Consider the following 144,179-nt stretch of genomic DNA (forward strand, 5'->3'; position numbering starts at 1 on the left):
TTGAAATTAGTATGTTTCAATCATAGAGAATGAGAAAGGCAGGGGGGGAGAGAGGGAGAAACCTAAAAAGTTTTTAAAGATTGACCAGTAGGTCACTTTAAAGGAAAGTGAGTTGCTGTGAGCAATGTAAATTCAATACCCAAGATCTTGTTCTTTAATCCATGTTTTTTATTTTTTTACTTTTCTATCTTTGTTTACTGATTTGTAAACTGACTTTTAATTTTATCATTTTTACAAAGGTAGAATCGATACCTCAATAATTGCATCAAATATAAAAAATAAATAAATCACTGTGGTCAGGTAGCAGAGGAGAAGTCAGGTTAGACAGGAACCCCCAATACTTGGGGTATCCAGAATCTTTGTCAGACCTCTCACTGCCACTTTTATGGCCCACAGACCACTGCATTCGTACAGTAGAACTGAAAGCTGATTTGTAGTTCTACTCAACACTGCATTGTATTGGAGTGAGAGAATTAAGCCAATCAGGAAATGCATGGTGATTTGGGTCATCTTCATAACTATGACTCCATTTTCACCTTCTTTTTTAACTAGGATAACAAATGGTTTTTGTTGGGATATCACTCTGAGCATGTAAGCATTCAAGAAAGGCTTACAGGGCCTCCCTGGTGGCGCAAGTGGTTGAGAGTCCGCCTGCCGATGCAGGGGATACGGGTTCGTGCCCCGGTCTGGGAGGATCCCATATGCCGCGGAGCGGCTGGGCCCGTGAGCCATGGCCGCTGAGCCTGTGCGTCCGGAGCCTGCGCGTCCGCAGCCTGTGCTCCGCAACGGGGGAGGCCACAACAGTGAGAGGCCTGCATACCGCAAAAAAAAAAAAAAAAAAAAAAAAAAGAAAGGCTTACAGATAGCAGAGACCAAAGGTGATAGTTCTTGGCTTAAATGAGTTCTGCGTTCAAAACGCTTAAAATTCATTAAAAACTCTTTTTTGGGGCTTCCCTGGTGGCGCAGTGGTTGAGAGTCCGCCTGCCAATGCAGGCGACACGGGTTCGTGCCCCGGTCCGGGAAGATCCCACATGCCGCGGAGCGGCTGGGCCTGTGAGCCATGGTCGCTAAGCCTGCACGTCTGGAGCCTGTGCTCCGCAACAGGAGAGACCACAACAGTGAGAGGCCCGCGTACCGCAAAAAACAAAAACAACAACAAAAAAAAAAACCTCTCTTTTTGATGGTTTCTGCACATCCAAATCAAGTTATTTGTTTTATTAATTTCCTTGGATATAGTTGCATGGAATGATCTTGACTGGTATATTCCTCATAAGTCAGGATAAAACTAAAAAAATGGGACAAGAGTTTTTGTCTGATATTAAGTGAAAATTTCATTTAATAAGAACCACTTCAGAACATATATATAGCTAGTAATGAGTGTATTAACTACAAATAGTCTTTGATTTTTCAAAACCTATTAACCTTATCAGCAATCATTTACTCTTTTTTTCTCTCCTTTCCCTAACATAATTTTGAGTTCAATTGCTTCCCTGTTGACCTTTCCACATCTTCTGGAACTCCACTGAGTAGATTGCCCAGGAGCCAGGAAAACCGAGACAATGCTGACTCAGTGTACCTGCCATCTCTCCTCTGGCATGGTCCCTCTCTGTTTGCTCAGGCTGCAGATTTCTTTCCTTCCCGTCTTCTTCATTCATTCAAGAACTACTTATTGACTATGTGTTGGATTGTGCTCAATGCTGAAGAAACAACAGTGAACAACATAGGCTTGGTCACTGCCCCCCGGAGCCTACAGTCTCCATAGAGGCAACAAAACAAGCAATTACAATGCAATATAGGGGATGCCATAAGGAATCAAAATAGGAGGGGAACACAGCCCAAAGGGCTGGGAGACTTCCTGGAGGAAATGACGTAAGCAGACACCTAAAGGATGAAAGGAAATTGGCTAGTGACGAGGTGGAATAAGTTCCCTGCAGACAGTACAGCGTATGTCAAGGCCCATATGCAAAAGAATGTGAAGGAAATTCAGTATGTCTGGAATACAGGACACTTGTGAGGGAGTGGTGGTGGTGGTGGTGACATTGAAGCTAGACAGGTGAGCAGGGTCAAAGTCATTCAGGGACTTATAAACCTTGCTACGTTAAGATTTCATCCTTGGAAAAATGGGGAGTTATTCCAGGAACTTCTATTTGAAGCACATGTATGTTTTCTATACTCACCTTGTTATCATGGGTAAAGAAAGAGGACATTTAATTCCTTTCCTTGACAAATACCATATTGTCCTCTTCATCTCATTATGCTTCTGTGAGTTTGTGAGTGTGTGCTGGTAGAAAAGAATTTCCCATCTGGAAAATTGTAGTTCTCTTTGCGCCAAAATCGTCTTCCAAAGGCTTCTCTGTCATCTTGAGTCTTCCAACTCTCTTTTCTAAAGAATGTCTTCATTTACTAAAAAAAAAAAATATTTTTAAGCACCTAGCATGACCAGTCATTGTGCTAAGTATAGGAGATGTAACACTGGGCAAAAACAGAGATGTTACCTGCTCTTGCGATTTACATCTCTGTTAGAGTTTCCAAAAGAAAACCCTAAGTAAGTAAATAATCAGTATTTCTCCAGAGATAGTGGAATAAAAGTTTAGAAGTACAGAGCAACTTTTTTTCCCCAAGAACACTTCAGAGAATACAGATCTGGATTGAAAGGAAGTATTGGCTCATGTTTGAGCCCTGTTGACATGATGACAAATAAATATTTAGGCAAGTTATAAACTGATGTGTGAAGGCCACAGCAGTATCTTAACTTCCCCATCTCCCCTTTCCGGCTTCACTCAGAAATGTTTTGTGAAAATGTTTCAAACTGCTGTAGTATACTGTCACATTAAAGGCAGGTTTCCAGGAAAAAAAAAAAAAAGTGGCAGCAGCTTCCCTGCCACCGCAGAGATTAATGTTTTTCAGTTATTTATATCCCGTAACATGTGACTTTATGGCATGCCTGAAGGTGTTACAGCAGGAAAGACGAGTAAAACAAGTGAGAATGGATTGAAACACATGACTAGAAAAAGAGGAGACATGCAGGGGGGAGGAAATAAAATGTATGCAGTTTTCCATAGGATTCAATGGGGAGGCATATTAATTAACTCAACCTCACTGGCTAAATTCACATCCCATAGGTGATGTGCCTTAAGGACTGATATAATGGGAGGCTGACTCTTTCTAAGCTTACAATAATTAGTCAGTGAGTGTTTATGGACTACCTTTGTACTACATGGCACAGAGAGATACAAAAGAACAGAAATCCAATGAGGACATGAGAGAATTTTGTTTTCTTGTAACTCCACGCCTCTTGTTCCAGCTCTGGTTGAGAGGAGTTACGGATCCCTGCGTTGGGGGCACTGGTACCTTGGAAGATGCTCAGGGTCAGGTCCCCTTCCCCATGGTTTCCCTGGTGTAATTTTGGGACCTCCTCACACTGGCCAAAGTTTGAGAGAGTTGAGAAGGTCATTTTTGCAGATGCTATGATATGGGACCTCATGGGATCAGGTTTTCTTCTCCTGGGGGCTCACCTGGCCAAACAGAAGTACTGGGGAAATTTGTTTTCATTGAATTGAAAGTGCGTTTGGGCAATGTTCCCAAACCTGGCTGTCCACCAGAATCCCTGTAGGGACCTTTTAAAAATATGCATTCCTGGCCTAGTACCAGACCTTCTGAGTGACTCAGAACCTTCAAAGTACCAGAATCCCACATTTTCAAAAGCTGTTAGTGTGAGTCCTATGCAACCTATCTTTGCATGTGCTGGGGGAAAACTAAATAGTAACTCATACTACAGCTATGTTGTTTGACTCTAAACAGTTTCCCTTCTGAATTTTGATTCAATTCAACAATGATAATGTAAATATCTACCAAGTGTTCTTTGAGAGTCGCTAATAAACATGACTGGAATTTATTTCTCTTAATACAGATTAACAGTATAGTCATTAAGCTTTTGAGCCCTTCACAACTATTGTCTTATTTGATGGTTACTACAGACAGCCTTAGGAGGTAGATACTATAATTATCCCATTTTACAGATGGAGACATTGAGGGTTAGGCAGCTTAAATATCTTGACCAGGTCATGTCAGGATTTGAATCCCAAGTCAGCATAACTCAAGAGGCTGAGCTTCTAACGACTCAGCCTACTGAATCTTTTTCTGTGCATTTAATAGAGATGAGGCTTAGAAGGAAATACTCTTCAATACTGTGTATTGTTTAAACAACTGGAAGAAATGATTAGCTTGCTGGGTAAAATGTTTTCAGTGGACAACTTGCCTAAAGATTTTTTTTAAGTTAAATTAGTCAGTGAGCAATGTGTTAGCTCCATTCAAAGGTAGGGATCCAAATTTAAAATATTGCTGAACTAAATATTCATGAGTGTGAGTAGACAGTTATTTACATAGGTAGATGTGAACATAGCCAAAAATAGATGTCTATGATATTTTTTTCTCAATCAAACTTTTCCTAGAATTCCTACTTTGATATATTTTAAGTGATCTATATTTACATCAATGCTGTGGTGATTATGCAATTCAAGGCTGGCAGAGTTTGATATCTTCCAAATTTGCATGTGTCCAATAAAAGCAAATAACAAAATGACCTTGATGCAAATGACATGTTTTATAGAATTATGGGGAAAAAATGTATGTGATCGCAGAAGAGTTTCCCTTGATTACTTGATTGTGCTTTTTGAAATTGTCTATTTTCAGTACATAACTGTATAAAATAAGTGTTTTCATATAAGATGGTGTTGTTTACTAACAATTCTGGTTTTGGCCAGAAAAGAGGGTGTTAAAGATAAGACAGCATTTACAAAAAACCCACTAGGAACCAAGAATTTATGTCATGATCTGGGAATCTCCTTAACTTGTTTTCACCACTTTGATCACAGGGTGACTCTGAGCAAGTTACCTAAACTCTTTGTACTTCAGCTCCCTTATCAGTAAACTAGGGTTGATGGTAATACCCTCTTCCTAGGGTGATTGAAGGATGAAAGGAAATAATACATATAAAGCAGTTGCAAGAGTACTTGGCACATAGTGAGCTCCCAATGCTCTTGGCTTTTGTGATTAATTCAATTCAGCAAATATTTACTGAATGCCATGTGTAACAATAACTGACCATTTTGTGGATAACAACTGTGCTCAGTAAGTGTTTGTTGAATGAATCATTGACATGTGAAACAGATGAAGCAGAATCAGGATACTGAAAGGTAACGCTTCTGGCCAGCATTAGAAGAGCAACACCAACCTACTCCCTCCTAGATGGGAGTCTACCTGATTCCCCAGTGAGGAAAGACCATGAATATAACTATAAACAACTGTTGAATCGTCTGGTGTTGATGGAGAAGAAACATAATCTTTTTCCCTCTCCAAACCAAAGCCTTTAACTCTTGGGTTGGCCAAAAATTTCATTTTGGTTTTTCTGTAAGACGCTATGGAAAAAGCCAAATGAACTTTTTGGCCAACCCAATGTATTCTGCCAAATCCTCCTTTTTCATCATTCCATAACAACATCTTCAACAGTGGCTTTCAGCTGAGTAGAGTCCATTCTCACTGAAATCTTTAGTATCATATCCAAGTTAGGGTTCATCCATTCTTCCCTACCAGCACCAGCCTTTGATAGAGGGGCTTGGCTTCTTCTCCCACTGGGTTTTCTTCTCCTCCCATAGATTGGCATAGAAAGGGGGATAGTGGAAACGGACAAGCATCTCTCATTTACCATGGTCTTCTCACTGCTATCTCTGCTTCCTTGGCCAAGAATGACTGACCATGAGGTTCTCTGGGTGGTAGGTATCACATGACCTCTCTCTCATGGGATGAAGTTGTTCCAGATCTCCTACATGCAGGTTCTTGCTCTTTGGGGAGGCCCTGGAGGGATGCCACTCTGCCCCGCTGCACAGTACACTACCTGGTGGTCCTCTAGGCTCCATCTCTTCCACACCCCCTCCACCTTCCTCTCTAGGAATAGGTCCCACAACAACCTCCTGTTGCTGGTGTCCTCTCATTCTGGACTGCAGCCCAGCTGACCTGCTGCTGCATCTGCTTGATCCGAGGGGAACACAGCCATCCTTCCCTCCCCGAAAGGTAGGAGTCAGCCCACTTGTCTCTGGTCCTCTCTCCACTGGACCATCCCTCTCTCTTCTTTCTACTTAAAAAGGAGTCCATAGTAGTAGGCTGCATAGTACATGTTCAACCAGTCTCTACAAGTAATTCTCTCAAAGCCCTCCTCCTAACTGGACAGAGGAGTTGAGGGCTGGCAGGGAGGACGAAAGAGAGAGAAGACCCCCAGGGCGCTCCGCACTCAGCTGATGACTTTTGACTCCAGTGATCTCTTTGAATTCCCCATCCCTGTTGGCCTATCTGGCCAACCCTTTTTTTCTTTTTTGCATGAATTAAAAAAAAATTATTGAAGTATAGTTGATTTATAATGTTGCTTTGGCCGACTCTTAATAAGCTCTAAAGAGGTGTTTGTTTCTGTTTTCTGCTGTCTTTATAATATAGGGTAATTGATTCCTCTTCAGTGTCAGTATTGGGTCCTAGATACCAATTCCAGAGGAATAAAAAAAAATTTCTAATCAATATCTTGTTGTATCCTACACATTTCTCACCATTTGCTATTTACAGATATATGCTACCAGCTGATACTGGGGTTGGGGGCATCTCCTCAAACCCCACCTTCTGGAACACAGGCCTCCTCACTAGTTCTGTAAGTCATTCATCACATACTTTTATATATTCTTTCTGCTCATACTTTTATGTGCTTATAGGTACCCAGTGTCCTTTGGGGGGCAATGAATGAAACTGATGAATTGGCTGCCTCCATGGAGCTTGCACTCTGGAGATGGAACAAACGTTCCGTATGTAGCTAGATTATTACAGATAAGAACCTGAAAGGAGTTAGGTCTCACTGAATGCCTTGGGCAGTTCCAGATTCTGGTTCTTTTATAATGAGACTTCTTCCTTCCCTCTCTCTCTCTGTCTCTCCCTCTCTCTGTCTCTGTCTCTCCCTCTCTCTGTCTCTCCCTCCTTCTCTCTCTCTCTCCCTCTCTCTCTTTCTCTCTCTCTCTCTCTCCCCCACTGATTAATCCTTAGTCAGTCTGAGCTATATCTTTCGGTCACCTACAAGACACTTCTTCCTAAAACTGTCCTCTGCCTCTTGACCCACTGTAAGGAGTTTAATTTTCATCTCTTATAACCTGAGACTAGAACAATCAGGCTCCTCCTGGATGAGTCATACCCTTTCCCCATCTTTCAGAAAGGATGTCTCCTACCTCTTTGCTCCCATAGCCCTTATCTGCGCCTCCATTACAGCACTTCCACACTTGAGGACAGGGACTAGGTCATTCCCCTTTGTAACTCTCTCCCCTCAGAAACACACCCTCCTCCCCCGCCACTTCCACCTCCAGCTCCATCACTGCCCGTGCCACAGCTTCCAACACTGCCATCTTTGTGCCTTGTACAAAGTACAAATTCAACAGAAATTGTTTGAGTTGAATTGTTTATCCATCAGCAATTAACCTTTCACAATGCCGGTGCAGTCTTTTAATAACTCTGCCTGGTCAGGCAATCAAAGAGTTCCTCCACTTCCAAGCTGGCAACAAGGACAATTCATCACAGATAATTCTACAGGAAGTAACTGACCCTCGTGGCCCAGCTGTCCGTTAGCTGTGGCTATTGTAAGAATAACCAGAGGCCTTCAAATTCCATGTCCTCCCATGATCCATGAACTCCCAGAAAGATAGATACATAAAGGACAAGTCTGTTTCAAAAAGCTTTGCAGTGTTAGCCAGCCTTTAAAACCTTATTTATTGTGTTCATAATACGTCAATTTAGGACTCATGTTTGGTCAACTCTGCTGAAAAATGTTAGAACTGCTATCTGAGCTTCCTTTGTTGGTTTGAATTTTCCATAAAAGAATTTCTCCTATAATGAAAATAACCAAGAGGGCTTTCATTCATGAAAATATTTGAGGCATTCGAAAGCCTAGTACATGTAGGAGTACTTTTGTACTGGTCTTTTTGAGGAAAATTTCTTTTAACTCTTTTTTAACTGTATCAAAAATGTTATGACAGATCTCTCAGCAATTGCCTCTTTGCAAACGAACATAAAATAGACACTAATTTTTTTAAAAGATATTTTCATTGGGAGTGGACAAGAGTGGAGGGTAGATCAAGGTTGGTCTCAGTCAAAGAAAATAAAAATCAAAATGCTTCCTGGGGTAATGACCTGAAAAAAAAAAAAAACAATGAGTTTTCTAAAGCCAGTTTAGGGCAAATTTTCTATGGTAATTGCTGATTAAAAAAAGAATAAATAGAGGCTTTACATGTCATTTATTCTCCACCTGACTTGGAGAAATTGTGAATCCAACTTTCCCTAATTTTATCCCTTGCTAACTTTGAAACTCAGCTAAAGACTTGGTCATTGAGTTAGAGCATTAGAAAAACAATTCCTTGAACATTAAACCACACAAAAATTTCTAGAAGTGTGGTCTTTCAGGAGATCTCGGAAGAAAAAAAGTAAAATTTATCATAACAGAGGAGAATGTAAAGGAGGATTACATTGGGGATAGGAATGAATAGGATTATAGGTATTGATTTAAAGTGGTTTAGAATAGAATTAGACTTCATTTGCTTCTATTTGAAACAAGAAACTAGTAGATGATTCCCCCATTAATTCATTCAATCATCTGACAAATATTTATTTTGCATCTACTATGTGCCATAATGAAGAGTAAGAGTGGATAATTAAGGCTCATAGGAGAAAACACCCATGTAATACAATTAAAATGACTTATTTTGAAGATCCTAATATCATATTACCAGCATATCATTTACTTTGAAGCATTTCATAATCCTCTGTCTTAAGGATTCCTAGAAGATTTTTAAGACTAATTCAGACTTAAATTCCAGCTTCCATAAAATCTATAAAATTCCACGTTTCTGGAGTTTTCTGAGAATTATGAATAGAAAAGCAGTGGAGTTTTGCAAATGATGTCAGAAACTGCAGGACTGGTGATTACATTAAGTGTATTCTACCTGTGGTAAAGTGTATGTCATAAAACAAAGTGTCTAACATATTGAAAAAATTAATATTTTAATAATAAAATATTTACTAGTAGTAATATATCAATATGATAAGAGGGATAGTCTTTCCTATCCCTAAAGAATAAACCCAAAATAAACAAAATTCATTAGTTTAGTAATTAAGAATACACATTAAAATAGGAAGGAGAGAACTGTTTGCCTGCAAATCAACAAATGCCATTTTACAATGATAGTGACTATTTTTGGTGGGAGTTCTTGAAAATAAGCATCCTCAAATAACTATCAATAGGAGGGTAAATTGATACAGTCTTTCTGGAAGATATTTTAATACATATATCAAGAACTTTAAAAATATTCATCTTTCTGATCAATTCTGTGTTAAGGAATGAGAGCTACACAAAAAGGTAAATCCAAGGATATTCATTGCTGCATTACTTATAATAATAAAAAATTGAAAACCATCAAAATGTCCAACAATAGGAGATTGTTAAAAATTTAGGTTGCATCTATGTTTTGTCATATTTTAAAGCCATTAAAATCACATTGTAGAATAGTTAATGCATGGAGAAATGTTCATCATACACTAAGTGAAAAAAACACAAATGGTACAGCAGGGTATGATACACCTGTTATTAGTCTGTTCAGGCTCTCAAAACAGAATACCATAGACTGGGTGGCTTAAACAACAGGAATTTATTTCCCACAGTTCTGGTGCTGAAAAGACCAAGATCAAGGTACCAGCCAATTTAGTTCCTGGTGAGAAGTTTCTTCCTGGCTTGTGGAAAGCAATTTCCTTCTCTCTGTGTCCTTACATGGGAGAGAGACAGAGAGACAGAGAAACAGATAGAAAGAGAGAAGAAACTCTCTGGTGCCTCTTCTTCTTTTTTTTTTTTTTTTTTTTGCGGTATGTGGGCCTCTCACTGCTGTGGCCTCTCCCATTGAGGAGCACAGGCTCCGGACGCGCAGGCTCAACAGCCATGGCTCACGGGCCCAGCCGCTCCGTGGCATGTGGGATCCTCCCAGACCGGGGCACGAACCCGTGTCCCCTGCATCGGCAGGCGGACTCTCAACCACTGCGCCACCAGGGAAGCCCTGGTGCCTCTTCTTATAAGAGTATTAATCCTATTGGATCAGGGCACCATCTTTGACATCATTTAACCTTATGACATCATTTAATCTTAATTACCTCCTGAAGGCCCTGTTTCCACACACATTGAGAGTTAAGCCTTCAGCATATGAATGGGGGGGGCTGTTGAGAGTGTGGGCAAACAACCAGTTCATAGCAACATGTCTATTTACAAATACACATCGTGTATCATAGATACATGGAAAGAGGCCTGAAGGACATACGTCAAAATATTAACAATGTTTGCATTTAGGTAGTAGGATTGGAAGTAATTTACATTTTTTTCTTTCTTTGTGAGTTCCTGTCATTTCAGAATGTTCTATTAAGAAAGTGTATTCAGGGAGATCAGCTCGGTGCTTTGTGACCTCCTGGAGGGGTGGGATGGGGAGGATGGGAGGGAGGGAGATGCATGAGGGAAGGGATGTGGGAACAGATGTATATGTATGACTGATTCACTTTGTTATAAAGCAGAAACTAATAAAAAAAAGAAAGAAAGAAAGTGTATTACCTTTGTAATTAGAAAAACACTGTATAAATAGTATATGTATTTTTAATCTCATTGCCATAGCGCCGATCTTCAGCGATCTGACCATGTGCAGTGCAGAGGCAGGTCCTGGAATCTCTCTGGGCAAGGTACGCATGGCGCATAGGGAACAGAGACTTACTTGCTGAACTTCCCAGGGAACCCATAAGAGCTAATACAAAGACAACGCTTTCATGGGATTTCAATAAACAGCTACTTCTCCAGGAGAGCCTTATTATAAATGGGATTTTCGAAGAATATGAAAGCCAAATAAGAATAACTAACGCTAGAAGGGCACTTTTAACTTTTCCAAAGCACTCTCATGTTTATTAATTCATTTGATCCTCATAACAACTATGCAGGCAGGACAGCTATTAGTATTCCGATTTTAACAATGAAGACAGAAAGGTAGAGAGCGGTTAAGAGGCAAACCCAAATCACACAATCCGCGGAGCAGGGCTGCGCTTGGGAGCCAGGCCTCTGGCTCTGGGTCCAGAGCTCCTTCTCTGCCCGTGAGCCCTCACTCACAGGACTCTTTCCACAGCAGAGCCTCGTGGAAACTCTAGGATCTTTTCAGCTCTTATTAAAAAAAAAAAAAAAAAAAAAAAGAAAAAACCCTAACTTTCTTGTGAAAAGAATGACACCAAGTAAGAAATAATACAATTCAAAAAGCAAAATACAGCCTGCTTTCACCCAGACCGGTGGCTTTGCACCTAGAGCGTGTTACATGATTGCTTCTGTGCTTTAGAAGGTGTCACTTTTCCCACTGATTTTATACTGTTGCTCATTTTCTCTGATACCTGGATAGGTAACAACTCTTAAGAAGTTAAGTGTAGCGAATGCTCCCCTGGTGAAGTGCTTAGGGACAATGCACATTTAATTCTAGGCTGAGTGACTAAAATGTGCAGAGTACAAGATTACACGGCCCTAACCTCTCTCTTAATTAAGAAAGGATTTCCTATATAAGGACATTATTTTGTATACTAGACGACTTCACAGTTCTACCCAAATGCAGTGTAAGAATATGATTTAACCATTTTTGCTTTAAACACTCAAACATGGCAGTTTGGGAGACAGTTTACAACTCTGTTTTTAATGAACTGATTTAACTATAGATATTATAACTGCAAATAAAACACATTTACAAAAAGCTGTTGTCTTTAGAATTGTAAATCTGGCAAGGTTTTTAGCAGTAGAGTCTTAGATAAATAAAAAGTTGCAGCTTTTTAAACTGCGGGTGTTAATTGGGCTTTTCTTATCATCCGGGACGAGTTAAAAGCAGATGTTGATCTGAAACAATCACTTATCATGGCTAGTGGTCCTGAGAGATGGCATTTTCTTTGATGGCCTTATTTGTTCTGATTTATTATCAACCAGATTTACCTGCTGGTCACATACTTATTCTGGCTTGGAAATATCAACCAACAATAAGTAATTCAGGAGATAGCTATTACTAGAGAGGAAGAAGACAAACAAGAATGTCACAAATGTGTTTTGTCAGTGGACTCTAGCCGTGTCAAGGTGAGATAAACTAATCGTTTCACCTTGACGTGCTAAATTAAGTAGTGTGAAGAAATCAGAAGACAATGGTGAATAAAATGAGCTGAGTGAATAACTTGCTATTTCCTTGCATAAATACATTTTTTTGTGATGATTAAAGCTTAGTGAATAAGTTCAGGGGTGGGGACAGATGAGGCAATTATTCCACACAACAGGAGAAAGCATCTGTAATTCCTTCATGATAACTATTTAGAGTCAAACTGGGGAAGTTATCAGAGGTTTGTGGTTGAATATTTATCTAGTAAAAGCCAGGAAAGGCAGAATTTGTCATTCTGGCTCAGAAAACGTGGGTTCAAATCCATCCCTTTCAAAATGACAAAGAAATAGAAACATGGTCATTGAAGAGGAGTTGAAGTATAAAAAGAATGAGTGCAGATACCGGAGGCTGTAGGGTTTGAGGCAAGTCGCTGAGCAATGAATGAATAAGAAAGCTTGCCCCTCACTTAGTCTCTTTCTTGACTTCATTCTTTCTCCCTCACTCAGTTCTTTCCACTTTAAGAGCTACATTTATTGGGCATTATTCTAAGTTCAGGTCCTGTGCCCATAGGCCCCGAGGCTACCATGGAAGCATTTCTGCCCTCAGGGAACTTGAGCTAGTTCCATTAGGTGAATTCTTACTTTAGTTAACTGCTGCCCAATCAGAAGACTTTCCACATCAGACTGGATATGAAAAGCAGTCTCAACGCAGTTAATAAAGGCTGAACAGGAGAAGCACACATTGTTAGGTAAAGTGTTAATGAGTGAAAACAACTCCCTTCTGGGATTGTCCGGTTTGCCTCTCCCTCAAATGCACGTGCACATGTGTGTGCATGTCCATGCATATGGGGAGCCCAAGTGTGTAAATGTGAACATGCGTGTGGGCACAGGTGCATGCATAACTGTATATGTGTGTCTCTACGAGACCAGCAGTCAGCGCAGCACGGGATTTTGCAAATCTGAGGGCCTAAATCCGAGACCTTAACAATCCTACTTTTACTCAACTATTCTATTTCACAAGTTGGTGACTTCCCATTTGTAACATAATACATTTTTCCATTAAAATTGAGCAAAGTAAGGTCAAATGCCAAACCTATTGGCCCTTGGCTGCTACTTGCAGGAGTTCGAACTCAGGTTTCCTCCTGAGTGTCGTGTGATGTGTCATGACACTCTACTGAACCCAAAAGAGGGGTATGGACCAGGGCTGCACAGACGGAAGTCTTCCTGGAGGAGGTGTGGTCTAAGCCAAGAACTGAAGGATGAGTAGGAGTTAGGCGGGCAAAAGACAGAGGGGAGGAAATGCATTTCAGGCAGAGGGCTTGGCAAGGGCTATTTTAGAGGTTAAAGAAAGTTATACATTCAAGGAACCTGTATTCATTTGCTAGGGCTGCCGTAACAAAACACGACAGACCGAGCAGCTTAAAACAGAAATTTATTTTCTCACAGTTCTGGAGGCTGGAATTTCAAGGTCAAGGTGCTGGCAATGTTGGCTTCCTCTAAGGCCTCTCTCTTTGACTTGCAGACGGCGACCCTCCTGCTGCCTCTCCAAGTGGTCTTTTCTCCATGTGGGAGCATCTCTGGTGTCTCTTTTTGTGTCCAAACCTTCTCTTCTGGTAAGGACCCCAGTCAGATTGGATTAGGACCATGCTAACAGCCTCATTTTAACAAAATCACCTTTTTAAAGGCCCTATCTCCAAATACAATCACATTCTGAGATATTGGGAGTTATGGCTTCAACATATGAATTTTGAGGGGGACACAATTCAGCCTATAACAGAGCTTAAAGCAAAAGTTAATGCCATTTGAGCATTTATTAAAGAGGAAATACTTGCCTGAATTCTACAACCAAACCACAATATCAAAGACATCAGTATTTTGGGACAACTCAAGAAAATGCATTGTTTCAAAAGGCCCTGTGGGGCTTTTTCTTCCTGCCTCCAAATGGAACTGAAAACAGTACTTTGCTCACAGGAAGCTATGGGCTTAAAAACATCTCAGCAACTTGATAGTAGCAGTCTCCGGAATAATCCGTTCAACAAAAATCCCTGCCTTTTAAAAAGAGCATGTTCCCTTTATTCTATGAGCACAATACCAGACAATTCTCCTTCCTGTCACTGGGGGAGAACTGACAACCCAACGGTGACTGATTCTTGTCCCAGCACCTGGAGAGACATTATCATTAAAAAACCTGTTGACCGGTGGTAGCACTGTGTGGAATCATTGTTATTAACATGAAAGAAATTTCATGCATGTTTAGGGCATCTGTCTGCTGTAAATTTGTCATGAGAAAGGTCCTCACGAGAGAGGTTCGAGCCTTAGGGGGTGCATCACTATGGTTTAACTCTAAGAGAATGACCTCTGCCTGTGCTGTCAAGAGCCCTGGATTCAAGTACAAGTTTGGCTGCTTACGATGATTCTGATGTCGCTCCTGGCACGGACATTCTATGGCTCTATATCCCTCCTCTATAAAGTCACGTCTGAAAGGGATCACAGATAAAGAGGTAAGGCTGCATTTACTCTTCGTCTTCATCGCCAATCGTAAATGATGAGCCGATGTCAGAAAGCTGTCTTCTTGTGCCCCCAGCCCTGCGATCGTGAAGATAGCCCTATTAATGGGAGGACGCCTGCTTTTCTTTTCCGGGCATCTAGGCACTAGGCAGTGAAACCGTGCAAAACTTGGAAAGCTCTTGCCTGCATAATTTATGGCTAGAGAGCCAGTTCTTTATTTCCTCACTTTCATAAGCACCAAATTCCGTTAGAAAGTTTGGGGGAGAATCTGCCAATCCTGAGCTATTTTGGGGTTTCTTCATCATCTCTTGACCTTTGATTTGACAAGCCAAATAACAAAATGAAAAATGGGCTCCCTAGCGTTGACCATGATTGCAACCAGAGCAAGGCAGCACGAGGAAGGGGAAACAAAAATCCACACCATTCGGTACAAAAGATTCCCAGCTAGCCGCAAAGGAGAAACTTGAGAATCTGGATACAAAGTCCCAATAAAGTAAATTATTTTAAGTATGACAAATTATGCTTCTAATTTGCACCTATCTTTGTGGGATAGAAATGGAAGCTTAAGGAATTGTATTCCATTTCTGTGGCCGTCTATATGAGGCACATCTCAAAGGGTAATTTTGATGTCCTTGACTTCTATGAGAGTGTGGCTATAGAGTCTATAAAATCCACCTGATGTTATTAATATACTTAAGCTATTCCGCAAAGCTAACATTTAAAAATTTCGCTTACCAGTGATCAAGATGTTCTTGTATCGAGTTGTAATTTTGTATGAACATCAAGGTATTTCAGTATTGTTGACGGTTTTCCATTCTTGCTTTATATAAAATGTCTACATTTGAAAGTGAAAGCAAAGTAATGGGGAAATTTGCGAAGCACAGAAATACATTCCACTTGTTCCCTTCCTGAATTTTTTCTTGCAGGTAAGGAAGAAGGTGCAATGTGCAAGTTAATCTATTTAAATGAAACCGTAGCTTTTTAAGCTTTGAGGATAAATATTTTTCAGACATTTACATGCATAAACAATTGCCCTATGAAAGCTAAACTTAGTCATACAGTCTACCTAGATCTTGAGAACATGCGCATACATTAAACCCGCTCAAAATTAATAAAACTCTCTAAATTATGCATGGCACAGAGGGTGAAAAAAGTTGATAACAGGAACTGCTGTCTGCTTGGTGCTACGAACTTGGTAATGCACTGAGGGCAGCCCTATGGCTATGCACTAGAGAAGATCATAATAAGGTATAATTGTTGCTTGCTCATTTGCTTGAACTCCAAAACTATATCAAATAACACTTAATTATACCCATAGAATACCATTACAGCAAAGAACTTGCGCTTGAATAGCTCCGTGTAAGTGAGGACATTGAATATTATTTGGCTCCAATAGGTGCAGAAAAGATACAAAGTAACAACTGCTAATTAATCTGGAGTTCTAGGTTTGCAACCTCGGAAGAAAATCTAAAGACTATTTCCTGGAGTTTGAATATGTAAAGTTTTAACAGCTCCATCTGGTGCATGCCCTCTGACTACCCAGAATGTTGGCTGGCAGCTTGAGGGACGCATTTGATAGTGGGCCAAGTTTAAAGGTCTGCTGGAGGTAAAACAATGCCCATCCTTTAACAAGAGCACCATTGTTCCTAACAATGAAGCTCTCTGGCTTATTTGAATGTCAACAATTCAGAAAAGTTGATGTTTGGAGCCATCAACTAAAATGTTTTTGTGAAACAGTTTATTATTTCAGTGGTAATTATTTGAATCATTCATGGTAAAGGATGTTTGCTAATGAGAGCCTGGCTGCTGGAAATTCCAGAGAGACTGAATGCTCTTTGTGCTGACAAAAAGACCCAAATCACTGGAGAGCAACTGACTGGACAAATCATTCATCTATGCAAATGCCAGCCGAAATGGTCAGATGCATTTATTACCCTCCTCATTATAGTAAACAAGGCAGGAATCGTGACTGGCAGTTATCAACTTGCCCTGAAGTATGATTTGTTCTCTTACCACTATTTAAATGAGAGGAAAAAAGGCATGCCACCAGGGACTTTGTTGGTTTATAAAAGAGTAAATGTCACATAGCCCAGTGCTTAAAGACTTTTGATTGACAAATGTTTTATTTGACATATCAAACAATGATGGTTTTCATATCAAATAGTCCATATTTGTTAGCAAAAATCTTAACCCCTTGAAGTTTGGCCAATGCTTTTAGCTCACTTCTGCCAAAGCTTAGAAACTAGAACACAGATGGCAAGTTACATTAAAGGCGATACCAAATATCTCTACACATAATGTGCAAAGACCTAAAAATACTCCGCATTGGGTGACAGAAATGACACAGTGTTTTATCACAACACATATAGTGTAAAATGTTCTTCTGAACTGATCATGCAAATTAAAGTGATGTTGACCTACTTGCACTTACTAAGTATTCTTCTGCTGTTTAGTGCAAGACAAGCTAAACATTAAAGAATTTATACAGCATATGCCACAGTGAAATCTAAATTGTCTGGTGTAACTCTTCTTAGATGTCACAACAATGTCACAACACACTCAGGGTTTCAGGGCTTACAGTTAAAGCCACAGTACCCTCATATAACCTCTCGTTCTCATGTGCTCAAAACTTTTCCTTTCTTGTTTCCTGGGACTTAAGTCTTGTGTACATTTCTGCCCAGTGGATATGTATAAGTATACCTCAAAATACAGAAGCCTGCCAGGCGGACATGTGAGTTTATGGTATTTGTAATCAAGGTTGTGACTTGAGAAACACCGCAAGACAACCTGCTTTGGAGACTTTTAGGATGACGTGTTCTCCCAAGTGCTTTCCTTCCTTTGTTGCTATGTTTTAGGCTGTCACCACTGCTGGTGGTTAGTGCCTCCTCTTTCTTAGAACCAAGACGGAACTGTTCATCTTGAAAAGCTAGGGACTTCCCTGGTGGCCCAGTGGTTAAGAATCCTCCTGCCAATGCAGGGGACACGGGTTCGAGTCCTGGTCTGGGAAGATCCCACATGTCGTGGAGCAACTAAGCCTGTGCACCACAACTACTGAGCCTGTGCTCTAGAGCCCGCGAGCCACAACTACTGAGCCCACGCACCCAAACTACTGAGCCTGTGCGCCTAAGGCCCATGCTCCGCAACAAGAGAAGCCACTGCAATGAGAAGCCCGCACACCGCAACAAAGAGTAGCCCACGCTCGATGCAACTAGAGAAAGCCCACACACAGAAACGGAGACCCAATGCAGCCAAAAATAAATAAATAAAATACGGGCTTCCCTGGTGGCGCAGTGGTTGAGAGTCTGCCTGCCGATGCAGGGGACACGGGTTCGTGCCCCGGTCCGGGAAGATCCCACATGCCGCGGGGTGGCTAGGCCCATGAGCCATGGCCACTGAGCCTGTGCGTCCAGAGCCTGTGCTCCGCAACGGGGGAGGCCACAACAGTGAGAGGCCCGCGTACCACAAAAAAGAAAAAAGAAAAAAAAAAAAAAAAACCCAAAAAATAAAAGAAAGAAAGAAAGAAAGAAAAACCAGAAAGTAACTACAATCCCTAGAAGAGGTTTTAAACACACCCCAAGCAGTGGTATGTTTTCCTTGCACAGAATACAGTGCTAAATTATCATTATGGACTAAACTACTGGTTAGTTGTTTTCATTCCATTGTGTTTCATTCAGGTAAGCTGACATATTTTTAGGCCTGTATATTATTATTACCTTAAACATAAAAATAAATTTAGTCATTTTCATTGATATAATTTGAGCATCCTAATGAGCGTTTCATCTAGAGAAATAGTAGTATTCCTCCTTTAAATATATGATTGTAAAGTCATTCATGTCATCTTGGATCTAAACTTTCTCTACAGAAGCATTTCCACTTTTGTAAGTTGCAATCACAAAAGAAAACATGATTATTAGGGGAGAACACTTATTCCCCAAAGCTGCTGTTTCCTTCTATGTGGACGGCCATCCATTGGGAAACTCTTGACCTATATCTTCCCCATCACTCAGGGGCCTCTCTGGCTGATGCACTCGGGAAACAACTGAGCCTCTTTCTCTGCCTATCACTTTGGGGTGCATCTTCCTGGCTGCCTGGAGAGTCCACGAGCTCTGATGTGCCCTTGGAGTGGGCAGGTTGGATCTCCAACCCCTCCTGAGACTGAGTGAGTAAATCTGCCTAATAATTCACACAGCAGCTTGAGGAAGCCCACTGCTGAATTCACACATGAGTGTCATAAACTTCAGTAGTTTTATCAGAAGTTTGATCACCTTCCCCTGACTCCTTTATTTCTCAGTCAGTTTGGAACTTGGGTGAGCCAGGGAGATATATTAATATTAATATGCAGTAAAAGTCATTTCATTAATAAGGTTTGGGGAACACATTTCTTCTGAAAGAAATGGTACAGATGCATTAGGAAAGCCTGGGACTCAGCTGGCTCTGGTAAGTTGAGAGATGTTGGAGTTGAACAAAGAAAGGACAGGACCACGAGAGACAAGAGCACACAAGAAGCTTTACTGAGGGGTGCTCGGACAGGGTGGCGGGACAGGGGAGCCCCTCCCAGCAGGAGACCTTGCAGAGGCAACAGCACGCTGAGACCGCCACCTAAAAGGGGACTAGGGCTGAAGGGGACATTGGAGTGGGGAGCTTTGTGTCTAGCCATGCTGCTCAACTGGAGGTAGGGAGTTTCTGGGTCCGAGAGCGCTGAAGGGCAAAAGTGGTTTGACATCTTTTATAGCTACGGGCTTCGTCTTATCCATGGTTAGCAGATACTGGGTGCAGTTTCAGGGAGTGTGTAAAGTAGGTAGGCTCCAAAGGGCTAAAAATACGTTTATTTGGACTCTATTTAAAGCAACTGGATGTGTGAGAATTTGAGTTTGGCTCTGGCTGGCTTTGGGCTGACGGTCTGAGTCTGCTGTGAAGTCAGTAACTCTGGGGCCATTTTAGATGAATGCACAGAGGGGCTGTCTCTGGTTCATTTACAGAACTCTCGCTCAGTCAATTTTTGTTTCTTTTAGAGGTAAAAAATATCTCTTTAGGACTAATGCACTAGGCTTTGTTCTCTAATGCACCAAAATGTCTCTGGGGGTAAGAGTTTTGGGCTCAGGTAGGAGTACATATAAAAGGCCCAAAGTGAAGGCACTTTTCTGTTCAAATGAAGACTTGTAGTCCTGAAATCACATTAAGTACATGGCTGTGATTTCATTTCTTGTAGGGAAGCTTTCTTGATGGAAATCTTCCTGAGGACAGGGAAGCCTTAGGGACATTTAGACAGATATTCCCTTTCAGAGCTGTGACTTTTGCTTGGCTTCAGTTAATGACTGCAGTGGTTCTTTGACACTGAGATTACGTGTGTGAATTTGTCTAATCAAACCTGGGTTAGTCAAATCCTGCCTTTTGATTTGGGGCTCTAGTTGCTGCTTGCAAGAAATAATCATAATCTTTGCCACAGGGCTTTCACCAAAGAAATGGTTCCATCTTGCATGGCAATTGCTGTTGATTGCTTGATGATATGTGTTGTATGATATTGCCATTCTGCTTTGCTCCCCCAATACATCCCTCTTTTTCCAGCTACAAGCTTTTTGACTCTGCCTTTTGAAATTCTGACTTCTGAAATCTTAGCATGGTCATCTCTGGATGATAAGGTTATGGACAGTGGGATTATTTGCTTCTTTAGCCTTGTTTATGTTGTCTTTATGTTTTGCCATGTTTGTTTTATAATTAGGAAAAGACTATAAAGTTATAAATAGAAAATACTCAGATTTGAACGATCTCATCAGTTGCTTTCTGGTTCCCCTCTCTTTACTGCTGGACTATATTTTGTCTCTGTTGATTTTATTTTCAAACTTGTGACCATTCTTGTGGGTGCAAGGTGGCTGCCAATTGTCCTTGGGCTACAGGATTTCTGGCTCATGCCCACCTGGAAAGTGTGAGAGTATTTGTTCTAGTATTCTCCTTTAAACTCTTGACATTTATTTTGATTGGACCAGTTTAGATCATAAGCCCATCTTTGAACCAATCACAGTGGTCATGAAATTTGACATTTTGATTGGCTTACACCAGGGTCTACCCCACAGGAGCCTCCTCTAACCCCTGACAGTGAGAGCTGAGTGTGGAGAAGGGGTACATCACTAATCAAAAATCATCCAGGCAGGGAAAAAACAAATGTCCACTCTGTCTTTCTGGCCACCTTCATGGGAAGTGACCAAAAGAAAGTTACTAGAGTCACAATGTTGACAGTAGTTTTATGACTCTCTCAGCATATATATGAATTACCTTTGCTTTGCTGGCTGCAAAGATTTTTTCTGTCATGGAGAGTTTTGAAAGTGATTTCATTCTCCAGAAATTTCATATTATTTAGTGTATAGCACCTTGAGTTCCAGTTATAGTTTTTTATTTCCTCTTAGCCTTTGAAGTATAAGAACACATATGTGACCAGCCTAACTTTTTTTGGAGGGCTAATTAACAATGATAACCATGGTAGTTAACAATGGCAATAAACTCTATAGAATCCACTGATGACTTTTCCACCCTACATATATTGCCTAATAAATCATGATAGAAATCTTAGGTCACATTTGAAATATTTAGCTAAAAGTTTTGACAAGAGAAGGAAACACTCAAATTGCTAGTATACTGAATTTAGTGAGATTAATGCTTAGAAAAATTGGTATATGTACTCTAGATGATTCTGGAACTAAATTTTAAAATAGTGATTTATTAAAACACATATAGAGTTCTTTAAATCATAGAAACCTGCTAAATCAACTGTTGATAGATATACAGTGGGAGACTGAATATCCAACAAGACAATGGCCAGGTCATAAATGAAAATAAAACTCTGACCCACAGTCTGCAGCCACCAGACCAGGAAACCAATCCATTACCTGCAGTAACTAGTCCAGGAAGCCAACCTGCTGTAGGTCAGACTTGTAGTCAGACCTCTATCTCTAGCAACCAACCCAGAAAGCCAAACACTAACCCCTGTAACAAAACGGCCAGGACTTGATTAATAAGACAACTTCCCTAATTGTTGTCCCTGCTCCCAACTGAGGACCAACCAGAGAAAGCCAAATATATACTCTTAACCAATCACACAGGATGCCCCACTTCTAGATAGCCTGTCTAAAGCTTCCCGTGCTAACAGCCTTCAGTCAAGGCACACCTGAAAGATCCCTTTTTTCTACTGTAAAGCATTCCCACTCCTCCGCCTGCCTTTGAGTCTCTGCCAAAATGTGAATGATGGCGGCTGACTCCCTTGCTATATAGCGAGCTCTGAATAATTATCCTCTGTTTGTTCTCATTTGAATGGTCTTAGATTTTTCCACAATGGTTATTTGAGAAGTCAGGTAATTATCTAATGCACATATCCTAATAGGCTTTCCTATGCATGCCAGGAAATCTGTAATTCTGTCCACTTAAATAACATTCTTCAGTTGCATAGTATCAGTGATTTTAAAAATATTAATTAATTCTACCAGGGTCCTCAACTTTGTATCTCTATTTTACAAATGGAGTGACCTAAAACCACTAAATTGAGTAACCTATAATAAATAAAAGGCAGAGTTAGAATTTGAACTTGACATTTTCGTTCCACAACTGATCTTTAAACAAACATATAATAGGAATTGTAAGAGAAAAATAGAGCTAGAACTAGATTTTATTTTTTTTATATCAAAGTCTGAGGAGAGACAAGATTGAAGTTTATAAAATAAAGAGAAGTATGTTTACCATGGGCATCCTCTGATATTTGAAAGGCAACATAAGGCAAATGAAAGAAATTGCTATTTTATTTGGCTGGTATAAAACATATTTCTCAGTTGCTATGTTCTTTGGACTGATAAAGTATAATAGGTAAGTGGAAGAACTGTGTACTTAAATGAAAATCAAAGGCGCAGTTCTTGTCCCAGGACTGATCTTCTCTACCTGAGTAACCACGGTCAAGAAACTTCACCTCTCTGGACCTCAATTTCCTCATCTTCTAAAACGAGGTTTCTAACCTCCATCTGCTAGACTATTGTAGGAATTAAATGAGATAACGTGTGGCCTCTGATACATATTTGTTCCTCTTTTCCTCTCTGTTCTGCGTGCTGTCACTCTCAGAATTATACCTGTCCATTGATCGTGTAATATCATCTTTAGTGATTTGTCAGTCATTTTCTCTCCAGCTTGTACTCCTCCAGGATAGAGATGGAGTGTTACTCATCTCTGTATGACCAGAGCCTGATAAGATATAAGCACTCTGCTAGTCAAGGCGAGTCAAATATAGATGAAGTATGTATGACATGTGATCTGGGACTTCAGGAAGCACATACCCTATAATAAAAAAGAGTAACCTGAATGATGGAGTAAAGGAATGACACAGACAGCAAACACTTAAGGGATAAAATGTGTGGCACTGAGTAAGTGAAAAAAAAAAAAATAAGGGTAAGTGAAGTTAGGGAAAGCAGCATCGAGAAAGAATGAACCATGAGGTAGACCTTAGCAAACAAGAGAATTATTTTGGCCAATTAAAAAAAAAATTGAAGTATAGTTGCCATACAATATTATATGTTACAGCTGTACAATACAGTGATTCACAATTGTTTAAAGGTTATACTCCATTTATAGTTATTATAAAATATTGGCCATATTCCCATGTTGTACAATATGTCCTTGTAGCTTATTTTATACCTCATATTATAGTTTGTACCTCTCAGTCCCCTACCCTTATCTTGCCCCTCCCTCCTTCCCTCTCCCCACTGGTAACCACAGTTTGTTCTCTATATCTGTGAGTCTGCTTATTTTTTGTTATCTTCACAAGTTTGTTGTATTTTTTAGATTCGACATACAAGTGATATCATACAGTATTTGTCTTTGTCTGACTTTTTTCACTTAGCATAATATCCTCCAAGTCCATCCATGTTGCTGTGCAAAGAAGAGGATTTTATTACTAAGCGAAAGCTACGAAATGTAGTGCAAGAGGAATTCATACAGGCGTAGAGGTAGAAATAGACAAAATGTCTTGGAGAAATGGTGAAAATGGGAGATTAACAAGCAGAAAATCTATTTGGGGCTGAAAAAAGGTTGCATAGTTATGTTCAGATCAAATGAGACCTTGAGTTTGTCAACAGGTGTTTGTGAGTACCTATGCCTATGCTTGCAACAGCTTACTTCCTCTGCTAATCCCCTTACACCCCAGGGCTTGCTGTTTCTTGAACATTCTAGGCACTATCCTGCCTTGGGTTCTTTTGCTCTTGCTGTTTCCTTTACCTGAAATGCTCTTTCCCCAGATATCTTTTTGGTTCTCTCCCTCACATCCTTCAGGTTTATGCTTCTGTCTCACCTCCTCCTTAAGGCCCACCTTGATCTCCATATTTAATACAGCAACTGCTCCATCCTACCCCCCTTTCCTAAATCCGCTCCATTCTGCTCTACATTTTTTTGTTCTCAAAGCACTAATCACCTCCTCACATACCATAGATTTATTTATTTATTATGCTTATTGTTTTATGTCCTTACTCAAGTGTAAGCTTTATGAGTGAAAGGTCTTCATTTGGTTTACAGATGTATCCCAAATGTCTGGCACACAGTACACCCCCAATAAGGAATCATTTACTGAATGAATGAGGAATTGGAAAATATCTAATTTTATTAAAATGAAAACAAGACTGAGGATTCAAATTTAAGTAAATCCTTTGCCAGCCAGTGTTAGGATTATTGATGTTTTAGTTTAGTATTCTGACCACTTTGGTAATACATACTCAGACCTAAACAGAATCTGGACCTGTATTTACTCTACTGAAAGTCACTTGAATTTTATAGGAGTTAGAGGGAAAAAGAGAAAGTAATGGATGGAGAGCCACAGACTTCATACTGACGTTAGCTGAAGCCAAAGAGACAAATGCAGAACAGAAAACTTTCGATCAATGAACTTTGTTTCAAATGTGTATTAAGAAAGCCTGAAGTCTTAACTCCTTTCCTCAGAAATGTAGAAAGGTCAGGAACCTTTGTGATAGAATTTTTTGATCTCCCAGCTGAAGTTTCCAAATGTTTTTCAGATATTTAAATGTGGATAAAATGTCAAACGTCTTGAACTGAAAGTTACAATCAGGCTTTAAAACTTGGTTGAACAGTTACACTAACTAAATCACCATTCATCAGGGAGCAAGAGTACTGAAGAAACAAAAGCTATGGCGCTTAAGCATTATCAGCACAAGTAGTAATTTGGAAATCAGCTCAATTCTGGATAAGAAAACTTATTTTCCCAATGATAATGGTTGTAAGAATAATGAGACTTTTGTGCCAAATGGAAAAAATAATTTAGCCATACAATAAAAATTCAAATTGAAGTTTCTTATTAGAATTAATAATATTATTTATCCATGGCATTCCTGTCATATGACATTGGTACTTCAGCCAGGAATTAAAATTGGAAGACAGGAATCATCTTTATTTTTTTCCCCATCATACATTGTATTCTATTAACCAACCATCAGAGTTTATAAATTTTTCTTTTGTTTGTTATTTTATTTTTTTAAAATTTTGTTTATTTATTTATTTTTGGCTGCTTTGGGTCTTCGTTGCTGTGCATGGACTCCTTCTGGTTGCATTGAGCTGGGGCTACTCTTCGTTGTGGTGAGCGGGCTTCTCATTGCAGTGGCCTCTCTTGTTGAGGAGCATGGGCTCTAGGTGCATGGGCTTCAGTAGCTGTGGCTCACGGGCTCTAGAGTGCAGGCTCAGTAGTTGTGGCGCATGGGCTTAGTTGCTCCACGGCGTGTGGGATCTTCCTAGACCAGGGATCGAACCTGTATCCTGCATTGGCAGGCAGATTCCCAACCACTATGCCACCAGGGAAGTCTCTGTAGTTTTAGATTCCACATATAAGTGAGATCATACAGTATTTGTCTTTCTCTGTCTGACTTATTTCACTTAGAATAATGCCCTCAAGTTCCATTCACGCTGTTGCAAATGGCAAGATTTCATTCTTCTTTATGGATGAATTATATATATATATATATATATATATATATATATATATATATATATACACACATATATATGTATATATCATAATCTTTACATATAATAATGGTTATATAATATATATACACATAATCACATATATATATTATATGTGTATATATATATATATATATATAATCACATTTGCTCTATCCATTCATCCATAAATTATGGACACTTAGGTTGCTTCCATGTCTTGGCTATTGTAAATAATGTTGCAATAAACATGGGGGTGCACATATTTTTTCAAGTTACTGTTTTTTTCTTCAAGTTAGTGTTTTTTTCTTCAGATAGATACCCAGAAGTGGAGTTTCTGGATGATATGGTAGTTCTATTTTTAATTTTTGAGCTATCTCCATACTGTTTTCCATAGCAGCTGTACCAATTTACATTCCCACCTACAGAGCACAAGGGTTCTCTTTTCTCTATCTTCTCTCCAACGCTTGTTCTTTGTAGACTTTTTGATAATATTCAAACAGGTGTGAGGTAATATCTCATTGCCCTTTTGATTTGCCTTTCCTGATGATTAGTGATGTTGGGCCCCTTTTCATATACCTGTTGGCCACCTGTATGTCTCCTTTGGAAAAATGTCTATTCACATCTTCTGCCCACTTTTTAATTGTATTGTTTGGTTTTTTTGCTATTAAGTTGTATGAGTACTTTATATATTTTGGATATTAACCCCTATCAGATATATGATTTGCAAATATTTTCTCCCATTGGGTAGGTTGCTTTTTTATTTTGTTGATGGTTTCCTTTGCTGTGCGGATGCTTTTTAGTTTGATGTAGTCTCATTTGTTTATTTCTGGTAAAAATATCAGAAATCTTGATAGCTCTTTCATTGCAAAGACTGATGCCAAGGAGCTTACAGCCTGTTTTCTTCTAGGAGTTTTATGGTTTCAAGTTAGTGATTTTTCTTTCCTTTCCTATTATCACTGCCACACCCTAATTGGGGTCTCTCTGGCTTTTGTTTCTCACTTAACCAGGACCTGTGACTTACTGCTTTCAGAATAATCTTCCTAAAATTCCTCTTCCAACATTCAACTTAAAGATGTGTTAACCCCTCCTAAGTGTAGTCCATCATGCTAGGTGTTACTCCTTCCTCTGTATTTCCTACTAGAGCCCCTGGGCTAATGGATTCTCCATCCTTCTCTCACCCAACCCAGAATATGGGCATCATGTCAGCTTCTTTCCAGCACATGTCAGTTTTCTCTGAATATCTCTTATCCAAAGTCTTCTCCACTCCCACGGATACTATCTTAATCCATCCAGTTTTGCCTTAATTAATGCACTAATCTCCTAAACTGGCATCCATTCTTGTTTCCCTCTATCCTCACTGTGTGCAGAGCAATATTTTAAAAATATAAATTTTAGTCTGCCATGGCCCATATAAATTCCTTCAATGGCTTCCCATTACCCCCAGGATAAATCCAACTTTCTTAATATGCATGCATTATTTTTCTTGGTCTGGCCTTGTCTAACCGGAAACGTTGAGAGTGGGTCCTTAGGTGTCATTATGAAGGGCATCATTCTCACCTCCTCTCTGTGTCCCAGACCCAAACATTCTGGCTAAGAGAGAGAAGGAGCATTGCCAATCCAGAGCACATGCTTCCTTCTGTAAGGTCACACCCCAGCCTCGCAAAGAATTGTCATTTTTCTAAAGTAGTCTAATTAAAGGTTACTATTTTGCTGAATTCCAAAGAAGGAACTGAGAGCAGGTTCTTTTCCTCAAACCAAATGGATTCTTTAAGAACTGAAACTCACCAGTGCCAGAACAAACCCAGGCAAGCTTCAATGCTTCCTTCCAGCCTCCCTCGGACCACATGGGTAGGGAGGGATTTCCAGCCCGGAGAACAGTAGAGAACTTTATTTTTTGTCTCTCTAGGCAGGGTACAGTGCTAGCTAGAGGTAAAGGAGAGAATTGCGGGTTGGAGTAGTACCACCCCAGGAATGATGAAAACACCTCTGAGGAGAGAAGGATCTGTGTTTCAGCCAGTGGGTGTTTCCTGTTACTTCAGGCTGCCAGAAGAAAATCATAGGGTAAGTCCTCTTCTCATGCTAATTGGGTGTAGAACAGGTTCTTTTTAGGAGGAGCTGGGCTCTCACGACCTGGGCTGTGGGGGGGCAGGAAAGTGTTAACTCAGCAGACCTTTGCTGTTCAAATTCAGTCCTTTCGAAATAAAAGTGTGGCTTCAGAGCTGGCCCTTGACTAACTCCTGGGAGATAGCCTCTGAGGCCTTGGAGTATTCTGCCAGCTAAGAGTGTTTTGTGTGCCTGAGGTCTTGGGCCAGGCTACACCTGTTTGACCAGATAGACTTACCCTAAAAATATGATTTATGTGTGGAGCAACAGGAACTCTCATTCACCACTGGTGGTGCAGCCCGTTGAGAAGTTAGTTTGGTGGTTTCTTACAAAACTAACCACACTCTTACCATGCGATCTAGCATGTGCTAGTGCTCCTTGGTATTAACCCAAATGAGTTGAAAACTTCACGTCCATACAAAAACTTGCTGACGAATGTTTATTACTGCTAAATTAATAATTTCCAAAACTTGGAAGTAACCAAGATGTCTTTCAGTAGGTGAATGGATAAATATATGTGGAATATCCAGGCAATGGAATATTATTCAGTGCTAAAAAGAACTGAGCTATCAAGCCATGAAAAGGAACCTTAAATGCATATTACTATGTGAAAAAAACCAAGATGATAGGCCACACACTGTATGATTCCAACCTTATGATGTGTGGAAAAGGCAAAACTATGGAGACAGTATAATGATCAGGGGTTTCCAGGAGTTAGTGGGGAGGGAAGGATGAATAGACTGAGTACAGAAAATATTTAGGGCAGTAAAGCTACTCTGTGTGATGCTATAATGGTGGATACATGTTATTCCAAGTTTATCCCAACCCACAGAAGGTACAACACCAAGAATAAACCCTATGTAAACTATGGTTTGTCAATGTAGGTTAATCAATTGTAGCAAATGTACCTACTCTGGTGGGTGATATTGATAAAAGGGAGGCTATGCACGTGTAGGGGCAGGAGGTATATGGGGAATCTCTGTACCTTCTGCTCAATATTGCTGTGAACCAAAAACTGCTCTAAAAAGTGAAATATATATAAAAAAACAAACAAATAAAACGTGACTTACAGTGAATGTCTGTTTTTGCTCTGGACATATGGTCAGAGTCTGAGTAGTTGAGAGCATTCATACAGCCCTGCATGCCTGCATGACTGGCGTCCCGTATAAACCCTGGACACCAAGACTCAGTTGAGTTGCTTTTTTGGGGAACATTTTGTACGTGTTGTCAAATATCATTGCTGGGAGAATTAAGCATGTCCCTGTGCAATTCCATTGGGATGACACATTTGGAAGCTTGTGCCTGGGGTTTCCTGGACTTCACCCTAGGTACCTTTACCCTTTTCTTATCTTCATCTGTATCTCTTCCCTGTAATAAATCATAACCGTGAGTACAACAGCTTTCTTGAGTCCTGTGAGTCCTTTCAGCACATCATTCAGCCTGATAGTGGTCTTGGAACTCTTGACAGAGCTGCCTATGCATACAAACTACCAAAGTGTATTTTTAAAAAGTAATCATATACTTAGTTCAAACATCATCTTTTTACTTAAATTTAAATGTATTGCACTGTAAACAATTTTCATCATCTTTTATTAGTTTAATGCTCGGTTGATTGGCTCCACTCTAAGGCTGCCTTTGCTTCATATACAATCTCTTCCCCAGTCAGCAGTGGCTATTGTTGCAGTTTGTTTTCACTTGAAGCTGGAGGCACATCTCACCCCAGCTTTTTTTTTTTTTTTTTTTCTTTTTTTGCGGTACGTGGGCCTCTCACTGTTGTGGCCTCTCCCGTTGCAGAGCACAGGCTCCGGACGCGCAGGCCCAGCGGCCATGGCTCACGGGCCCAGCCGCTCTGCGGCATGTGGGATCCTCCCAGACCGGGGCACGAACCCGTGTCCCCTGCATCGGCAGGCGGACCCCCAACCACTGCGCCACCAGGGACGCCCTCACCCCAGCTTTTAAAGGGAGTGAAAACCAAAGCAAAACAAAGCAGTTCAGGAGACTCTTCTTAGAAAGGAGCAGCTTACCCTGCAGACCCTTAGGTCTTCATGGGCTTGTGTAGCGTAGGCTTGTGTAGTACCTCCCTCTTTCTTCGTCCTACAAGTTATATGAGGAACTCAGCTATAAATAAATATCCCAAACTAGGGCACATCCCCAGTGTGGTTCCAGGTGTGATGAAGGTAACAATTTCTATCCTGCCCCAGTTTGGATGCTCTTTTTATATTGAGCTGGATCATTGCCTTTTTTTTTCTCCGTCCCCCACTGATCAGGTCTTCAGTCATCTATGTTAAATGATCACCTCTCTACACCAGATCTGTGATGTCAATTCCAGAGAATGAACAGCCTTTGCATGAGCAGTTGCTTCATCAGTTGTATTTCTTCCTGACAACATGCCATTGGAATGCCTGCTATGGCTGCCTGCTTTTCTAGGAGTGAGGATTTTATACCTGTGCAGTGCTCTCTGCTCCCTGCCTTGTCTCCCTGTGGTCTGTCTATACCTACCCTGCTCCAGGGCAGTGCCATGGTAAGCACTTTGCGTCTCATGCTCCATTTCTGGGAGGAGGGAGTAGACAGAGCTGGACTGAAACAGGCTCTTCTACTGCACAGAATGTATGGAGTTTATGATACCTTGTGACATCTCAGGGGTTTATTGGTTAACCGTTTCATACCCATTTTAAGAGTAGGCGATGATTATGACAAACATGGACTGTCTGCATTTTCCTAGTTCAAGTTTATCAAAATAAATTAAATGCCTTTTTTTCATTACAGGATGATAATATGGTTTTCCTCTTTTGATTTATTAATACATTTTCTACTATTGAACTATCCTTGCATTTTTTTTTTGAAATTAACATTGCTAGGTCATTCTTTTTTTTAAAAAAATTATTTCTTTTTTATTTATTTATTTTTTTGGCTGCATTGGGTCTTCGTTGTTGCACATGGGCTTTCTCTAGTTGCAACGAGCGGTGGCTTCTCTTGTTGTGGAGCATGGGCTCTAGGTGCGCGGGCTTCAGCAGTTGTGGCTCACGGGCTCTACAGTGCAGGCTCAGTAGTTGTGGCATACAGGCTTTGTTGCTCGGTGGCGTGTGGGATCTTCCCAGACCAGGGCTCGAACCCGTGTCCCCTGCATTGGCAGGTGGACTCTTAACCACTGTGCCACCAGGGAAGCCCCTAGGTCATTCTCTAACATTTAAAAATATTCAAACTAAATGGGCTCATCTTTTACTTAGGAGTTTTGTGTCAGTTCTTTTAAGGGCAGTTGGTTTGAAGTTTGTATTCTCCTTGTTAGAATGGATGCTAACTTCATGTAAGGGAGAGAAACAGTTTCTATATCTATGTTCTGGACCAGTTTATATAACATAGAAAAAATTTGTTCCTGGAAAGTTTGAAATAATTCATCTGTAAAACCATCTGCGTCCTGCACATTTTTGAGGAGTAGTTCTGTGACAACTTTATTTTTTACATGAAAATTGATTTATTTAGATTTTCTACCTCGTCAAGGGCCAATTTTGGTAATTTATATTTTCTTAGACTACTGTTCATTTCTTTCTAATTTTATTATTATAGAGATGTGCAAAGCATTTTCTTGGAGTTCTTTTAATATCCTTTCTGTTCTCTTTTTCATTTCTGTCTTTGTGTATAGGGTACTTCTGGCAGCATAATTGCTTTTTCTATGATTGTTAGAAGTCAAGTCATTTTTAGATAAATTCTTTAGATAAAGTCCTATAGATACAGTGTTATGAATCGGAGCTCTGGTCCTAATCATGCTATAAAAATGCCAAAGTTAATCATAAAAGTAAATGCAAGGAAATTATAAAATATAGTTAATTAGAAGCAAATATTTATAAATTCATAAAACAAATATTTACAATAATATATATATTGCAAATATCCCCTTTTGAGGATTTTTCTCTGTGGAATTTCTTTAAATGAATTCAGAAAGTTTGGATTGAGATTGTTTTTCTCTGTTTCTTGAAAGATTCCTTGAAGCAAATACAGATGCTCTTCACTGATCAAGGTAAGATCTTCTGCCTTGAGAATTCCACTGTGCAGAGTTTTTGAATGGTAAATTCTGGAAGGTAGGGCTATTTTCATGATAATTCTATATGACTGATCATAGGGTACAAGGGGTAGAGATGAATCTGGACAGAGAGGCAGAAAGCAGTTCATCATGTGTCCTGTATGTTATGTACCATCTACAAAATTTGGGGCTAGATCCTTATAAACAATGGAGAGTCATTGAAGAGTTTTAACCATTTGTGTAGTGTGATCATATTGCATTTTATAAATATAACTCTGTCAATGTGAGGCATGGATTAGAAGGAAGAAAGCATGAAGGCAGAGAGACCAGTTAAGAAGTCAGGGAAATGACTTAGGATGCAGAAGGGATAGATTCAAACAATATTTAAAAGGTGAAATGGCAAGTCTTAGAGACCAATGAAATGTGAAGGGTGGGGTAAAGGAAGACATTTAGATTGGTTTCCAGATCACTCATGGCCAGAATGATTGGGTGAATGACGGTATCATTTGTTAAGGTAATTTGGAAAAGGAACAGGTGTTAGTGGGAAGATGATAAATTGCTTTGCACATATTGAATGTTCAATGAATGTTCTGTGGAACATTCAAGAAGAGCCGTGTGTGGGAGCCAGCTGTATATACTAGTCTAAAATTCAGCAGAGAGGTTTGAGCTGGATCATGAATTCTGGCACGATTAGAATATGCTAACCAAAGGCATGAGATGAGTTTGCCTAGAAAGTGTTTTGTGGAAGAATGAAGAGGGCCAGGACCAAATCCTGGGAAATACCACAGTTTAAAAACCATTATATTTATTTATTTATTTATTTTAAAATATTTATTTATTTATTTACGTATTTATTTACTTTTGGCTGTGTGGGTCTTCATTGCTGCACGCAGGCTTTCTCTAGTTGCGGCGAGCGGGGGCTACTCTTTGCTGTGGTGCATGGGCTTCTCATTGCAGTGGCTTCTCTTTGTTGCAGAGCATAGGCTCTAGGCACATGGGCTTCAGTAGTTGCAGCACACGGGCTAAGTAGTTGTGGCTTGGGGGCTCTAGAGCACAGGGTCTGTAGTTGTGGCGCACGGGCTTAGTTGCTCTGTGGCATGTGGAATCTTCACGGACCAGGGATTGAACCCGTGTCCCCTGCATTGGCAGGTGGATTCTTAACCACTGCACCATGAGAGAAGTCCCAAAACCATTACATTTAAATAAAGTGTTTTCACCACGCCCTCCCAAAATTCGGTCCTCTCTTCAGATGAATATCTTTTCAAGCACTTAGGCTCAAACCTTCAGGTCGTATTCCTTCCTCTCCTGCTGAGTCTATTCTCTTCAAGTGTCTCCTCTCTGACCCTTACTCTCCATTCTCCCTGCCCCTTCCCTAGACCCCTAATGTCACCCACCTGGCATGAGCCCTCCAGCCTCAGATAAGGCTCTCTTATCTGAGATCGTCGGGGCCAATGGCCTTCAATGTCATTTTTAAGTCTCTTTAAGCAAGGAATTGTAAAAATAATGACACTCAGATACCTTATGAACATATAAATATACACTCACTCACTCATCTTTTGATGTAGCCGTAACATTTTCCTGACTGTTGATCCATTTATTGCTCTTCTTCTTTTTTTTTTTTTTTTTTTTTTGTTGCAGTATGCGGGCCTCTCACTGTTGTGGCCTCTCCCGTTGCGGAGCACAGGCTCCGGACGCGCAGGCCCAGCAGCCATGGCTCACGGGCCCAGCCGCTCCGCGGCATGTGGGATCTTTCTGGTCCAGGGCATGAACCCGTGTCCCCTGCATCGGCAGGCGGACTCTCAACCACTGCGCCACCAGGGTAGTCCTATTGCTATTCTTTATTGTCCTCTTAAAAGCTATATCCATAGTGACTAATAATAATAGTAATAATAATAATAATAACAGCCCTTCTCTAACACTTTCAATGTAGCAGATACTCTTGTATGCACTTTAAAAAATTTAAACTCTATTAATCCTTACTGCAGACTATGAGGTAGGTACTATTAGTAACCTTATTTTACAGATAAGAAAACTGAGGCACATAAAGGTTAGGTAAGTCTCATAGACAGCAAATAACAGAACTGGAATCAGATTTAATAAGTTTAGCTCTATAGGCTCTTACTTGCTGTGCTACTCTCTGAAAGTGCAAAACTCTTACAAAGTAACTTGACTATAGAATCTTTCTAGATGTTCATTTTTCCCCCCTAACTTTTACCTGTCTCACCCACCCTTAATCTTACAGCATTTATTATACTCTTATTTAGTCTTTCCCAAAGCAGGTAGTTTCGTTTTTACAGAAACTACCACCCTCTTTCCTTTTGCACTCATAATTAACTTTGTCTTAAAATATTTAAATTATGTAATTGCAACTAAAGTTCATACACAACTTTGGGAACAAATATCATGACTCTTGATCAGCAAGCAACTCATCTGGAAAGAGGGAGAATACAAGGGCCTGTTTGGGTATATCTTCCTGGTCTCAGCATCCAGAGATTCGAGACACAGCACTGAGAGCAGAGATTAATGAGACATTTCAGTTACGAGGGGGTCAGTTAAGAGAACTTCTGCTTTCTCTCTATTTCCAGTGTCTTGCTATTCTGATCCATTCTGCCCAGGGCTTTCAGAGTGAGTCATTTTCCTAAATGATTAAGTCACTCACCTGATCAAAAACATGCAGCCATTTCTCCACTGCCACAGAACAAAGTCTTGAGTCCAACAGAAAACCTAAATTCTCAGCATAAAGTCTTCAATGATTTATCCCAGACTGATCACGGGAGGCCTCGGCCAGCAGCGGCTTGAAGCAGGGTTTCAGTTCCTGGCCAGTGATTGAGGTCTGGTCGTGGCGATGAGAGCACCGAATCCTAGCCACTAGACCAGTGGTCAGTGACAAGGCCCTGGCCCTACAGCTTTGCAGAAAAAGAATTCCCACAAAGATGGAAAGTAGTGAAACAAGTAAAGTATTTATTAGGAGAAAAAAAGAAGTACAGTACCTGTGGATAGACTCCAGGTTTCCTTTGACCAATTATTTTGACTTGCCTGGTTCAAAGTCCGTATTTGGTGTATCTCAGGATTGTCCCACATGTGCGGGCACATCTCTTTGCCAAGATGGATTCTACCGAAGAGACCTATGGGTAGTGAGCATCAGTTGGCATCACTCCATTTTGACCTCCAAGGAGCCTTTCTGCTCATGTGTAGTCAGGTCTCCTGACTTTGAGAATGAGGAATATGTGGTCTCTTATCTTGTATCTGGGCAGGGCCCAGCCTCCTCTCTCAATTGTCTTGTTGTTCCCATCTCGGAATATCGGTCTCCAGGGAACGAACTCAAACCTTTGCCCTGAGGGCCCATCTATCTCCTGCCTCAAAGCCACCTCTCTAAATACATTTTTCCTCTCCATGCTCCAAGAATATTAATCTATACTGAGTTTGAGTTTTGAGAACCCATAATCAACTTTATTAATAATTCCCCTAGGCAGCATCTAGGTTTCTTGTTAAGTCCTCTTCCCCTCTCTTTATCCTAGAAACTGCAACAGCTACAAGGGGTATAGGAAAGGGAAGGAGAAAGGCAGAAACAGAGTACACAGGATCGGTTGTATGAGCGCTCCAAGGCCCTGTGGCAGATTTTCCTGATATGGCTATGGCAATATATCTGCTTCAGACATGCTCTTCAGAACCTTGCCATTCTTCCCTCCAAGAGGTGGGGTCTCTGTTTTCTCCCTGTGATTTGGGGCAGGAACTTGTAACCACTTCTGCAATGTGATGCTATATAACTTCCAAAGCTAGGGTATAGAAAGGATATAGTCTACATATGGCTCTCTCCCTTAGGATGCTTGCCCTTTGAACTCTGCCAGCATATTGTGATGAACTCAAACTAGCTTTTTAGCCTAGAGACCATATGCAGAAGCCCAAGTGGAGAGGAACTCCAGGCCCCAGCTGACAGCCAGTATTAACTGCACGACACGTGAGTGAATGAGCCTCCAGATGGTTCCAGCCCTCAGCTTTGAAGTCTTCCAGCTGGGGCCCAGAAAGTATAGAACAGAGGCAAGCCAACCCCACTATACTCTGTCCAAATCCTGATCCACAGAATCTGTGAGCATAATAAATTGTTGTCTTTCTCCACCAACTTTTGGAGTAATTTGTTATGCAGTCATAGTAAGTGAAACAGGCCCTTTGTACAAATAAGTAGATACATAGGGGTCCTCGTCCCATAATTTTGAGTTAGAAATGGTTGGAGAAGCCCCTCCGTTTGAGGACTACTAGCTCAATGTTTTTATCCCCAACTCCTTTACTACCGGGGTTCCACTGGAGTATGAAGTGGAACTGGGGGCCTGGACCTGCCGTCTCAGCCAATAACCCCTCAGCCCAGGGCCCTCCTGTGCCTCCCCCCACCATCTTCCCTGTGCTCCGATTTTGTCAGATGGCTGCCAGCACAGTATCGCTGGATGATTCTTTTTTCCTTCTGTGAACTCCTTAAGCTCTTGCTTAAGGAGCATTAACGTTGACTGTGTTAGTTAATGCCAAGCTCAGTTATCTTAGGCCATCAGAAGAAGTGAAAGGATAGTGTATGTGCTCCCTAGAAAATCACTTCTGCTTTAGAATTTCTTCACATACCAATCTGTGTTCAATAACAATATTTTCACAACATTGATCAAAAGGGGGCAAAATGATCACAGTATGCTGTGGGTAAAAAAAGGGTTGGCGATATTTTGCTACTCTTGGCAACTCTCTCCTATCACTAGTCCCCAAAAACTCTTCCTGCCTCTTTTTCCCCTGCAGGCTCTTCTTCATGTCCTTGCCTTTGCCTGGAAATCCCCGGAATTTTACCTATCTTTTTTAGCTCAGTTCAACACGCCAACTCCTTTAAGTAGCCATGCTTGGTGGCATCTTATCCAACTTTATGCTCCTTCAGAATTTTGTTTATAATGCTTTTAAATCCTCTTCTTGTGATTAACGTATCTGTACATATGGATTATGTCCTTGGCTAGGTAGTGAGGTCTTTGTTAGTGCTTATGTCCTCTGCACTTAGCAGAATACCTTTCACATAAGAGATCCACAACACAAGTTTGTTGAGTTAAATTTCTGAGTTAAATTTCTAAATGACAAAGAATGGTGACATATACTAAGGTTATAATAGTATAATAAGGTTTATATGATATGTATTTATTATATATGATTATAAGCTTCAGAAATTTAAATCTGATTAGAGTCTTTGAGTCTGGTGTGTATGTGTACGTGTGTGTATAGATATATACGTAAGTATAAAAAATATATATATTTACATGTGATGTAAATTAGTGTCTCATTCCCTTCACATTTCTATAAATTATTATTCCCACTATTTGGGCTTAACTTTGTATTTAATTTCGGAAAAGGCTTCAAGGGACTTACCTGGGAGAACCAAGGAATTTTAGTGATGGCAAGTTATCACACACACCTAGTGTTTAATCTGGATAGTTGGTAGAAGTGTACCCTAATGATTTGGTTCTGATTAATAATTAATAAACCCTTACAGCAGCTGAATGTGAAAATTCGAACATGAAAAGTGATAAAAAAAATATGACAAGAAGGAGCAAGAAAAAAATGTTAATTTTTAAAAATATTTATTTATTTATTTATTGCTGCGTTGGGTCTTCATTGCTGCGTGCGGGCTTTCTCTAGTTGCAGTGAGTGGGGGCCACTCTTCCGTTCTGGTGAGCGGGCTTCTCACTGTGGTGGCTTCTCTTGTTGCGGAGTATGGGGTCTAGGCACGTGGGCTTCAGTAGTTGTGGCTCGCGGGCTCTAGAGCACAGGCTCAGTAGTCGTGGTTCATGGGCTTAGCTGTTCCGCGGCATGTGGGATCTTCCCAGACCAGGGATCAAACTCGTGTTCCCTGCATTGGCAGGTGGATTCTTAACCACTGTGCCACCAAAGAAGCCCAATGTTAATGTTTTAACATAGCTTTTACTTTAAGTTAAAAAGTGTTATTAGCATATTTCCATTTCAAAATATTTGCTAGACTGAATAGCTTCTACTTTGGAACTGAGATAAACTACATAAAATAATTGTTTAGAAAAAGTACACATGAATGAATTGTTCCTTAGTAACAATATGATATACATCTTCCATTCAAAGATATTAATATCAATCCTTTCTTTATGCAAAACTTTTTCCAGCTACAGCATTTCAATTAACCTACCCATCTATTTCCATATGAACAGGGATCTGTGCTAATTTTACACTAATTCCTAAGATGAATAATTGAGATATTGGATGCAATGCCTCAAAAAACTGAATCTTGTTTGGTGCTTGAAGTAACAAGTCCTGAGCCACGAGTTAATCAAGAAAACTATAGATAGGTCTTCATTAACATACCAAGAATCAGCCCACCAATAACGAAATCACTGAACATGCACATTTAATGGTGCAAAATTCAATCACATTTAACTCAGCCTGAAAATATCAGTATCTTAATAATTCCTTGTGTTTATATAGACGAGAAACTTTCCTGTGGAGAGAGCAAAGTTCTTTTGCATATCTTGATTAACCACATTTAAGAGCAAGTGCCATTATCCGCACCTGACAAAATATCAAAAAGGTGAAGGAACTTAGCCAAGGTCACACTGACAGAGAGAGATCTAAATCAGCTCTAGACATCTTGGCTGCAATTAACACTCTCCTGAATCCTGAAATAAACAAGACAAAATATATTTCTATACTTGGATGCTTCCAAGATATTATAAGGTCTCAAATGGTACTGTCACCAGCCTGTGCCTCCCTCCCAGTGCTATAGGCAATGAGTGAGGAAGTGTGGAAAGCAAAGGAGGCACCTGCGAGTAGTTTTGACGCCTTGATTCTGGAAAAGGATGTAAATGGAAACCAGGGACACGTCTATGTACCCAACTATTTTGAGCTGTGGCTTGGTCATAAACATTCTATAGTATGGTTCAAGGGTGCTGTAACGTGATCTTTTGGGACCATGGAATCAGGCACAAAGCACCCAGTCATAATATGGACCCCTTTAAAAATGCTAGAGGATGAAGCTTGCCATGTATGTGGTGCTGGGGAGCCCCAGATGCTGGTCAATCATGGAATAAGGGGTAGAGGAAGTCTGAAAGGGAGGTGAAATTGGCAGAGTTGTCCTAGGCTCTTGGCATATCCCCAGAGGCATATTCCTCAGATGTAATTTTGCGGCCTGGTTGGTACTTGTGTCTGGATAGAGAAATAGTTAAAAAAAAAAAAAAAAAAGAGAGAGAGAGAGAGAGAAGGAAAGAAAAGAAAAACTCAGATTAGAAGTTAGGGTTGATACTAGATCTGGATTGGAAAATAAAAGGTACATCTGTCCTCGTTCCTCGGTCCTGCAGCACTGGAAGTGAAACTCATTTGTCACCCTGGACTAGATGCTCTTTAGAAATCCTTCTAGTTATATCATTTTTGTATCCTGCTTAAGTAAAGAGCTTTTGAAGATTACAGAACAAAAATTTGTTTTCCCAAATGCTCTAGTTTGTTAATTGCTCTCTCTGAATGCATGAATGTGTGATTGTTTTCTTAAAGGTATAACTTAAGGCAGATATAGCACTACAGGTCATCTCAAGAGGAACAGGTAAAAGAGCAGGATGTCCTCTGTTTAGATACATCAATATCTAAAAAGAGCTCACAGAGAATGTCAACTGACTGATTCAACACATTTCCAGAAGATGAAGGTATATTAGAATCCTGAAGAAAACAAGGCAGAGAAAACTTTGCTCATTAATCAGCAATTACTGGTAGTTAGTCAATATCACAGGTTTGATAAAGTGCCAGAGCCCACTAATGGTATGAGAACATTAAGTCTTTGGTCACAAAGTCACAGCAAGACCTTGTTCAGACTTACTTTGGACCTGTCTGGGCTTGGAGCTGTTGCTGTGAATAACAAATCTGATATTTCTCTTATGCCCCCATTTCTGTGCTGCACTTGCACTTGGTGAAAACAAAAGCAGGCCAGAGCACAATAGCAGCTAGAGATTGGCATTACTGGTTGAGAACTTTGACACATAGAAAGCTAAACTCATCCAGCTCATGTAGTCTTGGCACATGCCAGAATTCGATCCCCAAGACTCTGCTAATACTGGCTGTTGGCTTCCTCAATTACTTTGAAAGATGGGCCAGCTACAGTCTTCTGAGACTAAAGGGATACCCACTTGGGCTATCACCTCATAGATTTTTCTCTTGCACTGGCCTTTTCAGTAAAATGAAAATAGAATCTAGATTACCTCCCCCTATTCCCGAGGAAATTTAAAACCATCTAAAGGAGTGACACACATATTTAACAAGATTCTATCCACTTACTACCTTATTCAAGACTCCAGTTAAAGTTGAGATATTGCTCTGTAATATTGGTGCTTGGTCATGCTAAATCTTCATAGGTCAGATACAATATTCGCAAGTGAAATGGCCTAAAGCTTTCTATTCAAAGTGCAGTTCAAGGCTTAGTAGCATCCATATAGCCTGGGAATTGTTATAAGTTCAGAACTCAAGCTCCACCCAAAATCAGAATCTGTATTTTAACGTGATTCCCAGGAGACTCAGATTCCCATTAAAGTACTGACATATACGACTTTTACTATTTTTACGACAAATGGTATTTGTCAGGCGTTCCTTGTGAAAGAATGCCTACTTAGATTCCTACTTGCAGTCAGAAGCACAGACAGAATTGGAATAGAATAAACCACCAAACGCAATTTGTATGTAAGGTCCAACTCTTTGTCTAAATGAACATAAATTCTTATTAGTGGGAGAATAAATAGTGATATTGTCCTTACCAAAAAATGGCCCCTCCCATCTTCAGAATATGACCTTCACAGAAAGTAGCTCAAAAACCCACTCTTCTGAATTTCAAATACTTGTGTTGTTTCCCTAAAGAGGTACTTTTCAGTGATTGCATTAAGCTTGCTTCCTAGCTGCACTAAAGGCTATGGAAAAATATTCATTATTAGGGAAATAGGACATACAAATATGAAATTAGCTCAAGACCTCTCATCCTATAAAATAGTCCAACATTATATGAATAGCAATCTACTTAGGAAATAGTAAATAAAGTGCTCGGTTCTATAACTGATTGATCCCAGCTGACCACTGTTAAATCTTGTCTGGCCCGTCTCCAAGACGTTTGTGTTGTCCTGGCAGCCGCAGGCATTCTCAGGGGGCAGGAGACCAAGAAGCGGGCGGAAGGGGGAACGCTGCCAGCAGCCCATCCTGGATTCTCACCCTCTTCTTTTAGTGACTTGCTTTGTGAGTCATTTGATTTGGAGGAAAGACCCCCTACTCTAAAGCAATCAGATCTGTCACCATTAAAGGCTGAAATGATAAGCAAGAAAAAAAAATAGCAGAAGGATAGTGTATAATAGGAACTTTATCCTTGGTAACATTTTGAGGAACCCATTAAAGAGGAAAGTCAATTTCTCCTCAAAACTTGGAAAACTTATAACCAGAAGAAAGAGAGAGAAAAAAAGAAAGCTACTTTTAAATTTATTTTCTATGTTTCTTTGACATAGAGGAAGTTTTTCCAATAAGGCACTGAGGGTTCTAACCAAGAAACCCCAAACAGAGTATCACAAAGGATGATACTTACAGATACACTTTTAGGGTGCTTCTTGCCAGATGATGTTTGTCTGCTCACACACTATCCAGAAGAGATAATGCTGGATGAAGGAAATAGGTCGTCAATGGGTACTGGGTTTGGGGGAAGCTTTATAATAAAGGTTCACCAATTATTGCAAAGATTTCATTTTAAATTATGCATAATAAATTATTCTTGGTTCATTTGTATTTACTATATAGGTGATATTATGTTTTTTTAAATAAATTTTATTTATTTATTTATTTATTTTTGGCTGCACTGGGTCTTTGTTGTGGTGCGCGGGCTTCTCATTGTGGTGGATTCTCCTGTTGCGGAGCATGGGCTCCAGGTGCACAGGCTTCAGTAGTTGTGGCTCGCAGGCTCTAGAGTGCAGGCTCAGTAGTTATGGTGCACGGGCTTAGTTGCTCTGCAGCATGTGGGATATTCCTAGACCAGGGCTTGGACCCGTGTCCCCTGCATTGGCTGGCGGATTCTTAACCACTGTACCACCCGGGAAGTCCCTGTGATATTATTTATATTAACTTGATGGGGAAAATAGTTATGGCTCAATAACAAAAAGAGGATACACTTCTTTATGTTCCAATGGATATATGTAACCTAGAAAATCATATTTTCATACTTTTCTTTTAAATAAATACATAGATTATATTACAGTGGGGACAGGATATTCACACTTGTGCCAGAGCACAAATAAATGAATGAATACTGAGTGTTTATCTGGATAATCCAGTCCCCTCAAATCTTCCACTGAGAACAAAATAGTTGTAAGGGATTAAAGACTTTGAATTATAGGGAACATTACTACTGAAACTCTCAGTCACATATCACTTTTGCTTTACCTGTATGGACAGAGAATCTTTGCTTTTCTTCTGTCGATTACCATGCCACTCTGTGAACAGACCATAGGGATCTGCCTAATGCAGACACACAGAAGCTCTTTTAAAAGCATCTCCACTTAAAAAAGGAAAAGTAGGAAGGAGAGGGATTGTAGCCTCAACTGGGTTTAGTGGAGGTCCTGACCACAAGCTCCATTTTCATAGCTGTGTGCTCCATCCATCATAGAACCACAGGTGTGAAGTTACTTCAGGAAGAGATCTATTCTGGCCACTGTCTCCAGGTGGTATTTCTCCTATATTATGCTTGACCAGTGAGAATCATTTATCAATGCTAAAATTTTAAGTAAATGATTCAAGCTACAGAAGAAAGAACAGTACAACCCAAAACAGCACAAACAGGATGAGTTAGATAAGTTATTTTAAAAATATATTTTAAAAATATTAAAAAAAATATTTCAAGACACCCCTTTGAGGCCTGTGTAGATTGTCTAAAGTTTTATCTGGTTATTTTAAACCATCTTACTGGTTTGTAATTAGTAGTCACTTTTCAAAGATATTAGAAGTTGTAAGTTAGGAGACCTATATTCAAGTCTCGGCTTTGCCAGCAACTTACCATAAGTCTTTGGGTAAATTACTCGCATTTTCTGGGCTTTTCTCACCTCTGGTGACAATGGGAAGGATTAGACTAGAATGAACTTGAAGGTTCTGTTCTGACATTTCGTACTGGAAAGACTCAATTTCTGATCTTCAACACCTTGTAATAAATATTAATAATATTCATACACTGCATACTATTTTATAACTCACAGATTACTTTCAAATATATGGTTTCTTTTAAATCTCTCCAGCCTGTGAGTTAGGCACATTTCATAGACCTGAGAACAAGCTCAGAGAAGTTGTAACTTATCCAAAATCACAGAGTTACTTACATAGCAGAGCTAGATAGACAGGTCTTCCTACTCCCAAGTTCAATTTTCTTTCTATTGTATTCAGCTATTTCAAGGTTATGGTAATATAGAAGCATGATTAGTTTAGTTTTTGTTAAATAATAACATGAAAATGTGGTATCATTAAAAAACAAAAAACAAGAACCCCAAAACCTCTGGATTTAAAGTCAGAGAACTAAGTTTCACGGACAGTTGTGACACTTTGGTTTGGGGAAGTCACCTAACCTCTCTGAGCCCCAGTTTCCTCATCTGTAAAAAAAAGGGGTTTGGACTACATGAATTTGGGGCTTACTTCTGCCTTAAAATTCTTATTTTCTTCTTAATGGCTGTGACGATTTCTAGACTAATTTTGTGATAGATTAATATTAAAGTGAAACTCTTTTCTAGACTGTTAGAGGTTTAAAAAAGTACATTGATAGACCACTTTCACTGTCTATTATTCATGCTCTTTGGCCACCTGCAAATTAAACACCTTGGACTAATATTACTGACTGAATGCCATTTTCCAACAAACTAGTTAACTTAAGATTTCACAGAGGGGTAAATTATTTTGGCTGAGTTATGTAGGAAATGTATGGAGTTGCATTTTCTGAGAGGTCTTGACAGAAGAACTTATTTGGGAACCAATGGCAGAAAACCTAAGGGAGCTCACTATGAAGACATTTTGGGTCCTCTTGGCAGCGTATTGAATGACATCTCTGTCTCTCTGGTATAGTATCTTATTGCCCTACTTATTGCCCTGAAAGTTTATAACTGGTAGAAATTTCTTTTTAAGATGAAGAAAAGAGCCTTCCCTGGTGGCGCAGTGGTTAAGAATCCACCTGCCAATGCAGGGGACACGGGTTTGAGCCCTGGTCCGGGAAGATCCCACATGCCTCAGAGCAACTAAGCCCATGCGCCACAGCTACTGAGCCTGCGCTCTAGAGCCCGCGAGTCACAACTACTGAGCACGTGTGCCACAACTACTGAAGCGCCTAGAGCCTGAGCTCCACAACAAGAGAAGCCACCGCAATGAGAAGCCCGTGCACCACAACAAAGAGTAGCTCCCTCTCGCCACAACTAGAGAAAGCCCGCGCACAGCAAAGAAGACCCAATGCAGCCAAACAGTAAATAAAATAAATACATAAATAAAAAGATGAAGAAAAATCACTTGAAAATAGCAGAGGGTATGACGGTGAGTGTTTCAAGAGTTAGAGACAAAGAAGGGTTTTGAACCTGCTGCTTCTTTGCCCGCCTCCCCGTCTGAGCAGAACATTGTAACTTTTGAAGCTAACATAGAATGGATCATAAGCAACTTGCTGAGCTGGTGACTTTATGCACAATTAAGCTTTGTTGGGACTTTCTTTATTTGTAATAGCGCTGTTACGGCGTGGGATGCTATTCAGCTCTAAACAACATTCCATTTAATTACGAGGCATTAGTTCACCCATTAAATCAGTGCCATCATGAACTGATAAGTATCACCCTTTTCCTTGGCCTCACTTGGCTCTTCTGCCCAGCAAACAAAGCACGGCAATGGCATGGCCCTTGAGATGAGAAGGATGGAGGGGGGATAGATTGAACAATGATGATCAAAATTCCATCTACTCACAGAAATGGAACTTTGCCATGGCCTTTTCCTTTCCTTAAACATAACCTTATATACGTTCCAAGCAGCACTTCAAGTGCCTTTAAAAAAAACAACACCAACTACTACATCTCTTACACACACACACACACACACACACACACAAAAGGAAATGTATGGAAGGGCATGCAAAAGATGTGCACTGACAAATATGAGTAAGTATGTTCATAGCAGCATCACTTGTAAGAATCAAAACTAAAAACAGCTCAATGTCCATCAGGAGTAGAATAGATAAATAACTTATGGTATATTTGTACAACAGAAACTCGAGAAACTACCACTACACGCAATAATATGAATAACTCTCACAAACCTAATTTTGAGAGAAAGAAACCAGATTCAAAAGAGTGTACATATAATGTATGAATCCATCTACATAAAGGCAAAAGTTAGCAAAATGAATCTCTGGTATTAGAAGTCAGGATAATGGTTACCTTTGAAGAGAAGTAAAGGGTAGAGATTTAGAAGAGCAAGGAGAGGCTTCTGAGTGCTAGTAATTATTTTTTTTTACCTGAGGGTTGAATACATGCGTATGTTCACTTTTCATCAAACTCTGCATTGTATTTTGTGTCTTTTTCTAAAGACATTTTTTACTTCAATGAAAAGTTTATTTAGAAATTATATGAGAAATGAGAAACTGTTTTAGTAAGACTGAGTCTGAGTGCTCTATGGACATCAGCTCAATTAAGTCTAGCTGGCAACCATAAACAGTCAGTTTCATTTACTTACAATTAATTTATTATTTGTAATCCACTCTTTATTTTAGAATAAATCGAGATTTACAGAAAAGTCGCAAAGATGATACAGAGAGTTCCCTTATATCACTCATCCATTTTCCTTTTATTGTTAATACTTTATGTTATAATAGTACGTTTGTTACAACTAAGAAACCAGCACTGGTACATCACTATTAACTAACTTCCATTCTTTATTCTAGTAGAACTAGATTTCCCACTAATGTTCTTTTCATGTTCCAGGATCCCATTCAAAATACCGTATTACATTTAGTGGTCCTGTCTCCTAAGGGAGAGGGCTCTGGTCTGTGACAATTTCTCAGTTTTTCTTTTTTTGTTGTTTTCATTAACTTGGCATTTAGTTCAGGTTTTTTATAGGATACCTGGGGTTTCTGATGTTTTCTCAAGGTTAGACAGGGTTTACAGGGTTTACAGATTTTGAGGAAGACTATCACAGAGATGAAGTACCCTTTTCCTCTCACCATATCAAGGCACGTGCTATCAAGTTGGCTTATCACTAACCGTGTTAACTTCCTTCTGGCCAAGGAAGTGTTTCCCAGCTTTCTCCACAATGAAGCTACTTTCCCCTCCCTTCCATATTCTTTGCAAGCAAGTCACCAAGTTCTGGCCACACTCAAGGAGAGTTGAGGGTGGAATGGGGATTAAGGTTCAATTCTGTTTAAAAATTTCCATTTTTATATACAATTTATACTGCACATCATGTATTAGCTCAGTTCATGTATATAATTTATAAATAAATATCCTTATTATTTTGCCTCTTTAGGAGCAATTAGATAGCAAGTAATGTAGGTCAACCTTTCTTCATTATTAAATGTTTTCCATCCTAATGGAAACCTTGCAATATGCAAGATAAATATGCAAACTAAAAAAAGGGTAATATTGTATCTACTCAAAATACATTAAAATGATTAAGGGAGACTGTGAGAGCATCTTCTTCAACAGAGGTAATGATCACGGCCTTTGGAATGTTGGGATGGAGATAAGCCTGCAGGCAGGACTTGTATCTGGGACAGAAGAGGTTTGCAAACTTGGTGAATTATGCCTTTAGAGCGCCTATAACTTTTGTTCCACTTTTCTTCTGAGAACCTTAACATCAGTAATCCCTGTGCATCCCCTGACCCAACAACTCTAGACTGGAGAAGTCCTAGCAGGCCGATGAGAGGAAGAGATTATTTCCGCAGTACATTTGCAACCGCTGCCTTCTGGGGAGTAACAGGCAATTTGTAGGGTACGACTCTGGCAAGGAAGGCAGTAGGAAGCTCCTCCCTTCGGCCTAGGAGGGGCGGTCCAGACGCCGCAGTGGCCCCGCCCCGTCCCTGGCCCCGCCCCTCCGCGCAGGCTGCGCCTCTTCCTTCCGGGTCGTGCTCGGCCGGGCGCGCCGCCTTTGCGCCGCTGCGCGGATCCTGGGAGTCGCCCCCGCGCCCCGGCCTCCCCGCGCCCCGGCCTCCCCGCGCCCCGGCCTCCCCGCGCCGGCTGGTCGCTGGTGGAGCCTACGGCGCGCGCCTGTACCGGACCCTGCAGGGTACGGCCCTTCCTTTACTTCTCCCTCCTGCGGGTCTCCGTCTTCCTCTTTCGGCGCTGGGGCTGGGCCGGGCCCGGGCGGAGCCGCGCTTCGGGGAGCCCGGGCGCCCGGCAAGAGGTCCCCTCCTCGGCCTTACCGGCCCGCCGCCCGCCTGTGCTTGCGGGGCTTGCTGGTGACCCTGCAAACAGCTTACTTGCCTTGGGCGCTGCTTCTCTGCTCTACTGTCTGCCGGGCGTGAGGCGTCGCCCAGTGCGCGCGGCGCAGGGTTGTTTACACCGCGGGGTTGGCGGGTAGTGCTGACCCTGCAGCCCCGAGTCGGCCACCTGCCCGCCTGTGTACTTGCTGCCTCCCGCGCGTGCTTCCTTGATTTCTTTTTGGCACCCGATGTTTTTTTACCTAACCAGGCCCATGTCTTAATCCAGGACTGCCACGAGATACCCGGCAGCAGCCCTGTTTATGTGTTTTAAGGATATCCTTAGAATACAGTGTGATGATGAACATCCACTTGGCCTCCTTGTCAGCATGTTTGCAATGGGAGTGGTTTTGCATTTCCTTGATGGTTTCCCAAGTGCTCGTTGCCACAAAGCCTCGCTTGCTGTCACTAATTAAAATATACAAGTAACTAGAAAGTCAAGATGCTCTAAACCTGTGGTCAGGTAGTTGCGTTGGCAAGGATGCTGTGTCTGGCTTTATGCCCCGGAGGACTCACGGCAGGTGTGGGGGTCTTGCTTGCTTTGGTCTGTTAGAGGACACAAGCTGCCTTTACTGCTTCTCGGTATTCTTAAGTTCAGAATATAAGTACATTTTTTTCCACTTAAAGCTCACTTCATTGCTTCTGTTGTCCTATATTACATATTGTACCTGTTGGTTGAGTAGAGGGAGATTTTCCTGAGACATCAGTGCTTCTCTAGCCCTTTATTAGATACTAAGTTCTTGGGGGAAAGGGACATGTACTTATTTTTCTAGTGACAGTATGCATCACCCCGTAGTAGGTGCCCTACTCGTTCATTGAATGGATCCTTCTTTCCACACTTCCTGTCTGAGTACCATTTCTTTTCTTTCTCTCTCTTTCTCTCTTTTTTCCTTTTACTACTGTCCCAAATTTTGGCTTTTCTGAGTTCTGCATTTTCATACTCTTCCCTTCTGTTATGGACTTGAAAATCAGAGGTCAGCTCAATGTAAGATGGTTAATTCCTTTTTACTAGCGCCGCGATCCAGTAATGCAATTATAGTCCTTTGTACAGTGACGTCGTAAGATGTTGCTGTTATCTTTTACTTCTAAATATGGCCCGTTAACAAAAACCGCCCTTTCTTTCTTTACTGGGTTAGTCTCATTGTCTCATCCTCTTAAATTTTGCTGTGATCAACATAATCGGTTTGAACTTCATGGATCTAACTCTGGTATCCTCTGAAGAAAAACCTTTTGCCATGTGAATTGTGTATAAGTATCCTCCTCTGTTTTCTTCTAGTACTTTTAATGGTCTTATTCTTCATATTGAAATCTTTAACCTACCTCAATTATATTTTAGTGTAAGGACGGAATTAAGGCCCTTTTTTTCCTCTCTCGTAGTTGTTAGTCATTGTCCCCATCATCATTTGCTGAATTCTGTTTTTCCCTACTGATGGCAAGTACTGTATTTATCTGAGGCCCTAATTCTTATATATTCTTGGGACTTTTTCTGAATTAATGTTTAGCAATCTCTGGCTTCCTGTACTGATACCATGCTGGTCTTATTACTTTAGCTTTATAATGTGTTTTAGTGTCTAGTGATTCACACAGTGCCTAAATATTTTTGGAATGGACACATTTAGTGAGGGTAAGTTGATTTCCTTTTTTACCCCTTCCTCCCTACGCCACCCCCTCCTTAAAGTTTCTTGCCTCTTGTTGAAATTATTTTTTAGCTTGCCTTTCTCATGGTCAGTTGAATCATTAACCATTGTTAAATAAATCCCTTCTCTTGCTAACTCACAACTCGCCATGTTAGAGTTGCTCCTCAGAGATGTACCTAGAAAAGCAGCTTGATTCAAAATCTGCATGTCTTTTGACTTTGCATTGTGTACTAGTAAGTGGAGTGTGTCTCTCCTCATCAGCTGTGACCTAGGATGTTCTGTACTTGGTTTCAGTAGCTCTAAGGGATAAATGCCTATAGAAGTGATCCCTGGGACTGCACCATGCCCATTTGTATTTTACTATCCCAGTTGAACATCTTAAATGTAATGAATTTTCAAGTGTTGCTATAATAGATACTTAGAAATGTTATTAGATCATAAAATAAATGTATACGTTCTTTAAAAAAAGTCAAGTAATACAGAAATAGCCAAAGGGGAAAGTAAAAGTGTGGTGTGCCCACCTATCTGGTAACCCCATTCCCCAGAGATCATTACTGTTTAATCACTTGTTCTCTTTCCTTCCAGACATTAAAAATACATGTGTATAAGCCTATGTGTGTTTCATAACTGGCAGTATACTACATATAATTTTCAGTAACTGCCAGTTAGTAATAATTGATGAACATCTTTCTGTGTTAGTGCATAGAATATTATCTTTTTAAAGTATTTTGATATTTCATTGTAGGAATAACCCAAAATTTATTTAAGCAATCCTCTGGTGATATTTAGGCTATTCCAAATTTATTTCTGTTAGAAACAAAGCCTCAGGGATTCCTTTTTTTTTTTTTTTTTTTTTTTTGCCGTACGCAGGCCTCTCACTGTTGTGGCCTCTCCCGTTGCGGAGCACAGGCTCCGGACGCGCAGGCTCAGCAGCCATGGCTCACGGGCCCAGCCTCTCCGCGGCATGTAGGATCTTGCCCAGGACACGAACCCGTGTTCCCTGAATTGGCAGGTGGACTCTCAACCACTGCGCCACCAGGGAAACCCTCAAGGATTACTTTTATGTGCACATATTTGCACATTTACTTAGTTCCTTAGTGTGAATGCTTAGATGTGGAATTGCTGGGTCAAAGGCTAGATACGTTTTAAAATTATGATAGATTGTTCCATATTTCTCTTCAAAAGGTTGCCATAAGAGTAAATTTATACAATTTCTGAGAATGCTGCCTGCTGTTGCTGTATCATTGCCAGGAATTGTCAAGGCTGAGTTTTACCCTACTTGTAAGCTCATAGTTTCATGGTTGCTGGTAGAAGACATGAGATCCTGGGTCAGAGAGAAAGCACAGCAATAACAGTAGCCAGAGGATCATCACTGTCTTGTGCCATCTCCTTGAACCCTAATTTCCACAGGGTGATGTGATATGGGTCAGATGATTCTAGCACATGCAGTAGATTTCATTACAGAGAGGAACCCTGAGCTTAGGGAACCTGACTCGTTCATAATAGGCTGCAAGTAAACCTGCCTAACCTTTGCCCTAGAGAGAGACATTATCTTTATTATGCTGGATAGTAAAAAAAAAAAAAAAACCTTCCCTCTACTCCAGAGGGAGACCTCTCTTTATCTGCCAACAATGTTTGCTGTATAAATACCCTTGAAAGGATAGTTTGGAACAGAGATTATCAGTGACCCTGCTTATAGGATATGCAGAAATGTGAGAGACATGTGAAGAATTTTCCTGAAAAAAAATCACTGCTAAAATGATATCATTTTTTATATTTTAGTAATTTTATGGATGAAAAGTAGTATTTTTACTGTTTTAATTTTGCATTTGTCTGCTTATTGATGGAGTCGAATATCTGTAAATGTTTTGTTACTTACCTGTTCATATTCTTTGCTTAGTTTTCTGTTGAAGTGTCCTCTTTTTCTTACTGATTTGTAATAGCTCTTTACATGCCATGCTATCAATGACCAGGTACACCATTTGCTAGTATTTTTTCATAGTTTATTCTTTAAATGCTGTTTCTGGGAGCTTTTGCCATGTAGAAATCTTTAGTATGTATGTTGTCAGTTCTGTGTTCTCTTCCTTTATGGCCTCCTGAGTTTCCGTTCCATATTTTAAAATACTCTTTGTACATATTCTCTTATTGGATATTTTGTATTATATATTTAGATTTTTTAAAAATGGTTGCTTTGATAATATAGTTGACCAGTGAATAACATGGGTTTGAATTACATTTGCCAGTATGACGTGGATTTTTTTCAATAGTAAATGCTCAGCACTACACAGTCCACTGTTGGTTGAATCTGCAGATGCAAAACTGAGGATAAGGAGGAACTGTGTATATGCAGGGCCAACTATAAGTTATACATGGATTTTCAACTGCACAGAGGTCCCATGCACCTAACCCCTGCGTTGTTCAAGGATCAATTGTATTCTAAATTTGCTTTTCTAAATGTATGGACATTTTCCCAAAACAGTTTTGATAAGCTGTCCTTTCCCTGTTTTTGGTTTGACACATTCATTGTACTATATCCTTATTTACTGTTTTCTCAAAACTGACAAATCAGTAAGCAAAATATATTAGTCTCTTACTGTGACTGTGAATTTGGTTGGATTCATCCTTAAAGATGTTTGTTCTTAGTGGATTTTAATCTTATAAAATATAAATTTTTTTTGTTCTGTTTAATGATTTCTGATATTACTGTTGCCATCTCTGTCAGTTTTGTGTATACTGGATAGATCTTTATTGCCCATATGTTTCTTTCAGCTATTCTACATCATTTTGCTTTACTTTCCTCTCTTTAAATGTAAAACATCATCTAGCTAGACTTTCATTTTTCCTTAAAACCTTCCCCCCCCTCCCAACTTGAAAATTTGTCTTTATTTTTTATTTATTTTGCATTGTTAGAAAACTTTTTAAAAAAGATAATTATAGATTCGCAAGCACTTAAAAGCAATTATACAGGAAGATCTTGTGTATATACTTCACCCAGTTTCTTCCTGTGGTAACATTGTGCTATAGCACAATAGTACATGCAGGAAATTGACATTGACACAATCTGCACACTTTACTCAGATTTCATCAGTTTTATCACTACAGGCACTTGTGTGTGTATGTGTGTTCTCTGACATTTTATGTAGATCTTGTCACCACCACCACAGTCAAAATACAGAATCACTCCATTACAAGGATCTCTTGCAAAAGGGCTTACTTCTTAATAGGAAAATTTAACCTATTCATATTTACTTTTTTTCTCCCCTTCAAGTTTGGAAATTCTAAAACCATGTAGAATTGACTTTCTGTTGCCCTCACACCTCCATTTAATAAGGTGAGACCTTGACTCCTTGCCTTCCCCACATTCTTGGTTCTATTGATTTGATTTCCTTTTTAAATCACTTGTCTTCTGTTTTTTTTTCCCTAACCATCCTTTTCAACTTTACCACTACTGCATCTATAATGATTTAGACTTAACTATAAGGTCACTGGTTACTAGAATATTATGTCTTCCCTTTTTAAAAATTAGTTACTTTAGTTCATTTGTTTTTTGACTGGAATACTTTCTTGAGTAATGTTTTTAAGAAGAGTTATGGGAAGTATACTTCCATGTCCAGAAACAGTTTTCTGTTTGTTGTTTGTTTTTCTATGTGAGTAAGAGTTTGAGTCAGTTCTTTTTCCTTAAGAATTTCTAAAATATTACAGTATTTTCTAGTATTTTCTTGAATTTTCATCAGCTTCAACCTCTTCTTGAATTCACTTTATATAGATATTAGGTATCTTGCATCTGTGTTCCAGGTTACTTATTATTTTTTTCATTTAGATTTTCAATTTATTTTGAACACCATGACTTTAATTTCCACGAACTTAAAAAAAATTTTTTTTCTAAATTAGCTTGTACTTATTTTATGGATCCTATGCCCTGTTAATTCACACTAAAGATAATAGTTATTATTTTAAAACTCTTCTATTTTTTGCATTAACTTTTGTTGGAGACCACTTTCTCTAATTACCCAAGTTATTTCTATGTCTTTAAGATGGCTAATTCTACTCATATATATAAATTCAGATCTGTAGTGACTGATTTGTTCCTGGTCGGGAATCTCTCTGAAGTCATGAAGGTCTCTGTTCTGGGCAGGTGGTCTCCAATGGCCAGGTGAGCGGCTGGGGCTCTAAGATCAGGCTTTGCCCTGTGCCTAATGAACGGGCAGGACATGCCAACTAGTAGGTATCTTTCAGGGTGTGCTGGTCAAAAACAGACTAATAAGCTAGGATGCCCATAAACAAGCCGATTCTGGGATACCAAATCTCCAACTTGACTGTCTTGGTCCATAGCAAAGACTGAAAACAGAAGCATACAGAACAGTTTCATTGCTGTAAAAATTCTTTTGCGTGGCCCCTTCGTAGTCATTGGAAGCAACCCTGTCTTCTCCCCTAACTCCCTGGTAACCACTGATCTGCTTTCCTTCCCTATAATTTTGCCTTTTCCAGAGTATCATGTACATGAAATTAAACAGTTAGGTAGCCTTTGTGTGTCTTTCAGTCAAAAAATGCATTTTAAGAGTCATCTCTGCTATTGCCTGAATCGTGACTCATTCCTTGTTATTACTTAGTAGTATTTCATTGGGTAGGTGTACCACTGTTTATCCATTTGCCTGTTGAAGGACATCTTGGATATTTTCAGATTGGAATGATGATGAATAAATCAGCTATAAACATTTGTGTACAGGTTTTTGTTTAAATATAGGTTTTAATACACTTGGGTAAATACCTAAGAGTGGGATTGCTGGATGGTTTGGTAAGAGTATGTAAACTTTATAATAGACTGTCAGACTCTCCCAAAGTGGCTGTACCATTTTGTATTCCCACTGGAAGTGTTTGTAGCATCCAGTTTGATATCTTAAAATTTGAATTATCTGTATTTAACTGTTCTCAGATTTAAGGTATTAAACACTATCTGTCTTAGGGTTTATTCTTTTGAAACTGCTCTTAAGTAAAACATTTGCTAGGACACAAAAATATGTCATAAAAGACAATTGGTAAATTGCCCTTAAAAATTGAAAACTTTTCTCTTTAAAAGATATTATCAAATAGATGAAAAGGCAAGGGCTTCCCCGGTGGCACAGTGGTTAAGAATCTGCCTGCCAATGCAGGGGACACAGGTTCGAGCCCTGCTCTGGCAAGATCCCACATGCCGTGGAGCCCATGAGCCACAGCTACTGAGCACGCGTACCACAACTACTGAAGCCCACGAGCCTAGAGCCCGTGCTCTGCAATAAGAGAAGCCACCACAATGAGAAGTCTGTGCACTGCAATGAAGAGGAGCCCCTGCTCGCCGCAACTAGAGAAAGCCCGCTCACAGCAACGAAGACCCAATGCAGTCAAAAATAAATAAATGAAATAAATTTATAGGAAAAAAAAAAAGGTAAGCACAGACTGGGAGAAACTATTTGCAAAAGATATATCTGATAAAGATTGTATCTAGAATGTATAAAGAACTCTTACAACTCAATAAATAATAAGAACAAAAAACCAATGAAAATGGGCAAAATTGACATTTCACTGAAGAAGATACGTATGGGAAATAAGAGCATGAAAAGATGATCCACATCATTACTAGTCCATTGAGAAATGCAAACTAAAACCGTAGGGTATCACCACCCACCCACTGGAATGTCTAAAGACTGACAGTATTAACTGTTGATGAAGATGTGGAGCAGCTAGAGCTCTCACTTATTGCTGGTGGGAATGTAAAATGTTACAGCCATTTTGGAAACATTTTGGTCCTAGAAACAACCCAAATGTCTATGAGCAGGTGAATGAATATGTCTGTATAATAGATATGATTTAGCAAGAAAGGAACAAACTGCTGTTACATGTAACAACAGGGAAAAATCTCAGTTATGCTGAGCAAAATAAATTAGACACAAAAGTACATACATATTTCACTTATATGTTAACTCTAGAATAAAGGACAATCTGATTTATAGTGACAGCAAGCAGATCAGTTTTTTCCTGGCACAGGGAGTGGATGGGTGATTGGGAGAATAGAGATATTCTATGTCTCGGTCCTGGTGGTGGTTGCATTGGTATATGTCTTTGTCAAGACTCATTGAACTGTACACTTAAAATGGAGTATATGTTTTGGAAAGTAAATTATACCCCAAAGTTAATTTAACAGTATTACGCCATTTTAACTAATGGCTCTTTTAGCTTGAATGGCTAGCAATGACATACCTACGATCTTGTACTTGGATTTTTGTTAGGAAGGCCAAATAAATTCAGTATATTTTTATTAGGTAAAATGCTCTTTATTTTGATGTACAAATGTATAGTTAGTATTTGGCTAAAATAAATTCACATTTACTTTGTGGTTTTAATAGCTAGAGAGAGATTTTTTTTCGCTCTTTAGTGTGTCCATTAAAATTATCTGCCACCAGATATTCCTAATTTTTAATACTGTAGGTTTTAGTTAAATATACATCGTGTGTCTGCTAAAGGTTTAGGGTTATTACAGTTCTTCCCATTCAGATGGTTTATTCTTATTCATCATTAAACAAGAAACATGTAAAATAGAGATAATATAGCATTAGTGACATTTGTAAGTAAGGTACTTTATAGTGTCATACCTGTGTAATTAGAAATATGTCCCTCTTTGTCACTTGTGAGATAGTATCTTGGGTAGGAAGAGGGTTTCCAGATCTATTGTATCAGAAAATCACCATTCATTTATCCTACAGTTGTGTGTGTGTGTGTTTTTAACATTGACTCCTTAATTCCTTTTTCGTGCTACTAAAGATTGCTTATGAAATATTTCGTAAGTTTAGATATGCTTGTTAAAGTCTAGGAAAGAAAGAGGAGAAATAAAACATTCTGTAGAACTAACCATTGTCAATTCCTAGTTTAAATTGATTCTAAACCTCCTCCTTTGTTTTCTGACAAGTTTATTCCTAGTTTCACTGGTTAGGCACTTCCTGCTTAGTCCTGACCATTTGCTCATTAATTGAGCAGAAATTTTGGAAGAGCCCACTGTGTTCCATACTTTTTGTATTTTCAAAGCTGACCTTGATTGCTGGAAGAGAAATGGATACTGTTTACCTCTTTGGTTTTCAAGATTTTTCCCTGGCTTTTAGGTTTTTCTTCCTGGTTGGTTCCCTTGCCTTCTCCTTCTGCTTTATATGCCTGGATTTTCAAAAAGCCTTGAAGCTGGATAGGAGGCTCTCTTCTCTCTGTTCATCCACATGGTTCAGTTAAGAACTCAACCTGTTTATTCGATATTGGGGCCTTGTTGATTAAAAACTATAGTCATAATAAAAATGTTTCAACTGGAGGAGAATTTACTTAGAGGAAGAGAGAGAAACGTGAAGTTATAATATTCATCCCCCCATAGTCTCCTTCCTGACACTGTCATATTTTTTCAATATAGTACATTGTAAGTAATTAAGGGATGCTTTTGTTAAGACTTTGCTCCTCCCTATAGCATATCTAATACCTGAAAAATATGAACCTGTCTTTTTACCCTTACTCTTATATTATTGCCTCTCTTGGCCTGTCTCTTTTCTTTTGCTCGAGGTTATCCCTTTTTTGTTTAAGAACTTCTTTTTCATCCACAGTTTTTCCAGTTCTCCATAATCACCGTATGGTCTTAACATAGATTTGGAGTGTTAAAAAAAATCATCATATTTGAGAGAATAGCTTTCTTTTACCTCTCCAATCATCTCTTTCATGAATCTTTCTTTAATTTCAATCAGAGTTTCTTTGTGGCCAAGGTCAGGTCTTTTTACGTATTCAAGGCAGCTTTTGTACTAACAGAAATTAGTACAAAAAGTTACCACTTTTTTACATTCTCTTTGAACAGTAAAATTTCAATATATATACTATTCCTTATTGGAGGGCTTCAAGGAAGGTCATACATTTGATTCTTACCTATTGTGTTTCCATTTTCCTTATCCATTTCCCCCCTCTTTTTCTCTATATCAAGATATGGAACTTTTTTTGCTTCATTTTTTGGTCTACATGTGCCTTATATTGAAGGGTTTTATTTCTGTGTCTACTTTAAACTTATTTATTTTAATTCTCTTCTGCCGTCTACTCTGCCAGTCTCCAAAAAAATGAATAAATGTTTATTGAGTATATATTGGCATGTGCTAAGCCCTCAAGATACAGTTCTAATTAAGACACATTCTTAGAACTTGAGGGGTTCGTAGTCTATTAAGGTAGAAAAAATATCTGAGCATGTAAGAAATGGCACACGAAATGTAAGAGCAAGGAAAAAGCAGGTAGTGGATAAGGTCTGAACCTTAAAGATGAGTAAGAGGGTGCCAAGCAAAGGAAGAGCAAGGGAATTCCAGAGCCACGCAGCCTCAGTGGGAGACTTGAAGATGCTGAGGTGTGAAAGCACAAGTGCAGTTGAGGCCGTGGTAGAGGTTCTGGTGGGTCTACAGGAAGGGTGGGGTGTGTAGAAGTGGAAGGGACTGGGAGAAGACTGGTCCAAGGTAGGTGGGAGGTTCTCATGTATCATGTTATCAAGAAGACAGCCTTCCGTTAATGGGACCTCTATATATTTTAGAAGAATGAGGAGGGAGAAGGCCCAGAGAGGAGGCTGAGAAGTTACCAGAGGGGTGGGAGGAGATCGGAGAGCGTGTGGTGGCGTAGAAGCCTACAGGGGGCAGGCCAGGGAAGGGGGCTGGTTATGTCAGCTGCTGCACCAAGGTCAAGTGTAATTCCATTCTTTTCTTGATTGATATTTTCCTCCATTCCCTCGTGTCTTGATGTCTAGACTCAACCAGAAAAGTCCTTTCCTTAAAGCAGTGTCTCTTGATCAGTTTCATCAGGATTCAGAAACGACAGCGTTTAAAGTTCAGCCTTTTTGTCTTGATCTGTTACCACATTACGCCTTCTGTGACATTTTGGTAACATCCTGCAAGGCTGCCGAAACCCTCGTTTTTTTCTGTCACTTCATTGACACATCTCTGTGGGCTATTTTACAAGTGAGTATTGTGTTATGACTTGCCTTCAGTGTAGGACTCTGCCTTTTTGCCTGGCCTTTTTATCTTTCCCATATCTTTTGACTTTAATATAAGTTGAGAATCCTCTTTGGAGTTTTAAACTTGTTTTCCAGGTTATTCCATCACGCCGTGAACCTAGGCATTCGAGTTCATCCCAACTGCCTCCTTTTGTTGATTTCATGCAAAGCCCTTTTCCTTCCTCCTCTTGCCTCCGCCATCTTCTCTGCAGCTCCTGCCATCCTGCTTCTCTCCGCCTCATCGACTCCCCACCTCACTTCAAATCTCAGTAGTAAACATATGTTCTCCCTTGTCTATACCTCTTAATTTCTCTTTTCCGCTGTTATTGCTTTCTCTGTATTGTTTAACTTCGTTAAGCATTTTATAATATGAAAGATGTGGTTGAAATAAAGTTGTATTAAAATAATATGTCTCATAAAGCAAGTTGTTTCCCAAGGTGTGTGAGAGTCTCCTCATGCAGGTTAAAATGGCTGTTGTTTTGTATTCCTTGATTGTGCTGGTATAAAATTTCAGTGAGTTGTGGGGAATTTCTTGCTTTGTAATCATTGTTGACAATTGATTAGATAAAATAACTTGTAAAATAAAGATCACCCTATTTCTATTTCAGACTTTTTGTTAAATGGAAAATCATATTTTTACGTATTGTGAGAATCCTTAAAATTAATGTAGCTTTTTTTTGTTTTGCTCGAATGTTTTATTATAGTCAAAATGATTTGAAAAGCACATTTAATATATTACAGACATTTCACTGTAAAAATGATCCTTGTATAATGTAGCTTTTTGAATGAACTGGAAAAGAAAGGTATATACCTCCCAAAAGGTATATCTTATAGTCACCCTCTTGGACAAATTTAGTGTACCAGACTAATATTTGTTTATTTGCACCAGGTGGGAAAAATCATTTTGTCTTTGAATTCCATTCTCCTCGTAAAGGGGAGTTATTGTATCTTTTGCATTTGGTTCAGTGCCCATTGGGATATTCACTGGTTATCACAAATGGCCTCAATGCCTTGGCAAAAGTCCAGATAGTACATGGACAATTTAAACTTCTGCATTGGTCGTTGCTGCCCACATGAGTCCTGAAACTGTGGCTCTATTCCCTTTTTCAGCTTCATTTCCCAGGGAAAAGTAGAGTGAGCTATCCTTTCTTCTCCATATGTTCGTCCCCACCCCCCAAACACTTTTATGTGTCATCTTAGTTGACTGGAAAGGAGTTTAGAATCAAGAAGGATGTTAATAATGGGTTTACACATTTCCCTTTTTTATTTCTATGCCATGTTTGTTTTCAAAAACAGGTTTTAACTTCATTACGTTTTCCCAAATAGTATGGCTGGAAAAAGAATAAATATATTTGCTTTTCCAGTGCTTTTTTTCCAGTGCTTTTTTTTTTTTACACTGCTTTTCCTTCTTTTAAAATTTTTTGTCATTTTAGCTTTATCTCACAAAAAATTAACTCTAAAGATTATTGTTATCCATAGTTGGAAAAAATCAAGCATCCATTTACATTTCTCTTCTCCACTGAGAAGTTTGAACTTCTTCATATGTAAATGTGAAAATGTAAACTTCATGCGTAAATGTAAACCTCTTTATATGTTATAAAGTTATAACTCACTTTTACATATGTTACTTCAGTGCAAAATTTTATTTTAACAACAGCTTAAAAATGATATTGCCCACACAACAGTCTTGCTGTTTCTGATATTATCCCATAATCTATGATGGTAAAAGCTAGCTGGGAAACAGTTGTAAAGTTCTTGGCTTAGTAGGTCAAATAGAATTTGTCTTTCACAATTTGTCTCTACCTTTTCGCCAAGAATGATTGTGAATGTTCACATGAATGATGATATCTTATTTTGCAGATGTTTCTTTGGTTTTATAAAACTATTACTTTCTGATAAATGCAGTTTTATAGAGAAAGTAAAAGGAGCTCAGTTGCAGCAATTTATAGACTGTGGAGGGAGGGGTGATGTCCATAGATTATACAGTCAGACCCATCCATCCACCTTGGCAGATGGGTTTCTGTCCTTCCCTTGAAAATTTCCAGGAATAAAACATCCACAGTCTTCTAAATTAGCTGAGCTGTCAATTGAGTTGGATACTTGTACATTATTCTTTATTTCATAAATTTCATTTTTGCAGTTTAAATTTGTTTCATTAATTCTCTTTTGAGAAAGAGATGGGCCAAGTAACTTCTTCAGAAAATTGCACTTCTTAATTTACCCGGGGACCTATTTTGAAATAAAGTGTATGTGGTAAAAGAAAGAGCCATTTCATTTCAGGTTTTGGTGTTAAAGATTTGATATTTGTGCATTTGTAAATTTTTTTTATTTGACATATTTATACTTGTGGTAGGTGAAATGTTTGAATAAAGAGGTGATATTCTAGATAATTATTTTCCCCACATTTATAACCTGTCCTATACTTTAGCACTTGGTGTTGTATGTCCTGAGGTGAATCTGATTTGTCAACTCATGATATGTCGGCATTAGAGCATGTGCTGCAGAAACTCCTTATTTATTTGAATACATGCTTTGTTAGTCTTTTCAGAAAAAGTCTTGTTCAGAGTGTTCTATTATTTCTTGTTTTTAGGGTGCAAGTTCTTCCATTTAGTGTGTCTGCCTACTGACTGTCCGTCCCTGTGGTTCATTTTCTTTTACGGTCTGTAAGTTTGTGCTGTGATGCATCTTTAGTAAGGGTTTATAGTCAGTCTCGTGTTGTGGAAGCATCCCTGCAAAGAGGTTCACATCTGCCCCTACCAGTTCAGGACCACTCTTTCTTTTTAGATCTTTTGGCTTAGGGATGGTGTAGGGATTCTCAGCCATGAAGACAGTGTGAACTTAGGCACACACCCTGCGTGGTACACGCCTAACAGGGTTCTGATTTCCCTCCGGTGACTTTCCGCCACTGCCTAGGTTGATGTCAAGTGTACTTTGGCTTTCTGGCCGGTGAGCTAAGTTTTTGCGTTCCTTGTTTTACAGATAGGGTGATTTTTCCTGAATTTGGCTTTATGAAGTTTCTTCCAAATGTGACCTGTGGCTTGAAATAACCTCTCTGCATGTGTGTTAGAAAGTCCCCTTATTACAACCACTAAGACCCATAATTGGTTCCCTGACTCATACTAGTTTCAGCTCCTGCTCTCCGCCCTTTGACTTTCCTCTTTGTTTCTCACAACTGTGGGTTTTCCTCATTTGTTTCTAACTCAGCTCTTTATTTACTGTTTTGCTGGTTATATTTTGTCAGGCATTTCAGTGTGTTTGGATCTGGCTGGGATTGAGAGGAAGAGGCTGCTGTTATCTAATTTTAAGTTATTTTAGATTTGTATAATTTTTTTGTTTGATCATCATCTTTCTGTCAACATGTGACATATTTTGTGCCTACTATGTACTGAGTACTTTGATAAATGAAATCTTTGGCTAGATTCCTTCCTTCAAGAAACTTGGTCCTAATTTAGGCCCTCGTGGAACAAAGGTATATATCTGATACAAAGGTGGTACCAGATAGTAAGCCTACTTATGGAACAAAGTGGTTGGAAAAGGAATGTAGAGGTGGAGTTAAAGTAAAATATGAAGGGTGTTTAGAAAGTGAAAGAGTTTACTGCATTAGACAAAAAGAAATGGGTCTAGCTTGAGGAGAGCCTTGAAATGTCAAACCAAGGGTTTTAGATTATGTCTTGTACGTAAGAACAAAAAGCTGTTAGAGGTTTTGGGTTGGAGAGGCATTTTATGTTTTATAATCTTAGTGTTAACGTTTTGCTCTACTAAAGAAAAGTTGTTTTATTTTCCTTCTTTTACTTAGGAGAAGTTAAACTCAAGACTTTACAGGTAGAAAAATGAGTATGCTTGATTTCCCTGTTTGTGTAGACAAGAGATTACTAGTCAGTGCAGACAGGGGCCAGGCCTGTGTTGTAAACTAGTAGAGCTGGCTGGGAACAGGAGTGGCCACCAGGCCTCTTCTCAACAGGGTTTTCTTGATTGTTAAAGGTTGCAAACTCCTCCAAATTTTAAAAATCACTATTTGGTTCTAATATATCTGCTGGCATGGTTTGACCCATAAGCTATGGGTTTGCAACCTCTATATAAAAAGGGTTCATTAATAATATTTTTATTCCATTCTGTCATAAAATTTTAAAAATATATTAATTATTCAAAATTGTCCACACAATTCAGAAAAATGTGATGTGTTCAATTTGAACGTTCTGTATCTAATAAGTAGCTATTTATCTATGATAATAATCTTGTTGGGATATTTGACTTCCTAAGTCAGAAATAAAAATATTTTCTAAAACTCTTGTCTTACAGGTAAAAGAATGTCATGTTTCAACATTTGTACCTGAAATCAGAGTGTAATTGTCAGGCCACATGGATGAGTGCCAACCTTTGCACATCTGGTATGTATCCTGTGACCATTCTATCTGGGGTGAGTGATTTCTAAGAGTAGCTGGCAACAAACCAGATGCCAGCCAGCCATGGACTACCCTCACAAATAATGCTAGGGGTTATAAATTAAACACTGTCTGGTGATCTGTGATGTGTGAGGCAGTTAATATAGTTGGTCTGGATTAACTGTCAGCTCCAGAAATCTATATTCCCATAATGTGGAATCTGTACTTCACATGTTCGGAAGTGAGTCATAATTAACAATAGGGAATCATTTGTTAAAATGTGAAGTTATAAAATGCCTGAGATCCTTTTGGATTTACAGCAGTATTTTAGTGGCTCCTCGTATATTTTAAATAATTTTAATTTTAAAAGTTCAAGGACTTAGTATTTCTTGAAGGATAGTTATAATTTTGCATAAAATAGGTTTTTTTGGGTCATACATCTGCCATTGCCTTATAATATCAGTTTTGCTTCCCATATAGCATAAAATTGTATACATTTTCAGTATTCAGCTTTCTTAAAAGTACCTTAGATAAATTATACCAGAGAGTCTCATTTACGTGAATGTTGTTTTTTTCTGTTTCATTCTGGGAAGTTACATTGGGTAAAAATCCTGTTTATTACCTTATCCATGCATTTTTCTGTTTATTTAAATTATTTTACTTCAACAAGCCATTCATTTTTTTAGAACATCCTTCAAAGAGTTCACGCGTCTTACCGAGGACACCTGACCTTTTGAAGCTTCCTAATTCGCACCTAGATGCCACCAGTCTTTCCCATGTTAACAGTTCTGACTATGTTTTATTATATGTGCCTTCGGCGCCGAGCCAGGACAGCTACAAGAGGAGAAATGATGAACAGCCATAGAACTATAGAAGCAAACAGCCGGACTTCCCCTCTCAATGCAGAGGTGGTCCAGTATGCCAAAGAAGTAGTGGATTTCAGCTCCCATTATGGGAGTGAGAATAGCATGTCCTATACCATGTGGAACTTAGCAGGTGTACCAAATGTATTCCCGAGTTCTGGTGACTTCACTCAGACAGCTGTGTTTCGAACTTACGGAACATGGTGGGATCAGTGTCCCAGTGCTCCTGTGCCATTTAAGAGGACGCCGCCTAATTTCCAGAGCCAAGACTATGTGGAACTTGCTTTTGAACAACAGGTGTATCCTACAGCCGTTCACGTTCTGGAAACCTATCATCCTGGAGCAGTCATTAGAATTCTAGCTTGTTCTGCAAATCCCTATTCCCCAAGTCCACCAGCTGAAGTCAGGTAAGACTCATTTTTTAATGACCATGTTCTATGGCTGAAAGGTTGTGGTGGTTTTAATACTGGAGGTCTTTTTTCACTGGAAGCATTCTCTTAAGTCATTTAAACAAATTCGATTTTTAAAATTTTCCTTAGTTTTCTGATAGGGAAAGAAAGATCAGACATATGGAATGTAATGCATTCTTTATACCTATAAAACCTCACACCATAATAATCATGGATTGTGAGATTTGTGTGTGAACTTACTGTAAATGAAAAGCACGATTTGAACCAATTGGGACATGGGCCAATCTGAGAAGTTAGTTGGAAATATGATTTCTAACATAATTTCAAACAGGCATCATATTACTGCTTTTAAATACTTTGAGTAACTCAAAGTCGACCTACAGAGTGACACCTTAGAGGAAGTCCATAGGGGATTAGCTTTAATCTTAGGCGGATGTTTTCGTAACAAGTATATTCATTTAAAAATAAATGCTGGGGACTTCCCTGGTGGCGCAGTGGTTAAGAATCTGCCTGCCAATGCAGGGGACACGGGTTCAAGCCCTGGTCCAGGAAGATCTCACATGCCACGGAGCAACTAAGCCTGTGCGCCATAACTACTGAGCCTGCGCTCTAGAGCCCATGAGCCACACCTATTGAAGCCCAAGTGCTACAATTACTGAGCCCGTGTGCCAAGAGCCTGTGCTCCCCAACAAGAGAAGCCACTGCAATGAGAAGCCCGCGCACTGCAAGGAAGAGTAGCCCCTGCTCGCCGCAACTAGAGAAAGCTCGCGCACAGCAATGAAGACCCAGTGCAGCCAAAAAAAAAAAAATTAATTAAAATAAGTAAATGTTGCCTTAAGTATTCATGCATTCTCCCTAAAGTTGCTCTCTCTATATATCTTTCTCTCTCCCTCGTTTCTATAGTTCAGCCTCCTGATTTTTTAAAATATAATTATTTGACTAGGTAATATATTCACATGGTTCAATAATCTAAAAATTACATAACGCAGTCTTGCATGTACCCTGTTCTCCATGTGCCTAGGATCCACCCCTCCCTCAAAGAAACCACTTTTATCCACTTCTTTGCATTGTTCCAGAGTTTCCTTATGCAGATATAAGCAAATACAAATGTATTTATTTTACTTTTCTTTATACACAAAAATAAGCACACTATTTGTATTGTTCTGTACCTTATTTGTTTCACTTACTGGTGTATATTGTATCTTTTCATGTAAGTGCAAAGAGAGCTTCATTATTCTTTTCTACAGTTGCAAGTAATGCAGTGTATGTGTACCCCGACTTATTAACAACTCCCCTATTGATGGGTTCTTAGTTGTTTCGATACTTTTGCTATTATTAATATTAATGCAGTGAATAACCTTGCCATGAGTCATTTCGCATGTGTGCAAGTATATCTGTGGGATAAGTTGCCAGAAAGATTGCTGGGCCATGGGTCTATGTATTTGTAATTTTAATACGTAGTGCCAAGTTTCCCTCCAAAGAGGCTCTCCTATTTCTATTCCCACCAGCAATGTATATGCATGCATGTTTTCCTGAAGCCTCACCTACAGAGTGTTTTAATAAATTGTAGCATTTTTGTCAATTTGTTAGGTGAAAAATGTTAGGGGAAAAATGTTATCCCATGTTAACTTTCATTTGAAATGCTTTTATCATCTCTGAGGTTGAATATCTTCTCATGTTCAAGAGCCATTTATATTTCCTTCTCCTTGAACTGTCTGTCATGTTATTTGTCCATTTTTCGAGTACTTATTGATCTTATCTTTATATTGCTTGATTCATTCATTAAATATTTGAGTGTCTACTATGTGCTAAAGCACTGTTCTGGGTATTGAGGATACATTAGTGAACAATGAACAAAATAGACAAAAATCTCTGCCCTTATGAGCTTATTCTAGCCCAAGGGCAGTCTGTGACACCTGTTAAACTGTAGGAGCCCAGCTGCCTGTGGAGGAGTGAGGGCGCAGATCATGTTGCACGTTTGCATCTAACACACTGCTTCCTGGAAGTCCCTGTCCCCTCAACTCCCAGGGAGCACCTCCCAGTCTACCAGGAAGCAAATGCAGAGTACAGCTCAACTCAAGCTGGAGACTGCTGGTATAATCTTTATGTGTTCTTATCAGAACGATTTTGATAATTCATTGTGAACAATATTATATTAATGGGTCAGTTTTTTTAAAAAACAGGAAACCAGCATCCTTTAATATACAGGCTTTTTTTCCTGAGGAGAAAAAAAGTACTTTGAGTAGGATCCTTTCTTACGTGAGAATTGTTTCATTGGACTCTGTCATTTTTTGCCTCTTTCCTACAAAGCTATCTAGTTTTTTTCTAAAAAGATGAACCAATATGGAGATAAGATCTATGCAACATGTAATGTCTTTCCTCTGATCTAAAACTTAATGTCTGCATAACTGATTTTGAGTATGAATCATGCTCTTGGGTTCCTAGCTGAGAGCTGTAGTGCGTGATTGTGATCAAAGTGACAACTTTATTTATAGATGTATCTCTACTTTGCCTAACTGATTTTTAGGCTTATTCCACAGAAAATACCATTAACTTTTAAGAGAAAAAGAAGCTAACCAATATATATTATTGCAGAATAAAAAAGGGCCTTTTAAATTTTACTGATTATGAAATCAGTTTCAGTGTTTAAAAAAACTTGTTAGAAAATGCCAAAAAAGAAAATATATATAAAAAAACCCCCACAGTTCTTCTGCCCAGATTCAGTAACTGTTAACGTTTTGGTGAATTTCTTTAGACAGTCAGAAACATTGATTGAACACCTTCTCTGCCCACTCACTGCCAGGAACGAAACAGAGCCAGACAGATGTGGGTCTTGTTCTTTGAGTTTTACAGGCCAGCCTGGAAGAGGGCCGTGAGATTGCAGGGTGCATGTGCTGGCAGAGGGGAACGCCTAACCTGTGGGGCTCCGAGAAGTCCTCCCAGAGGAAGTGACTTAACTGGGACCTGAGGGTTGAGTGAAGCTTTAGTTTGGGCAGGAAAGGTGGAGAGAGAATACCACGTGCAAAGGTGAAACCATGAGGTGAGATCTTGGTGTTCTAAGAAGTGAGAAAAGCCCCAGAGTGGAGAGAACAAGCTGTTGAAGGCCCACAAGCTTTGGGATTTCATAGAGCTCTTGGATCCAGTTTCCCAGAAGCAGACCTTGAGAGAACTGTTCCTCTACCAAAGATTTGTTAAGGAAGTGCTCCTGAAGAAACTGGTAAGGAGTGGGGAAGATAAGGGAGTGGGGAAAGCACTGTAGGGAAGGGAAGAAGTCAGGCAAGGATGCAAAGTCCTGTGAAATCCCAGTCAGCCTGGAGGCACAGTTGCCCGGAAGCTGGGCTCTGATGCTCCTGCCTGTCTGTCTTGGGCTGTGAGCTGGGGGAGTGGGAAGGGGGGATGGAAATCTTCCAGGCACATGCCACTGTCAGGATGAAGAGGAGGCTCTGGGAGCCTACGTAGTTCTCTGTAGAAGGCTGCAGGTGGGAGCCCTTAGGAGCAAGCCCGCACATCTGGGACATGGGCACCAGACCTACCAGGAGATCTAAGCAGAGCACAGGTAGAGAAAGTCAACTCCAGTAAACTGGTAAACATAATGGTATTGATAATAAAAGTTAGAGAACTGATACACGGTTGTCAGATTATTTACTTTGCTACCAACATCATTTTTCATCACTATTATTTCATAAAAGAAACCCCAGTTTATACTGAGAAATTAGCATGCTCAGAATCTTGAATAAAGAGCAGTTGGCAACTTACATGTATATGTGTGCATATCTTTATATATACCAATGTATGCTTTATTTTTCACATTTAATCATGGAAAGCTCTATCACACACTGTGGTTTAGGAACCACTGGACTGGACTGCCTGTTACTTTAATTAATTGCATATGGTTTTATTTCTCCCTTAGGAGTTAGCAAATAAGAGAGTGTGTTGGAGTAGCTCAGGAATTTATGAGAAATGAACTTGTCCCAGAACATTTAAAATTTAAAAGCAATCTTTCTCCATTTTGTCTGATTGCATTTCTTTGTTCAGTGAGTGAGGTAGGAAAGTTACAGGTAGTTCTGTAAGATCTCAAAGTCTCCTGACTTCGGGCCTAGTGCTCTACTGAGAGAAAAGAAAAAAGGTAGTATAGAGTGTCCTGGTTCTGAGTATAAGATCTTAAGAGATGCTTGTGTAAGAGTCAGAAAAAAGGCTAGTGCAGGGTTACACACGGGAAAAGAGACAGGGAAAGAGGAGGAAGAGAATGACAAATTGAGGTCATATTAAGGAAGCTGGAATAAAGCTATTTGGGGATAAAATTTAGTGGTATGGATTTTTTTTTTTGAGTGTTGAAAGCATTTTCACTACAGAATATTGAAGTTAAGAAAGCAGGGAGAAAGAAAGTGGCCATCACAGAAAGAATTTGTTGCCAAAGGAAGTTGCTTAAGCAATGATTTCACGAATTGGTCATAGTCTGGTCCCCTTGACTTTGTGAGTCAAGAAGCATGATTTTGTCATTTAAGTCAGAAATGATCAGACCCTTTATTGGTTAGTTCTTTTTTAAAGCAGATGCCACTTTGTTAGTTACAATTAGAGACAGGCTGGGAAGCAGGGAGTGAGTAGGTGTACCTATTAGAGTACTTTAATTTTATTCTAGTTCGTTTTCCTATTCTATCCCTTCACTTTCAGCAGGTAAAATGGAACAGTGTTGGCAAGAGAACTTTCTTTTTGCTGGTTACTAGATGTGCTTACTAACCAGGGGGAATTTTGGTTATAAGGAAGCTCTGCATCCATGTGTCTGGCTTCCAACCTGAATATGTTAGAAAACTTGCTTTCTCCGGTTTCCATTGATGAACATCTCTCTTCCTCTCTTGTCTACCTGCTGCTTCCTGGGAGCCCTAGAGAGATGTTCTCAGTGAGTAACAACAGGTCAACAGTTACAGAGACGGAGTGCTTTGTGTCCAAGCACTGGACATATAGTAGGCATTCAGTGCAATCAACAGAAGGAGAAATAAGTGGGCTGGTAAAGAGAATGCTGGTTACCAACCCAGAATTAAGGGCTCCAAGTGCAGACAAAGCACAGCCTGATAGGGATTCCATGCTGAATTTTGCACATGATACTGTAGATTTAAAATACTTACAAAGGGCATTAGTGTTTGTCAGATTTGTCCAGTAGATGAATACAGTGTGTGGGCATATATAGTCAGCACATAAATGTGCAGACTACAAAGGCCATGACTTAAAGCAGTTTAATCTCATCAACACTGTTCTGGGTCTAGAGGATTAAGAGTCAGGGCTATCTCATGGAAAATTGTGTGTGTGTGTGTGTACACGCATGCACACGTGCATTTGCTTGTATTTGCTTATTTTCACTGACTAGTTTTTTAAATTCTGGCATTAATTTTCTAGAATAAAAAGAGATTGGCATAGGAAATATAGCCATTATTTTATAATAAATTTAAGTGGAATATAATCTGTAAAAATATTGAATCACTATGTTGCACACCTGAAACTATTATAATATTGTAAATCAACCATACTATAATTTTAAAAAAAGATATTGACATATTCTCTTGTTGGGTAACGTAGATATCTTTCTAACTTTAAAATAATATATTCTAGTTCTATTAGAATTTTCAACAAAAACACCTAAATATAGATACCCCCAAATCAATTTGTATTGGTCTCAGAGTTAGTATTAATTTAATTCAACTGGCCACAGACCTGTAAAATAATTTTTCCATCTTTTTACCACTTTTCTTTATTACTTCTTAGGCTATCAAGAAAAATCAAAATAAAATATAAATAAGCTAATGATACTTGAATTTTTTATGTTTAGATGTTAAAAATATTTCTAATAACTGATAAGGTTTGATATTTTTCAACTTTAAGTATGCTGTCATATTTAAACTTATGATATATGTAACTAAATATATAATGTTTATGCTATATAAAGTCAGAAGCAAAAATGGTGCTAACATAGCATTAAACATTTAAACATGCTAGAAATGTTAAGGAAGTCATTTTAAAGCATCATCTTAACCTTGTCCATTCTGCAAGGTAGAGAGAGAGAGAGGACTTTAGTAGATTAATACATTATTACAGTAGAATATTTCTGCTCTAATCAGTGCTTGGCAAGGGACCTGGCAGAGGTGATTTCTATATTACATTTTCAGTGTTTCTGTTAAGGCTCATAAAAACTTCTAATTGAAGTTAAACAATAAAATAGGCTGGTTTAGTCCACATGTGTTGTGAACCAGTACAGGCAGTTATTTCACAGGGTCCTGAGTGGTCCTTGTTTCTTGGACATGAGACATTCCTCCAGCATCATCTCATGTCATTTTCCAGCAGCAACAAAAGGATGAGTAAAACCACAGTTTGAATTTTCTAATACCTTCCACCATTTACCCCAGGATTCTTGGAAATGTACTGTCCAAGATTAGGAATGCGTTTTTCCATGAACATGGTTTTAAATGTTTCATACTTCTGTTCTTGTACGGCTAGCTCTATTTAACTGTGTGGATTTTCAGTAGAGTGTTCAAATCAATTCCATTGTTAGAAACCCTAAAGATTTTTGCATTTAGGCTTTAGGGGCACTTCTTAGGTCTAGGCTGGCATTCCAAATATGCTTTTCTGCCTTGTCACAGAAAGTGAGAAGATGCCCAGCTAGCTTTCCTTTCCTTCTTAAATCTGCCACAACCTGCTCTGTTCCTTAGAACTCTTCCCCTGCCTCCCAAGATTGGATGTAGAGAGGGACCAGTCTCTCCATTCCTACTTTCTGGTTGTCTCTGAATACAAATACTCACAGGTTCTTTATATGTTTGATGGGTTTTATTCCTAGTTTTCAGGAGAGAAGTAGCAAATCTAACAAATACGGGATGATTATAAGGGTTCTGTTAACTGCAAAAGTCCTACTGTTATGGTTAGTGCTATGTTTACTGGAATCCCATTGAGTTTCTGACTTATGCTTTTATTCCTAAAGGTGGAAATTAACCAGACTTCCCTTCTCCTAAGAGTGGTACTATATGCCTTTCTTGCCCCCATCTTGGCCTAAAGACCATTATGGTACTTGTATGTAGATGACTTCTATAGTCTCAGCTCAGATTTCTCCCCTGAGTTTCATACTCTTTTGTCTATTTCAGTTCCCTAAATGCCTTGCTGTAATCAGTTTTTACCTGGATCTCAATAGGCCATTGGCTTATCAAGAAAAAGAGGGAGAGGACTGAAATCAGTAAAATTAGAAATGAAAATGAAGAAGTTACAATGGACACTGCAGAAATAAAAAGCATCATAAGAGACAGTAGTTGTATGCCAATCAAATGGACAACCTGGAAGAAATGGACAAATTCTTAGAAAGGTATAACCTTCCAAGATGAACCAGGAAGAAATAGAAAATATGAACAGACCAATCACAAGTAATGAAACTGAAACTGTGATTAAAAATATTACAACAAACGAAAGATCAGGACCAGATGGCTTCACAGGCTAATTCTATCAAACATTTAGAGAAGAGCTAACACCCATCCTTCTCAAAGTCTTCCAAAAAATTGCAGAGGAAGGAACACTCCCAAACTCATTCTATGAGGCCACCGTCACCCTCATAGCAAAACCAGGCAAAGATGCTACAAAAAAAGAAAATTACAGACCAATATCACTGATGAATATAGATGGAAAAATCCTCAACAAATACTAGCAAAGAGAATCCAACAACACATTAAAAGGATCATACACCGTGATCAAGTGGGATTTATCACAGGAATGCAAGGATTCTTCAATATATGCAAAGCAGTCAGTGTGATACACAATATTAACAAATTGAAGAATAAAAAACATATCATCTCAATAGATGCAGAAAAAGCTTTTGACAAAATTCAATACCCATTTATGATAAAAACTCTACAGAAAGTGGGCACAGAGAGAACCTACCTCAACATAATAAAGGCCATATATGACAAACCCACAGTAAACATCATTCTCAATAGTGAAAAACTGAAAGCTTTCCTCTAAGATCAGGAACAAGACAAGGATGTCCACTCTTGCCACTGTTATTAAACATAATTTGGGAAGTCCTAGCCACGGCAGTCAGAAGAAAAAGAAGTCATAGGAATACAAATTGGAAAAGAAGAAGTAAAACTGTCACTGTTTGCAGATAACATGATACTATACACAGATAATCCTAAAGATGCTACCAGAAAACTACTAGAGCTAATCAATGAATTTGGTAAAGTAGCAGGATACAAAATTAATGCACAGAAATCTCTTGCATTCCTATACACTAACAACGAAAGATCAGAAAGACAAATTAAGGAAACAATCCCATTCACCATTGCAATGAAAAGAATAAAATACCTAGGAATAAACCTACCTAAGGAGGTAGAAGACCTGTACTCAGAAAACTATAAGACACTGATGAAAGAAATCAAAGATGACACAAACAGATGGAGAGATACACCTTGTTCTTGAATTGGAAGAATCAGTATTGTGAAAATGACTATACTACCCAAAGCAATCTACAGATTCAGTGCGATCCCTATCAAATTACCAATGGCATTTTTCACAGAACTAGGACAAAAAATATTAAAATTTGTGTGGAGACACAGAAGACGCTGAATAGCCAAAGCAGTCTTGAGGGAAAAAAATGGAGCTGGAGGAATCAGACTCCCTGACTTCAGATTACACTACAAAGCTACAGTAATCAAGACAATATGGTACTGGCACAAAAACAGAAATATACATCAATGGAACAGGATAGAAAGTCCAGAGATAAACCCACACAGCTATGGTCAACTAATCTATGACAAAGGAGGCAAGGATATACAATGGAGAAAAGAAAGCCTCTTCAGTAAGTGGTTCTGGGAAAACTGGACAGCTACATGTAAAAGAATGAAATTAGAACGCTCCCTAACACCATACAAAAAATAAACTCAAAATGGATTAAAGACCTGAATGTAAGACTGGACACTTTAAAACTCTTAGAGGAAAGCATAGGAAGAACACTCTTTGACATAAATCACAGCAAGATCTTTTTTGATCCACTTCCTAGAGTAATGGAAATAAAAACAAAAATAAACAAATGGGACCTAATGAAACTTAAAACCTGCAAAGCAAAGGAAACTACAAACAAGACGAAAAGACAACCCTCAGAATGGGAGAAAATATTTGCAAAGGAATCAACAGACAAAGGATTAATCTCCAAAACATATAAACAGCTCACGCAGCTCAATATTAAAAAAACAAACAAACCAATCCAAAAATGGGCAGAAGACCTAAATAGACATTTCTCCAAAGAAGACATACAAATGGCCAAGAAGCATATGAAAAGCTACTCAACATCATTAATTATTGGAGAAATGCAAGTCAAAACTACAATGAGGTATCACCTCACACTGGTTAGTATGGGCATCATCAGAAAATCTTCAAACAACAAATGCTGGAGAGGGTGTGGAGAAAAGGGAACCCTCTTGCACTGTTGGTGGGAATGTAAATTGATACAGCCACTGTGGCGAACAGTATGAAGGTTCCTTAAAAAACTAAAAACAGAATTACCATATGACCCAGCAATCCCACTACTGGGTATATACCCAGAGAAAACCATAATTCAAAAAGACCCATGCACCCCAATGTTCATTGCAGCACTGTTTACAATAGCCAGGTCCTGGAAGCAACCTAAATGCCCATTGACAGATGAACGGATAAAGAAGATGTGGTACATACATACAACGGAATATTACTCAGCCATAAAAAGGAACGAAATCGGGTCATTTGTAGAGACGTGGATGGACCTAGAGACTGTCATACAGAGTGAAGTTAGAAAGAGAAAAACAAATGTATATTAACGCATGTATGTGGAATCTAGGAAAATGGTACAGGTGAACCGGTTTGCAAGGCAGAAATAGAAACACAGCTGTAGAGCACAAACATATGGACACCGAGGGGGAGAAGCAGGGGCAGGGAAGGGGGTGGTGGTGGAGGGATGAATTGGTTGATTGGGATTGACATATATACACTAATATGTATAAAGTAGATAACTAATAACCTGCTGTATAAAAAAAAATAAAATTCATTAAATGTAAATAGGCCATTGGGGCAAGGAAATGAACTGACAATATATTGGAGGGGAAAAAATTTGATATGATTAATAAGCATATGAAACATTTTAAGTGTTATTAGTAGTCAGTGAATTATAAATTATGTCACAGAGACCTGGGTCACTGTGAAATTAGAGATTATTTTTAAAAATAAAGAGTGCTTTCAGTGGTCATTCTTACATACTGTTGGCATAAGCTTCTTTGAAAGCAGTTTATAGTATGTATTGGGAGACTTAAAAATGTTCTTAATCTTTGACATAAAATCTTTATGTAAAAGTTCTGCTAGCTAAAGTAAATAAATAGAAATAGAAGTATTTATTGAAGTATTTTTGTCTATGTTTTTAATTTTCTCTGTTATATTAGAAAACAATATTAGAGAAATGGTTATTTATGCCATATGTTGGAGAATATTATATATCTAATGATGCTATGTTACAAAGAATCTTTAAATAATTTTGGAAAATAATTTTTTAAGAAGACCTATATAAAGACATGGAATATGAGTTAGGCCTTGAAGAAAAGATGTGCAGATAATTGTAGGTTAGGCATTTCATTGGGAGGGGAAGACAACATGAGCAAACACCTTCGTGTGGAAATAAGTTTATTATCTGGAAAGTAATGATTAACCTGGCTGTAAAGTAGAAGTTCATTTTGAAGGAATAGGAGAAAATGTTATTCACCTGTTACGTGTTAGCTACTTGCTAGGTACGGAGGATACAAGGATGACTAAAAGATGACAATAATGGAAACTTAGGAGAAGGGCACATATGAGACAATTTCATGAAAACTCTGATAAAATGTAATGACTGGATAAAAGAAAATCAAAGAAAATGATAGTTTTGGGACTTCCCTGGTGGTCCAGTGGTTAAGACTCCGCATGCTTCCAGCGCAGGGGACGCGGGTTTCATGAAAACTCTGATAAAATGTAATGACTGGATAAAAGAAAATCAAAGAAAATGATAGTTTTGGGACTTCCCTGGTGGTCCAGTGGTTAAGACTCCGCACGCTTCCAGCGCAGGGGACGCGGGTTTGATCCCTGGTGGGGGGATCTAAGATTCCACATGCTGTGTGCTGTGGCCAAAGAAAAATATAATGAAAGTTTTGAATTTGTATGGCACCAGTAACAGAAACAGAGAAGGAGACCTTGGTGAGGCAAGGTGAGAAGTTAAGTTTCCACCGTTGGTTTAGGGCATGCACACAGGAGTGCTTTCTACTGTGTGCTTTAATACTTCGTGTTTACTTTATCTGTAAAACTGAATGTTGTTCATGTACCTCTGACTACCTATTCCAGTTTTTAACTTACCAACATGAAATCTGCCAAAAAGGACCTTCTAAGGAGTTGTAAAAATAATTTAAGTAGTAAAAATATTTTAAGTAATAAGGTCTATGGCATTTAGGTTTTAAATTTTTTTCATGTCCTGGAAACAATTCTTGGTTTGATCCTATCCACCTTGTTTAATGCTTTTGCTTCACACTGTAACGTATTGGGCTGGGCCCCTAACATTAAGGTAACAGTAAATCTCATTCTAAACTGTATTATAGGGAAGTTTCTTTCTTTGGCAGATGGGAGATTCTTTGGTCAGAGAAACCTACGAAGGTGAATGCTTCCCAGGCTCGCCAGTTTAAACCTTGTATTAAGCAGATAAATTTTCCCACAAATCTTATACGGCTGGAAGTAAATAGTTCTCTTCTGGATTATTACACTGAATTAGATGCAGTTGTATTACATGGTACAAAGGACAAGCCAGTGCTTTCTCTCAAGACTTCACTTATTGATATGAATGATCTAGAAGATGACTATGAAGAAAAGAATGGATGTGGAATGGACAATCTGAACAAAAAGTTTAGCAGTATTGCCCTCAGGGAAGGGACAAGTAATGGATATTTTGATAAACTACCTTATGAGGTAAGCCAAAGATATTCAGTAGCAATATTGGACATACTATCATTTAAAAATGTTTAGATGTTAATGTTTATTTTGCTAGATGTCAGAGAAATCGGAGCATTAGCAAGATATACATAATCTGATGTATTGTGTATTTTGATTTTGGAAAGACTAGACAAAATTGTGTTCAGTAACTTCACCACCTTTGTTTTGGATTGACTTTAGTGATTCTGGATAAACTATTAAATATATGTTATTTTATCACTGATTAACAATAACCAAAATACATAAAACAATGATAAATTACACTCCACTTTAATTCATAATTACACAGTGTTAATATGGGCAATATGTGCTTAACTTGATACCGGTTATATTAAAGATGATTTGCTATGAAAAATAAGAGTATTAATAAGACTGTGAGAGAAATGCTTATTCTGTTTAATAGTGCGCAGTTTCTCCAAGTGTCATATACTCTTCTATACTAACTCTATTCTATATTCTAACTAGCTATGATTTTTGGTCTAGGCAGGTATAGAGTGCCCTTTACCTAAAGTCTTGTTTTCAGTGTGTCACTACAGGGGCGTTTCCAGGGTATATTTAGCACTCCTGGCTCCCAGGCATCAAATGCTGTGAGCACACCCCCTGGGGTGGGAGTAGGGCCAGGCATTCCTTCCCCTGCTGAGAAGAGCTGTGTGTGGTTAAAAATAATACAATCAGATCTTTTAAAGAAAATTTTATAAACTTAAACTTTCACCAGTTCAACTATCCCCCTTCCACACTGGTGGGTATTTCAGGTTTCATTGTAATAGTAGCTTAACTTGCATGGAACAATAAGGTAGCCTCTTGAGTGCCTAACAGGAACTATAATGCCTGGTCAACATTTCACAGTTCAAATGCTATGGTACATCCTGTGAAGTAGCTAAAGTTGCCACATAAAGATGAATTTAAGGATCCAAGGTAATTCAGTCAGTAAGCCATGGAACCAGGATCCAACCCAGGCCTTCTAGGTCAAGTCTTGTGTTATGGAAGGAAGCTTCATAGGTGGACAAGACACCCTGGCCCTTAGAGGGAGGAGGGAGGAAAGATGGAGGAGCAGCTGAGCTGGGCGAGAGGCGCGTGGGATGTTGACAGTGTTGTTCCCTGGGGCTTCAAGGAGGGTCTGTCCTGGCCGCAGTGGCAGCAGCTCATCTGGAGGAAGCTCACTTCCTTGATTCTTACCCATTTCCCCAAACTACAGTATAGAGATTTAAATTCAACGAATGTATTTGAAAGAGTGTGTTGAATTTTATCCAGACCTGGTAAAATGCTTAACATATCACATTCAAATGAATAACGGGAACTTCAGGCAAAGGGAAGAGAGTGTCCAAAGGTGAGAAGAAGTGAAACTGTGTGACCTGTCTGGGAACTCCAGTATTTCACTGTGGCTGGAATAGGATTTGATAGCAGAAGCTGCAAGAGATGAACTTGGACACAGGCTCAGGGCTGCCTCGGTGCATCACTCCAGAGGCCACCTTCCATGCAGATGACAGTGATTGGGACATCCCAGTCCTGGCAGCGCACAGGCCACCCTGCCACGTTGTAGAGGGCTCTGTGGGTTTTACCGAGAGGTTTGCATTTTCTCTCTTCAGCCAGTGGTCCTCAGGCTGCTGTGTCTCTCCTGTACGCAGCAGAATCAGTTGAGGGGAGTCATAGAGACCTTAGATTTTATAAATCATTTACTTTTGATAAAAAATTAGAACAAATCCAAGATGATACCTATAATAATTTCACACTCACTTTCTTGTGTTCTCTGAATTCTTCATATGCTTTTTTTAGTGGGAGAGAAAGATGTGGAATAATAGCTAGCATTCCAGAAATTATCCATAATATGCAGGCATTTTTGCACATGCTTTGGCCCACAGTTAGAATGATTGCCCAGGTGTTTGGCCTCATGTAAAGTTTGTTTTTCATATGTGTCATGGTATGAAGAAGATTGTGAACCTTTTCTGTAGTCAGTAGGGAAACATTGAAAGTTTTATTTACTTTAAAAGAAGAATAACAAAATGAGATTTCCTTCTCAGATTATTCTGTTGGTAAATGAAGAATAGACCAAAAGGAGGTCAAGGTGGGAAGCAGGGATACCAGTCGGGGAGCTACTGCAGAAGTTTAGGCAAGAAGTTATGAAGCTCTGGGTACTGGAAGGTTGGGAAAGGAGGTAAGCCGGAGGAGTATTCTAGAGATGCAGAAGGTAGAAATCAAAGTAACTATTGAATGTGGACATGAAGCAGAACATCACAAGGCCTTTCAGGCTTCTGGTTGAAATGACCTGGTGGATGGATATGCCATTAATCATAAACCAGTGGGTGAAGGTGGAAGGGTGCATTGACTTGGAGGTGCCTGTGATTCATCAAAGCCAACTTCTCTGATTGAGAAGTTGACAGTAGGCAGTTGCTATGTGAGTTGGAAACGCAGGAGGCAGGTCTGAGTTTACATTTGTGTGAGTCTTCTCAGAAGAGGAGAGGGCTACCATGGTAGATGAAACTGACCAGGAACACTCTGAGGGTGTGAATAAAGGGCCAAGAAAAGAATTCTAGGATTGCTAACATCTAAGAATCCAGTAGAGGAAGACAAGTCAGAAAAGGCACTTGGGCCAAGGATGAGATTGTCTTAAAATCAACGATAGGATGCTAAAGAAGTATAGAGAACATAAAATGGGTGTGGTCGGCCACACCACTGCAGAGAGCTCAGTGACAAGTGCCCACTGGTTTTGGTCATCGGGAGATCTCTGATAATCCTTTACCATTATCAGTTCAATGGAACTATGACCGTAGGATGAGAGATGAGAAAAACCTTACCATATCTGGTTAAGGCATCAAGGAGCAGGGGAGAAGCAGAGACAAAAAGTGTCTGCTCTCTGAGCATAAGCAGAAAAATATTTCTGTTAATATACACCAATCATGGGCAAGACTGTCCACCAATAGTGAATAATACTTGGCATCCTAACACTCCACCCCTTCATGTCACACTCAATAACGCATATCAAAATGAGGAAGAGTATGAAATTATTATAGATACTATTTGCTCTAATTTATCTTTTAAGAGGAGAAAAGACGAGTGGCAGAAGATGTAGCAGGGTGGGAAGGTTTCTGTTTGTGATGCAAGCTGGGAGAGATTTCAGTATGCTTTTATGCTGTAGGGAAGGAGCCAATAAAGAGTAAAAGCTTCCAGTACATGCAAAGGGTTTAATCAATACAACAAAATCACATAGACGAAACCGAGAGATAGAATCAGTCGTCCTGAAGGACATTAATTAGCCATGATGAAAGCAGTACAATGCATTAAGAGTTGATGCTGCAAAACACTGAATGATCTCACAGTGAGTAAAAAGAGAAACTCTTTTTTTAAAAGTTGCCCAAATTATATAATCCAAGTTATTTAAAGGAAAAAAAAACCCCACATTTAAATATGTCAAGTGACATAATGTTTCCTTAGTTGAAAATAATTGTGTTATGAGTAGAGTGGGTTTTGAGGGCAGATCAGCTGTGTTTTGAGACATACAACATCTTACTTTCAGCATGGCGTCAAATGGTTCTTTAGGCTAGGATACCCCCATATAAAAACATCTTTTGACAGACACTAGATACTAGATGGGTAATAATTAATGGGTATTATCTTGTGGGCCTAAAACCTGTTATCTTTTGCTTAATCAGAATCCAAAAGTGCTTTTTCACATGCCAATGTCATGGTCTCAATAACTTCATTATTCTTTTTCTACTTTGAAATTTACTTAAAATATAATATTAAGGATCAGAAAATGTTTTCACACAATATACATCTTTTAATATTGGTGACTTTGGAATGATGCCAGCAATTGCTGGGAGTTATTTAAATTATAAATCATCTGGAAAAAAGTAAATTATTTATCCTCTGATACATGGATATATTTAACTTTTAATGCCTCTTTTCACTAACTGCTTAAAAGTTTTACTGAAATAGCTTTTAATATTGTAGTTAAAACAACAAATTTTTAATTCATTCTACAAATATTTAAGGTCCTACGGTTGCCAAGCCCAGATGGCTCATAGGTTCTTTCAGACATTTAAGAAGTGATCAAATCTTGTATTATTTAAACTCTTTCATAGCATAAAGAAAAAGGGAAGTTTTTAACTTCTTAGTGAAGCTGTTATAGTACTCTAGCACATAAAAATAAAATTACAGACCAATTTTACTTCTGCAAACAAAATATAGTGAATAGAATTATTTAAAAATATAATACAAAAAGGCATTCAGGATGTACTCCTGGAATTCAAGGGTGTTTAGGTATTAGAGAATCTATATGATAATAGTACAGTGCTATAAAATAATATCATAGTCAAAGGAGAAAAATCCTACGATCGTCTCAGTAGATGTGCAAAATTGTTTGACAAATGGAAGCTGGATAGATACCCAAATTTTTATCAGTGTCTGTTAAAAAGTAAATACCTTATTAAGCTATCTACGAATTGTCTGCTACCAAATATTAGTAACCAAAAGCTAACATCATATTTAATTATCAAACACTAGAAATGCATGGTTCAATATGGTAGCCACTAGCCACATGTGCTGTTGAGCACTTTATGTCTAATCTGAATTGAGATGACCTGAAAGTGTAAAATACACACAGGATTTCAAAGACTTAATATGACAAAAAAAGATTTAGTATCTCAGTAATAATTTTTATGTTGAACACATGTTGAGATGATCATTTTAATATATCTCATCAAATAAAATATATTAAAATTAATATCACCTATTTCTTTTGAATTTATTTTATTTTTTAACTTCATTGAGGAATAATTGACAAATATAATTGTATATATTTAAAGTGTACAACATGATTTGATATACATTGTGTAGTGATTACCAAGATCAAGATAATTGACACATACATCACCTCACATTGTTAACTCTTTTGTGTGACTGTGTGTAGTGAGAATGCATAAGATTTACTCTCAGCAACTTTCAAGTATACAGTACTGTATCATTAACTAAACTCTTTTGACTTCTAAAAAATTGTAATTACTAAAAATTTTTTAATTACATATGTGCCTCACATACAAATGAAAGTCAGGAACAAGACGTCAGTGTTACTTAACATTGTTCTGGAAATACTATCCAATGCTGGAAGATGGGAGAAAGAAATAAGAGGCATGATTTTTGGAAAGAAGGCTGTAAAATTATCATCATTTGCAGACAATATGATTTTGTATTAGAATACTCAGGAGAAGAGACCAAAAACTATTTGGAACAATAAGTAAGTCGGCAGGTTACAAAGTTAATAGATAAAAATCAGTAGCTTTAGGAATCAAAAAAGATCATTAAATGGTAAATCATGCCACGCCCTTGAGTAGGAAGACACAATGAAGTAAAGATTAAAGATGTCAGTTTTCCTTAAAGTAATCTATGTGTTCAATGAACTTCCAGGTAAAATGCAAACATAATTTGTTGTTTGTTTTTTAATAGAAAAGTTCACCTAAAAACTATGAAAATGCTCAGGAAAATTCTGGAAAAGAAGAGTGATGGAGGGAGCACTAGTCCCACCAGATAATAAAGCACATTATGAAGCCATAGTACTGATATTTGTGGATCAACAATGAAGATAGAGTCTCATTTGCAACCAGAGGATCCGGTGCATTCCCACACATAAACTTTTAAAAAGTCAGAACAAAAGTTATTTATTTGACCCAGAGGGCTATTGATATGGGAGAAATAAATGGAACAGAAGAGAGTCTAGAAACAGACCAACAGGAAAGAAGGGAACATTGGCAGTTCCCTTGGCAAAGGATTACATTTCTGTAGTTAAAAACAAAGCAAATAGGGCATTCCCTGGCAGTCCAGTGGTTAGGACTGTATGCTTTCACTGCCGAGGGCCCAGGTTTAATCCCTGATCGGGGAACTGAGATCCCACAAGCTGCGCAAAACAAAACAAACACAAAACAAACAAACAAAACCCCAAGACAACAGTGCCATACTATTTTTGTTTCTGTTTTATTTTATTTTTTCCTTCTCCTGCTTTCAGAATGGCAACATTTAAAGTATTGATACCAGTGCTGTCTAGGTTATGAGTGAATGGGTACCTTTATGCCCTGTTTGTGGTAAATTGATGCAAACATTCTGAAGGGCAATTTTGTGTTTATATCAAAACTTTTAAATGCATGAAATTTACCCTAAGATGTATTTGCAAAATTTGCCAAGATACACAAAATGATATTGCAGTGTTATTTATAATAGGGAAAAAAGCAGGAAATATATCAATGAGAAATTAGCTGAATTAGTGTATCACATCTGTAAGGTGGAATGGGGTGGATTTGTATGTGCAGATATAGAAATATCTACAAGATACATCATTCAATGAGAAAAGTAAGGTGCAGAACAGTGTATAAAGTATCATTCTTTTGGTGCAAATCCAAGAATAGAATTTCATACATATTTATCTGGAAGAGATCAGAAAAACTGTTAGCAGTATTTACCAAGGGGCAGAGGGATTATTAGATTGGAGGTTGGAGAGGGAAAAACTCATTTTCTACCTGCCTTCAGTGTTTGGATTTTCTAATATTTTACCTGAATTTTCTTTTGTTGTTTGTATAATTTGCTTGTTGACAATTTGCATGTCATCAGAATGATGAGGTTTTAGACTAATTTTTTTTTTTTTTAACGTGGGCCTCTCACTGTTGTGCCCCGCCCCCTGCGGAGCACAGGCCCCGGACGCACAGGCTCAGCGACCATGGCCCACGGGCCCAGCCGCTCCGCGGCATGCGGGATCCTCCCGGACTGGGGCACGAACCCGCGTCCCCTGCATCGGCAGGTGGACCCCCAATCACTGCGCCACCAGGGAAGCCCTAGACTAATTTTTTATTTCCTTACATTTCCCTGTTTTTATAACACATACACACACACCTTAATGTTATTTTTCAAAAGCCCAGTTCAAATGTTAAAAATAAATAGCAGGGATTTCCCTGGTGGTGCAGTGGTTAAGAATCCGCCTGCCAATGCAGGGGACACGGGTTCGATCCCTGGTCTGGGAAGATCCCACATGCCACAGAGCAACTAATCCCACGAGCCACAACTACTGAGCCTGCGCTCTAGAGCCCACTAGCCACAACTACTGAGCCCACGTGCCACAACTACCAAAGCCCGCGTGCCTAGAGCCTGTGCTTTGCAATAAGAGAAGCCACCGCAATGAGAAGCCCACGCACAGCAACGAAGAGTAGCCCCCCACTCGCTGCAACTAGAGAAAGCCCACATGCAGCAATGAAGACCCAATGCAGCCAAAAAGAAATTTAAAAAAATAAATAAATAAATAGCAAAAACACGCCAAGCCTTCTTATACTCAATATATGTATTAGTCAGCAATCCTCATATTTTATATGTACTCTTCAAGCTTATTTTAAATATGTTGTTGTCACTCCTTGTCATATTTTGGCCTCAAGCAGTGTTATTCTGACCTAAATTTAATACTGGGCCTGCATAATTAAATAAATTGACAAAGAGCATTTAGGTTAAAGGGCATAATTGCAAATCAAAACGTATAGCTAGATAAATACACTGCATTAAGTAAGAAACTCAACCTTCCCTCTCATCTAAAGATTTTTTTTACCATTTAGCAAATATTTGATTTTTTTTTGCTTAGTATTTCTTGGTTCAGAATAGGCTATTTAGCAGTGATTCTTTGAAAATTAGTTTAGGAGCCCCTGACTGTTCACCATTAAGAAAAAAACAAATCTTGAACTAGTTCAAAGAAACTTTTAATTAGAGATAAAAAGCTTTTTGATTCCTCCTCCTTAATACTTTTTTGTATCTGTTAGCTACTCCCTAGTCACTGCCAGTTGCCTTAAGCAGGCCCCTGATTCCTCTTCCCTGGAATCTACAGTAGCCGCCAGGCGGGTTTCCCTTCTGCCTCCAGTAGTGCCCCCTGCAATGATCTTTCTAAACCATAAATCTGACTCTGTCACTCTGCAGTTACATAAGTCCCTTCAAGACTCCTCATTGCTTTCAGAATAAATCCAGGCTCCTCTGTGAGGCTCTCTGTGACCCAGTCCTTACCACTAACTAATCTTTCCCCTCCCCAGTTTTGCCTCTCACTCTTTAAAGCTGAGCCTTGCTGGTCCAAGTCCGCTTTCACTGTGGTTAGGCCTGTGTCTTGGGTCAGGCTCTAGTAGCGGTCTATGCGTCTATCCAAGCTATTAAAACATATCATCGTACCTATCAGTCCCCACTGGACTCTGGAAACCCTGAAAGTGGGAGCTCTTCTCACTAGTGTTTGATGTGTAGTCGATGTTTAGTAAATGTTAAGTCTGTGAAAAATTGTATTATTCAATAGATTACCAAAATATATCTTTGCACTGTAAAAAAAAAAAAATAGTCGACATGAATTGAATATACTTTGAATGCTCTTGAAATGTAGTATATATAGCCTTATGTATGTATGGTTACTACTGATTTGGATAATTCTGTTGAATGTTGATTTATTTAGTATGTGAAAGTATTGTTATAAAATGTATGATACTGTTGTTCTTTATTAGATCATATCATATGCTTCAAAAAGTGATACTGTTTTTTCAGTCTGGGTGATCTTGGTTTCTCTGTTTTATGTAGCTCATTCAACTGATTCTGAATCATCTGACACTACCAGACCTGTGTAGATTAGCACAGACTTGCAAACTACTGAACCAGCATTGCTGTGATCCTCTGCAGTACATCCACCTCAATCTGCAACCATACTGGGCAAAACTAAATGACAGCTCTCTGGAATTTCTGCAGCCCCGCTGTACTCTCGTCCAGTGGCTTAATTTATCTTGGACTGGCAATAGGGGCTTCATCTCTGTTTCAGGATTTAGCAGGTTAGTGCCAAGCCTTGTTGAGGTTATTTAGATCAGCAGGCTATACTTACTATGTAGTAGTTTTGATAATAAAAGTTTGAAATTATATATCATGTACTTTAGATCATGTTCAGAGTGCTTCTGCTTACAAAAGTGGATGAGTTAGTTTCACTGTCCTCTTCAGCTAGACTTCATAAGATGGAGGGAAATTATGCCCTTTACCTCATATTTTTTAAATCCCAAGTAACTTTCAACAGAGCTCCTTTTTGTCTTTCTCGTATTTTCAGCACAGATGATTAACACATTTTAAAAACTATTTCCAAATCAAAATCTACCTCCCTAATGTGATTTGTCAGAAATGGAAAACAATTTATTATAGAACATTTTTAATTAAATCTTAATTACACGTGCAATACATCACCCAAATTTAGAAGCTCATTTAAACTAATTATGTTGAAAATGCAATTGCATGTTAAATAGGCGACCACACTTGCAGACCTGCCCAGGTGTTTCTGCTCCTTTCTATTTAAGCATTTAGTTTCCTTACTATTAAATGTCACCTGTTAAACATTTGAAAGCTTGCACGAGTACATATTCATTTAGTAATGCCATAGTCTTTTTTTTTTTTTTTTGCGGTACGCGGACCTCTCACTGCTGCGGCCTCTCCCACCACGGAGCACAGGCTCCGGACGCGCAGGCTCAGCGGCCATGGCTCACGGGCCCAGCCCCTCCGCGGCATGTGGGATCTTCCCGGACCGGGGTACGAACCCGTGTGCCCTGCATCGGCAGGCGGACTCTCAACCACTGCGCCCCCAGGGAACTCCCCATAGTCATTTTTCTTGTGAAACAAACAGGTGTTTTTCTGCTAACCTTGATGGTTATTCTCATTGTATGTTACAGTATAATCCGTTTCATTAAGTTAAATAACGAAGAAGTAGACACTTTGGGGAAATTACCTGTTATTTTTGATTAATGAATAATCTCCTATCCTGTTTTTAGAAGTTAGAATGAACTACATCCCTCCCTACACATAGCCCCAGTGGATACATTCCTGAACAGTGGTTTATGAATTAGAAATCTATATTTTGAGCTTTGTTCCCCTTGACTTAAAGTATAAAAATAAAGATGCAGTTCCAGAAATAAATATTTGATACCATTAGATTCAGATGAAGTCATGTTTGAAATAGTACCAATGTGTTCAAAATGCTAATATTGATAATTTATGCATCAAAGTAAAAAATAAACACAAGCAGTAATGGCTTATAGCACATGTTGAAACCATGGATGCACTGAGTTTCTTTCTTTTCTGCCAGAAATAGAGCCAGGGGAAGGGGTTCTTACATAAAACATGCTGGGATTGTGGGTCAGAGTCTAAAGATTTTACAACAGGCTATGTATACAAAATTCTTTTTTATTATGTAAATTTGCTTAAAAGGGTATATATATATTATATATATAATATATATATATAATATATATAGTAGAAAAATAAGGCATTTCTTTTTGGCAGTGTGATTTTGGTAAATTTTTATAGAATCCACATTTTGAAAATTACTGGATCTTTGACAGCTCTCCAGTGGAACACAAGCTTAGTCCTTTCTACGTCCTTTTGCTGCAGACACACACACTTCATTGGCTAATTTTCCTCGCTATTAATGGGACCAATAAGAACTGAAGCTAATGATGACTGTGGGTATTCAGAGCATGCACTATAGATCATAAACCAAGACTAACTGACTCTGAGAGCAGATAGAACCATTGGTATCAGTAAGCATTATTTTACATTATAAGGACTTTTGGGTGTTTTAATCCCTCATAGCTCTTTTTTCAATGTTTCCCACCATTAGGAACTTACTGTTTGTTTTCACTCTTGGTGTGTAAGGCATTAATGGTGAGTGTCGTGGACCATGTAAAGAGATAGATAATATAGTTCCTGCTACGGAAAAGATAAAGATATAAGAATAAACATTTAAACATATCCTTCCTATATTTTTATAAATAAAATAACAGGGAGGCAACTAATGAGTTAAAGAAAATATTGGTAATGAATGCCTGAAGTCCAGCTTCTTTGGCAAAATGTTGCATATAACCACGGTATAATGAATAAAATGTAGAGATAGTATTAAATCAGTTTTTAAAAACTTGATGCAGCTTCTTCGGGTGCATGAGCAGAAACATAAGTTGTGAGAAGAAAACTTCGCAATGCTATTGTTAAAATCTTAGACACGTGATGGATAAAGATCTTTTATGAGGTTAAAGCTCCAATCTACTTTCTCACCAGCAATTTCTCTTCCATTTTCAGTTCAGCCATTTAGTTGCTGTGGGGCTGTTTAAATAATCACAAAAGTACATACATAAATTTAAGTTTTCCATATTTCACAGGAGTGTTTCAGCCAGTAAAACCATAAATCTTGATAGCATTCCTTTAAGTACAGTCATTGTTCTCATTAAGAAAATAAAAAGGTTAAATAACAGGGAGAGAGAATCTGTTTTTGGGTGGGAGATACTGGCGTTTTGCCTACTGATTGCTGTTGGCCCCCTTGACTTGACTGCTGAATTGATAGTCATTATGGCTTATAGGCAGCATCCCCAGAATAAACAATAAATATTCATGGCTTGATTATTAATGAATAATCTATGAGTAAGTATGGTCTATTTATGCTCATTACTGTGAAGAAGACTTACTTGTAATACTTTAAAGAAAAAAAGTACATTTTTAAAATAGAGACCAATGATGATGAGCTTGCTTTTTGAGTAAGTCTTTGGGAAAAGTTTGATATAGTTTATTTTTGTTACCTAAAAACCTTATCTTCACAAGCTGGAATTGTTTCACTGGATCTTAAAGAACTTAGGAATTTATTTTATTCAAAATAACAGGGAAATTGGAATAATAAGAACTTAAAATTTTTAATCAGTTATTAAAATCCTATTCTATCTACAGATTTGTGATTTGTAACTTCAAGTACTGCTCATTTATATCATTAGTCATTAAAATCACATCTACTGTAATTCCACTTTTCTCTTATAATACACTTCCGTAAAGTCTTGGATATGCCTTTGCCTCCCTGCCTGTTGGTGCTCTGAGGCTTAATCATTATCATTCTGATGTTCAAAAAGTCTTAGGTTCTATTTAGTTTTCCTCTATCATTTTTCTTCAGATAGTTGCTCAAAATAATCACCTTGAGCTCCACCTCAGTTATGTAGAGATTTCTATCCCTCGCCCTTCTACTTGTTCCCTTCAGAAAACATTATTGGATGCTTTCTAGATTCAAGAACTTGATGTTTTGACACAGAGCTACAGTTTTCTGGAATAGAGAGCTTTTTGCTTATTCATATATTTGTTTATTCAGTTGCCTGCCTGTGTTTTACACTGTTGTCTCTTTTAGGTGGTCAATTCCTAGAGATTAAAGACAATTTAAGACTTTCTTTTCCACTTCCTTCTACCATTGCTAGATAGTACCGTACACAGTTAAGCAAGAAGTTTTGTTTTGTTTTTAATTACTTTATTTTGGATCAGCTATAGTAAATAATGCTCCAGCTATTTGGGATTAAAATTATCTTAAATATACTGTCTTATAAAACTCAAGTGAGGGTCAGCTAACAAAACATGAGATTAGCAATCGGAAGCCGTGGATATTTATACCTAATTCTCTGCTTTACCTTGATACTTCAGGCAGCTTGTAAGGATTAGTGCCTTTTATTTTGTGATGAATAAACTCAGATTAAATCATTCATTCATGTGATGTTAATTATTTTAGGGTGCAAGTTACCATTTAGTAAATTACTTTTTATGTACTTATATTAATCTAGACAAATGAATTCACCTCATAAAGATAAGCAATTTATTTCTCTCTCCAGAGACTCCATTTCTCGTAGGAAGAAACCTCGTTTGGGATTGTTTATCTGAACTTAGGTCTTCTCTTAATACCCTCAATATCAAGAAATACTTGATGAGAATTCATAACACGGTATGAACAGGCTGCAGGAAGTAGACAAGCTATAATTCTCCTTTCAAGTGACCAGTATCACAATTGAGATGAATAAATAGATGACCAAGACAAAAACATGTATGTAATTATGCATTAAAATAAAACTTTATGAGGAGCAGTAAGGAAAGAAACGAGTTGTGTTCAGCTAATTAATTGATTCTGCTGCTAATTCTGCCTTCTTGGAATGGAAATATTATGAAAAAGTAGGTAGTGTAGATCTTGTAAGTTTAGGAAGAGAGACTATGGGGATATTGACCAAATAATCTCGGTAAAAATATGCAATATATAAAAAGGAAGAGAGAGAGTCATAAAGGTAGATAAGCATGATCATTATCTTTATTGTGCTTCCAAATTTTTTCATTCATTCAATCAATTTGGGATGTTTTCTAGTCTATTAACAGTTGGCTTTCTGGTGATTTACTTTCTATCTTTAGAAGGGAAAAGTTCATTAATGAGAGCAAAGAGAAAAGAAATGTCAAAGTATTCCAAATCCAATACCAAAAAGAATTGTAGAACAAAGTGCTTTGCCAAATAATGAAGACCTTCAAGAGATAAGATGCCTAAAGATTTTAATTTTAAGAGTGAATATACTCATTTAACTTTTGTAATCTGCAAATAATTTTAGAAGTATCAAATCAAAATAGGATACTCCAGATCTCTGACACCCTACATTCATTTCTAGATTGCTAGCTTATAAATAGTGAAGAAATAGCCATAACTCAGAGTACGGTAAAAATGTTAATTTTGTCATATTTCTTAGGGGTTTGACCCTCTTAAGGGAAAAATTCTCTGAGTCCATAAAACTTAGTTTGTTCCAGAGTAGAGGAAATTGAAATTCTTCAACTGAATTTTCACCATTGGAAGATTTATTCAACAAAGTCATCCAGTGTTTTTTACATGCCTGACATCATGCTAAGTACTGGGTACACCAAGAATCTGTTTCAATTGCTGAAGGATTTGAGGCACCTTATAAAACTCAATGCAAACAAATCAGTATGTAAGGAAACTGTGGTTAACAGAAAAATAAATTATGGTTGAGAAATAGGTGAGCCTGAGTTCAGTTCAGTATGAAGAAGGTATGTCATCATGTAGTACACACTGCCTCCCTTTGAAATAGGTCCTGAGTCTGAATATTGAGCACAGCATTCAGTGCCACCACCGGATCCAGTGCACCATCCTCTCTTCCCTGAATACGATCGTGGTGTCCTGAGGGTCCCCCTGTTTTTACCCCTGTTCTCCTTCAGTCTGTGCGGAGCACAGAAACCAGAGTGACCCTGTTAAAATACAAGCAGGGGCTTACGTGGTGGCGCAGTGGTTGAGAGTCCGCCTGCCGATGCAGGGGACACGGGTTCGTGCCCAGGTCCGGGAAGATCCCACATGCCGTGGAGCGGCTGGGCCCGTGAGCCACGGTGGCTGAGCCTGCGCGTCGGGAGCTGTGCTCCGCAACGGGAGAGGCCACAACGGTGAGAGGCCCGCGTACCGCAAAAAAAAAAAAAAAAAAAAAAAAAAAATACAAGCAGGTTGTGCCACACGTCTGCTCGGCACCCTCTGATGATTGAGGATCCCATCTCCCTCAAAAAAAAAGCCAGAGTCTTTATAGGACACACACTCTGAACTGCCCCGTACCTCTCTGATGTGCTCCCCATCTCCCTCACTTTGAGCCTCCTGACAGCTCCGTGCTCTAGGCATTGTCTGAGCTGTCCTGCCTCAGAGCTGCTCCCTTCACCTGGAGTGCAGCTTCTCCAGGGAACTGCTTTGCTCACCCCCTCACTTCCTTTGGGTCTTGATTCACCTTCTCAGTGAGGCTTCCCTTACCACCCTGTCTACCCTTGACACTTCCTGTTGTCCTTCTCTGCTTTAATTTTCTCCTTGGCACGTTTCACTCTCTAATATACTATTCATTTTACTCATTTAATTTATTTGTTTATGGTCTACCTCTCCTCCCAAAATGTAAGTAAGCCCCATGAGAGCAGGAGCTTTGCTTTGCCCACTGCCAACTTCCAAGTGCCTAGAGTAACATGTGGGTCGTAGTTGGAGCTCAATAAATATTTGTTGAGTGAATGAATTAAGGTGCTTGATGCAAACTGGCAATTTAGCTACTATAATACAAAGGACACAGCAGTGAGACAGGTCGGAGGAATTTAAGGAGAGGGAATAGCGAGAGGACTATCTGAGAATTTGAAGGAAGGTGAGGGCGGTTGTGTGAAATGCCACAATAAATCAGGTAATACAAGGCCTGGAAAGAAAGGCCATTTAATTTGGCATTTAAAAGGAAAGGATGAATTCAGGGAGAGCAGAACATACGCTGCAGTGGATTAAGAATAAAGGGATGTTCTTGGATGTTTGGGTGTAAATAAGATGTGTGGGCTACTGAGTTATTTGCAACATTTAAAATTTGTAGCAATTAAATTTTTTAATTGTTGTTTGAATGTGTGTTGGCCAAGATTTCACTTTTATTTTAATGTTCGTGGGGTACTTTGGTCTTTGCAAACTGCTTTCACATTATTGTGGGATGTTCAAAACCACAGGGTGGTGAATGCTGTTAATATGTTTCTAGTCTGCCTTCTACATCTGAGGAAATGCTGAGACTTGGGTAAATGCCTTTTCCAAGGTCACATGCTAGGGAATGGTGGAACAGGGCAAAATATCCATCTTTTGACTTAGAAGTCCAGTGTTACTTCCTTTACTTTCATAAGTGATTGATTTAGTCAGTTTTATTTTGCATGTATATTTGTAAGCTAATAATTAAATCATGTAGAAAAAAGATGTGGCATAAATAAAATAACAGTATGTGACTGATGTGACACTGAGATGGGCAAGAAAACGTCAAGAGACCTGGACAGGGATGAGTAGTGCGCTTGTTTAAGGGATAAACAGGCACACCACTTGTTGATAAAGTTTCAGGGATAAGAATACTTGTAGGCTCACATTTTACTTTTATTATCAGATGATGATTATGGAAAGGACTGTTTTCCCCCCATCTGTAATGTAATGAAGATACATATTGTTATTACTACTCTGATAAAGGGTTTTGTATCCTCCACATGAAGTTATTTCTGTGTATTTTGTGTGAAGCTGCAATTGAATATCTTGTAATAATTTCAACGTCAGTCTAGGCATTAAATAGTATCAGTTACAAGGAACATATCTCAACAGTATAGTTAAACCAACCCAGAAATTTTCTTAGTTGAGAGGAGACTAGTCTGATTTGTTTTGAGGTCATTTAGAGATGGCACTTTGTGCGCCACATTCAAAATAAATTATCCAGTACTGAATGGGTACTGTTTAGGGAGAAATATCTTCCAAGAGTTTTAGAGTTTTGTTATGTTTTGTTTATTGGCTCTCCCAGCTCAGATGTGAATTACAGGTAAGTAGAAGAAAAGCACCCTCTGCTTTCTTAATTTCCCACGTAGCAGTAGCTGACCTTTTATGTGATGTGAATCCATTTTATCTTCTTAGGTTGATATATTTTAGCCTAACCGTGCCTGTTTTGGCATGCAGTAAATGAGAATTTAAGTGAAACAAGTTTTTTATTTTCCCTAATAGAAATCTATTTTTCTGAAAGTGTCTGCTTAGAGTCGATATAATTCCAAAGTACTTGCAAGAAATATCTTTTAGTTTTATGAAATTCACACGGAACATTGTTTTTACAGGTTTCTGAAGGTCTGTGGATCTGAATTAGTGCGTCTTGAATTATCTTGCAGCCACTTCCTTAATGAAACTTGCTTGGAGATTATTTCTGAGATGTGTCTAAATCTACAGGACTTAAATCTCTCATCCTGTGATAAACTACCACCTCAAGCTTTCAACCACATTGCCAAATTATGTGGCCTTAAACGACTCGTTCTCTATCGAACAAAAGTAGAGGTAAGATTTACACCTCTGCTAGTGTTAATAGCCAACCGAATATTTAGTTACCTGTAATTGCTCATAATAATGTGATTTCTGATTTTCAAATAGTTTAAGTGTATGATGCAACCTGACTATTCTAAAATCATCAGAGCTGGCTGATTCAGTCATTTCAGAATTAGTCTATTGTGTTGTGGTTATTTTTCATTTTAAGAAAATGTTATCCTCTGTGCTCTTAGAATTTTTGTAATGCTGTTTACGTTTCTAGATAAAGAAGCAAGCAATGGGCTGAGGTGAGCCGAAATGCAGGCAGGGAATGAATTAGAGAAAGAGGTGGGAGGAAAGTATGTAGGAGAACATTTGCTTGGAGTGGGAGGAAGCAAAGTGGAGTTTATCCAGGACCAGACTTTGGAGTTAAAATCCCTAATACATAGTTTAGGAGTCTCATTAAAGAAAAATGGAGTCATATACTATTTATTGATCTGCTTGCTTTTTTTCACATAGCTCTAGGACATCTTACCAGGTCATTACATATACTACCACCTGACTGTTTTCATTTTTTTTTATTGGAGTATAATTGCTTTACAATGTTGTGTTAGTTTCTACTGTAGAACAAAGTGGATCAGCTATATGTATACATATTACATTTTACCATAATCTACTCAACTGTTCCCCAAATGGTCAATATGTCAGTTTTTCCAGCTGTTTTTCTTTTACAAACCATCTAGCGATAACATTATTTTGCACAGAGTTTTATATGTACCGGTTACTACTGCTATAGGATAGAGTTCTGTAAGTGGTATATCTGGTCACAATATGTGCCTGAGCCCCTGTGATAAACATCCACTTACTGCCATATACTTGTTTCCTCTACTCCAGTAATGTTGGCCTTCTTTCTATTCCTTGAACATTCTGATCCAGTCCCAGCTCACAGCTTTTTCTCCTCTGCCTGTCTGGAATATTCTTCCAACTCATTACATGGCTGCCCTCTTCTCAACTCAATGTCCAACTTAAATTTCTTTTTTTCAGAGATGGCTTCTTAGACATTGATAAAAGGTAACCCTCCCCCCCCTTCTAGTTTGCTTCTGTCATATCACCCACAGTGTATTTTCTTTTTAGCAACTTTATCACTATGAGATTATCTTATTGGTTTTCATACTGTCACCTGTCTCCTCACATTGGGATATAAGTTTCATGAAGGTAGGACCCTTGTCTGTCTTTTTCATTGCCGTGTTCCTGGTATGTAGTATCATACTTGGTAAAGATTGGCCATTCAGTAAATATTTAAATGAATGCATAAGATAGCCAAATTACTTTTCCAAAATGGTGTACCCCACTCTAGTGACCCCTTGCCTGTCTTGAATGTTGCCTTGGCCAAGTGTTCAATCTCTCTCTTTCCTCATATCTAAAGTGGAGATAATAAAAATACAGATCTCATAGGGTCATTGTGAGAATTAATTACATGTAATGTACTTAGAGGGTGCTGAACACATAGTAAACTCTCAATAAATATTAGCTACTAATAACAGTAGTAAGAGTATGGCAGTTTCGTGGTATGTTTTACTATGTGTTAGGAAAGTCTCTATTCTTTTTAAACTTAAAATAAATTCTTGTATACTATTCTTTCAGATATATTTTTCAGCAAGGATTTTATTAGCAGTGCCTTTATTATATTTCATTTTGCTCTTTAATAAGGCTTCCTATCTGTTCATATAGGTCTTGTTTTACATCCAAGAACATGTTATAGTTTTCTTCTTTCTGGTTAAATTTAACCCTTCTATTTTTTAGTCTCAGATACTATTTTCTTTTATTTAACTTTAATTGGTTATTGTTAATATAAAGAAAAATAAGGTTATTGTATATTTATCTTGTATCTGCTCACCTTACTGAATGCTTATAATTGTTCTAATAACTTATGTCTTTTGGGTTTTCTAGTGATACAATTATATAATCTGGAAATTAATATACTTTTTCTCTCTGTTCCAATATTTAAAGTGTTGCTACATTAAGTAGAACTTCATAAATAATGTAGAATAATAGAGTCACAATAGGTATCCCAGTTGTAATTCTAATAGAGAGGGAGTTTTTTTTTAATATTTATATAACAAATATTTGCATGCCTGTTACGTGCCAGGCACTGCTCTAGGCACTGGAACTTCATTAGTGAACTAAATAGAAATTCCTCATGTAGCTTACTAATTTTATATATTGTTTGATGTTTCTTTCTGATAAGTAGTCTTTATCATTCTCATTTGATTAAGAATATTTTTATCAAAAATATATATTGTATTTAAAAATTTTAAAGCCTCCATTACCACACTGATCTTTTTTCTTCTTTTATTTATTAATATAATGACATGTTGAACAATCCTTACATTCCTGTGGTAATTCCTACATGTTTTTAGTTTTTTTTTTAACATCTTTATTGCAGTATAATTGTCCTACATGTTTTAACTTAATACATAGCTGGGTTATTTTCCTAATGTTTTGGAGCCAAGCTTTATCATTTAGAATCCAATATTTTGGATTCTAGCTTTATCACTTACAAACTATGTTACCTTGAGAAAGTTTCTTGACCCTTTGTGCTTCAGTAAAGTGGAGATAATGATAGTATGCCTTTCAAAGAGTTGTTATGAGGATTAAATGATTTAATATATATAAAGTGTCTACAACAGTACCTGGTTCATTGTAAATATTCTTTAAGAGTTAAGACTTATCAATACTTTTTACATCTGCTTTCTTCAATGAAATTGAGCTGTGTTTTTCCTTTTCATGCCATTTTATCATGTTTGGAGCTGAGATTATGACACCTTAGCAAAATGATTTGTGACATTGACATCTTTTTCTTTGATCTGGAATAACTTTAACAAATGAGAATTATCTGTTAGAATTTATCTATAAAACCATCTGGGTGTATAGCATTTTTTATTGGTAGATCAGAGTAGATATCTTTAGCTTGACGTAGTTTTTAAACTAATCTATGGAAGTCTGAATATAGTATTCCTGGTTTGGGGCAAAATTTTTACCTAGAGTTTAACTGGTGACCTGCTTTGTTGGAAAGAAGACTTTGATTCTAGTTCTGGCCCTACCAGTGACTAGCTTAACTCACATAGTCTCTCAAAGTCCAAGATTCTTTCTTTGTAAAATGAGAGGACTATTGTCCCTGAATGCCAGTTTAAAGATAGTGTTAGCCCATGTTTTCACTGGTCTGTGGTGAAATGACTCGTCATTTATGTGGGTGTAAAATTGTCAGCTCTCTTTTCTTGGGTAGACCTATCTATTCTGGAATTATGCCACACCTGCTTTTTACTGGTGTATTTACTGTTTTATATTGCTCTGTGTGTCTGATATCCTCTGAGCAAGATGATGCCTCATTTTAAAATATTCTGATTAAATTTAACTTTAAGAAGAAATGTAGCATAGTTCATTAATAAGTGAACCTTCAGGAAGAAAAATCGGGTAAAAACCAAGAAATTATATCAACTTGCTAGGCATCTTACATCTGTGATGATTTGTAAAAATATATTCCATGTGATGCTTTTGAAATGTCATAAATTAACATGATCTAAGTGTTAGGGAATCATTACATAGTCCACAGTTTTCTTCCATTTACCCCAAGAAACTGATAGAATATGACTACATTTTTTTTTAAGTGTGATTTATACGAATTGAGAAGATTTCATCTCTCAAGAGTGGAGACCTATACATATGTATCCAAGTCTAAATAGCATCAGCTCAGCTTCCCTCAGTTACTTAAACATAGATGTGAAATCACTGTATGACTGCATTAAGTAAAATTTGGTTTGTACCATATGTTACTACCTATTAAAGTTTGTTTTTATTTGTCTATCTGCTAAAATACCATAAAATCATTTATAAATTTACCCTACACAATTTTTCTGACATTTAGTACATAGAAAAAATTATACAGTTGATTTTCATTGATCTACAGTTGACTTACAATAAAATAAAAAATAGTGTCATCTTAGTGATATAAATGGCAAAATTCAAAATTAAGAAAAACCTACCCAGGCAGTGTTTACTTTTACAGCTTCCCAGGTCTCTCTGCCTGTACTTTATTCACTTCTGTTATCTTGTCATTCCCATGGGCACCAAGTAACTTAGAGGAATAAAGGGAAAAGACAACACAATCAGCTGGTCTCTTTTAAAACAAACAGAAGCCACAGCACTGGTATTCGCATCAATCTATAAGCACCTCCCTTGTCACTTAGGCAAAGCATTATGTCACCCCCTTTTCCCTTCCATATGTTCACTGCTTCAGTCCTGCACTCAATGATGTTGGTGGATGGGAGAAAACAGAGTGAGAAGACAAGATGTAGGGGATTGGCTTCTCTCTAAACCTTCCACATAATTGCTGGCAGTACATTCAGATGTTATAAACTGTCTTGGAAAGAAGGAATAGCAGTTGACTTCAGATGCCTCTGATGGCTCTAAGGAAATATATGAGGAGAAAAAGAAGATATGAATTTGAACTTCCTGGGAGAGGTTTTTTTTTTTAAAGGAATACATATTATCCAGTGCCACTTTTACCCTTGTTTTTCTAAACACTACATAATTATAAAGTAAGCAAAAATTAGTATTTCAAAATATTGACTCTATTATAGCTTATAATCTTCAGAGAGGTCAGATTTATGATGTAGTGGAGTTATATTTATGTGCCTATATATAATTTACATTAATAAATGTAATGTATTTATGCCATTTTATAAGATTGAAGCAAATCTCTGTGCATAGTGAATACAGCTTTAGAGGATATTGGAGACCTGGGTTTGAGTCCCAAAGTTTGGGAAAACTTACTGAATACGTTGTTTGCTGTCCTAGACATTTCGCATATTATTTAATCCTCTACACTAGTCTATTGAGAGTAGGTGTTACTCTTAAATCTTACATATGATGAAATGAAGGTCCCAAAAGATTAATGTTTCCCAGTGGCACAGAGCAATAAGTTAGAGTCAGGATTTGAACCCAGAATTGGTGGCCTCAGAGTTACAGTGAAAATTGTAAGATACATAAGAGCATAGAATAGTAGTTATTCCAATAGCTTGGCTGCCTCTATCTAAAATAGAGCTTTTCTCTTTACCACTTAATCCTTTTCTAATCCGTAATTGGTAAGGAAATATAACATTGTAAATAAGATACACAACATTTTGATCCAGTGTAAAATGCAAACTATTAAGTTATATTCTGTAAACATTTTCTAGTCTAAAATATCTACTATAGACAAATGGACTTTTGCCTTTTATTTTTATTATGAACAAACTTAGTTTGAAGTCTTAGTTCTGAATTTATAACAACAGTTAGTTATTCAAATCACATTTAGTATCATTTAAGTAATAGTTTGTAGAATCCGTACATGATGAACTACCTCAAGCACATGGTTTATATATATAGGCCAACTCTCAATATTACACTATAGTGGGGAGCGGCATTGGTACATATAATTTCCCCAAATATTTTAGCATGTAAAATGGTGCATTGTTGATGTCTAGGTAGTGTGTTCTTAAGTGGTTAGGTATAGCCAGACCTATTGCAGGTCTGGTTACTCAATAAGAATGAGAAGGCAGGAGAACAAAACTATAGTAGGGTCAGAATTGCCTTATATAGGTAGATCCTGGTGTGCTGATGTGGCACCTCCCTGAGCCAATGGTGAAACAGGCAGTGGGCCCAGGGCACTGGGCTTCTCTGTACCTGACATTTTACCAACAAGGCCTGCCGCGTTGACCACTGAGCCTCATGTGTAACCTTGTCAGACACTGAGGCTATATCCCAGTGCATTTCATTTGTACTGCTTAATTGCTGCTTTGGTAGTCAACTGTGTGAGAGCAACCTTAAAACAAGCCCCAAGTGTCATTGTCACCAATTTTTGAGCCCAGCCTTTTATGAGCTGGCCTAGGTCGTTAAGATTTTTCTCCCCAGCTCCACTGCTTTGGCTAATACCATAGCTAGTACCCTACAGTGAGAGGAAGCAGCAGTAGGATCCTGTTCAGACTTTAGGTATGGTTAGAACTGCTTAGCAGTGAGGTCTGGGTGTTGATTCAGACATTATTTGATTATTTAAAAGCTGGGAAGATATTTGTTATTTGGTCTGTATCAGAGATCAGTGTCAAAAACCTCAGTCCTAAAGAGTTCCAAGGTGATGGAGGAGTAGGAGGACGTGGACTTCATCTCTCTCTACAGATGCATCAGGAACACATCTACAGATGCAACAGTTCTCACAGAACACCAGCTACACACTAGCAGAAGACCTTGGACACTGGAAAAGACTGTAAAGATCCCCGTATAACTGGGTATGACAAAAGAAAGAAGGGAGAAGGAGGAGGAGAGGAAGCGGGATGGGACCTGCACCCTGGGGGGTGCAGGGGTGGGAAGCTGAAGCAGGGGAGAGATTCCCGCATCCGGGGAAGCCCCCTCACTGATGGGGAAATCGGTTGGGACAGAGGGAAGCATTTGAGGCTGTTGGAGGAGGGTGAAGCGACCAATCTGTGGCAGATGGGACCGAATGAAAAAACTCAGTCCTTCTCTTGGCTTTCCCACTTGACAGATTTATGTGCTTGGGTCAGTCACTTATACTAAGCTAAAGGTTTATTTATCTGTTAAAAAAAAACTTACCCTATCACATAGGCTATTGAGAAGACCAGATTAGGTTGTACATGTAAACAACAACACACTTTATAAATTAGATGGACTTGTGTAAATGTGAAAATGATAGTATAGGTTTACTCAGCATAGTCCTACACAATCATTCCCAACTTTGTGAAGCATTCTTTTAGGTCTTCTTAAATAGGAATATCTTTTCCATCATGTGCTAAGAGAGATTTAGGCCAAATTACTGCTTTCACACTTATGACCTGTTTCTGGTAAAAGGAATGTTCATTCCTAACTTAAAAACTCCCTAATGGGTGGGACCATGTTTGACTGTTTACTTTTTACAACCAGTACGTAGTACAGTGTCTGGTATTCACTATAGTGAATATGTCTAGTAGATACTCAGTAAACTTGTGTTGAATGAATGAGTGATAACTCTCACTTGTCAATTCATTTTTTCTTTATTTGCTAAGTTAGTAAGCATAAGTTTGTCTTTCTACAGAACAACCACATCAACTAAGCAGAGGGGTGGGTGGATCTACAACTTGGAAAACTTGTAAGAAAATATTTGAACTGTATTTGTCCAGAATTTTTAGCTCTAAAAAATAGTGAAATATAGTTCTATTTGTTTTGTTAGTTTATTTCATGAGATCTTTTTCTTTCTTTAGGTATGTTTAGGATTGTGATGAAAAATCGCTTCATCAGAGAAATAGCAAATGTCTTCTTATAACATCAGCCGAAAAAAGAAAATCATTAAATAACCTCTTTTCACAGTTAGGGGTATACATTTGTTGAATTTCAGCAGTTGTGGAGCAGTAAATGTATGCCTGGTGAAAAACAAGATAGTACTAGGTGATGGAGAGACAGAAATGACCCTCAAGCTGAGATTTAGACCCTGTTTATTGCGTGATCCCAGCATAACTAGTGAAGTGAGTGGTTAAATGCAGTAATTTTCTTTTTACTGAATTTGGTAGATCTTTTAGAATTGTGTAAGCAAGACTTTTAGGCAAAAGATGGGAACTTAGAGCAAACAGGAAGGAGAACTTTAGTTGTACTTAGTTTCTTCTGCCATTCGTGACAAAGAAGTAATTATAGTAGAGTGAGGTATATAATGATTGGAAAGACTTTAAGTACCTTTAGTCCTTTTCATCTCTATTCACAGGATTCTTATTTATGGTAAACATTAACTGCAAGTACTTCTTTAGCCATACATGATGATGTATTCTCATGAGAGGAGGGCTATAGAAATTTAACTCATTAAATAGACTTTTAAATACTTAAAAGGAAAAAGCTTTTATTTTGGAATAATTTTAGACTTACAAAAAGTGGCATAAAAAGTAGATTTTCCTACTATATGCATATTTTTTTCCTGAACCATTTGAAAATAAGTAGAAGATATAATTCTCTTTTACCCCTGAAGGGACATATACCTGCAACCTATTCGTAAATACTTGTGCATGGGCTGAATTGTGTCTCCCCAAAATTCATATGTTGAAGTCATAACCCCCAGTACCGCATAATGTGACTGTATTTGGAGAGAGGGCCTTTAAAGAGGTAATTAAGTTAAATGAGGCCATTAGGATGGGGCCTAATCCAATATGAGCGGTGTCCTTTTAAGAAGAGGAGATTAGGACACAGACACACACAGAGGGAAGACCATATGAAAACACCGGAAGGAGATGGCCAGTTTCAAGCCAAGAGGAGAGGCCTTAGAAGAAACTAACCCTGCTGACACCTGATCTCAGACTTCTAGCCTCCAGAATTGCAAAAATTAATTTCTGTTGTTTAAGCTACCCAGTCTATGGTACTTTGTCATGGCAGTTCTAGCAAACTAATACAACTTACAAAGGATAGCATAAGGATAACTTTTTAACATATTGCATAAAAAGTGACTTCAAGAGAAGTCCTTTGCATTGTCTAAAACAATCTGAATTAGTGTTAGGAATTTGAGCCTATTTACCTTTTCTTTGTTTGGGAAAAAATATCTGAAGTTGGGGGTGAGATGGGGCATGATAGGTAGCTCAGTAAGAATGTCATTCTGTTGCTTAGCAGCAGACAAAAAAACCAAGAGTGTTTTTTTAAAAGTTGGAGTTATAAATGGAACACCTGCATCCAATTTTGATTGCCTCACTTCAAGAATGATAGAGCATAAATTGAAAGAATTTGAAGTAGTGCAAAAACTGATTATAGGTATTGTAGGGGACTAGTATATGACAGTAATCCATAAATGTGGTTCAGCAACTGTTTACTTGGCCTACTAGGTTGGGATGACAGTTTCAAGGACCCCACTGCCTTCATCTTCATGAACTAGGAGACAAACAAAAGTAGCTGATCTTTACTTCTGTTGGATATCAACACTCTCCTCCTAGTTTCTTTTTTCTGTGCCAGTTTATTCAGCAGAGTGAATATATAAGTAAAAATGCATACCACCCTGTCTGTTAATGAAAGCACCTGAGCTTTCCTACAAAAGATACATAAACTGTCTTTTGCAAACAGCATGATTTGATTTAGTGCCATGAATTTGCTTTCTGACACATAGATAATGGTGTTCTCCTGACTGCGTTCTTATTTGATTTAGAGAACACATTCCTGTATAAAGGTAAGTAGAAGCAGGGATGCTCTTTCTTTTAGTAGAGCAAGTGCATTTAACAGACTTAAGGAAAGGAGTGGCCTCTCACCAGAGCCACTGCTGATTATTAACTAAGATCGAACAATTGAAGCAGGAAGAACCTACTTTGCTCACCTAAATTGACTAATGCAGGCTGTCATTAACTGTCACCTAAAAGGCAGTCCATTTCAGACAGATTTGTTTAGCTAGACAACATATAAAACAAAAGATACTAATAATTACTTTGTTCTTAAACAGAATCAAGAATTAAGATTTTAATAACTTTTACTATATTATATTCTAAAACTAACAAACTTTTAAAAGTCTTTATGTCTCCAGACAAGAATATGTCTATACTTCTTTTCTATCCTGGATTGCTTTATAGAAGTGCCAGTGGGAAGTGCCAGGCTTTTGGTGGGATTGAGTGTGTGTGACCTGCATGATGGGCTATGATTCAGTCACAGTTGAGAAGCTTCTTGGGGGTCAGATTCATTATCATCCACATTCATGACAGTAACCAGTATACCGGGTATAAGAAATCTACCTGGTAAGGACGCATTCATTAGAGATAGCTGATTAACACATTCTCTCACTGTTGGCATGTCACAGGGGAAACCAGATCACAGTTATAAGACCTGTCTGGTGAGTTCAGAATGAGAACAGTGAGCATTAGTTATGTGACTTAAATGCTTAAAGGCATCAACACAAAACAGATTGATACCATCCTCTTAACAGGAAGGAAAGATATGCTTTTGGAAGAAAATAGATAAAGTCTTTGGACCAGTGCACCCTCTTCAGCTGAGCATCGTTTAGATGAACAGCGTCAGTCAACCAATGTGTGCTTCAGATTCCTATGCTCCCTTGATGGTCCAACCCTTACCCCTCTGATCAAAACATTCTTTCTTTTATATAGGCAATAAGGTTACAGTCAAGTCCAGCTGGCGTGCAAACTGCCATGACTTTTTGACTGCACATCTCTGCCATCACCCATCATGGGTTGATATGGAAATTGATCAGTTTAGTCATCTGTGAGCAAAGATGTATTCAACTGTATTATTATAGGAGAGATCCACTACAGTGGTAAAAATAGGCTCTGAAAGGAGACTACAGGGCAAGGCAAATGTGTGTGATTTAGTCTTAGGTTTTGTTCTTTCACACATTTGGGTTTTTGGAATTTAACACATTATTTGAACCTTATACTAAAATTTCTGAGACTGTGGTCTAGAGTAGGTCTACAGTTAGGTTTAGAGAACTTTCCTTTTTTTTCCTCAAAGGCATGTATAAGAGCTTTATTAATCTATGTCATTTATGATCTTGAACACTCTCTTTTTAGAGAACAATCAGAAGTCGTACTTTTCCACCACAATGCTGATCTTCAGGTTTAACCTATAAAAGGCAATATTATTTTCAAGTTGTGATTATGTATCAGTATATAAACTATACCGTATTGTATATTTAAACTGTATAAAAGAACAATTTGGTTTATAGCAAATATCTATAAAGTAATTGAATTGAAATATTCTAAATATAGTTAGTTTCAAGTACTTTAAATAGGTCTTAAAATACTTCAACTTTTATTCTATATTTCCCTTCCCCAAATTTAGAGATTGGAACACTGGGGCAAAAAAAAATTAAATTAGAGAAAGAGAAATTCATACATATATGTAGATGGATCTTCAATTACAATAATTGAGTGATTGTGTTCTTAGGATTTCTTTGGTGGTATTTCTTATGTAAATTTATAAATTTTCATTTAATGAACATACTTTCATAAAATCCTATCTCATTACTTGTAGTTATTGCTGTGATATGTTTGAAATATATCATCAGTGAAAGTATACTTGTGATCAGGTGATGTCACTAGTCTCTCTGTTTTAGCTGGTGCATGTCTGTGATATATAAACTTATCTATTTCTTTAAGATGCTTTCTAGGAATCAGGGTTTGGTTATTTATTTGTTTGTTTGTTTTTGCCGTGCCATGCAACATACGGGATCCTAGTTCCCCGACCAGGGATGGAACCTGTGCCCCCTGCATTGGGAGCACAGAGTCTTTTTTTTTTTAAATAAATCTATTTATTTATTTATTTATTTTTGGCTGTGTTGGGTCTTCGTTGCTGCGTGCGGGCTTTCTCTAGTTGCGGGGAGAGGGGGCTACTCTTTGTTGCCTTGTGCGGGCTTATTGCGGTGGCTTCTTTTGTTGCGGAGCATGGACTCTAGGGGTGAGGGCTTCAGTATTTGTGGCGCATGGGCCACATATAGAGAAATACAGACTTGGGATCCTATCTTCCTATACTGAGTGTTACAAGTAAGGGTTGTATTCTTTATTAAAGATAAGCAACAATTTTTAACTGCAAAAATTTTTAATTGCAAAAATTATTAATTAGTTATAATAATTATAAACCTGTATTAATCCAAAATATGAACACAGCATTGCATATGTGGTTTATGTAATGCCTCATTATAAAATGTATATGGTATGCATAATTATAACTCTACTAAGCTATAAATGTGGAATATCTAAGCCATTTATGTGAGTATAATAAGTATCAGTTATCATTTTATAAGTATTTTTGCTTAGCACTTTAGTAATGTGGAGCATAGGAGATTTTGAACTTTATGCGTAGCATCTCTTAAAAAGCTGTCAATGAAAATTTGAATTCCTGCTTTCTTTTACCTCTTAATAAATTTCCTTGTAACAAGTAGAGGCATTAATAATTCTCTATAACTTAATAGTTATCCTTTGGATTTTGAGGCTGCTGAACAGGGTTAGTAGGTAAATTTTAGGTTGAATATAAAAGGGTTCTTTATTTCTTTTTTAAAAATATTTATTTATTTATATTTTGGCTGCGTCAGGTCTTAGTTACAGCACTCAGTCTCTTCATTTTGATGCGCGGGCTTCTCTCTAGTTGTGGCGTGTGGGCTCAGTAGTTGTGGCACGCAGGCTCTCTAGTTGTGGTGCACGGGCTCAGTTGCTCGGCAGCATGTGGGACCTTAGTTCCCCAACCAGGGATCAAACAAGCATCCCCTGCATTGCAAGACGGATTTTTAATCACTGGACCACCAGGGAAGTCCCCAAAGGATTCTTTCTTTATGAACATAAATCCTACTACCAGGTGCCAGCTTTACCTAGAGTATGTTTTGAAAATTCTGTAAAAGAAATTAGTATGGAGCCAGTCACTTCTTAGTGACTCCAGTTCCACAGTGATTTAAATAAGGTTGGCCTTTGTTTAAAAATTGCAAACTCATTTGAAAATGAATCTGCTGCATTGCATTATTAAAGCTCTAACTATTTAAATTGTGTTTTAATTTTATAGAGCTACTCTTGTGCTTTTATTGAATTTTACAGGTCTAACCAGCAGAATTTGTCAATTTGGGAAGCTAAAAGATATCTTAAGTCTTAAGTAAGAGGTTCATAAAATTGTTCAGTTTTTATTTCTGAATACCTTTTTTTGTAGTATACTTAATATAGGTTTAATCCATCTATTTGTGTGTTCTACAAGGGTAAAAGTGATGCAAGTACTCGTTAAGGTAGAATTGTTTTCTTAAGTTGGGGGTGCGCGAATTCTTTCTGCGAAGGGCTGGATAGTAAATATTTTGGGCCTTGCAGGCCATATGGTCTCTGTCATAACTATTCAGCCCTGCTGTTGTAGTGTGAAAACAGCTATAAACAATACATAAATGAATGGGTGTGCCATGTTCCAATAAAACTTTATTTACAAAAACAACCAATGGGCTGAATTTGGTCCATGAGCAGTATTTTCTCAACTGCTCTAAATCACTGAGACTGTGGTCTCTCTAAAATCAGGTCATTTTATGTCTGGAAGTGAAGAGGTAGTTTCTCCTTTTTGCTTTAGCATCAATAGTAGTACTTTAATTATGAATATTAATAGCATAGAGAAAGAAGATACTAAAGATATTCCAGGAGGAAATCAGTTAACTGGATTTGGAGAGATTGCAAGCTGATCTATAGATGTGTGCTCTATACCTGGGTACTCCCACCATCTCTGGCTTATCATGAGCTCTGCTGGAGAAAGTCAGGAAACTGTTAACTTGTGCTTGCTCACCTCAGTGCTACCAGTCAACCCTTTTATTTATCTCTATTTGACTCCTTGTTACATTCCTCACAGCATCCCTTCCAAGGTCATCCTTATCCCCTTATAGCTTGGTCTCAGCATTTGATCTCACATCTCTTATTTATCAAAGATGTGTGATATTCAATATGAATCTCTTATGTTCTGCGTTAGTTCCTTTTTTAAGGTAGGAATGAAAAATGATAATTCTACTACTAAATGAATTTTTTTTTTTTTTTTTTTTTTTTTTTTTGCGGTACGCAGGCCTTTCACTGTTGTGGCCTCTCCCATTGCGGAGCACAGGCTCCGGACGCACAGACTCAGTAGCCATGGCTCACGGGCCTAGCCGCTCCGTGGTATGTGAGATCTTCCCAGACCGGGGCACGAACCCATGTTCCCTGCATCGGCAGGCGGACTCTCAACCACTGCGCCACCAGGGAAGCCCATGAATTTTTTTAAAAATAAATTTGTTTATTTTTTAGATTTTATTTTTGGCTGCATACGGTATTTGTTTTTCTCGTTTTGGCTGCGTTTGGTCTTCGTTGCTGCGCTCGGGCCTTCCTTCCTTAGTTGCAGCGAGCAGGGGCTACTCTTCTTTGCAGTGCATGGGCTTCTCATTGCAGTGGCCTCTCCTGCTGCGGAGCACGGGCTCCAGGCATGCAGGCTCAGCAGTTGTGGCATGCAGGCTCAGCAGTTGTGGCGTGCAGGCTCAGTAGTTGTGGTGCACAGGCCCTGCTGCTCCGCGGCATGTGGGATCCTCCCGGGCCAGGGCTCAAGCCTGTGTCTCCTGCATTGGCAGGCGGACTCCCAACCACTGCGCCACCAGGGAAGCCCTAAATGAATTTTTAATTCTCAATTTAATATGCAGACTGTGTAAGTTATTGTAAAATATTTGCCTGAATAAGTATAATAGGCCATGGATTCCTCTTCTACGACTTGAAATTCCTCCAGAATGCATCTACCCTTACATAGGTGTTTTCTAGATACATAACTATGAGAATATTAATTCAAAAGTGATCATAATGTATAGTAAAGTTATGTAATTTTCAAGCATGTTTTTAAACCCTGAGTCATGATAAAGGTCACTTCTGAGAAAGTATGTGAATGGATGGAGGGATACACAAATAGAGTAGATAAGCAAAGAAGGCAAAATGTTAAGATTTGATAAATCTGAGTTGTGACTACATGGGTGTTTATTGTCTTGGACTCTATACTTGTCTGCATATTTGAGGTTCTTCATTGTAAGTAATTTAAAAATAAATGACCAAACAATTTCCATGAATCATGAAGAGGTATATGTATATGTATTTTTTTTTAATTTAAAATTTCTTATCCACAAGAATATATGGGATCCTCTCTAAAAATTCTCTACTATGTTCTGGATCTTGCTCTGGGAAAATCTTATAAAACAACCTTGTGATAAGATATGGTACTTTAATAAAAACAAACCTAATGTCGTTTTCCCATCAGTAAGTTAAAATAGCTAAGTATTTTGGAGAATCTGAAACTTAACTTATCTTCATATACCTCTTCTGATGTCAACATTCTGAGACCTACATGACATTGTCTTATAAATGTTATAAGTTGTGTTGAAACTTAAACATAAAATCAATATAAAAGTTTTTTTTTTTGCTTAAATTTTAAAAAATGCACAACAGTGAAACAATTAGTCTTAAGTTTGGTACCAGTCTAGGGCCTATTATAACTACTATTATTTTATTTCTGCCCTAAGTTTATTTTAAATGAAGTACTTTGTTACTTTATTTTCTCAATAAGAATCTGAATAAATGTTTTGTGTTGTCATTGGCACATTCTTCAATCCCTCCCCAACTGATAAGTTTTTCATTTCTGAACACTTGGAATAGATTAAACAGAGGCTGTATAATATCATCTTAATTTTGCTAGATATGATTTATTTAGTTCAGATGTTTAGAAAGTTTGCCACATGTTTGTGTAGCATTTTTTTTTTAATTTATAAAAGGAAAAATTAGAAATCTGAATGCTTTGCATTGCTCGTTTTTAAATTTTTCATGGCAGGCATGTCCTCAAGTGAAATTTTGACTGTTCAGAGATATTTCAGGAACCATGATTATGTAGCAGTCTCAGACACCTTTGGGTTTCTTTAGTGGTGAGACCGTTTCCATTGCACAGGATGGATGGGCTGAAATGGCAGGAACATGACTAGAAAGTGCACGTTTCAGTCAGCATGTTGCTAGTGACAGGTGCTCGATGGTTGTTGGGATCCTTGTCAACAAAGAGAGTTCTTTGACATTAAAGTCACCGGCTCACTCCTGATTTGGGGTGGCTATTGGCAGTTCCATCCGCCTGCAGCTGATCAGTGAATGTCAGAGCTGCCGCTGTTCTACAGTTGTCACCAACCCACCGACCCTTGGTGCTTTTTTTTTTTTTTTTGGAGGGAGGGAGGGATGGTTTAACTTGTCTTGTTCAGTCTTCACCAGGCTTTCAAATTGCTTACATTTGGAAAATGCACTGAGAGGTCATAGGGAATATAGGTGTCTTTAGGGCATGCAAAATCATATACAGAGTGACGACTTACTACGCGGAGACGAGTAATGATTACCTTGACTCCAAGCCAATCAATGGTGTGAACACCTGGGGACTCATTAAATGGCATTTGTGGTGTTTGTAACCGAGGTTTTGAGCTCTATTTCAGGAAAAGCAGTGACAGCCTTTAATGTCTAATTGACCTCTTCTCTTTGTTTCACTTTCTTGTCCTTTCCTTACTTGCCTCTGATGTGGTTCCTGATGGCAGCAAACAGCCCTGCTCAGCGTTTTGAACTTCTGTTCAGAGCTTCAGCACCTCAGTTTGGGTAGTTGTGTCATGGTAAGTATTTGAAAATTCTTTATTCTCAATTGCTGCTTCTCTTTTTCTTCCCATGGGTGACTTTCATCCTGACCCTCCCCACACCCACCCACAGCTTTTCAGATTTATGGATAACTATGTGCAACCTGCTTTAAAACATTTTTCTTAAATGGGAGAATTTGTCTTTGAAGCATTGACATTATTTATCTGTGAGAACAAGGAAAGCAGTATAGTGTGGTGCAAAGAGTGTGGTTCTGCCTCAAGCCAGATGTTGTCTCAGACAAGCTATTTAACTCTCTGGGCTTCTTTACAAAATAATATATTAATCATACCCAAATGCTGGTAAGTTTTTCACAAAGCTAATACCCAAAGTCTGGTAAGTTTTTCACAAAGCTAATTTTAGTTTTTGAGTTCAGAGATTATTTTCTGGAAATGCTGATGATAGTAGATAGGTTTATTTTGTTTGTTTTACTGTCCTTACTGAGTAAGATGAGAAGATGGACACCAACCTATGTTGGAACTAATTTTTTTGAAACGTTACTGGTCTGTGAAATCCAAAAGCCTAGGCACTGTTGGAATAAATAATCTTGCAAGTCCTTTCAGATATAAAATTATAATTTATATGTCATTGGAAGAGTTCATGGGATGAATTAAATGTTTTTCAACTAAACTACATGGTTAATAAATAAGACTGACACTCAAGGGACAGTAGAACTCTGTGTGTGCACGTGTGTGCACACGTATGAGCCTGGGTGCATGTGTGCATGCATACACACTCACAGGAAATGCATCTCCCAATATAACTGACTGTGGAGCGATCCATTCCTCTTTATTTTCTTACCTGTGCCCCCATACCCAAAGCAGATTCAGGAGATCCTAAACCATTCCAGTTTTGTATCCACTTATTAGGAAGACCTGGATAAGCAGGATGGTTGCAAGATCAGAGAAGTTTTTAGGCCTTATTAAACCCCATGTATGGGCTCAGGCCCATCCCGGTCTCGGAACCAATCTTGAGAGCCCACTAACTCAGCATTAGGTTTCCCTTCTGGTCAACTTTTGACGTTAAGCCATTTCATGGGCTTCTGTTGGGTCCTTCTAGTGGCTCTTCTAGATGGGCTCAGTGACACTCCATGGTACTTTCTGTGACAACATACCAACCAGTTACTGTCACTTGGACTTTGCTTATCGTTAGCCTGCCTTCTTTAGATTGGTAAGGACCCTGCTTTGACTTTGGCCAGAGGTATCTTATTCTGCCTGTTAATTACCTCCCCATAACCTAGAGCAGCATTCTCTAGAAAAACAGGCCTCTCTAATCACAGACACTTTAGAGTTGGAATTATGTATGTTTATAGTTGGAATTAGGTGTAGTTGAAGTCAGCATTTTCCAAAGTTGACCTATGGAACATTAGTCCTAAAAGATATTCAAGTTAAAAAGTTGTGTATTGTAGGGGGAAAGAAGGGGGAATAGGAATTCTGGGTCTAAATTAGGAAACGATGCTCCTATGTCCTCCCCCTGGAGTTTTCAATGGTATGTCCTACAATAAAGAAACAGTTTGCCTTTGCTTAAAACAGTGTTTTCCAACTTTACCTGACTAATGAACCCATTTTTTCGTGTTACATCTATTATTATGTAATATGGTATGGGAAATGCTACTTTAGATAAATAGGCTATTTTTAAATTAAAGTATGTAGTTACCAGTATTGTTACAATTGATATTTATTTGCCAGGAAATGAAGTTTTAAGGACTTGACATTCGAATTTCAGAAATACTGCTAATATTGCTGATACTGCTACTAACGTGATGATTGAACCATTTCATACTTGTCACAGAAGTACTGTTCTTCACAGCAGGTCTGGGTTCACCAGGACAGTAACACATTCAGCTCTTGGTTGATACTTTAATACCATGTTTATTTCAGTTTCTTTCCTGTCAGCTGACCAAACGCCAGGATGATTCATTTGATATTTTATTTTTGACTATCAAAATAACAGCAATCAGAATCATGGGTTTTGGAAAATTTTTAAATTGCTCCTTTCTAAAGAAGCTAATTGGCTGCACTAATGATCAAAGCTACAGTTTTGTGTTGTTTGGGTCCACTCACTTAAGAAGATAGTTGTATTTACCCAAATCGATTTCTCGTGGTCTTCTGCGTGATTGTTCCTGAAGAACCTTAGAAATCATCACCACTGTATCTAATCTATCAGCTCTTTGGTTCTGACTCAAAATATAGCCCCCAACCTGTCCACTTCTCCAATGCACTGCTTCACCTTAATCCAAGACCCAGCATCTCTCCTCTGCACTAGTGCAGGCCTCTTCACTGGGCTTCCTCCTCCATTCATACCCACCTTAGACCATCCTCCAGAGTCCTGAGGGCTTTTTGTTTTAATGTGAATCATATTTGTTTCAAACCCTCCACTGATCTCCTTATAGTTAAAATAAAAATTCAAAGTCCTTCACGGCCTTATGGCCTGGCCCCTGCGTAGCTCTCTGGCTTCACAGCCTGCCCTCTCTCTCACTCCCCTTGGGCCATGTACCCATCATATTTCTGTTCCTTGAATGAGCCACGCTCATTCCCGGAGATCCCGGCAGCCACCACTCCCTCCCTCAACCTCTGCCACTCTGATCACTCTCATGTCACCCTGTTTTATTGTTTTACTCATCACTCTGAATTTATTTTGCTCATTTATTTGTATGTCTTTCCAAGAAATGTGAACACAGTCTTTTTTTTTTTTTTTGATTCACTGTTACTCCTAGTATCTGGAGTGATGCTGGCATATTGTAGATGAAAATATGAATAAACAAATGAACAAAAGGAAGTAATCATTGGAAATGTTTGCTGTTTTGTTTCCTTTTGACTTCTGATGATAATGCGGATACCTGATTATAACAAAATCAAATGAAACTCCTAAAAGAATCTGTTTAAAGAAACATTATTAAAACATTCAAAGCCCATGAACTGAAATGTTTAATTCTTGAATAGTAGAAGCTTATCCCACGATCATGAGGTAAATCATTGGACACCTCCAATAACTGACAGCAACTAAATTATCACAATCTAAATTATTTTTCAGGTTGCATTTTCAGTCCCCAAATGCCTCATTTAACCCAAAACTAGTATCTTTATTAGTACCATCAGCATATTCACTTACTATTTTAGAGCCTAGCTAAGTGCATACCTTTATCAGGGAGATCTTACATATATCAAAGTAGCAACAGCACGGTCAAAATGGGAGGCATACAAGGACAATACATAATCCTCAAATTCTTTAAGAGGGACTGAGGATTTCAGACTGCTTTGGGATTTAATTCATTAACATCCTCTGTCTGGAATTCTGTTAAATGGATTTTTAAGTAAGTGATTACTCTCGCTGTTTTACGAAACCGTGGCAGATCTGTGAGATGAGTGGGCAGATCTGTGTTAATGACAATGTGGGTCTGTTTGCACAGAAGCAAACAACAGGAGATGATTAAGAGTGCTTTAACATGCTCAAAACAGTTTGTGTTTCTGAGCATAATGTGGGAAAGATTGAAATTATTTGATTTCCAGATTGAAGACTATGACGTGATAGCTAGCATGATAGGAGCCAAGTGTAAAAAACTCCGGACTCTGGATCTGTGGAGATGTAAGAACATTACTGAGAACGGGATAGCAGAGCTGGCTGCTGGGTGTCCACTTCTGGAGGAACTTGACCTCGGATGGTGCCCTACTTTGCAGAGCAGCACCGGCTGCTTTGCCAAACTGGCACGCCAGCTTCCAAACTTGCAGAAACTCTTTCTAACAGCTAACAGGTCTGTGTGCGACACAGACATTGAAGAACTAGCATGTAATTGTACCAGATTACGCCAACTGGACATATTAGGTAAGGATACAATCTATACATTTCTTTTAAAGCCTTGACATAAAAACTAACCTCAGACTTTTTATAGGGAGAAAAAAATTCTTGGATACAATAAAATTGTCCTGATAATTATAACTGTACTTAAGTAAAAGAGTGAGGGCAGTAACAGAATTTTATAGTTGAACCTGTCAGAAAGCTCTAAATAACCATAATTCTTGGTCTGGTAAGAAGAGTGAGAATTTGTGTGAGCTGTGCTCTCTATTATTATTGACAGATAAGAAATTAATCTGTTTGTTTAATGAATTCAAGACACACACACACATATGGCTTCTTGATGTTAAATTCTTGATTAAGGAATATTGTGAAATTTCCATCCCTGATGATTCTAGTTTTTAGGAATAGTTCTACCCTAAGGCAGAGCTATTGAAAATCCTTCCCAGTGCTGGGATTTCTTGTGTCTTTTTTGCAATTTACAGCCAGAAACCCTGTGATATTTTGTTACTTCTGACATTGGCCAGAGGTGCTAGCAATGCCACGGTTGTAATTGCTCACACAGTAGTGAACCCAAATAGCACTTGCACTGTGTTGCTAGTAATCTATTAATACTAATAGATTAGTCCTTGAAGTGTTAATTATATCCTTTACTGTTTATTCAACATTCAACCAAAGGGAAACCTGAAGATTTTCAACACTTATGTTTGTAGTTTCAGTTAAAATCTCTCCACAGTCCAGGCTTATGGTACATTTGTAGATGTTGCTTATATAGTTGCATGTTACTTATTCAAGTTCCTTGTAGGCAGAAATTCTTGATTAAAAATTTAGGAAGGGAAAATTAGGCATATGGGATTAACAGATACAGACTACTATATATAAAATAGATAAGCAGGGCTTCCCTGCTGGCGCAGTGGTTGAGAGTCCGCCTGCCGATGCAGGGGACACGGGTTCGTGCCCTGGTCCGGGAAGATCCCACATGCCGCGGAGCGGCTGGGCCCATGAGCCTTGGCCGCTGAGCCTGCGCGTCCAGAGCCTGTGCTCTGCAACGGGAGAGGCCACAACAGTGAGAGGCCCGTGTACAGCAAAAAAAAAAAAAAAAAAAAAATAGTTAAGCAACAAGGATATATACACTGGAATTATATCAAGTATCTTATAATAACCTATAATGGAATATAATCTGCAAAAATTACTGAATCACTGTGCTGTACACCTGAAACTAACACAATATTGTAAGTCAACTGTACTTCAAAAAAAATAAATAAAATTTTAAAAATCAATAAAAACAGTTGACTGAAAAAAAAAACCTTAGGGAGAAATTCTTGCCTATTATATGTACACTTTAAGCTAGATACTTCATCTGTGTTATATTCTCCTTAATCTTCATCGCTCAGGAAGCTGGGTATCATTGTCTTTTCATAGATGAGGACACTGGAGCCAGCAGTTAATATGTGGCAGAGCAAGGGTTCACGTCCAAGGGTTTTGTCTCCACAGTCAGTACTGTCTTTTCAAAACACCACACCACTTACCTTGCTTGTTTCTTTGCCTGCCTATCTACCTTCCCCCTTGAATTAGCCTAGACTTTTTTTAATAAGGTAATTATTTTGAAACATTCAAGAAAAAGTCATGAATTCACAGGGACAATGAGGAAAGGCAGTCAAGGGCCTTTTAAAATGATCACTAATTGCGTCAGGCTTCACTTCAGAGGATGGTGCCATTGTTGTTTAAAATCTAGTTTACAATTCTCTCTCCAAAAGACCCTCAAATAAACCCCAAAAAACATACACTAGAGATGGAGAGCAGCCAGTATCTGAAAGAGATGCTACCAAAGAAGTCGGTAACACTGATCCCAAAACAAAAGCACAGTTGTGATGAACAGTGGCTTCAGTTGTCAGGTGGCCTAAGTTTGGTCTATAAATGTATGAATTACTTGACAGAGACATAAAAGAAAAGCAGGTACGAAGTATAAAGACTTCTTTTTGAAGACATTTGTGACTTTCATGAGCATAAGAGCAAGGCAGTATCATTATTTATTATGTCAAATCTAATTACCAATGCAAGATGACTGTCATGCGAATGTATTGGAACATCTTATTTCAAATATAAAGAGCACAGTAAAAAGTAATATCACTAGTAGTCAGTAATTAATATTGTTAACAACAACATGACTATGTTCTTTATACTGCTCTGAGCATATATTAACTGATTTAATCATCACAACAACCTTATGAGGTAGATATTATTATTAGCCACAGAGAAGGAAACGGGTGGAAATAGGTTAAGTGATTTGCCCAGGGCTCATAACTAGTAAGGAATCTGGACTTGAACCAGAGTCTATGCTTCTAACCACTGTGCTATATTTTCTTTACTTTTATTGTTGTTTTTTGGTTTCCTTTCGTCGTTTAGTGTTAGAATCCTTATTTTTTTTTAAAAAAAAAGGATTCTTAGTTAAACCATGCCGATATTCATTATTTGTCATTTTGTGATAGCACATATGAATGTTAAGTGGCATATCTTTGTCATACTAAACGTACTTATTGATCAGTACAAAGCTGAATAAGACACAGTCCCTGTCTTCAGGAGTTGAAAACCTAGCAAGAAGGAATAAAACAAGCATATAAATAACTGTAATGAAAGCCAGAAGCAAGTCCACTTTGATGGGGCTCAAAGAAAAGAGAGTATATATATGATCAGAGAAATAAGGAAAAGCCTAATTTAAAAGGCTAATAGATATTTGAAAGGTATCCTTAAAAAGTGAGCAGGAATTTGGGGGAGTAGGGCATTTTAGGCAGAATGAATAGCATGAAGTAAAAGCAAAGGTGTTAAAAGTACAGAATATCTTTAGAGAATAGGCAGTCTAATTTGATCCAGAATGTTGGTATAATGGAGGGTATCCTGGAGAGTTTTGAACACCAGGATGAGGAGTATGCACAAAATTAAACAAGGAAGAGGTTTTACTGGGTTTTACTTAGGGATATGAGTGATATATTTAGAGCTGTGTTTTAGGAATACTTATCTGGAAATGAGTAGTAGGTGAATTGGAGAAGGAAGAAATCAAAATCAAAGAGATTAGCTTTAATAATCCACCTCACAAGGGTCTACACCAGGGTGATGGCATTAGGCAGTTAACCACCATTCCTTCCGTTTTCCATTCATTACACACTTATTGAGCATATACTGTGTTTGGCATTATTTTAAACACTGGAGATATTCAGTGCCCTGAAGGAGCAAGCTGACTGAAAACAGAATTGTGTCCTAAGTGGATAACAAAACAACAGCACAAAGTACCCTGGAAACATAGGACATGTGACCCTAGCCCAGTTAAATGTTCAATCTCTGACTTCCTTCCCTGGCATTCTCTTAGGCTTTAGGAACTCCTAATTTATCAGGAAACTCAGATTCTAATGACCAAGACTGGCAGATAGAAAAAAGTCACAGCCCTAGGTGAAAAGCTCCACAGAGCCAAATGGCTTAGGTGAGGTTCTCTGATCTTATATAACAGAAACCTCCTCAAGATAACTTAAGCATACGAAAAAGACGATTATTATGAAGATACAGGTGTCCGTCTCAGATCCCATGGGTAGAAGCTGGGTATGGTCAGACCTCAGGAGAGACTGGAAAACCATCAAAAGGCGAGGAAGCTTTTTCTCTTTTTCATTCCTTCTCCTATCCTGCATACTCAGGCCCCTGTCCCTAACCCACACCCTCTGCCGCTGTACACTTACAGAGGTGTTTGTGTCTGCTTCTCCCTTTGGTTTTGCTTTGTTCTTTTCTTGTCATGCTGGCCATCTCTGTTCCTCTGGGTACACATGGCTAAATATAGCAGCCCTGACCCAGTTTTCCATGTCCTTAGTTCAAGAGATCAAATGGGCACTGGAAGCCTTACTGAATGCCAATTCTAAATTCCCAGGAGAATCTGCATTGGTTTATCATGGGGCCAGTCGCAGCCAGGGTAGCACTATAGTTACAGCTTCTGGTAGAAATATAGTTACTTCTCCCTTCTCATGGCGGGGAGGGGCAAAGAAAGGATTTCTCAGAGAAAAAGGCATAGACTAGTGTTTCAGAACATTTAATCCCCATCCCAGGTATATATATGTAATACGATTGTGATGATTTTTTTTCTCCTTAGAAAAGCTATAGTTACAACAGATGACATCTTAGAGCCTAGTGATATTTGGTACTTATTGAGTGCCTGCCATGCATGCATCAGGTGCTTTGCATAATTTATATGATTTATAACCCATCTGAATATCTCATAATCACTTCAGATTTAACATGGGCTAAATAGTACTCATCATCCATCATTTGTCTTTCAGTAATGACATTTTATACCTACCACTTACTGTAAAACTTATCAAATTGTGTTGTAGTTATTTGCTTTCAACTCTAGTCAATGAGTTCCTTAAGGCAGACATGTGTCTTACTTATCTTTGTATCTCCAGTGCCTGAAACAGAAGTTTCTACAGGGTAGTCGCTCAGTAATTGCACTGCATGGAATTAGAGGTTGAATCATTAAGTATTGCTGTCTGATTTGACCCATGGGTTCAGGAAAATGAGATGTACAAACAGTTTTGAACTGGGGTGAACAGAAGTAGGAAAGTCCGGAAAAGCTGATTGGAAAGGGTAGGAGGTAGGAATGAAGATAGAATGGGTAGAGATTGACAAAATTCAGGTCCTAGATACCAATTTGGCTGGGAAATTTTATTTTTTTTAACAGGACTATTTCAATATGAAGTCTTGTTTTAAGGAATGTTTTTAATTTGTAAAAGTCTATTTTAAGTGTATTTTAAATAATAAAAAGGGACTTTTATCAGGATATTATATAAATGTTATATAATATTTTGTTTGTTTTTTTTTAAAACAGGAACAAGAATGGTAAGTCCAGCATCTTTAAGAAAACTCCTGGAATCTTGTAAAGATCTTTCCTTACTTGATGTGTCCTTCTGTTCACAGATTGATAATAGAGCTGTGCTAGAACTCAATGTGAGCTTTCCAAAAGTGTTTATAAAAAAGAGCTTTACTCAGTGACTTCATATATGTCTTATAATAAAATTAATGTGCTTTTGTAGGGTTTTGTTTTGGGGTTGGTTTTGTTTAATTTTTATAATGGTGGGAATATCTTAAAACATTTGTGGATTTTAAAGAAAAATATGGAACTGTCCATTAAATCATTAAATCAGTGATTTAAACAAATGTTTTCACAAAATATTGTAAGCACTTTCCTTCAAGAATATGTGAGTGGCTCATATTATTTTTGTCTTATGTTAATCAGTGATATTATGCTTTAGTCAATAACTAGATGTTTAATAAAAGAGTAATATGGAAATATTTTAACTTATTTTGAAAGGAGCACTTTGAATAATAAAGTATCATGATATTTATGCAAGAATAAAGTTAATTTTTCACACTTCCATGTAAAGATGCCTTATTAATTATAAGCCTTATGACCTGACCAGTATTTCTTTTGGTATGTACAAAATTTTCAGAGTTGGTTGGAGAAAGAATCTTACTTTTTATCTGTTAAGATTATTTTTTACATTGATATACTAATTCTTCAACTTGAAAATTTTCAGTTTTTCCAGTTTTCTTCTGATATATTTATCTATTTTACTACTGGATAATAACAGTAGTAAAATATGGGCATAATCAAGAACAAGAGGTAAACTATTAAATGAAATAGTTTTCCAGCTGTTCAGCAGATGCCTTAAAAATTTGCCAGAGGGAAAGGTTTAAGACTTCTTCTGCATTATATGTGGATTTTATTTTTATTTTTTTTTCTGTGCCCCAGCACCTTAAATAATTAGAAATCAGGGACAGTGGAGAAAACAAAGCAAACAAACATTGTTTTGTCAAATAGTAAATTGATTTAGTTCTGTTGCTAAGAAAGTAGACAGAAAATATTTTGTGGAATGAAAAGTCAGGGCTGTTTCGAATAGCAAACTAATACTAAATATATAGTGTAACAAAATTTACTTTCCCGCACAGGGCAAAATGTTAATTTCCAATATCCACACATCCTAGAGTGATCCCGTAGAACTCTGCTGTCCAATACAGCAGCCACTAGCCACATGTGGCTATTTTATTTAATTTTAGTTAACTTAAATTTAATTAAAAATTCCATCCCTCGGGCCTCCCTGGTGGCGCAAGTGGTTAAGAGTCCGCCTGCCGATGCAGGGGATACGGGTTCGTGCCCCGGTCTGGGAGGATCCCATATGCCGCGGAGCGGCTGGGCCCGTGAGCCATGGCCGCTGGGCCTGCGCATCCGGAGCCTGTGCTCCGCAACGGGAGAGGCCACAACAGTGAGAGGCCCACATACCGCAAAAAGAAAAAAAAAAAAAAAATTCCATCCCTCAGTTGTACTAGCCACATTTCAAGTATTCAGTAGTTACCTGAAGCTAGTGGTTATTATACTGGACAGCACTAGTCTAGAATTTCTTGCTATAAGGTGTAATCATTTAAGAAAAAGCCTATTTAGTTTAAAAATTAGCACAGTTAATATATATCTCTAGGAAATTTTTGAGGATACTCTCAATAGTACATATATGAAAGCATTTTACCCCCAAAGTAAAGCTAGTGGATTTATACATATGGAAAATAGTAGGCATTCAGTAAATACTGAATGAATAAGAATATAGTATTGAATTAAGCCATATGTCAAATTTTAAAATTATAAATGTTATGAATTACTAGTAGTACTGTGTTTATTCTTTTATAGAATATAAAGAATGTAATACGTGACATTTAAAATATTAAAATAGTAATCCAGTCTCCTCCACCTAAGAAACCATTGTATGAGAGCTGCTGTCTTGTCGGTATGCCCCACAATGTCTTCTATTTGATGGCAGAAGCAAAGGGCAGTTGGAAAAGGGCTTGGTTATCCTCTATTATTAGCTTCATGCATTTGGATTTTCTCTTCACCCAGGAATATGTGTAAACATCTTAACTGTTTTATTCAGTGGACCTTTTAGGAGGATGAGATTTATAATTGGACTACCAACTGGGTGAAGCAGTGCTTTTGTCTTAAGCTAACAGCTGCCATTGAGTTAATGCTTACTTCGTGCCGGGCACTCTTTCCTGTGTTTTGCATTTACTAACTCACTTAGTCCTCTTAACAACCCTGTAAAATAGATACCATTGCTTACTCCCATTTACAAGTGAGGCAGAGAAAGATTGAAGAACTTACTCATGATCCCATAGCTGCTAATGGCAGAGCCAGCAGCATACAGACTCAAGCCATCCAGCTTTAGAGACAGTGCATTCAATCTATGCTTTTAAAAGTGTCCAGGTAGTATCTGGTTCTAGAGCAGAGGTCAGCAAAAAGTTTCTGTAAAGGGCCAGATAGTAAATATTTTAGGCTCTGTGGGCTAAGAGGCAAAATGGAGATTATTATGTAAGTACTTATGTAACTAAAGAGAAAATGAATTTCCACAACATTTTTATTGACAGAATTCAAAACATAAGAATAATTGAGAACAGTTTTTTGTATTACAGTTCTACTAAGAAGAAGAAAGAAATACTTTGGGGGAGGATAACATTTCACTTAATTGGGATTCACTGTTAATATTTCCTGTCATTAAAATTGATTGTAGGGCCTCCCTGGTGGCGCAGTGGTTGAGAGTCCGCCTGCCGATGCAGGGGATACGGGTTCGTGCCCCGGTCTGGGAGGATCCCACATGCTGCGGAGCGGCTGGGCCCGTGAGCCATGGCCGCTGAGCCTGCACGACCGGAGCCTGTGCTCCGCAATGGGAGAGGCCGCAGCGGTGAGAGGCCCGCGTACCGCAAAAAAAAAAAAAAAAAAAAAAAAAAAAAAAAAAAAAAAATTGATTGTACATATTCATCTGTTAATATTGATCTATAGTAAGATTTTACATATTTTGTTTTTGAAAATATCTTTTCATACAGATAAGTATTGCCAGATACTTACATTAATCCATGAGAAAATGATTTTCATGGAGCATATTTATCCCTTGGAAGGCATTGAAAGAATTCCATTAGGTTCTTTCTTCTCTTGATATTTTTCTTTTAGAATGTTATTACATTGCAGATTACTCACTTCCCGACTCACTTCCTGGTTGAAGGTTAGGTGGAAGCTTCTCAGTTGCATAAGTGAATGGATTTTGACAAATGGGTATTTCCTTTACACTTGCATTGAGGTCCAGAAAATGCTGCTGGACATATCCTTTGAGCTCAGAAAGTATATCTACTGCCAGTTCATGTGAGAATAGAGCTCCTGCCGCTTATCTTACCTTTGATAGCACAGGAAGTATATAAAGCAGCTTGACATGGCTTCATGATTCAAACAGTGTTAGTTGTCATCAAAATTACTGGGGCTTCCCTGGTGGCGCAGTGGTTGAGAATCTGCTAATGCAGGGGACACGGGTTCGAGCCCTGGTTTGGGAGGATCCCACATGCCGCGGAGCAACTAGGCCCGTGAGCCACGACTACTGAGCCTGCGCGTCTGGAGCCTGTGCTCCGCAACAAGAGGCCGCGATAGTGAGAGGCCCGCGCACCGCGATGAAGAGTGGCCCCCGCTTGCCACAACTAGAGAAAGCCCTCGCACAGAAACGAAGACGCAACACAGCAAAAATAAATTAATTAATTAATAAAAACTCCTACCCCCAACATCTTCTTTAAAAAAAAAAAAATTACTTTACTGTAGTCTGTTTCACATCTAAGCACTGTTTTGCTGGCTTCACTTCCAGAGCTTCTGATTCAGTAGAATTTGCATTTCTAATGATAGGCGATGCTCATGCTACTGGTCTGAGGGCCACCCTTTGAGAAACACCACTCTACAGTTCTCCTTGAGTTGGAAGCTTTTCTCTGAATCCCAGTGAATCCCACCTACAATGGGAGTAGCTAATCTCACTGTTGTGCACTGTTTCAGTTTTTGGTTGCATTCATTACAAAACATTATCAAAGCTGCAACAGAAGCTAAATTACAAAGCCATTCAGTATTCTGTAATACTGTTTGAGTGCATTTCTTCTGGTTCTGAAAAATCTCAATATCAGCTCTGATCTCAACAACTCACAATAAAACTACCACTGCTTAGCCAACAGACTATTGTGTGGGAGGGCAAATCAGGATATTCAGCTTCTATATCTGATGAAAAAAATAACAGCTGATGACGGTAAGATGAAGTTCACCATTGACACTGCTAGTTCAGTAACAAGATTGAATCATACATATTCCACAGAGTACCTGCAGATGAATAATACAGTAAATAACCATAGGTTTTAAACATTGCATTTTCACAAACTTTGTAAATTTGACGAACTAAGCCCTTGTTTACCCCACACATATTTTTACCACCACAAGTTGTAACACATCTTAGCAGATTCTACTTCAGGTTATAGTGAACTCACGTTTTCTTAACTTCTTAGAAAATATTCTTGTCCGTAATTGTCCTATGCAGATGACTCATAGAAACCAGCTCTTCAGTCACTTCAACCTTGGCATTGACTCAACAAATAAATCACAATAACTAGGCAGTATCAGTAACATCTTTTGACACATCAAGAGCCAAGGAGAACAACTCAGAATCATTTGCCTTGGTTTTTTATTGACTAATGATGTTCTCAATGTTCTTAATTCTTTGAGCAACTGTTCTTGCCAAAAGGCTAATTTAATAGTCTTAAGCAAGTTTACTTTGGACACATTTCTTTAGCTGATGAATCAAAAATAATTTAATTAACTCACCATTGGTAAATGGCTTTCCTTGCTGGGCTAACAAATGAGCCACTCAGAAACTTACTTTGGCTGTAGCTTTATTTTCATTTTTTAATTTTTGTAAAGAAATTCTGCTGTGATGAGATATCTTGTTTTAAATTTTCTAACTTTTCTGGCCACTGCATTCCTATGAATTGAAAATATTGTGGTGAGTGCTTAGTGTGGTAATTCCACCGTGTATAATATTCTTTCAGAGCAGCTACAGGATCTTTGCATTTTAGACACAATGCTTTGCCATCTAATCCGATAACAAAATAATCCATACTCCTCCGTGCCTTAAACACGTGGCACTTGAAGTCTACTTTTTTGTTGTTCTGACATTATCAGTATGCACTGGTAATAAAATATTTTGAAATACTGTAGAATGACAGTATGTGTGGCATTCAAAATGTTGGTAGTAATAACTGTCACTACAATTTGTAACGTGCTGAGCAGTAGTGCAAAATGATGAGAGCACTGCATAGGTCTCTGCTGCTACAGTTCAACTCAGCCATTGTAATGTGGAAGGCACCATAGACAAATAAGTGAATATGTGTAGCCACGTTCCCATAAAACTCTATTTCTGGACACTGAAAGTTGAATTTCATGTAATTTTCATGTGTCACAAAATATTCTTTTATTTATTATTAGCCATTAGAAAATGTAAAAACCATTTTTAAGTTGCAGTCTGGATTTGGCTTATGGACTGAATATGCGACCTCTGAGAAGATTCTCAAATCAGTTAGTTAACCCAGGTTTGCCCATTCCTAATTTTATAAACCACATTCAAACCTGTCCTCAGCTTATAATCTTTCTAATTTTACCATTTGGATTTTAAAATTAAGGACAGTATTTTACTGACTCAGAGAAAACAAAACTTTTTTACCATAACAAGAATTTTGGATTTTTTTCTTTTTTATTGAGGTATATTCGACAATTTAGAATTGTATATATTTAAGGTATACAATTATTCAATTGATAATTCGATATACATATACATTGTGAAAAAAATCACATCCAAGCTAATTAGCCTATCTGTCTATTCAGATAGTTAACACATTTTTTGGTTGGTGACATTAAGATCTACCCTCTTAGCACATTTCAAGTAAAAAGTATTGTTAACTCTAGTCACATTGTTGTACAATAGATCACCAGAACTTATTCATCATGCATAACCGAAACTTGGTACCTTTTGACCAGCCTCTCCCCATTTCTCCCTCCCAAGTCCCTGGTAACCACCATTATACCCTCTGCTTCTATGAATTTGACTATTTTAGATTTCACATATAAGTGAAATCATGTAGTATTTTTCTTTCTTTTTTTTAATCTGAAAAAAAATTTATTGATGTCTCTCTGGAAGTGAATCAAGTGGATGTACAGCAGAAAGAAACACAGCATTGAAAATCAGCTATACACCATTATAAAGTAAATTATAAAAAAGAAATACAAAGACAGTGAGAGAGTGAGAAATACTTACAAAATACGTTCAGGGGCTGTGATGCAACGTGGACTGACCGCACTAGACCCACAGCTGCATGAGACCTAAGGCTGGACACTCGGGGGGCTGAGAGAATTGGTGAGGATGGGTCAGCAAATGCAGCCCCTTTAGAGTAATACTTCCTGGCCCCCAATTCCATGGGTCCCAAAACTCCAGGTGCAGGGGAACCTTCCTAGAGCTGAAACATACATGGGACACAAAGAGGATGGTACATCGTCTGATTGGGAAGAGTTTGGAAAAGGCCCCTCATCTCCTCATCTCCTGGTGCTCGGGTTCTCCCCACCGGCCTCTTTCTTAACAATCTCCCCACTTGGGGAATCCGCACCTTCAACATCCTGTTTCGAACAGTTTGCAATTTGTCTGGAGGATGAAGGGGAAGGGGGGGAACCAATGAGAGACAAGCCCTAGGTGTTTGGACAGGCATCATGAAGTATTTTTCTTTCTGTCTGGTTTATTTCACTTAGCACAATGTCCTCCAGGTTCATCCATGTTGTTTGAAAATTGCAGGATTTCCTTTTTTTTTAAGGATGAATAATATTCCATTTTATACATCCCCCCCCAACCAACGCACAAACACCATATTTCCTTCATCCATTCATCTATTGACAGACATCTAGGTTGTTTCCATCTTGGCTATTGTGAATCTGAATAATGCTGAAATGAATGTAGGGGTGCACTCTACAGATCCTGGTTTCACTTCCTTTGGATGTATACCCAGAAATGGGACTGCTGCATCATATGGTAGTTCTATTTTTAATTTTTTGAGGAACTTCCATACTGTTTTTCATAAAGGCCATACCAATTTATATTTCTACCAACAGTGTACAAGGGTTCCCTTAATAAGAGAGAATATATAGACTATCCATTAAAATTTGAAGCCAGATGACTCATTGTTACTAGCATTGTCAATTGACTTTAAAATTTTTTTATAATTATCTTAGAATTTTAGTAAGACAAGTTATCTTCCCAGTGGCTCATAATAGATAAAAGGTATGTTCCTGACTCTGGGAGCATAATTAAAGGATCTTCTCAATTTAAATGGCTCTGAAATAAGACCCTAAAAATAGACAACATGTAGCAAAACGTTTAGACAGTTAATATTCTTCCTCTCCTTCGGAGTGATTAATTTTGAACCAACATGTAGCAAAGAAAAACATTTCTTTTCAGAATATTTCTATTTTTTGGTGTTTCCTAGGAATTAGACTGAAAACTCATATTTGCAAGTGTAATAATACTAACCAAGAAGAGTCAATAAAAATTACATTTAGTTACCATATATATTATTAATGAATGTTTGGCTTTTCATTTTTTACTTTAAGGTATAAAAGGATGCCTATTACTAACAGAGTAATTTAATTTTCATCTTCAAAGCCATTTATCGCACGTTTATTGGTGTTTCATGTTAGTTTCCACCCATTTAGCACATTTAATATTGCTACTTCAGAACTTTTTTTAACCACTCCAAAAATTTTGTCAATGACCCTTAACAAAATGTTAGCTATTGCCAAAACACTACTTCTTGCAGCTATGGTTTTATACTTGCAGCCTAGTTCTCTAGCAGTATATTAATGTCAATAAGCAAATGAGGTGATGATTGGCAGCTATAGCTACAAGTCAAAAGGGAAGAGAGAAATTAATCAGAGATGATTTATTATATATATTTTATATATTGCTTTATAAATGTGGATAGAGGCCAAGATTTTTCCTTTGGCAGAGCAGAGTATATTTAATGTTTTTGCCTATGAGTCTGAATTTTTGGCTTAAATTTTTGTGCATAAGAATACCATTAATTGTCTATTCGATTTTGAAAGGAAAAAGGCTATTATGTCAAAATCGACATTTTTCAGAGGAAGGAAGATTTTTTATCAATGAATTTTGTACAGTAAATTAGTGCAGTCTTAGGTATAAAATTTTTAAGGAAAAATTTTAAAGCAAAGCAGTCATATGATCAGATAAATTCACTAAATTATGCCAAAGATGAAACAGCTCCGTTACAAATGAGAAGCTGTGCAGACAACTGACTGAGATGTTTTAAATTTTATTTGTATAAAAATGCTGTTCAGTGTCTAATGATTTTTATTGTTCATGTTATCCTGTACTTTAGAATAATAAGATAAGCTTGAGTATCTCATTAGTTCACTTTCAAAACTGATCATTTCAGGACACTGCTGAATATAATGGAAGGTTTGGGTAAATAGGTTTGTGTCACAGCCTCTATGAAATTAGATGAAAATAAGCCTGGAAGATAAGCTATCATCTATGTGCTGAACGCTAACAATCCATCCTCATGCTATGAAATGACATCAGCTCGGGTCTGTTGTAAACTCTAAAATTACATGCATCTGCAATTAAACTGTAAACTGCATTCACACTGTTATTTACTTTTCCTTTATACTTTCTCAGTAGTTACTCCAAATAAGATTTATTTACTTAAAGTTTGTTTAGTTTGTTATTTAAAAGAAACCAGGGAATTCCCTGGAGGTCCATTGGTTACAAAGTGGTCCACACTTTCACCGCTGAGGGCCCGGGTCAGGGAACTAAGGTCCCACCAGCCATGCAGTACGGCCAAAATAGTAATAATAATAAAATAAAATAAAACAAAATGAAGTTTGATACAGTGTTTTCCTACTTTTACTTGTAAGGTGTCATGTACCTTATTTGCTTTTTGTAGAAGCCAATTCCTTCATTACCAATAAGCTCCTAAGTTGTTCCACAGTTCTTTGTCACACCAAACTACTTTTAGTGAGCTAGAATGGAATAAATGACACAAGATAAAACACATTCATCTATTCATTTAGTCAGCAGTATATACTGACAACAAAAATGTACTGACATCTGTGTGCTAGGCAAAGATGCGGCAGGTGGTTACAGAATGTATATAAACAACCACAGAGCAATTTTCAAAAATGGTTATATGCAAAGAAAATTTTATGGTGAATAAGCATAGGATACAATGGATTCAACAAAGTTAGGTTTCTTTACTACTGAACTTCAGAACCTTTAATATCTAATGGACACTGTGATGGTGGGCTAGAGTGAAGATTTGTAGTGTTTGCTAATTTTCTGCAGAATACCTGTAAACATTTCTTGGAAACTTTAGTTTCTCAGAGCACAGTTTGGAAAATTGCTGCTAAGCAGCATTATATGGTGTATTATCAAAAGTATTCACTACAATAATTTTTAATATATTTGCTAAAGATTATACATTATAATTTGTTTCTAATAAAAATATTTTTAATTTTTATTTAAGATGATTAGGAAGTTGACTAAATACTTTGATAATATGAATTTAAAAATATTTCTGAGCATGATTACTTTATATTTTGGCCCATAATTTCTAACTCAATTTTTATTCATATATTAGATTTTTAGAATATGTGTTTACTATTGGTTTCCTAAAATCCTGTGAAATATGAATCATGGTCTAGTCACTGGAAATGCCTAAAGGAACTGCTGTACCATCTGATTATTTTTAATATTTAATTCAGTATTAATAACACTGAATGGCAGTAGAATTTCACTGTCAAATTGCTTTATTGCTTTATTTAATATTTGTGCTAGCCCATAAACTATTCTAATCATCAATTGTGTAGTAATAGAAAAAAGTAGATCAGTGACTATTTTAAAAATATTTAATATGTAATATATTTTTTAAGGGTATAGTAACAACAATTCACTACTATCATCTGTTGCTAAAGTCTTTCAATAAAGGAATGTGGTAATTTATTATGAGAATTGTTTCTTCCCTAATAGATACTTTTATATGAACTCTATTAGATGTTAGTTACATATATATACATGTATTTCTTTGTCTCACAAAAAATATGTGTTTATTTTGTTAAACTTTTTTTTAAGTGGGAAGTTATATTTCAGCAATGTGTTCTATAGAATATTTACGAATTGCTGCTAAGATTACAACAACACAAGCTAGAGAACTGTTAATACTAACACACATTCTGGCATACCATTCTTCTTACTTGAGATGTTTTTGCTGACAGACACCCCAAATAAAGAACTGATAGTGTTGAAGCCCTGCTCACTTGTTTAAAAGTCTTAAAAATAATTGCACCCAGTAAAACCTAAAATAAATATTTATACATTTTTATAATCAGAAGTATTTGTAAAGTTGAAAGACCTTTAAATGTGTGTTTTTAGCATACTTTATCCTTACTGTTTGTCAGCAGTGTCTGACCATGTGTATCTACCCAGAAAAGAGAAACACATTAGACTATTAGATGACTGTTCAGCTTCTGTCTTTTAAAATATCTTATGATTTCCCATCTATGGGCACTCCTTGCCAAAATCAAGGGTCTCATTTCTTAAGCTGGGTGCATCAGTTTTACCAGTCTCGAGTCTGAGTGGCACAGGGCTCCTGGAGCATCATCTAGTCTCATGCCTCAGTGCCTTCTGTCCTTCTGAAACTTCTGTAACAAGCCACTAGCTTCCGTTGTAACTGTAGCCTTACATCCTCCCTCATAAATCAAATGAGGCCATCTATTTTTTAATATTTTGAACGTTAAAATACCAAATGTTAAAGAAGGTGACTTTTTAAGCCCAGTGGTACACTGATAAGTGTTTAAAAACCAACTCTCTGGCAGAGGGGGAAAATGTGTAGTGCCCTGATTTGTAGTGCTTTCCAATTTTGGTCTTATAAATTCTCCCACTGTGACTGATTTCAAGCTATCGATGTGAAGTCCCTCAAGGCTGAGTTGGGATGAGATGCAGACTTTGTTCTTTTGAGTTGTTATGAACTGGCTGTAGTTCACCACTGCCGGATGACGTTATTAAATGTTGATCTCATAATTTCTGAGAAATAGGCATAATAAGCTATTGCTAGTTTTCCCCCAGAGGTGTAATCAAGTGGTCCTTCAAAATCTATGAAATTCTTCCTTGCCATTGAATACGTTGAAAGAAGAAAATTCAAAAGCATTTTTTCCTAAACTAATATTCAGTAATCAGTAGGAGAATTAAGAATACTAAGAAGAAAAACTTTGAAAAAACTCACAAGGAGAAGCAAGTTGTTTTTGCTAATGTAAAACCGACACTGGTCATGTACGTTGATAGAGAGCATTGTGTGTTTGTGGGATTATAATTTTAAAAACCATTTCCCTATATTTCCATGGACTGAAAATTATAACCCCAGATAAATTGTGACATTTCCTTTCCTCATGTTGGTGCAATTTTACATTATGAAATTGTCATGTAGATTCATTACACCTATTTTCCAGACACAAATGACCATAACTCAAATATGCACCTATCATATATCAACCTCTAAACTACATAAAAAACATCACTAACATATATGCAGGCACATTGATAAGATATTTACATGGTTTTGTTATAACAAAGACTCTTTGCTTGGGACCCTCAAAATTTTTACTTTTGATATTTTTCTGCCTCAGGTACCAGAGTTTTGTCCTGGATATGGAAGCATTTGTGTGCTAGCTTTATCAGGTTGCAATGAATAACAACCTCAAAAATGTCAGTGGCTTTCAATAACGTTTATTTCTCAGTCATGTGGCAAGTTGGCCTCTGTGGGCTGTTGGCTGTGGCTGTCCTTCAAGATGTGGTGTTCAGGTTCAGGTCTGCCCCACCAGGACCCAGGCTGACAGAGAAGGCCTTACCTGGGGTACACCCTGTGGTGGCAGAGGGCGCGGATGCAGGAGAACTGGCAGCAACGGGAAATGCATCCAAAAGTGTCTTAAGTGCTCTACAGTAGGTCCTTGTTGGTTACAGGGAAATCTGCTCAGTGTGACGTGGCAGCCTGGATGGGATGGGAGTCTGGGGGAGAATGGATACACGTGTATGTATGGCTGAGTGCCTTTGCTGTGCACCTGAAACTATCACAACATTGTTAATTGGCTATACTCCAACATAAAATAAAAAGTTAAAAATAAAAATAAAAAATGAAAGCGTCTCAGTGGATATACTGCTCATCAAGTCTGTTCACATTCTGTTGGACAGAGCAAGTCATGTGACCAAGCCCAGTTGCTAGACAACAAGGCTACTCATCCTGTTGGAGCTATGGTTAAGTCATAGCCCACAGTGTGGGGAACAGATGATTCTGAACAGTGATACCACAATGTACCACACATATTTGCGCTCACTATGAGTAGCCAGAGGACGTCAAAATAATATGAAAGGAAATAACATCTTAACGTTTAAAAAAAATTTATTACTGATTACATTGGCTTAGGTTCAGGATTTTTAGAAGGATCCTCACTCTTTGTATTTCATGTTTTGGAAAATAAAATAAATTTTTTCCCAAATATCACTATCACCTAATTTTGTAGGAAATTAAAAATACGATAAACTCACAGAAATATTCCTAGGTAAGTGATGGTGTAATAACGGAAATAACAGAGGGGAAACGGGAGTCATGAGACCACAGTCTGGACTGTGCTTCTTTTTGGCTGTTAATTCAACTTTTCTGAGGCTCAATTTTCTCATCTGTGAAATAAGAAACTTGTTCCACAAGTTTCCTAAGGTCATTCTTACTGTAAAGCTCTCATTCTAATGCTTTCTTATCATCATCTAATTAACAAAGCATATCCTTCTGCAATTTTTATTATAGTTTAACTCACTGTTTTTTTTAAATTATGGCAGAGCGATAGAATTTTAATTTTCTTTTATTCATATTGTGCCCGATTAAAAACTAGATTTGAGACAAAGTAATAGAATGCAATCCTACTTGTTTTTATCTTAATATTTAAACTACTATTCTTCCATTACTCTGAGATTTACTGGTTTAAACATCATTATATATAAGAATCATCTGGAAGCTTGTTTAAAATGTAAATTTCCTGTCCCCAAACCCATGGAGATTCTGAGACTAGATAGAACCCAGAAAACTACATTTTTAACAAGCACCCCAGGTGTCCAAACTAGTCTAAGCAGTACAAATCCTATAAATTATTTTGGTAATAATAATTTTTTAAAAACCCACATACTGGGGGGTTCCCTGGTGGAGCAGTGGTTGGGAGTCCGCCTGCCGATGCAGGGGACACGGGTTCGTGCCCCGGTCCGGGAAGATCCCACATGCCGTGGAGCGGCTGGGCCTGTGAGCCATGGCCGCTGAGCCTGTGCGTCCGGAGCCCGTGCTCCGCAATGGGAGAGGACACAGCAGTGAGAGGGCCGCGTACCGCAAAAAAAAAAAAAAAAAAAAACCCAAAAAACAAAAAAACCCAAAAAACCCACATACTGGGATACTATACACTTAGCATAATAATTTAAAATTGGTTATTAATACCATGCTTCTCAGTTATACATTTGTTATTTGGTGTTTATATTTTGTCTTTTTGAATTTAGTTTTTTTATCACCACATTTAGTGCATGGGACCTCTGTAAGTGATGGAATTATTTCATATATAAATTTTAGAAATGTGGAAACTAAAATATCTTAATATTCCTTTGAAGTAAAAGTGCTTTGATTAGTGTTAGCCTTCTCCAAATGCATACAGGGCAGATCCATCTCAGAATGAAATGAAAATGAAATACTACAAACTTAGAACTACTGTTGGATTATTACATCCAGTCCCCTGCTTCTTCCCTTGTTTCCTTTCAATCTAATTTCCATATCCATATACTTCTTTTAACATGTACTCACATCATGTCAGTTCTCTGCTTAAAATCCTCCAGAAGAAAACCCAGAGCCCTTATCCTATTAGATCTTAGTTTCTCAACAGCCCCCTCACCCTCAGCATCTTGCTCCCTAAAGAAATGCTCTTCCCCATGTATCTCCACCATGCCAGCTCTCACTTTCCTTAGATCTCTGCTCAGATATTGTCTACACAGAGAGGTCCTTATTGACCATGCAAAATAAAGTAGCATAGTCTCTTCCACCCATCAATCACTGGCCTCCATACATTGCTATATTTTTGTTCATAAAAGGACTATTATGATTATGGCACTTATGACTATTTGACAAGCTATGGATTGATTTATATCCACCCCTCTTTCATTTTTAGCTCTATAAAGCACAAAGACTGCTTTGTTCATTGCTAAGTCTCCAGGGCTTAGAATAGTACCTGACACATAGTAGGTACTCAATAAATACTTGTTGAAAAAAATTTTGGAGATTATCCACAGCTTGGCCTTGTCTCTAGTATAAGGCAGGACTATTAAGATCCAAGTTTTAGGGCTTCCCTGGTGGCGCAGTGGTTGAGAGTCCGCCTGCCGATGCAGGGGACGCGGGTTCGTGCCCCGGTCTGGGAAGAGCCCACATGCCGCGGAGCGGCTAGGCCCGTGAGCCATGGCCGCTGAGCCTGCGCGTCCGGAGCCTGTGCTCCACAACAGGAGAGGCCACAACAGTGGGAGGCCCACGTACCGCAAAAAAAAAAAAAAAAAAAAAAAAAGATCCAAGTTTTATAAAATAGGCAATATTTTAAAAGGCAGTTTTAGTTTTTCTTAATTTCCCATCTATTTTGAAAGTCATTTTAATTTATTACTTTCAGATTTATCACCTCTTTTGCAAACTCTCTTCTTTCCATCTTTTTCTTGTCTATTTTTTAATTATGTGTGATACTTTATTTTAAATGGTGGCAATTTAAAGTGGATATTTCATTTCAACAAGTTTTAATTACTTAATTGAATATGAAACTCCAACTATGAATTCAATGTTGGTGAAAGGCATGAGATTTACATTCCCATAAAACTGAGCACTTATCTTCATGTGAGCATATACAGGATAGTATATGATGGGTAATAGCATTCAGGATTTCCTCTGAAAACTAGAAACCTTCTTGATTAAAAAACAAACTAAGAGGATAATTTATTCCTCAGCATCCTCTGATACATGCCCGCTAAAACCAACACATATACTGGTAGAGGTTTTTCTGCCATAAAAATAAGCTGACTGGAACAGAACTGAGGTTATTCAGACAACAGGTCCAAAGCACTATGAAAACTGAAGGAAACAAGTAGCTGTTGAAAAGTTTACAACACTTTTAGTAAAATAAGATTAAAACACATAAAAACAGCCCACTTATTTGGACATTTTCCCCACCCCAGACTAAACTTCCCTGTTTGTCACTTACTGCCTGGCCTGGTGCCTCAGTATTCCCTATGTGACAGTACACTGTCAGGTATGAAGGTTTGGATCACCTCACCAGGTAAAGAAAGAGAACCAGCAGAGGTGCTCGCTAAAGGCAAAGGGAATACGGAATGGGTAGTGGAAGGAAGTAGTCATGAACACCAGCCAGGACCATGTGACCAGTTACAGAAATTGTCATATTTCTTCCTTATTTTACTATGAATATGTTTGTGTGTGTGTTTGTATAGCAAATATCTTTGTTTCTTCCTTCTCTTATCTCCTTATCAGGTAATATACGATGTACTCTCTTTATATCATAATATTTAAGTATTGTTAACTTTCCACTGTATTATGGAAAGTTAAGGATATCAAGAAGAGTAAATGTCATCTAAGGACTTTGCATCCTCTCCTCAGGAAAGGATTAGTGCATTTTTGGTTGTATGCAGAATAATTGTATCATATTAGGGGGAATTGTGACCTTCTTATTGTCTTTATTTGGAGATAAGTATGGTTTCAGGAGATACGTATGGATGCCAAGTTGACAAGGAGTGTATTTGGAATGGTTAATTGTACATGTCAACTTGACACTATGGAGTGCCCAGCTTTTGGGTCAAACATTATTCCAGGTGTATTCTTTGTGTTTGGGTGAGATTAACATTTAAATTGATGGACTTCGAGTAAAACAATGCCCTCCCTAAGGTAGGTGGGCCTTACCCAATCAGTTGAATGTCTGAATCTAACAAAAAGCTTGGCCTCTCCCAAGCAAGAGAGAATTTCTCCAGCATACTGCCTTCAGATTTCATTTGCAACACTGGCTCTTCCTCTTCCTACTGCAAACTACCTTTGGGTTTCAACTGGAACACTGGTCCTCCTGGGTCTCCAGCCTGTCAGCCCACCCTACAGATTTTGGACTTCCCAGCCTCCATAATCCCATGAGCCAATTCCTTTATGTATGTATATACATACATACATACATATATATCCTTTCTCTGGAGAACACTGCCTAATCCAAAAAAGCTTATGACCTACATATTATGTACAAGAAAATAAAAACATTTTATTAACTAGATTCAGAATATTGTGTATGTAATAATGACATCATACAATCAAAGCTAGCAGAAGTTTACATTACATATACTCTTCTATCGCCATGCTCTTGCCTACCTTACAAACATCTACTTTACTTTTTAATAAACGTCATTTTTGTAGGATATTTGCTTTTTTATGAACTTGAGACCCAGAATATTCAAGTTACTTTATCACTACAGACATTTTTTTGTAAATTCTATAAGTTAACATAACACTGATGCACAATGAAACCCATTTTCAACTTTGTGTATTACCAATAATGGTAACAATTTATTTCTTACAAAATAGAAAATGTTTCTGTTGTATATAGTGCTAATATCTGTAGGCTGAATACAAGCTAGGAAGGAAAATAAAAATCATATTTAAATATGTTGGTGACTACAGACATTAAATCAATTACATATGAAATTGGGCCACAGAAAAAAGTACAAAATTATGGGATATATTTTCAGAATCATTTCAGAAACTTCTGTGAGTTATCGGGGCTCTGTAGAACAGTTTACAAAACAACATACAAGAAATTAGAGTATAACATTTGTAAGCTTCTTACAAGAAAAAAAGCAATTTTTGAAGTTCCTTCAAGGACAAAAGATAATGGATGTTTTTATAGTTTGCATCTGGACTAACTCTATTAGCATCATTAGTGGTAATGTATTCCAGAAGCCATTTAATGTAATTATGCAGATAATATTTTTTCGTTAAGAATGTTGTGGAATTTCAAATAAGTACATTTTTTAGATGAAATCTTTTAATCTTCTAAGGGTAGTTTCCTAGAAAGGTCTATTACCTCTACAGTAAGAAATAAGGAAACAGTAGGGTAAGAGACAAATAACCTTCTCTTTTGTAACTCAAATATTGATACAACCTATTTCTTTAAGTTGCTAAGTCAAGATAGAAGAGAAAAAGAGCTCTCCAAGTATCCTTAATTTAAGTCATAGCCAACAGATGATTAAAATACAAGTATTACTGTATTAAAAGTACATTGATTATAGTAGACACTTTATTTTATTTTATTCCATTTATTTTGTCTATTCAAGCCACATATTACCCCTTCCTGAACCACCACCCTGATTTTCTTTAGGAACTCTCAACTCTCAGACTCTCAGGACATATGGTTTGGATGCAGCTGATTCCTTGGTTTTAGAAGTTGGCATGTGAACTCAGGACTGACCAGAGCATTGCAACCCTCCTTACACACGCCTGTACACACACACACACACACACACACACACACACACACTTACTGTTTAAAAAGATGGGCAAAAAGACTAGTGCTGGGCCTCAGGTGGAACTCTTCGAGCTAGGGTGCCTCACTGTACAGAATACAGACTTACAGCTTCAAGCCAGCAGTTCCAGTCACCAGAATGCATTCAGCTGCCAGGAGAGGAAGTGAGCCAGACTCAGTCCTGCTGGTGCTTTTTGTCCCCCGGGATTGAGTCATTTCAGAAGGGTTATGTTGTCTGATCCAATAAACTCCCATTTTTGTTTACTTTTGGGTTTTGTTTGATTTTGAGGGTTTAGAATCCTGTTTGATTGAATTTCAGTAGCTGCAAATGGGAGCGCCCTAATAGTCAGATCCTACTATTTTAAAGAAATAAGCAACTCCTCCTCCCAGCCATTTCCTATAAACGGCAAGTTCTCTTTGTCTTTTCCATTCATTCCCTCTGTAGAGTACCATCCCACTTCTTCCTGCCAGATCCCGTCTCCTCTTTTTTTTTTTTATTGCGGTACGCGGGGCTCTCACTGTTGTGGTCTCTCCCGTTGCGGAGCACAGGCTCCGGACGCGCAGGCTCAGCGGCCATGGCTCACGGGCCCAGCCGCTCCACGGCATGTGGGATCTTCCCAGACCAGGGCACGAACCCGTGTCCCCTGCATCAGCAAGCGGACTCTCTACCACTGCACCACCAGGGAAGCCCCCCCGACCTGTCTTCTCATTTTATTAAACACTGCTAAATCATTTTCTTACCCTAGTCTTCCTAGCTTTGAATTCTCCTCCAACTAAGGATTCTAATTGAGTCAGCTGACACATAATACCTATCTGTTTCTGTTGTTCTGGAAATTGGTATGTGTTTGTGTACTTGGACTATAAACTCCTCATGGCAAATATAAATAATACTGATATCAGAGGAGTTCAGGGCTCCCCACACGCTTAGGGAGTCACTTGGACCGGTTGTGTGAAAAATTTCATCTAGTGTAAAGTCTCTGTTCATATTAGACATACCTTGGAGAACTGTGAGTTGGGCAGGAATGGCACCCCAAGAACTTTAAAAATGTTTGGTTTTACTATGATGCAGAACTGGTAAGACTTCCCTCTGTGGACATTTTCTTACGACTTCACCTTACCGCGCAAATGTGCCTGAGCTATAACACAAGCCCATTCTCATATTACCTTGTTTCAGTTATTTATTCCTGTGTTGTAACCACCTCCCAATGTCTGGCTTAAAACAATGATGATTTATGATTCCTCTCGATTCTGTGGATGGTCTGGGCAGTTCTGATCTTGTGTGAGCACCCTTGTGGCTGCATTCGGCTAGCTGACTGGCTGGGCCTGGGCTCAGCCAAGTTGTTGGCTGAGGCATCTCATCTCTCCTCTCCCCTCAGAGGTTCCAAGAGTGCAAAAATAGAAGTGACAAGGTCTTTTAAAACTTACCTTGTAAGCCATGTAGAGTCATGTCTATGGCCGCGTTTTCTTGGTAACAGCAAGGACCAAGCCAGCTTAGGTAGGAATGGTGGGGGGGGAATAACTCTACCACCGGATGGGAGGAGTGGCAAAATCTCATTGCAGGAAGGGTGTCGGATGGGGGCTACTGTGTGACGAGCTTTGGAAACAATCTACCTCCCTCTTGTTTTTATTTATAATGGAGAAAGAAACTAGTACACGTTTAATTTCCAAATTGTCTTGATATATATAATAGAATCCTTCCTGAACCATGTAATACTTATAAAAGTACTCCAAATGAAAAATAATGCTTTCTATTTAAAAGTACGTATTTCTGAAGGGCCAAGTGTTGGGACATACAGTTATTTAGAAGTACCCATACATTCCAGTCTAGTTTCTTTGGCTTATATACACAACCAAGCTGATAATTTGTAAAATATAGAGATTTTGCTCCTATTGAAAAAGGCAAAAACACATTGTAATGACTAATTCTGCCTTTTACTCTGCTCTGCAGAGCTTCAATTTTTGAAAACATAACTGGTTTGGAAGAGCCATACAGGCCTTTGAACCAATATGTTGCATTATGTAAGTCTGAAAAGTATAGCAGTGTACCCAAGATGCCTTTTGCATTTGAGATATTTAATATTGTTTTTATGAAGTGTGGTTTATTCAAAAGTTTTATATCATTTATATGAAGTTTTAAAACATAAAAAATTAGAAATGCATGTGTAAAAAATATGTAGAAAAATATTTTAAAATTCATGGATGGCAAAGCTGTATTCAGGATAGCAGTCACCTCTGGTGGGGAAGAGAGGAGAAGGCCATCACAGAGCCATAACTGAGGGGTGAATAATGTATTGGCAATGTTTTATTTCTTAAATGGTGTGATAGGTGTGCAGGTATTTGTTATATTTTTCTTTTGATCTTTCTGTATGAAATACTGCAAAATTATAAAGAGAAGCGTATCCATTAGAGTTATCATCTGATTAAGATAGCATTCAAATCTGCGCTACCTGAAACTCTTTCAGAAATATTTTTTAAATTGGTTTCTAAAATGTTGCCTCACTATACAGATTATTTTGATAATGCAGTCCCCATGCACTATCATTTCACAATACCCTTTTCTCTTCTTTCCAAATTAATTATGGTAATGACAAGAAGAGAGGCTCCACTGTACACGTACATCTACCAACTCGGAGCCAAAAGCCTGTCCCATCCACTTATTTGCACCTGAGAGGTTTTTTTTATATGACATATTTGTAAAATATTGCAGGGGGTGGGGTGGGCTTGGAGTAGTATGTCTACATCTTTAAAAAGTGCTTGTGAAAGTACTCCAGAAAACTTTCTCTTAACATATTAGGACTACATCTTATTCTGACAAATATTGCAGAAAATAGTTTCTCATTTTTATCCCAAGAGCCCCCAAATATTAATTTCTAACAAAGTTTTCATGTGAAAAGTTCTTTTCCGAATACTACTTAGGAAGCTTCTAAGAAAAAAAAAAATCAAGGTCCTCGCTTAGCTTGGTTTTAAATGGGAAATAGCAAATAGAACCACCAGGGTATTCCCTGGTGGTCCAGTGGTCGTGAACCCAGGTTCAATCCCTGGTCAGGCCAAAAAAAAAAAAAAAAACAACCACTGTAAGGTTGACTATCAGTGGCATGCAAAAGAGGAAAAGATATGATGTGGAAGGAAGTTTGTGCTCTGTCGTTTAAGTCAGGCAGTCTCAGTTCCTTTATACTGTATTCAAGAGAATATTGACATATTTGTATTCCATTGGCCTCTATTCAAATTGCCTGCCTTTCCTCCTAACAAAAAGTAATCCAGTATACCATTCCTATCTTTTGAAGGCTAGGAAATCTTAGAAAGGGGTTTCTGCACTTTAATTGGGAAGTAGTATTAAATGTAAACAAATATCCCCAACTCTAACCCCTCCTAGTTTTAGATGACTTAACATGTTAAGGAAGGAAATTTAACGGATGTCTAAATTTCTTTAAAATAGACTCCTTTATTTAACTCCCTTGGAAGCAAATAAAGATTTGGATGAAAATATATGGTAGAAGATACATAAAAAAAGAAGTGATATGGCTCAAGCAGGCCTCCTTCTGGGAAGTTACAGGAAGCCTGGCTGTGGTCCTTCTGTAAAGGTTTCACAGCCCGTGGATCCCGCCTACTACGTATGAAAAATGTGTGGTCTCTGATTTATGTTCATTTTCTCTTCCTTCCTATTCTCTCCAGCTAGTTACAGAAACACCATCTAAGAAAGAGCCTCGCATATGGTAGGTAGGTGCTTAATAAAAATTTCTTGAATTGAAATTAAGTTGATTTTACTAGGGTCTGCCTTAGAGGTAGGTTCAATAAACGGACAAATATCGCTGAGAAAGCTGCTATCCTGATGGCTTCATGAGACTCGTGTGTGTGTGTGTGTGTGTGTGTGTGTGTGTGTGTGTGTGTGTATGAGAGAGAGAGACAGAGAGACAGAGAGAGAGAGAGAGAGAGAGAAGGAGGGAGAGGGAAGGAGGGAGAAACTAGTGCAAGTAGCACATCTGAAACTGAACACAGTTTCTGCAATTCTCCTTGCTTCCCATTTCTCTATCCTGGGCCAACTGATTCCCCCCCAGGTGTAGTCATGGCCTCACCATTCTCTTCTTCCTTTCCATCAGCTTCTGTCTCTTTCAGACTTCTCCGACCACTGTGGAGTCCGGGACCTCCCGCAGGTCCCCAGCTAACCTTCTTGCTTTCTGTCCTCGCAGACCTGCCCAATGCTCTGCGCCGACTCTCTTCCTTCCTGAAGCCTGATATTCATCGGATCACTCCTCTACAATGGCTCTTAATTGCCTTTCGAATCTAATTAAAACTTCTTCAAGACCCTCTACTAATTAACTCCATAGGAGGCTCCCTTAGCAGCCTTCTCAAGCCGGGTGCCGGCTCCAGTGCTGTGGCCCAGGGACCAAACCAGATCACCCTCTGCCTTTTCCTGCTTCCCCGCCTCAACTTGGGCCAGTCGCCTCCTACCTAGAGGGCCCACTCCAGTTTCTTTTTTCTGCCAAAGCACTCTCTCTCTTTTTAACAAAAAGAGTGCTAAATTACCTTTCCCTTCCAAATTTGATTATTCCAACTAAGGATCCTAATCAATGGAACGTGGGTGTGTCCTTTGGGAAACGCGTGTGGGTTCACGTCCAGGCATTAGCAACGCCTTGTTGAGGGAAGCAGTGCCCACACATCTTGGTTCAGGACTCCACGCACTTGGTAGAAGTCCTGCGGTCCTGGGGCTAGTGTTTTGGCTTTTCCTGCAAACAGGTGACAGTGCATCTAGTGTGCAGTCCTTGGCTCCCGCCCAGAGGCCGTCCGGGTGCCCTCTCGCTTCCCTTCCCCGCGCACAAGGCGCGCTGCCCTCGCGGCCTTCGGCAGCCTCCGCAGCCCCTCTGCCCCCATCGTGGCGCGGCGGGACCAGGGAAGCCTCAGGGGCCTCCAGGCGTTCAGAAGAAAACCATCTAGGCGAGAGCCGTTGGATCGCGACTGGGGCCGCCGGGGAGCGGATCGCGGGACCTCAGGTTACTTCCCGGCCGGGCCACCTCCTCGTCTGCGCGGGGCGGCTTCTCCGGGTCCCGGGGATGCGGGATGCTGGGGCCCCCGATGCTCCGCTCGGCGTGGCGGCTCCGGCCCCCGACCGATCGCCTCTCGCCTCCCCACTTGAACTCCTGGGGAGACAAAGTGTTTGTAAAACTTGGCCCTGGCCCAGCCCCGGCCGCCCCACGTTACCAACAGGAAGAGGGAGTGCAGCTCTGAGCGGCCCGGGGCGAGCCACGCTCCGCCTGCACATCGGGCGCCCCGGGCCTGCCCGCGCCTTCGGGGCTCCCGCGGGACTCGAGCGCAGACTCCGCCTCGCCCGCGCCCGACCCACACGTGGGACCCCAGCTCCGGCACGGCCCCTCCCGGCTGCGCGCCCCAAGGGGGGCCTCCCGGGGCCAGCGAAAGGAGGCACTGGCCGGGCCACTCCTTAGGGTGGTGGAAGGGGCCTTAGGGTGGTGGAAGGACCCTCTGAGTGGGATGGGGCCCCTGAGCGGCGGAGGGTACCCCGGAGTGGGGGACTGACTTCCGCCACAGCGCCTCCCCGGGGGACTCTAGAGTGTCGCAGAGCGCCTGTTGGATCCAAACTGTCTTTATTTGCAAGCCCAGGGACTGGATGTGGCCCTGGAGCGCTGGAGCTTTCCACAGGTGGGAGGCCTGTATCTATTCACGATGAGCTGCTGGTGGTTAGTGCTCTTGTTGCTGCTGCTACTTTACGTGTGTGTGTGATTGGTTTTTAAGTGTATGATCCCAGTATTCCCTTCCTGACTAAGGCGGGCTGCTATAAATGACTCCTGGAGAAGGATGCAATAAACGTCAAGAGGTTGTAAGATGTCAAAGACATGGAGTGGTTTGCAGGAGTCCTGGGATATGGTGCTGGAGGCCCTCATGACAGTTTTAGCTACAAGTCAGGGCCTGAACATCCTAAATACAAAAAAATCACATGCAGCGGCAGCCCGGTTTTAAAGCGAATCAGAATTGGTGATGCCTTTCCTGGATAATGCAACTGAGATGGCCGTCCCTGCATTTCTCTTCCCCCACTCTGGTAGACATAAGACTGCATCATTGTTTTTAAGTTAAAAACCTTTCTTGCTGGACAGTCACAGCAGAAGCCTCCACTGGAGTTGGCAACAAGAGCCCTTTCCATTAGACTCGCACTTTATATGCATTCCTGGACATTATTTCATTTGAGCCTTACTTAAATCCTGTTGGAAAGAAAGAAGTGGTATTAACCACACTCTGCACAGCAAGAAACTGAGATTCGGAGATCAACTGTCTCCCTCAGGTCGCTCACAGAGAAGTGCAGAGCTGGTGCACAAATGCAGGTGTTCTGACTGCATGCCCAGGTCCAAGTCCATCAGTACCTCCAGACCCTTGTTCTCCTCTTCCCCCTCCTTGTCATGTTACTTGGGAGAAGGCAGAGGGGAAAATCGCCATCCATGGTGAAAATGGCCTACAGAGTGAAAGAGGGACTAATTCACTGGGCCCTGAAGAAAGCAAAGCTCAGCTCTGCCTGAATTGACACCCCTGGTAGGTGTTGAGGGAGCAGGAGAGATGTTTTCCCTATTTTGGAAAGTTCTTTCATGGATGGGTCTCTATTCAACTTACAGATGGAAACTCTCTTTTGAACCCTAAAACTGAACAAACCTACTAGATAGGAAAAAATCACAGGTGAAACCTAGGTTGAGTTAAAATAGCATTTACTGGACACCCTTTTCCCTGATATTAACCATTGCTTCTAGCCTGGTATTCTGGTCTTGATGGCCCTGAAAAGCTGGGGCTTCTCTGAGAGACTTAAGACTTGCCCACCACAGTCCAAACGTGCAGGAACCAAGGACTGGGGGAGCGTGCTTTCCTCTTAATTTTGTTTGGGAACTTTTCTGGTGTTGCCTGTATGGTCTTCGCAGACGCAGTTTTAGGAACCGAATGGTTTAGAAACTACTTAGTTTCTAGAACTGGATGTTTAGAAACCTTTGTATGAGTCAGATGCATAGAGTCACCTTCACAAGCGTTTGGTTAGTAGTTGAGGGAAAGGGCGCAGAGTGAGGAGGCAGAGGAGGAGGATAGGGAAGGAGAGTTGGATCTTCAACAAAACATTGGAACAGATTAGGAGGCTGTAAAACCCAGAGTAATTCTGAGCCGATGCCACTGTGGGGCGCCAAAGTTCTACTCGGCTAAGGCCTGCGGCCGTCTTGGGTGCGAGGACAGAAAGTCCTGGAGAACAGATGCACCGGGGGAAGGGAGGGGGGAGGAAGGAGGGAAGGGAAAGGAAAGAGGGGTGGGGCTGGGGTGGCCTTTATTCTCGTTAAACCCGCCTGGGAGACTGTTACATAACAAGTCTGTGAGTGCGGGAAGAGGACTTTGTTAGAAGGGAAGAAGGAGGGTGTGAGTGGGGGGAAGCTCTTAGAAAAGAAGAAACTCTCGGACCACTGAGCTGACCAAGGAGCACAGACGCTCCTCTTCGCTTCAGAAATTCTTGGGTTTCTTCTCAAACTGGGGCCACGACCTCTTTTAAACAGGGCGAGCGAGGAGGGGAGAGAGATGTGGAGAGGCTCCGATCCCCACCATCACACCGGCTACCCCGCCCAACCTCCCCGCCTCCCACCCGCCATTTGGGGGCTGCCGCATCCGGGAAGCCGAGCGCTTTCTCCTCCGGGACGCCGCGGGGTTGCCCCAGTCCATCTGCAGCCCGGGAGGACTCCTCGGTCGGGATAAAGGGCGGCCTCCCCCCAGCCTGCGAGCGCCCAGGATGCTCAGCCGTCAGCTGCCGGGAGGCGCTGATTTCATTCCCGCGCGGCTTTCGCTGAGGGCGGCGGGGGGCGGAGGGCGGGGGGGGGAGCCGACGGGGCGGCGGTGGGGGGGGACGGGAGGCGGGAGGCGGCGGCAGAGATCGGGCTAGACTGAACGCCCCGGCCCCGCCAGGGTTTATTACATCCCCGCCACCGGCAAAGGTTAGGAACGCGCATTTAGAGATGGGATAATCCGAGTTTAAATATTAACAGTAAAAGCAGAACCGGTGGAATATTTACCTAGAAACTGAGCACATCTCCTTCTGCCAGGGGGGAGGATCACCGAGGAGGCCCCGCTCCCAGGCCTGCGGCTCTGACCCGGCGCTTCCCCGTGGCTTCGCCGAAGCCGCCCAAGACCCACCTCGGGAGCTTCCTCGGATTGTGGTTAAGCGGGGAGGGCCGCAGACCCCCTGGCTTTGCCAAGTGGATCGCAGTGTGTGGGGCTCGCTCCAAATCTGTTTTGTCATATTCTCCTTTCTAAGGGCCTCCCCGACCAACAAAAGGTGGCGAAAGTACGTTGGATCAATAGCAAAGATTGTTATTTAGATAACGAATTAATCTCCCTGTTATAATACTTTTTATAGTGAACTTTGCACCCCTTCCATAAGAAAAAAGGAATTTAAAGGAAAAAAAGTCTCAAACAGGATTAAGGTTTTAATTACAATTCCCTACCGAAATAGTATGTTTGATGAGCTGATCTTATCAATTAATAGTAACATTAAAGCTCAAGAAACAGATTCACGGGAAATATGCTTAAGGGCGTCTCTTAAAAGTAATCGCAACCGGGGAACTAGCGGGGCAGCGGGCCAGGGACGCGGGTCCGTCGACCAGTGCGGGGCGCGCATCTGGGACGCGGGATGGGGCGGGGGCGGCGGGCCCAGCTCTGGGAGACGCGGCCGCGCGGGTGGGAGGGAAATAATAAATAACAGACGCCTCTTCCAAGCCGAGGCCCACATCAAAGTTGGGGCCCCGCAAGGGCCGTGCAGTTCACTGCGTTTGGGTCAGCGTTATATTCCAGGGGCAAATAAAGTAATTTGAACATGCACCAACAGTTTTCCATAAAATACGAGTTAAAAGAAGTAATAGAACTAATCACTGTCTCCTCAAATCAAGTAGAAAACATTTCAATGCACTAATTAGAGTAATTAGAATAATAAGCCTCTGCCTATATGTGGTAAGACAATGTGTACAAACAACTTTATTTAATGTATACTGGTAATCAGCGATGCGTGCCTGCTTGAATGCTTAGCGCAATAAAACTACCCTCCGTCCGCCCAAACAATCAAATACAAATTAGTTTAATGATTGTGCCTGCTGAATGTCTTAGAAATCCACAGGCAGAGGCGAGTAAATAGAAGCATCCTTGTTTGCGTGCGTCCCCGCCCGGGCTGGCTCCGGGGCCCGGTGAGTGGCCGCAGGCGGGCGCGGCGGGAGAGAGCAGGAGGCCCGGCGCGCTGGGCGGAGGCTGGGCCGGGCGCCAGCCCAGACCTGCGCCGCGCCGGAATCCCTGCTTCTGCGCTGGCCGCCTTCCCACCCCTCCTCGGCCAGCTTCCCACCTCAGTGGCCCCGCCGCGCACCCCAGGCCCTAAGAGCCCCAGTGCCCCGCTGGGCCTCCCCTTCTCTGGAGGTGGAAGGCCTTGCTAGAACTCCCAGCG

At 38.9% G+C, this 144,179-nt stretch overlaps 1 protein-coding gene across 3 annotated transcripts; it reads left to right on the forward strand.

Moving 5' to 3' along the window:
• The first annotated feature begins 46,992 nt into the window (after positions 1–46,992).
• Positions 46,993–117,447, forward strand: FBXL4 (F-box and leucine rich repeat protein 4). 3 transcript variants are annotated; one of them, XM_060115226.1, is made up of 9 exons: positions 46,993–47,099; positions 62,251–62,339; positions 63,020–63,603; positions 75,240–75,582; positions 84,178–84,422; positions 92,044–92,257; positions 108,297–108,368; positions 111,897–112,209; positions 117,044–117,447. In XM_060115226.1, the coding sequence occupies exons 3-9, from the start codon at positions 63,092–63,094 to the stop codon at positions 117,205–117,207; spliced, it is 1,863 nt and encodes a 620-aa protein (XP_059971209.1). In that variant the 5' UTR covers positions 46,993–47,099; positions 62,251–62,339; positions 63,020–63,091; the 3' UTR covers positions 117,208–117,447. The 3 variants fall into 3 exon arrangements, with proteins under 3 accessions (XP_059971209.1, XP_059971211.1, XP_059971210.1); XM_060115228.1 differs by lacking the exon at positions 46,993–47,099 and adding an exon at positions 48,254–48,916; XM_060115227.1 differs by lacking the exon at positions 46,993–47,099 and adding an exon at positions 53,841–54,351.
• The last annotated feature ends 26,732 nt before the right edge of the window (positions 117,448–144,179 follow it).

This window comes from Mesoplodon densirostris, chromosome 12 (genome assembly GCF_025265405.1).
Source record: "Mesoplodon densirostris isolate mMesDen1 chromosome 12, mMesDen1 primary haplotype, whole genome shotgun sequence".
NCBI lineage: Eukaryota > Metazoa > Chordata > Mammalia > Artiodactyla > Ziphiidae > Mesoplodon > Mesoplodon densirostris.

Coding starts and splice junctions, on each gene's coding strand:
- FBXL4 (XM_060115226.1), top strand. CDS start 63,092: ATGCCACCAGTCTTTCCCATGTTAACAGTTCTGACTATGTTTTATTAT. Junction 75,583..84,177: donor TTGATAAACTACCTTATGAG/GTAAGCCAAAGA, acceptor TGTTTTATGTAG/CTCATTCAACTGATTCTGAA. Junction 84,423..92,043: donor TCTGTTTCAGGATTTAGCAG/GTTAGTGCCAAG, acceptor TTGTTTTTACAG/GTTTCTGAAGGTCTGTGGAT.